General features: G+C 44.9%; 1 protein-coding gene and 1 long non-coding RNA gene across 30 annotated transcripts; both read left to right on the forward strand.

Annotated features, from left to right (window-relative positions):
- Nucleotides 1–2,822: 2,822 nt before the first annotated feature.
- LOC127297482 (uncharacterized) lies at nucleotides 2,823–6,945 on the forward strand. Of its 9 annotated transcripts, none has more exons than XR_011756378.1 (7): nucleotides 2,824–3,444; nucleotides 3,808–3,973; nucleotides 4,096–4,204; nucleotides 4,282–4,365; nucleotides 4,460–4,558; nucleotides 5,057–6,559; nucleotides 6,640–6,945. It is a non-coding gene; the product is annotated as an uncharacterized lncRNA (long non-coding RNA). The 9 variants fall into 9 exon arrangements; XR_011756377.1 differs by having other exon boundaries at nucleotides 4,282–4,360; XR_011756389.1 differs by lacking the exon at nucleotides 4,282–4,365 and having other exon boundaries at nucleotides 5,057–5,107; nucleotides 5,383–6,559.
- Nucleotides 6,946–11,943: 4,998 nt separating this feature from the next.
- Nucleotides 11,944–75,896, forward strand: LOC127297438 (protein OPAQUE1). 21 transcript variants are annotated; one of them, XR_007849173.2, is made up of 38 exons: nucleotides 11,948–12,348; nucleotides 12,435–12,578; nucleotides 12,933–13,078; nucleotides 13,153–13,309; nucleotides 15,528–15,586; nucleotides 15,711–15,867; nucleotides 16,569–16,718; nucleotides 16,818–16,954; nucleotides 17,621–17,767; nucleotides 17,838–17,939; nucleotides 24,740–24,797; nucleotides 24,945–25,046; nucleotides 31,389–31,426; nucleotides 31,501–31,627; nucleotides 31,725–31,898; nucleotides 32,449–32,580; nucleotides 32,676–32,785; nucleotides 41,835–41,895; nucleotides 42,432–42,609; nucleotides 42,935–43,140; nucleotides 47,874–47,993; nucleotides 66,245–66,343; nucleotides 66,438–66,659; nucleotides 67,067–67,185; nucleotides 70,789–70,879; nucleotides 71,029–71,073; nucleotides 71,155–71,238; nucleotides 71,315–71,497; nucleotides 71,574–71,723; nucleotides 72,140–72,316; nucleotides 72,443–72,580; nucleotides 74,484–74,554; nucleotides 74,637–74,736; nucleotides 74,820–74,876; nucleotides 74,957–75,023; nucleotides 75,155–75,235; nucleotides 75,316–75,398; nucleotides 75,541–75,595. XR_007849173.2 is itself a non-coding variant. In XM_071828723.1 (38 exons), exons 1-38 carry the CDS (start codon nucleotides 12,226–12,228, stop codon nucleotides 75,683–75,685), a joined length of 4,533 nt encoding a protein of 1,510 aa, XP_071684824.1. In that variant the 5' UTR covers nucleotides 11,948–12,225; the 3' UTR covers nucleotides 75,686–75,896. The 21 variants fall into 21 exon arrangements, 16 of the variants coding, with proteins under 16 accessions (XP_071684824.1, XP_051183726.1, XP_071684821.1 ...); XM_071828723.1 differs by having other exon boundaries at nucleotides 71,637–71,723; nucleotides 74,957–75,079; nucleotides 75,541–75,896; XM_051327744.2 differs by having other exon boundaries at nucleotides 11,950–12,348; nucleotides 74,957–75,079; nucleotides 75,541–75,896.
- Nucleotides 75,897–144,179: the final 68,283 nt, after the last annotated feature.

Below are 144,179 nucleotides of genomic sequence, written 5' to 3' on the forward strand. Positions count from 1 at the left end.
ACTTTTATGATATTGTTGCAACTTGTTATGCTTAATGCTTGTCACTAGGGCCCGAGTGCCATGATTTCAGATCTGAACATGTTATTGTTCATGATGATATTCATTATTTTATGATCTTACCTGCAAGTTGTATACAGATATTGCTGTCCGGAACCCGAGGCCCCAAAGTGACAGAAATTGGGACAACCGGAGTGGAAGGCTGTGATATGAGGATCACATGTGTTCACGGAATGTTAATGCTTTGCTTCGGTACTCTATTAAAAGGAGTACCTTAATTACCAGTAGTTTCCCTAGAGGCCCTGCTGCCACCGGCTGGTAGGACAAAAGATGTTGTGCAAGTTTCTCATTGCGAACACGTACGACTATATACGGAACACATGCCTATGGTTATTTAGCACTTGGATACTGTTTTATTATTATCTGCAAATGCCTTGTCTTGATTATTACATGAGTTATCTTATCCATGCAGCGCCCGTTCATCCATCCCTATGCCTACGGTATTTTAATCCTGTTGTTTACTATAATCACTACTGTTGTCTTTATTATACTGCTGCTTATATTTCACTACTGCTACTGCTATAAAACTATTGCTACTGATAAGCTATTGCGAGCAAGTCTGTTTCCAGGTGCAGCTGAATTAACAACTCCGCTGTTAAGGCTTACAAATATTCTTTGGCTCCCCTTGTGTCGAATCAATAAATTGGGTTTTACTTCCCTCGAAGACTGTTGCGATCCCCTATACTTGTGGGTCATCACCGCCCCAACCGGAACTTCCGCCCCTTAGGACCGGAACTTCCGCTCGGCCGGAACTTCCTCCCCCAGAGACCGGAACTTCCGCCTGCACGCGTTATAGCACCAAAAATGGCCGATTCAGCATGTAACTTATCCCTTCGCCGCACCAACAATAAATAGGCTTGTTGGCTCATATCTGAGATTAGACTTGAATTGAGAAAGAACTTGAGCCTTGCTCTTGCCCCCATGTGGGAACCCCTACCATAGATCTTAGATCTTGTACCACCCGATCTCCTTGTTGAATCCTTGTGATATCTTTGGTGACTTCAATCAATTGTTAGTCTTTTGCTTGCACTTCTACCTTTGGGTCTTTTGCTTGCACTTCTACCAACCTTGATCTTTTCACCCTTCTAAATCTTTTGGATTCGATTCGTCGATTTTTTTGCGGGACTTCTACCGAAAGGTCTTTTCCTGCAACTTCTATCGAGTTGGTGTTTCGGGCCAATGAGGACAAACCGATTTGTGTGTGTGTGTGAGAGTTTGTATCTCCGATCCCCTTCGTGTTCTTCGTGTTCTACCACCTCCCCCATGAATCCCACCCGAATCCGTGAAGATCGGACCTCCCCCTAGGGCTCATCCCTTATCAACTGGGCTGGTCAATTAGGTACGGTGGGCCGGGCCTAATTTCTTAGTTTGACTAGTCAAAACCTAAAAGGGCCAGCGCATTCAGATAGTGGGCCGGACTGAATGTCTTGGTTTGATCGGTCAATCATGTATATGGGCCGGCCCACTAAGCACGTGGGCCGGGTCGAATGTCTTTGTTTGACTAGTCAACATGATAGTTGGGCTAGCCTAATAAGCATGTGGGATGGGCCGAATTACTTTGTTTGACCGGTCAACAATGCAACTAGGTCGGCCTAATAAGCATGTGGGCCGGGCCTAATGTCTTCGTTTGACCGGTCAACAGGATAACTGGACCGACCCATTTAGGTGGGGCGGGGTAAATTCATTTGTTTGACCGGTCAAAAGTAAATTTTAACGGCCCATTTAGTTAATGGTCCGACCCTGTGTAATCTTTTATCCGGTCAACATGCTGACTGGGTCGGCCCGTTTAGTTGATGGGTGAGCCCATAAACCCAGTACATAATAGATGTGTGAGCCCAGTAGGGCCTATTAGCCTTGTTGGGCTGAGATTGGTGAGGCCCGTTGTTATTTATTGGACCAGCCCATCTGCGATTTTATATGTGAGATGCCGGCCTGTACGACGCTTTAGGATTTTGCGGGCTGGCCCATATGTGATTTCGCTTAATTGGGCCGTAGCCGGGCTGGAAATTGTGATTTAGTTTGGCCCAACCACAGCCTATTATATTCTGAGAAAATTTACGCAACACATGATTTCAGTCCGATGGCCTCACTTACCATAAGCACCAACTAATTACAGTTAGGAAATAATGCGCGAAAGAATCAGAGAAACTAACTAAATATTACATCACCTGCAAGGCTTTCAAAAATATTACATCAGCTGCAAGGCTTTGAAAACATATTACGGAACCCAGAGAAATTGAATGATAATTAAATCTAGCAATACAATGAAGCGATTCAACAATCTTTTATGTTGTCCGTGCACCACCTATGCCTAAAACAAAGAAATTACAAGTTAAGCAAACAACAATGGCAAGGCAAACACACTACAATGTTGTTTTGCCAAAAAAATTGGAACACAACATTTCCTCGTTATAACAAGATCATTGTAATACAGACAAATAGTCTACTGATATGAGCTTAACATAGACTAACAGTAAGATATCGATACGCCAATCGCAACGCAACCGTCGCACGGGAGACGCACTCGTAAGGCGCTTCCCTGTATTATACACTATATAAAAGACAATCAATTTAGTGTCATCTAAGATATCTGGGTACTGTTGATGTGCTAATTATCCTTTCTTTCGTCCATTGATTGGGGACACGTACTTGCCTTTCCTGTACAGATTTACTCCATCTATTGTTTCTATATTTTTCTTTTGACCGGAGGGTTACCGGCTACCGGTTCATACACATCCCTTCATATATCCTCTTTTTTATTATTTTCTAGCATGTTCTTGATCTAAGCGGCAGTCAAAGTGGTGGATACCCTACCAGCTCCTCGATTGGGCATCTTCTCGCTCCCAACTCCTCTCAGACAATTTTCTGTATCGAACCCCCACTTCACCGGCCTCACTGTGGGAGCTCCTCCCTAGCCGAGATCCCGCGCGAGGAGGCGGAGGATGAATCAGCAAGGCTTAGTACTAGGAGGCTGCGAGCGCGACAGCGACCGACGCGACTAGGGTTGCCCCGAGAGTCACACATACTAGCAGAAGGACGTTGCGGCCGTGCGGAATCGGTGGAGCAGACCCACTGTGTGCCGCGCTGGGAGCATCAGCGTGCGGTGAGTTCAGGGCTGGCCAGACCACCTACTCCTCCCAGTCTTCTAATGCGTGTTTAGCTGTTCGTCGGCAAGGTCGGCGAGGGACACAGGGGATCCGGTGCAGGCCGACTGACGCCCGTCAATCCTGAACGGCGTTGTTCGTCGCGCCGTTGGGCTCGGACAGGAGGCGGTGCGGCGGCCGGTTCGAGTGGGCACGCTCTGGATCGGCAGCAGCATGAGCTGCTACGCTGTGAGGGCTGAGGAATCCTCCAGCCGCAGCCAGCCCTGGGGAGGACGGAGAACAGGTAAGTGCCCACGGCTGACCATTCTTCTCTTGCCCTGATTTATTTCTAGGTTCAATCTATTCCTTCAGCTAGGTCAATATTTGGCGAGGATGGATTTCTGGAGCACTTGATGTTGCCCGGAGAAATTCTGATTGTTGTTAAAGATCACTCTGATTGGCTTGCTCATGTCAGCCAGGCAACAAGATCACCTCACTTTAAATCTTCTCTCGGCGCCATAGCATTAGTTATTTTCCGGTTTTGTTGTACCAGGGTGTTAAAGGAAGTGCTAACTGATAAATTTTCCAACATATTTTTGTATTGTATACTCTACAGTCTTACTTTCAGTCAGCTTCCATTTTGCTGATATGCATTTTGTATCTTTAGGAATAACCATCGACAGTAAGGAATGAATTGTTCAGGTTGCCACATTGAGATTGTGCCTGGACTACATGATGTCAGGCCGTGAGCTTTCCTGCCTGGTTCAGAAAAGGTGTTTTCGTGAAGACCAGGATATATTCCAAGATTTCTGAAATGTGCAGCGTATTATGAGGCATATTTTCTGTTTCTTAATTTCCTATTCATGTGCTCCAGATCTGCATATTTGGCTGTAGTGTTTTTTTCGGATTGCTAAAATGGTTGATGTTCCATCTGGTTTGCTGTTGTTTCTTGCAGTTTGGGCATGGGCTCAACGAGGAGAAGAATCATAGGGAGGTGATTTGGACGAGTGAGGCGACCATGAAAGGAAAGATGGTTTTGATGCACACTGCCTATTTGGTGAAATGCAAGTACTTGGGATCTCTTTATTTTCTGTTTCTCCTTAACTTCCTATGCAATTTATTTATCGTGTTGAATGTATAGAGTTTGGAGAGTAGGTATATGCAAGGGGGAGCTGGCAGGTGTTAGTTTGGAGAGTGGGTATATGCAAGCTATCCTGCCAGTTAGGTTCTGGATTTAGTAATTGCTTACATACGTTATCAGTTCTGCTAGCATGGTTGTTTGTTCCCAGCATTCAAGCATCTGTACTTTGCACTTGCAGGTGAAATCTTGGAAAAATATATTATCTGCATGGCAGGCATGCCATAGCATGGAGGCAAGCAATGATACCATGTGTAGGTGCTTGCAAAGCAGCCCTGAAGTAAGTCATATGTTCGTACTATTCTTGGATTTATGTTGTTCTGCATATACGATTAGGTATTATCAATGCTTGCAAAAAAAAATTAGGTTTTGACGGATTTTGACTGCAAGGTTGCTTCTTAGCTGGCTCGCATCTTATGGCTACTGCTGATTTCGTAAAACCAAGTACTTGCCCTCTGAAAATTGTCTTCCCGTGGCAGCTTGCTGACTATAGTTTTCGAGAAGGCAAAAAATCTCTACCTTTACCTCCCACAGTTAATTTACTTCCTATTCTGGTAGGAAACTCTTTTTAACTGCAAACATGATTTCAAAATCGTACTGATACATTAAAAGATTCCAGCATCTTGCGCATCAAATCTATAGTGACAACTGAAACCAGACTAAGTCCAGATACTAATTATTGTTGACCCTTTGACCGCATCCTTCTCTACATTGTGCCTACTTATCATGTTCTAGGTTTTTTTTCAAAGAGCATGACTCAGCGATACTTCACATGCAGATACTAAAATTCAGATCGGAGGTTGAGATCACTTGCCAATATAATGATCAGGTATAGTGCCTTCAAACATCTTTGATTTCCTTTGGATTGACATTTTTTTCCTTTAACTATAGATGTCAATAATGAGGTACTATACAATGTTAGTTACACTTATTTTTCTATTGTATCTTCGATGCGAAAATTAGCATAATCATATTTATGTTTAGTGCATGGCGCATCTCTTCGTAGAATCGAGCAATGACATATGTCAAATTGTTAAAGTTCTAGCGCTTAGTTTCTATAGATGTTCGTGTCAACAATTTTGTTGTCGTTTTCATTCAAGCAAGATAGATTAGCCCGCGGCCGAAGTTCAAGACAAAAGTGCAAAGAGGTCACACACATGGGAGTAAAGTGGATAAATACTAAGGTATCTTTAGCGATGATCAAAACCAGTGTTTCTTTACATGTCTTCCATAAATTATGGAAATGAGTTGTACATATTGTTAATAAGTTACATAGATTTGTTTGTAGTGAACTGTTCCATAATTAGTTAGTTAATTTAGTGCCGAGGAATTGTCAAAGGTGCAGAAATTTGCATCGGGAGGGTCTCCATTGTGTTGATGAATCACACAAGTGGGGTTGCTTTTGAAAACACATTCAGTTTTCATTCAGGTAACATTCAGTTCCCATTCATGTAAATTGTGTTCTTTTACTACAATTTCTGGAAAAAAAAACCCTACATCATCAGCTCTACGTACATACACACAAAGCTCGGTATTAAATCTACATGCACCCAGCGAGTAGATTTATGATCTCCACCAAGTATAATTATGACTTTAGTTGGTACGCAATATGTTTATATTTGTATATACACGCAATTTGTCGAAAATCTCATAACATCTCAGATAAATTATGGAGAGCTATGAATGACTGCAGCTAAGAGTATTATATTCAAATATTCTTAGAACGCCTTATCGAATAACAACAGACATATCTAGCTTCAGAATAAACCGAGTGATGCAACTACTTTTTTTTGTTATTTTCAGAACATTAGTTTGATTCTGTATGAAAGCATTGGGCTCCAAGAAACACTGTGGGAGCCTGCTAATATGTTTTTGTACATGTATATTAATTATTAGTTTGGAGCCAAACATGTTCTCCGGGGTTTGATGGAGTTTTAATAGCTCTAATAAGATAGGAAGCTCCTCGAAAGCAAAAGTACACTGCACTTTTACTTCTTTTCTGCACTTATGCAATATTTTCTCACTGAGCACAGAAAATATTGGTACCCTTCCTATTTATTATTTAGTGTTGTAGACTACAAACCAATACATGCTAGAATGTGTGATGAATTTAGACAATGGTTTGGAAATTTCTTTCGCACCACGACCTGAAACTAAACACTTAGCAACAATGTTATTGATTCTAACAGATTTCACTGCCCAGGAAGATGCAAAAAGGCCAAGGATTACGATTTTGTTAAATATTTAGGTGGATAAATCTCCCCGTTTAAGTGTTGATATGGTAACTTCCAGTTTCCATTGTGTTTACCTACTTCTGTTAAGGGCACATACTGAACTCTGACCACATAGTGCTAATTGCAGGACCAACATGGTATTCAGGCGCTTAACTCAAAGAGAAATTGAAATCTCGAATCGCGTAGTGCACTTAGTTTACATAGAAGAGGCACATGGCCAGTGTTCAGTTTTGTGTACAGTTCTAAGGAGTGGCCTAGAATTTATCTTCTCTGAATGTCTGCTATGTGCTGTTTATTCTGCTGCGTATCTGTGATAGACATATGTATACATAATTAGTTTTCCTGTTACCTGCTTTTATGCTTTTTTCCAGCTCCATTGAAAGTAAATGTGATGGCATGCTTATTGTAGAGCTCAGATGAACGAACTGTCTCTCACGGTTATGGTCTCTCAGTTCTCAACCTATCTACAATAGTAAAGTTGGCTGTCCAAATTTGCTTAGAAACTCTAAATAGTAAAAATGTGGTAGACAAGATACACAGGGATCCCAATGCGGTAGACAAGATACACAGGGTTCCCCATCTATGTTATTTTTAGCTACCAGTTACGATACTAATGAATACTATTCTTTAACTGGTTTCACCCTCTAACCTTTTCACTTCGATTTCTTTAGCAGGATGATTTCCATTCAAATTTAAGCAATCGCTAAAACGAATCATCCTCAAGAGGTTGTAGTTTCCTGCTGCACGCTCTCACTAATGCCGCAGTTCCAGCAACAGTCGGCATACAGAGCTGCCCCAACGCCATCTTCCAACCCAGAACGGCACCTGCAAGATGAACCACCACGAGCTAGCTGCGAAGAGTCATTTCCCAGCAACGGCGCCGGCTTTTTAAAGAAAAAACCAGCTAAGAGGATGCTGCCCAGCAACCCTGTAGCTGACCACCGCCACAACCGTCCTACTCCTACACCTCCAGCACAAGGAATTCTCATCGTTTTCCTTTTGCTGGAGTACCCAATTTTTCTTTCTCTTTTTTTCATCCCGTTTTCACCTCTTCTTTTGCAATGTTACTAGAGTTAAACTACCCACGTGTGATCCGCATCTGCTGCCGCGGCCTATCTAGATGACCCTCACACATGCTGCCAAGCTAATCTATCGATAAAGCCGCCTACTAAGATAAAACAGCAGCCCACAAAGCTAATCCATCATAGGAAATCAATACAACTATATAAAGAGGCCGCCACATCCCAAACCGGGAAATGACTAATAGGAGAAACCCCAAAGTAGAAAGCTTACAGATAAGGCACCAAACAAATGACAACGATATAATAATTAAAATACAACAACCGTGCAACACTACAAGCTTAAGAACATACAACCAAAGCAAAAGTCACAACAAAGGTAAAACAAGACTACACCTCACAGACTCTATATGCTTAGCTTGTTCGGGAATATGAGGATGTCTAATCCTGAATAACCAAATGAGGAGTGGGCTGGTTTGAAAAGTTTTCATAGTAGGTTCTTAATGTGGGTAATGTAGCATCTCCCCATAGATACACGAGAAGATGTCCACTTACTCTTTATTATTTTGATTCTTACATAGCGATAGTTTAGCCACAACACTCCACAAACTATTAAAAGTGGCTAACTAATCTCTACTACTTATAAAGGCAGGAAGTGCTGTTGGAAAATCAAATCTCCATCGTCCATTATTATCAATTGAACGCTTGGTGTTCGTTTGTTCTCCCCTCCCTCCCGCGAAAATCACGCTCCCTTCGACCTCCGGCCGCATGCACAGATCGCCTAGCCATTGCATCTCCGCTACTGTCAGATTTACTCCCAAATATCCATCTCGCTCCCACACCCACGCGCCTCCAGGCCCCAAACCCTAGCCGCACGCAGCCGCCTCCTATGCTCGCACCGACGCGCCTCGGGCAAATACGACGGAAGGAATCGAGGGGCCAAGAGAACGTGCCACGCTCCACCGCAGTTCCTGACTTCCCTCTGCCGATGACTAATCAGGATGCCGTCGGCCTCTGCTCAACAGCCACAGTACATGAGGAAGGCGGCCAAATACGCAGAGAAGGTGACGCCGGCCGGCGCCACTGCTTCTTCTCACGGCTTACCCTGGTGGCTTCATTGATCCCCGCCCTCTTCTCCACCTCCTCCTCCAGCTAGGGATGATTTCTGCATCAGATGTGTGAATCGGTTGGCAGACCATGTGTACGCCCTCTTCAATTGACGTTCTCTGATATTTCAGCAGTTTCTGTACCATGTGTGCATTTAGTGTTGTTTTTTTTCCTGAATTTTCGTGTGTTCAGATCAGTGCAGAAACACCAGAATATATAGTTATGTTGAATACCAAAGCTCCTCTCCTCCTATCTTTATTTCTATAGTCATTCTAAACTGTACAAGGGCAGAGAACTACTCTGTATCCAAACAACAATTTGGAAGTTAAGGAAATACTGTGCTCTATAGTCGTTTTATTGGTGCTTTAACATACAAGAGTATTTGATTAACAGGGAGAATCTTAAATTGCTCCCAAACAGATCCTAATACGCTACTCTTACGCTCAATCACGCCGTCCTCTCCCTGTAGCTTTCTGAGGCACAACACGCCAACGTTGTGCATATAGTGGATTGTTAAGAATATGCTGTTAATTCTAGGATGCCATTGTCAGTGAGGATGATGTCAAGAATGAAGGATGCATATTCACCGGTTCCCTGCAATATGCTTTATCAATCAGGGTATATCCATTATTTTAATCAGTTCTCGATAAATTGGTTTAATCAGTATTTGATCAATATGTACAGGAGTGTGAGTATCAGTTGTTTGGTTGAAGTTTGGGCGTAAACTTGTTTTCGGTTGGATTGTTTGTATTTTGAGAGGCCTACAACATGTTGTGGTGGCTTCAGCGGTCTAAGCATCGGCAGGGCTGCTCAACTGCATCAGTTTCAATGGGGCGTAAGGATTATCTTCAACGTCACACTTCTAATAAGAGGATGTTCTTAGGATTATCTAATTATCTTGCTCTTTATTCTTAGCGAAATTCTGTTAGAGCTATAAGAAAAAGAGGATCAGTACGTGGCAACCTCCAGTCGAGAGAATCAGCAATTGGGCTTTATTCCCATGCTCACGAGTTATTGAGTGAATGTCAAAGCAGACTGAAGGCAAGAATATCTGTATGCTTCAGTGATTCAGTCAAAGCATCCCATCGAGCAGTTCACAATTGAAGGGCATTCACAAGTAAGCTAAATCTTATGCTCCTTTTTGTTCATGTGAGATGCACATTGTTCATATTTTATCTAGCCTTAATCTCTTACTATGATTTTGTTTTGTCAAAAGTACCCGTAAACTGCGATTACTGTAACATTTTTTTTCTCATGTTCCCATGCACGGTGAAAACATCCTCTGAGGAAATACAAATAACCATCAAGCAGTTCACTAAACTATGTAATTACCTAGGGACATTGAACTAACTGAAATATCTGAAGTGGCGTGTTAACAGCGTACTGATTAGTGAATGATAAAATTATATGTTGCTTTGCGTTCTGATTCTGACAAAAAAAAATTGTTGTGTTTACTATTTCCGGGACCTACAAGGAATAAATATGAGCGCTCATTTTCTTCTCGCACTCAATCATATATTTCATCGACATCTACTCCATTGAACATCACCGTATTTTTTGTCCTTGGTGAGTTTATTATTTCCTGTAGATCTCCTGAGTAAATTTGAGTTTTTAATTCATTCCACATGATCATATGTTTCATTTGCATGTACCCTGTTAAATAATATCATGTTTCTTCTCCATATTGACTACTAAAGCTCTTGCTTGGTTAAAAATTCTTTGTAGGATTGACCGGGCCTGAGGAAGCTGATTGTTGCCTGAGCCTATAATTGGATGCCACCACCTGGGCTTTGTGAAAATGTCCCTCTCGGAGCTAAGTTTCTTAATCGTACACTTTTTCTGCAACTAATGTTGTTACTTAGACAGTCAATTGGGAGGGGCAAGATGATGTTACAAGCTCTGAACTCTGAGCATGTGCTGATGTGTATTTATTCCCAATGTTTTGATGTGTCCGGTAAAAAGTACTCAAACGGACCAGGAGTAACAAGTCAATACCCTGCTTGTAGAAAATGATTTATTGATCAGTTGCTACATATATATTAGCCCAGACTATACATCTGTATGCATTGGAAAACATTTGTACTAACTCCCAGAAAGGGCCAACTCTTTCACAGGAGGTAAATGTCTGTAAACATTTACTATATTTGGTGAACACTTGTTGAATTATAGGCTGGTACTAATGACCACACATGTTGGAAATAAATATATATGATGTGTTCCGTACTTGCAATTTTAACAATATTTCTTATACATTTCCATGAGCAGATTTTTTGTAATTTGAGTAAGTAAATGTCTCTATACACGCATCACTCTTTTTTTTTTTGGAAGAACGGCATAGCCACAGATTTTGTATGTTCATTTATAGTACACCAGCAAATCGACTCGGATGACTTGATGACTGTGACCATATTCAGCAATCGGCCTGGTTTAGTGATAATTGTTTTATCCATGACAGGGTTGCATGGTTGCAGTTTGAACTTAGTAGCATCTTAAAAGTCAGAGCTTTATACTAGCATAACACTCTAATATGTATCTACTGTGTTGTAAATAGTTTACAACTTATTAGTTATAATGTAGTTGGTCCTTTGGTAGATTTTTTTTTTTTTGAAAAGAGGGCAAAAGATTGGCCCTATTCCATTAATTAAGAAAGGAGTGTGACCAAATTACAACAAGCATAACCATATTAAAAAACAAACTTTACTCTCCCAGAATCAAGTTACCCATGTGCTTGGCGCCTTCTAGGACCCAAAATTTAGCCTCTTGTTTGATCTTTTGAAAGATTAGTAAAGGTGGTGCTTGCTTGTTCTTCAATACCCGAGCATTTGTTTCATTTCAAAGCTCCCAAGAAACTAGAAAAGTGACGGAGGCCAAATCATGTGATAGAAATTGGGCTTGAGCAATAGTTTGCTGAACATTACAATGAGGGAAGGCAAGTGTTGGAGCAAGGGTGGCATCCATCAGGATGAGAGGGAAGAGAGTTGGAAGATGACAAACATGATGAGGAATGTGAACATAGTGGCTGGTGTAATAGTCTTTTTTGTACTAATGAATAACAAGTGTGGTCTGGTGTATCTATCTAGGATGCCAAACTGAGTATCAAAATACAATAAATGACATTTAAAAAATATATTATGAATGATTTTATAGTTTATAAGTATTTACTTGTTGCAATATGTATTTGTTGAGACGTGCGTGCACGTGCACACTTACTAGTTACGCCAGTAGGCTAAATATATTGCCAGTACATCTTTCTCACTACTACCTACTATAACATCATAGATCAATTTTACGTAATCATTTAGCCTGACCATTACCTCAATAAATATAGCACTACAGGCACGGCGTGGCGCCGCACCAATGCCTCCTAGTCATTTCCCATGATTAAAAGAGAACTCGTCACGATTCCAGCGGCCGGTCTGGCAGCCTGACACGAGGCGTCTGAACGCAACCCCCGCCATTTCCGTTCTTCACCCCCCTCCTCCTCCTCTCAATCCCCCTCCGAATGACCAATTCCACAGCTCCAGATCCCCTACATTTCGCATTAGCACCACCACCACGACGGCGACCGCTGGTTCCTCGCCGTCGCAATGATTTTCTGTCCCGGCACCGCCGTGTGGGTGGAACACCCGGAACTCGCCTGGGCTGAGGCCGAGGTCGTGTCCCTCTCATCCCCGTCCTTCATCATGGTCGTTCTATCTAGCGGCGTCAAGGTAATCGAGCGCCCCAAATTTCTTTTGCCAACCGCTAGGTGCAGTGTTTATTGAATTGCCTGACCGTATGGTGGTGGTCTGGTCAGGCCGTGGTCGATGGGAGGAAGGTGCTGCCTAGGAACACGGAGGCCGACCTCGGGGGCGTCGACGATATGACCAAGCTGGTCTATCTCCACGAGCCTGGGGTGCTCTGCAATCTTGCGCGACGGTACACACTCAATGAGATCTATGTGAGTGTTGTCCTCTTTCTGCTCTCTCTTCAGCACTTGCGTTCTAGCTGTCTTAGATAAGTTACTCTTTTGTTCTATCACGTGGCTAACTCATGTGGGTGGGTGGAGATCATGCTTAGTTCAGAAACCGCAATGCTATCTGCTGTGATGTAGCAATTAGCATGCACGTAGCAATAATCTGCAGCCGTTGTGTGATACTTAATACTGAAGGTAGATGCTCCTGGTCAGTAGGTCCGTTATGCACATGACAAGCAAATCTTCTCTCAGTTGCTTGATCATTAGCTGATCTGATGTTTTATGTTTTTTACCTGCTAATTGGATACCTGTCCTGATGACTCTACTGGTATTTGGTAGACATACACAGGACATATCTTAATCGCAGTAAATCCCTTCGCCAAGCTGCCTCATCTCTATGATATGCATATGATGGAGCAATACAAAGGTGTGCAGTTTGGCGAGTTAAGTCCACATGTTTTTGCAATTGCTGATGCATCATACAGGTATAATACAACAGAAACCTGCTTTCATCCTTTCAAATATGGATTATGGAATAACACTGTTTATTCTCTTGTAGAGCTATGGTCAGCGAGGGCCACAGCCAGTCCATATTAGTCAGTGGAGAAAGTGGCGCTGGAAAAACAGAAACCACCAAGCTTATTATGCGATATCTTACTTTTGTTGGGGGGCGTGCAACCGGTGATATCCGTTCTGTGGAGCAACAAGTTTTAGAAGTAAGTTTTCAATTTCCCATGGGGGACAATTACCAGGATTGTGGAAGGTGGGGGGATTGGGAACCAAACTCTGCCTAGTCCATGAAAATAAGACAGAAACCATCTGTTTCTTTCGATAACCTGGGTAGTTCTTTGGGCTGATTTTGGAACAGTGCTTTCTTGTACAGCACATACAGAATACCTACATGAGTTCATGTTATTGGTTAAGATTTGCAAAAATGGCAGTTCAAACTTCAAGCAAAATCGTACCAACAACCACCAGGCTTTGCAGCCCATGATATTTTTTTCGATAAAGGGAATATATTAATATCGAGAGATACCAATTACACCCAGCCTCTGCAACAACGCACCACCCTAATGGCACTACGTATGCACACAGCCAAAAAAAGGAAAAGAAAACTAAGAAACAAAAGTCCCGCTACAGCATCACGGATCTAACAACGGCAATACATCCACCACCATGACAACACCTGAATTGCAGACTCTCCAAAAAACGACGCCTCCAAGAAGGGAACAGTGCTCCAACACCGTCGTCGCCCGATCAAAGATCTTCGGTTTTCACCCTGAAGATAGTCCCCACTCTCAAAACAATGCCTCCACCAAGGTCACTGCCAGGCACAACCAGTTAAGGCCAGACCTTGGGTTTTCACCCTGAATGGTAGGACTCTGCGCTTCACATGTGTTGTCGCCCCCACTTTCATACCGCTGCTGTGAAGCCCGGACGCCAAGCAAGCCCCTCAACAGCGCGGAGACTTGAACCTCCCTTAGCTAGTCCTCCCCTCCGGCCTTCATGAAATTCTCTTCTTCCGACTTTCATCATGGATCCATAGTCACTTGATGTCAACACAGAAAAAGAGCTTCGCGCCGCTCCCTCCAGAACCAAACGGTCGGAATAAACGCATGGGTGCGCACGACCGAATACCTCCGATCCAGCAAACACCAGGCAAAGCACTGGAACTCAACCCTCCGGCCAGATCACGAGTCCAGGCCTCCGGTAGGTCCTCCTCTTCACGCAAGAGAGGCCCTAGGACCGCCGCCTTTATTCAGGCCGGACCCCCACGTCGGCGACCATCCCGGGCTGGCCAACCCAACCCTCCACCGGCGACACCATCGCCGGCTTCCAAGCACCTCCATCTCACCGCCGGATGGCGATGATAGATCAAAAATCCACCACCACCAACCGCAGGCCGACCCTCTCCGGCGAAGAAAAGGCCACCTCCTCCGTCAAACCCAAGGCTGTTGCCCTGGGCGCCCTCGTGTCGCGGAAGATGCCCGAGATCGCCTCCACGCCCCAACGAGAGGCGGGGGTGGATGGCATGGAGCGGACCGAGGGTCTGGCCGCCGCCCACCACCAACCCATGTCGGAGTGCTGCGGGAAGCCGACGAGAAGAGGGAGACCGCAGCGCCGCCCATCCCACCCGCGCCGACCGGTCCACCAGGGGACAACCGACGGGAGGAGGGCCGCCGCCGCCGTCGCCCATCCCACGCGCGTCTGCTCCGCCAAGCATCGAGGAGGTGGGGATGCAGCCCATGATATGTTTATCCGAGTATGTGACTACTTTAGGACTTCCTACCAGAGCAGAAACCATGAGCTTCTGACCAAGCTACAGTTTTGCACCATTAGTGCTTTCTTCTTTGATTGCCAAAACTAGCTGCTGAACTAACAAAGCCTTTTGGTTGAAAACCCTGATGTTATGTCTTTCCGTATTTATGCAGTAAACATGCTGGAAGAGTTGAAACCCTTCTGCTCAGTTTGGGCTCCCATTTTCTTGATTGTAGCCACCATGTTCCCAGAAAAGAAAAAGAAAAAATTCTAGCCACCATCAAATGAAACTAAATTGAGGCCCTAGGTGCATGCCTGCAGACCTCTCCAACACAAATCGTTCTGTCCAGATTAACACAACTATTTAGAGATGCAATCCAAGTGAAGAACTTTCACACCGCTGGGCACCACAGCTTCCAGATAAAGTAGAGGAGATTGAGCATTTTCAAGATTTAAACTTTGGTTTATATCTTAGAAACACAATACACCTATTTCAATGGAGGAAGGATGAAAGGGTGTTTGGTGATGAGGGAATGCCTAACGGGGTAGGCCCCGTGCGGCAGTATATATACGGAGTATAGGAGGGAAATATATAGGGAACTCCCTCCGTTAGAGGGATACAATATGATCTTACAGTCTTACATGTACTAATTTTTTGTCGTCGTTTTCATGCAGTCAAATCCATTGTTGGAGGCCTTTGGTAATGCACGAACGGTGAGAAATGATAACTCCAGGTGAATTTTGTTTTATAATTTGTGTATTAATTGATTTATCTGTTATCAAAAGGACAAACACAGGTACCTCCGCTTTTCTTGTCTATGTCTTGTGCATTACGTTTTTATGTTTATTTCATTGCAGTCGCTTTGGGAAATTTGTTGAGATTCAGTTTGACAAATCAGGTAGAATATCAGGGGCTGCAGTTCGAACTTATCTCCTGGAGAGGTCTCGCGTTGTACAAATATCTAAATCTGAAAGGAATTACCACTGTTTTTACCAACTTTGTGCATCTGAGCAGGTTCGTTTGTATGCTTAAAGTAGTATTTTCATGTCTCAGACTTATACCCCTGGTCCTGTAATTCGAAGCTGCAGAAAATAAATCTAGAAATCCATAGCAGTCTTGAGTTCTTTCTATTTACCACATGGTCAGAATTGTCCATAGCAGTCTTGTTGCATTGACCATAATGTTTCGAACTTATCTCCTGGGGAATGATAAGTAATAGGAATTAATAGAGCACTCAAACAGCAAACAAAGAGTATTTGAGTAACACTGTGAATGTTGAATCATCGAAGAACTACCTCAGTGTTTTGATTTTAATCTTGGCACCACCTTTCACCTCCCATTGTGGATTCTTTCTTAAATATACGGAACATCTTTCGATATTTAAAGACCAGCGAAGTTCTGTAAACAAAACAGTGATAAGCTGATTATCTGGTAGTCTAATATTCACGTAAATCCTCACATGAACTCCGACTAGCAAAACTTTAGAATAATGATACAAGTATAGATTTTGACAAACAAGTCATGTGCTTGCTAATCAATACAAAGACATTATTCAAGGAACATTCAACAAATCATGGATACAACGAAATAGCATCATCTCTATGATTGCCTCTAGGGAATATTTCTAACATCGTCTTCACTTTATATTGCACCATGCCACATTGAGAGTTACTTTGTTAATGATTGATGAATTTACGTTTTTCTTTCATCACCAGGTTGCAGGTAAATACAAGCTTGCTCACCCTAAGAACTTTAACTACTTAAATCAAAGCCATACATATGAGTTGCAGGGGGTCAGCGATGCAGACGAATATTTGAAAACACGGAGAGCAATGGATATTGTTGGTATATGTTTTGCAGATCAGGTTAATCCTAATCTCATTCCTTCCCCAGACAAAACAGCTATTTAATTACTCTTCTATTGATAAATGCCATGGAATAAAAAAGCTTTCCTGCACTCCCAGGAAGCCATATTCCGAACTGTAGCTGCCATCCTTCATCTAGGAAATATTGATTTTTCTCCTGGGAAAGAGTTTGATTCATCTGCTGTCAAGGATGCAAAGTCTAAATTCCATCTTCATATGGCTTCTGATTTGCTCATGTGGGTAATCTTTCTCTGTTTTTCAGTCTTATGAACCTCCTACTTCTGTCTATCGGAAAATTACATGTCTGAACAAGTTACCTTATGCAAAATATGCTGCTCTGCACAGTAGGAAGGGGTGCTAATGATATAAGGTCAACTTGAATGATAGTATTTTTCTTTCTTCTTTATTTTGTTTCCCAGGTTATATAAACCATCTATAAACTGTTAGAAGGTGTTCCTGATCCTGCACTAGAACTTATATTCTCCTATAGTGCAATTGCCCGGAGTCCCAGATCCAAAGGAATTTGACCCCCTAGTTTATGCACTCAGATAAAAGACAGCTTTCTGTAGTGGGCTTAATTTGTTTGTTTTGGCCCATTACTTAATGAAGAAACTCGATGTTCTTGTGCTTCATATTGTCGATGCTATAAGGGCTTAACACATCATTCGTTTTGCTTGTACTTGTAGATACATTAGTTTGTGTTATGCATTGCATTTAATTTCATCGTGCTCATCAACCAGGGCTTTTCCATATGTGAATGCTCATATGCCTATAGCTTTAACAACTTGATTTTATTACTTTATACGCATCACGTACATATTTATCCAGAATTAAATATGGCTAAAACATGTGTTTTTCTTACACACCACTGCATACACCAATTCTTGTTTCGTTGCTTGCAGGGTTGATGGAAGCCTTTTGCTTTCAACACTATGCTATCGCACGATCAAAACTCCTGAAGGAAACATAATTAAGGCAGTCGACAGCTCTGCAGCTGTAGTCGGTCGTGATACTTTGGCGAAGACTGTTTATGCTCGATTATTTGATTGGTAGGACCATCTCTATATGTGACCTTTTTTATATTTTTTTAATGTCGTTCTTATACCATGGTCATTGCAGGCTTGTCGACAACATTAATAAGTCCATTGGGCAGGACATGGAGTCGAGGGCACAAATTGGGGTATTGGACATCTATGGTTTTGAGAGCTTCACATACAACAGGTCAGATGTTTACTCCTTTCATGCAAGCTGGCATGCAAAAGTCCATTTATGTTTCATCATCATCATCAAAATCTTTTTTCTAAACAAGTTGGGTAGGCTAGATATTAAACCCAACATAAACCTAAGGAAACCAAAACAACGAGAGAGAGAAAAGTAACCCGCAAAAAGAAGTAAACTAAGATTCTAGCACATGGATCGCCAATTTCCATGCAGTCCTATCAAGGACACTCCAATTCCTCAAGTCTCTTTTTACTGCACCTGTTCATGTCAACCTTGGTCTTCCTCTGTCTCTCCTAGTGAAAGGATTGTATGCCGCACGTAGAGGGGGGGGGGGGGGGGGGGGGTGAATAGGTGCTACCCAATTTTTAGTTCTTTTTCAATTAAGGCGGTGGTTCCTTCACAAGGTTGGGGCGAGCTCCACAACACAAGGAGGCTCTCAACAACCTATGGAGCTAGCACAACACCAAGCTAGCCTCCATAGGTGCACTTTCTCCAAGATCCCACCATAGGAACCCTAACTCCAAGATCCACTAAGAACTAGCAAGAATATGTGAAATCTCTCTTGGTAGAACTATAGATCGGGGCCTCCTCCACCACTGCTCAAAATTTGGGCAAGATTGGTTGGATGGTTGGGGAGATCCTCAAGGTTTAAGCTCAGCAACAATGGAGGAGAGAGCGAGAAGAGATGAAATCGTGTTGGGGAAGAAGGGCCCTTTAAATAGGTCCTCCTGAATCCAACCGTTATCTCCAGTTTTTGCCTAAGCGGTACTACCGCTTTAGGAAGCGGTACTACCGCTCTGGATTCGAAATCCCCACAGAACTTATCCACGTGGACACATAGCGGTACTACCGCTCGCGGTACCGCTCGAGGTACCGCAATGGGCTCCAAACCTTACTGGATCACAAGCGGTACCGCAGCGGTACCGAAGCGGTACTGCCGTAACTCTAGTTACGGTACTTAAGCGGTACCTTAGGCGGTACTACCGCTCTCAAGCGGGGTACTACCGCTCAAGGTACCGTAGAGGTACCGTAACTTGTTTTGTGGGTCAATTCCAGCGCAGAACTCCAGAGCGGTACCGTGGGGCGGTACCAGTAGGGTTAGCGGTACTACCGCTACTGGTACCGGTAGTACCGGCCTGACAAAAACTACTTTCTCCTCTTTTCCTCTCCAACCATGTCACCTCGCGATACACACACAAAACCAGAAAACCTATAAACTACGCTTCAGTCCTCCGATCTTGACGTGTCCAGCGAGGTCACCGTGCAGTTGCAAATCTAACAAGGATACTCATAGCACACGGTGAGATTGTTCAAGTGTTGTCATCAAACACACAAAACCCGGGGTTTAAACTTTGCTCTTTCAGTATGAACTTTGAGGGAGTGAGAAACCTGAGCTTGGGGAAGAAGGGGGGGGGGGGTATTTATACCCCCCACCAAATCGAGCTGTTGCAGAAACTAGGGCCGGAAATTCCGGTGTAAGTTGGTGTCGGAATTTCCAGGGGAGGGGGGGGGGGGGGGGGGGGTATACTGAGAGCCCGAACCTTAAGTCCTTAGCCGAATTTTGGGGAATTTCCGGCCTGTAAATTCTTGTTTTCTTCCTTTCTTCTCCCTTTTCAGCAAATGATTCTTCCCTTTTAATTCTTCTCATTCCAAACACAATATAGATCATATCTGCACACTAAGCCACATTAGATTATCACCCATGTTGTCATCAAACACATAAAACCATAATTATTGAGATGTTCTTTCACCTAGTATTTTCCATACTCTTCCAGTGTTAACAAGTGCTTCTTGAGGTCTGTGTTGGATATGACCAAACCACCTTAGTCGGTGCTGGACTAGCTTCTCGTTGATTAATGCCGCCCCTAGCCTATCACGTATTACCTCGTTCCCAATCCGGTCATTTCTTGTATGGCCACACATCCACCGTGGCATTAGCATCTCCACAACCCTTATTTGTTGGTTTTGTTTTATTTTAGTGGGCCAACATTCTTCTCCATATAGCATGACCGGTCTAATGCCGTCCTATAAAACTTACCTTTTTAGCTTTCGTGTAACCTTCTTGTCACATAGGATGCAAGATGCTTGTCGCCACTTCATCCATCCTGCCTTGATCCTCTGGCAAACATCCTCATTGATATCATCATTGCTTTGCAGTAGTGATCCCAAGTATCGGAAGGTCTTCTCTTAGGCACTATTTGTCGTTCTAAACTAGCATCTCTGTCTTGGAAACCAACACCACCAAAGTCGCATCGCATGTAGTAGGTCTTGGTCCTACTAAGTCGAAACCCGTTTGATTCCAAAGTCCGCCTCTAGCTCTAAGTGCATCTCAAACCGATGTACACACATTTAGAGGAGTAAACCCCCGGAGAAAACTTAGAGGAGTAAAAGTACTCCTCTAACCGAAAGTGGTTTCTAATGAAGTAGAAAACTTAAAGGAGCAAATGTGGTGATTAGTGCAAAATTTGATCAAATTTGACCGAGTTATGATTGATTCAAACCGAATTTGAAACCTACTATTTCATTCAGATTAATTTGTACATATTACACCTAAACCTAACCTAATCCTCATCCCAGTCGAAGGAGGAGTCAATGTCGATGTTGATCACCGTCGTTGATGGCCCCGCATCGACGATGTCCTCCTTTACCATGTTGGCCTTTCACTTCGCCTCGGCGAATGCCTCCAGCCGCTGCCACTCCTCCTCTACGAGCTTCGGGTTGTGTTGTGGGTATACTTCATGGGTGTACCATCGACAGTGCCTAGATCCGGCAAGCCCGGGTGGCCCATAGACGGTGATGTGGCATGTGGCCCATCGGGCGGCCCAGTTGCTGTTGATCATGAAGGATGAAGTCCAGCCCAGGATAGGGAAGCCGGATCCCAACCGACCTTCGGAGGAAGTCGGATCCAAGAAGGCCCATGAGGAACCCGGATCCAGTACGACGTAGATGGAAGGCGGATCCTTGACGTACACGGCAAGACATTGTACCGTAGTTAGATAACCTGTAATCCAGCCAGGACTCTCCATGTAAACCCTAGATCCGTGCGCCTTTATAAGCCGGATCCCGGGAGCCCTAGAGGCACAACCACAACTCATTGTAACAACGCGAAAGCGCCCAGATAATTCCAGACAAGCAGCAGTAGGCCCTGTCCTTGAGCAGGTGTTCCGAAGCTGGGTAAATCGCGTACCACCGTCCCGAGTGCTCTCCGCCCTATGGCCCCTACTTCTTCTCCCCTCCATGAGGATCCCTCCTCTGGAGTACCGCCGAATAGGCGACGAAAGTTGGCGCCCACCGTGGGGCCAACGGCGTCTGGAGGCTGGAACCGGGAGGGTTCCGCCATGGGAAGCTACGACGACACCATCGCTGTGGGGCGCGTCCTTTACGCCGGAAACCTTCCGATATCCCTCCGGACGAGTGCTGAATTTCGGCTAAAACAAACCCCGTCAAGCTCTCCATCGTCCCAGTCGGCGGCATACACATCTTCATCGGCGAAACCGTCGATTCCGACGGAAACGCTCTGGTAAGTAACGCTGACGCGACCGCCACTGAGCAGGACGCAGTCGCAAAGATCCGATCTGAGATGCAGGAGCTTCCCAAGGGAGATTCCGCCTTAAATCTGGAAAAAAAAAGCCCACCCAATCCGCCCCTGAGCAGGAAGCAAAGGTGGAAGACCGATGCAGATCCACCTGGGTTTCCCAGGTGTTAGAAAAGCAAAGGTGTCACTTCGTGCATTACCTCGCACATACCGCTGGAACCGCTCCTCCTCCGGAAGACGCGGGACCCAGGCAGGTTGATGATGCCTGAACCGACGACGCCCCGGAATAGCACGAAGCTGCCAGAGATAGCAGCGCACCGGATCAGGAAGATGATGCCGGAGAAGAATCAATCTTGGGCAACCTCAGCCCAGTCTCCGATGACGCCTCCTCTATGGGTACAAAAGAGTACAACCGCGTCACAAAGGAGTTGGAGGACAAGGAGGCAGCGGAGGCGGAATCTGCCCCGCCCAAGCAGGTCCTCGCAACTTTGGCGGCGTTGGATCAGCGAGAATCCGAAGATGAGCATACTCACTCCGATCCACAGCCATCCCATGCAGGATCTCCGCTCTCGCGGGAACGTCCGCATAAGGAAGTCCTGTCCCCAGAAGAACTGGTGGAGCAGGCAGGCATGGATGCAATCGCACACTCGGATATCCTCAACAAACCCATAACTCCCGAAGACGCAGTAAATGCAGTAGCTCTAGAAGCCAAAAGACAGGAGATGCTGGCCACAGGCAAAAAAATCGCATCCACCGCAGCAGCAATGCTAGACGAGAGGAAGGAAGCCGCGGACTTCGTGGATAATTTTCTCCAGCGAGAACGTCTGGTGGATGAGTCACTGGCAAAAGTAAAGCAACTACGGAAGCATTGGGAAGACAAGATCACCGAGGCTCAGCAGGAGGCTGATAGAATCAGGCGAGAAGCTGTAGCTCCCCGCAAGATCACCTTCGCAACTCCCACCGAGCAACAGCCGTTCGCCACTCCAAAGGATAACATGAAGAAGGCTGCGGAGATCTTGAAAAAGAAGGATGAGGAGATTGATATCGACTACGTCCGTACGCTCGTTGCTTCAGCAATGAAGCAGCAAAGCAAGGCAGATACTTCGCGCAGGTTGGAATCCAACCCGGAACATTGCATCTCTACCGCGCAGAAGGACGCCTACGACAATCGCCATCGCGATGATGAATCACGGACCGGATCCTCGGAACGCAGAAGAAAAACTAGAGAACACCCAAATCCAATCCCTGTGCCATCAAAGACACCTCCGTCAGATCCAAAAAAGGGAAAGGATGCGAAGTACACTGGTAAGGACAAGTACCGTAATCCCTCACCTCCGCCTAACGGATACCCGCGTCCTCCGCCTCCTCGCCGCCGTAGTCCAGCGGGAAACACCAGACCCCATGGGCCTGGTGGAATCAATATCCGCGACAACGTACCACCCCCAAGGAACAGGTACAGGGAGCGAACGCCGGAACTTCGCCGGAGCCAGATCAATGATCGTGAGCCTAAGCCCAGGAGGAGTCGGAACGAAGAACGCGACCCGGAGCCTCGCAGAAGCCGGAACGGCGAAGGCAGCCAGCACCAAGGTGAAGGCAGCCATCGAAGCCGGAGTCAGCATCGCGAAGGGCTGGGAGAATCAGAAGGCGGAAGCAAAAGGTCGCATCGGCCCCCTCGCAGGTCTTCCTCACCACCACCTAGCGGTGGAGGCGGAGGTGGAGGCGGAGGCGGAGGCCGGAGATCTCGCTCACGCTCAAAATCCCCCGCAACGGCTCGCGTGATGCTGGGTAAATCGCGTACCACCGTCCCGAGTGCTCTCCGCCCTATGATCCCTACTTCTTCTCCCCTCCATGAGGATCCCTCCTCTGGAGTACCGTCGAATAGGCAACGACAAGTTGAGGCCAGTGAGCACTGCCGCCATCACCTTGTCGACGCGCTCTGCCTCAGGGCGCTCGCGGGCTTCCCGGTCATCTCCGCGACTGAAGCCCCACACTCCTTCTGACGCAAGCCGCGGTAGTCGGTGTGGCCGGCACCGGCAGGTCGAGGGTGTTGGCAGAACGGTCGGGCTGCCACCGGCGCCTCGGTGGCGCCAATCTGAGAGGGGAATGGTGGCGGGAACGGGACCGACGCGGGGCTTCCGCGGGGGGCTGCAGCGGAGGCGAGTGCTGGGTATGCGCGGTGGAGATGGCCGGCGAGATGATCCTACCATCTAGGGGTGTGGGGGTGGCTGTGGTGGCAGCTGGGGGCGTCGGTGGTCGCCGGAGGTGGAGGAGAGGATGAGACAGTGTGAACGCTTAAGGGGGGGGGGGGGGGAGGAATCTTTTACTCATCCGAGTGGTGGAGGAGTTAAAATAGGAGTCGGCGACCGCGATGAGCAAAATATTTACTCTGCTAAACATTTTTGTACTCTGGTTCGGTAGTGGTTAGAGGAGTAAAACGACATCTTTTACTCCTCTAACCGGTTTTTATACATCGGTTAGAGGTGCCCTAACATCCTATTTATGCTTGGGTTCATCCCGCAGCACCACATCACCAGCAAAAAGCATACACCGAGGAATATCTACTTGTATATTTATGCTTGCTTGTCACAAATCAGAGTAGACAAAATTTGAGGTTTATGCTGGTGTTCATTCTTGTAGGAGCTGTAAGATTCGATATAATTCATACTGCAATAATATATGCATTGCCAGCTATTAATATTTAATTAATATCAAGTAGTTCCAACTTCCAACCGCCACCAGGGTTACCAGAACACCAGTGCACAACTAAAACAATACAAGCAATATAATGGAAGTGCTGAGATATCATTGCACCATTTAACAAGTTCTTTATTATAAATATACGTAGCTGTAACCATTATGGTATGAAGCTGGTTTCTTGTCGTGAGCTTTGGTTCACAACCGCTATAATAGTCCAAATACTGGGGATAGGGCACTCACTTATCAATCTGCACTGGTGATGTGGAGCATCTGAGGCTTAGTTTAACTCTGCTATTTCATTTGATTTGCAGCGAGGTGCATGGCCTCCTTTTTAGGGAACACTGACTTGTCCCTTAAAATAACATCTCTTTCCTAGCCGTAAAATGCAAGGCACACACAGATTAGAGTGGAATGTAATAATGTAGTTCAGTACAATTTTTTAGAACTTATACTACCTGCATCCTGCTTCCCATTGTGAGTTTATAACTCTATTGCCAATGTTGATACTTTCTCTTTATTTAATCTAATTTATCTTTGTGGGATCTACGATGACCTTTCCTTCTGCTAGCTTTGAGCAGTTGTGTATCAATTTTGCCAATGAAAAGCTCCAACAGCATTTTAACAAGGTATGTTCTTACTTTTGGTCTCTCTCTCTCTCTCTCTCTCTCTCTCTCTCTCTCTCTCTCTCTCTCCCTCCCTCTCTCTCTCTCTCCCTCTCCCTCTCCCCCCTCCCTCTCTAGCACACATTTGATCTATTTTCTCTCCCAACACAGCATGTTTTCAAGATGGAGCAGGAGGAATACAAAACTGAAGAAATCAGCTGGAGCTACATTGAATTTGTTGATAACCAAGATATATTGGATCTCATTGAAAAGGTAAAGAACTTCAAAGACTTTTCAAATTTATAAACTTACCTCTGAATAATGGTTCTGCAAAACTTTCTTTTCTTAACCAGCGTGGTATCTTTATCTTTACCTAATCTATACCTACCTAGCAACATGCCTGCGTGTTGCTGCGAAAACATGTAAAATATTAAGTTCAAAAAAAGAAAACATGCTCTTACTTTGCAACGGAGAGAAAAATCTGTGTTTGCCAAGTGTGTATATACTTGCACTTTTCTAAAAATAGAATACATAGAGCTTTTGGTCAAAGCCAAAATATTTAAAATTTGACAAATTATAAAGAAAAATGTATCAACATTTATAGTCTCAAACCAATATTGTTATAACCATCTTAAAGTACACTTTCATAATGTGTTTGTTTGATATTGTAGATGTTTATGTTAACTTTAATTTTTTTGACTTTGACTAAAAGCTACTCCCTCCGTTCTCTTTTATAATATATTTTAGCTCTTTTATAGACTTACTTACTTTAGTTTGTGTCAAGTCTACTTTTAGTGTGTAGATTCACTTATTTTGGTTTATATCTAGTTCACTTGAATATATCTAAAGTGTCTTATATATGTATTAAACAGAGAAATTATATGCATCCTATTTTTAAAAAGGAGGACGTACTCAATGTTTTCTTAGCCGAGGTGTAAACATAATTCCACGCTTGGCGCGGCGCCAATGATACGTGGGTAACATGAAAAATGTATTAATAGATAGATTGATGGCTTGCCACAAGTATGCCCATACATCTATATATCATGTTTGCTTTTACACCATCTTTATGTCCTGTTACGTCTTGCCGTACATGATTACAACCGGTTCTAGATCAAGTCAGATTCTAGTTCAGCCAGAGGAACTTTTCATACGACCAGAACAACGTCATGATGATGTGTCACGTAGAAATACATATGCTATACCTGAACTCTGGCATGCAACATCAGCTTAGGACATCTCCAACGGGGTGACGCATATCAGACGCTCAAAGTGGTCGCGTGCGTCAGTTTGCGTTGCCCCGCGAACAGAAAAATTGTTGGTTTTGACCACGCGTCCGTTTGCGCCTTGGGTGCCCCCAACGGGCCGACACATTTGGCCCGTGGACATGAATATGGATGTTCAAACAGCAAACAGGTTCAAAGTACTCACAGAGCCCAGGTGCACCGGCGCAGAAGCCATGTTCTGCGTCGTCTGGTCAGTAGCACATTTGTGTGAGAATAATTGAGTCCATTGCAATGTTAATGCAAATCAAAGCGGCAACTTTTTGAAGGAGCTCTCCATGTGGTCATATAAAAAAATTGGCTTTTTCGGTTGACCAAGCTACAAGGAGAGAAGTTGCGGAGAGAACAAGACAAGGACAAATAAAAAATAGAGTTATACCAATTTTGAATCGAGTATTCTATGTGGTAACTGCTACACGAAATGTCGGGCTCGACCTGCTTACACACGGGCATATTTTTCTACGAAAAGGAGGAAACAAAGAAATATTTTTTGGTGTATGAGTCCTGACAAGAAAATTGGAATTTCAAGTAATTAAATTAATCATAGCTGAAAAATATTTAATGAAAAACAACCGTACCAACGCTCGGTCTTCTCCCAGTGCAATGCACAAGCAATTTTGCTAGTATATATATATAGTATAATAAAGAGAATAAGGTTTCTCTCCTTTTTCGTGTAACTTCAAAAATTTCCTAACTTTCAGTGAAAATTACAGCTGATGCCACCACTTAAGTCACAAAATGGTTCACTTCATTTATTTCCTTCGATCCCTTCGTTTCTTATGTTTCCCGATCGGTAGGTGTGGGCTTGTCCTCGCTCGCACCATCATGGGCCTAGCTGCGCAGCTGGGCCAGCGGATCTCTTGAGCTAGCGTAAACAAGACGTAACAGGACAAAAGATGCCTTCCATTAATCCTTTATATAGTGGGCAAGACTTGATCAACAAGACGGTAAATCTATTCAAACTCTAATGTGATATCTAAACTAGTTGAGTGCCCGTGCGTTGCCACGGCTCCTTAAATTTTTTAAATATGTGCGAACATGTACAAAATAAATAGCCACACCGAGTACACTTAAAAAGTAATCTTCCGATTTGTGATATAATTTTGATGATCTATTTTCCCTTCAAGCTTTTTCTCACTGCATAGCCTATAGAACCAAAGTTTACATTGCTAGGAACAAAATATTTAATTCGTAACCAATATTTATAAAACTTTAGGATTATTTCAAAATTATTCCAATCATTATATTAAAAAATTATTTATTTTGAATCCAATAATGGACTCCAAGAAAATATTTTACTACACATGAAATCGATGAGATCGATGAGAATTTCAAAACAATAATTCAAAATTTATGTAAAAAACTCCCAATTACCATACGCAGACATATGTTATTACTTGACGGTTGTTACCTGCATCGGTATCCCATCATGTTTTGCATTAACATTACTATGGTGCTTTAGGGAATAATAGACCACAAACCTAAGCTATTTACATCTTCCTACAAAAAGATAAATTGTATAGTACTGTACATAATTGTTGTAACAAATTTACGGTGCCCCAACAGAGCACAGTTTACGAACAACAAAGAACAGAAACCAATTCATTGGTATAAACCTTAGCCTGTCATTTGTGGATTGCATTAACTTATTACATGTAGAAAATCGAATGTCAAAATATTGTATTCATTTATTTCCAAATTAAGCGAGCGCTCAAAAAGAAATCTGAATCATGTAGGTGTAAGGAGAAATGAGTTCACCGAATTCAGAACATTAAATATTAGATAACTTTGACAATGAAATTCTGATGACTTTAACCTTCCCATGCATGTGATCTATCATGGAGCATTAATACCCAATGAGCTTAGTTGCAAGTTTTGAAGAGTCGATATATAAAAATGCCAATAAACGAATCTAAACTAAAAAGGAGTGGATTGGAGCGTGATTGTGCTTCTCGTAGGCCTGGAGAACAACATTGGCGCATTTTCCTACCCTCCCCTCCTTCCTCATTCGCTTCACGACCACTGCTTAGCGCCAATAAAACCGAACTCGAAAAAAAGTGGATTGGAGGGTGATCATGCTTCTGACGAGCAACATAATTGAGCTTCATTTAGATTTATACATCCAAACGACTTGAGACGGTAAAAACCTGAAATATTGGGACACATATCAACAAATCGTAGAACTCTAATCTAAGTGAACTGACAATATAACACAAAGTCTGCTCACATATGAGCGCCCCACCTTATTATTTCCGTTTTCTATTGTCAGTTGAAAGAGATTAAAGTAGATTACCTGTGTGTTTCATGCTCAGCTCCACTCTCTCATCACTATCTTAGAATTGAACATACAATATTGTAGTGAACCAAATAAATACAGCCCAACAGATTCAATAAAACATCTAATGCATAGTTCATAAGCCACTTATAAAATAATATCATCCTTGTGATGGGCTAGGATAGCGTCGCTAGGTACTACTGATGAAATGCATCAGAGGTCATGGTGATAAAGGTTTGCACATGGAGATATCCCTAATTCACTATGAGAAGATGAATTAAATTAGGCGGGCAGACCTGGTGTTGAAGCATGTAAATCTATGAGATTCTGGTAGTAACCATTTCTTCCTAGTTCACCATCATAGTAACTTTGACTATCGAAGTTTAAATGATTTCTAAACCGTCGGTGCGGCCATGGCGGGGAAGCATCGGCATCCATGGCCATGCCGTTGGTCCTTCCCTGAGGTAGGTCGCCGGTGCGCCGCCACTTGCGGCTCCTGCGGCGTGGCTTGCGGCGACCGCGACTGGCGTTGTTGCCGTCGTTGCCCCTGGAGGCGCCGCCGCGACTGGCATCGTGGCTGTCGCCGTAGAGGGCGTCGACGTCGATGACGGCGCGCATGATCCTGACGGAGATGTGGTAGGTGAGCGTGCGCACAGTCGGGGGCGAAGCCGTGCCTTGGGCGGGGATGAGCTCGACAATCTCCAGGGTGAAGGAGCGCTTGATCTCCTGCGGGTCATGGGAGCGGCCGGAGAGGCGCAAGATGGCTAGGTCGTCACACGTGCGAGTGGCGGGGTAGAGCTTCTCGATCCAGCAACTCGCACCGAGGATGTGTTCCGCAGTGGAGAGGTGCCATGCTTGCGGTGGGATGCCGTCAATCTCCAGGTCGACGTGGTACTCGAAGTGGCCGGAGCCGGCGTGAGCCAGTTTGCACCATGGGCGGACCGAGAGGCAGAAGCAGGGCCCGTTGATGAAGTGGTCGCCGGCCATCTGATCCAGTGCCTCCTTGGAGTGGAAGATGATGAGGAAGTCTTCCGGGTGGTGCAGGTGTGTGAACTCTCCATCGCGCAGCTCGAAGGAGTCGTAAAGGACGTTCTCCACCTCCCTCGCCATGACCACCGGCCTGGTGCCAGTGATGGAGGCGACCATGGCCCGGCGCAGGACCTTCTCGGCGCGCTCCATCTCGACCGTGCGCGACAGGATGACGCGTGACGACATGGCGTTCGTGCCCGCCGGCGCGGGAGGCGCGCGCGAAGGGGCAGCGGCCGAAGAGGCCCACCCGGGCGCAGCAGCACGCGAAGGAGGATCACGCGCAGGGCGCGGAGCCGTCCTTGGCGCGACTGCGACCGTCGGCGCGGCACGCACAGCGGTGGCCTGTCCGTTGGAGTCGCGGGGGTTCTCGCACTGCCTGGAGTCGTGGCCAAGGTGCAGACACTTACGGCAGCGCACATCGCTGGTGCAGTCGCGGATGACGTGGCCGGGGTCAAGGCACCGGAAGCAGAGGCCGGCGGCCTCTTCTGGCGAAGGGCTGTGGCGCGCCCTTGGTGGAGGCAGCGGGGAAGCACGGCGCTCCCGACGCTTCCTGTCCTTGCGGCGGGGTAGCTCGAAACCGTCGCTGTCGACGGTGCGCCGGACCCGGTGGATCTCGGAGCGTGGGCCGACGCGGTCCTTGGCTGAGATGCGGGCAGGGGCGGTGGCCGCCGGCGGAGGAGTAGGAGGTGGAGGCGGACATCGCGGGGCCTGAGCACGGAGCGGGGAGGGGGCTGCCGGCGAGGGGCGGCGGCGTGCGGTGGTGGGGCTCAAGCATGATTTTTAAACATACAGGTTCCGAAAAGAATATGTCGTATATGGAAAATGGGCTAACTCTGTGTGCTCCTCTTGTGCTCCCTATAGAAGATCTAATGGTTGGATGCATATGCATAGCTATGCCCTATGATAGCCCACTATATATATATATATATATATATAGGTAAACTAACTGGTGCAGCATGGTGCCTGGGCACCATAAATAATAAAAGGAAACCTGCATAGCAAACTGGGAAGTGATTTGTCTCTGTTTCTGATAATTGGAAAGTACATTCTCTCTCCTGTTGATATTTGGAAAGTGATTTTCTCTCCTTTATACACCTATGATGCAATATGACATCCATGATGTAAATGTACGGTCATGATGTATGGTGCCTGGGCACCATGGTGCCCCAGTTGAGCTTCCTATGTAGTTACACCCACGCGTGTTTCTCATAATCTACAGAGTATCTATCATACCGAAGAGTATGTACATGTAGTATGAAGTATGTAAAACTATTTTGGTAGTATATATACTAATTTGTAGGCACTATGTATATTTTTTTACGTAGACTTACTTTTTACGTACACATATGCATGCATTTCGGATATATAATGCAAACTACGGTTCAGTTGCATTTTTTTCACCAAACTTGGTTTGGAGTATCTTAGATATAGTGTAGTAACATACTCAAACCGATAAAGTATCGTATATACTTCCGCATGGTAGTATATTAGATGTGGGTGTAACTACACCCAGGAGTAGGAAGTATTTATCCGACATATTCATACTACACCCGGGTGTAGTTACACCCACGCGTGTTTCTCATAATCTACAGAGTATCTATCATACCAAAGAGTATGTACATGTAGTATGAAGTATGTAAAACTATTTTGGTAGTGTATATATATAGAGTTCCACATGCATATAGAGTCTTTATCTTTTACTTGAAGGAAAAGCAACATAGATAAGAGTTTGGGGCCACAGTACTTGTACTTCTCTTAACAACTTTGCAAAATGTGAACATACTTCATACTATTTTGCTTATTATAACATGCATATAGAGTCTTTATCTTTTACTTGAAGGAAAAGCAACATAGATAAGAGTTTGGGGCCACAGTACTTGTACTTCTCTTAACAACTTTGCAAAATGTGAACATTGCAGTCTTATGGGAGTGCATTATGAAATATGCACCTAGTGCTGGAATTTCCTGCTATTATTATGCTATTTTATCTGTGTGGATTCATTATTCTAATGCTACTATGTCATGCAGAAACCAATCGGCATAATTTCACTTTTGGATGAAGCATGGTAAAATGTTCACTTTTAGTTATCATACACTTCTGAGTTCCACATTCTGATTTCTTTCTAGTCTTGTTCTACAGCATGCTTGGAAAATCAACACATGAGACTTTTGCAATGAAGTTATTTCAGAATTTTAGAGCACATCCAAGACTGGAAAAGCCAAAGCTCTCAAAGACAGATTTTTGCCTCTCTCATTTTGCTGGAAAGGCATGTCCCGTGAGCCAGAGTTTCCTGTAAGGCATGCTTGGAGTTTTGTTGCTTTTGTTCAGGTTAGAATATGTGGCTGACTGGTTTAATCATTTAGGTGTTATACCAAACTGATTTATTTTTGGACAAGAACCGAGATTACGTAATTGGAGAGCATCAGAATCTTCTTTGCTCTTCAAAATGCTCATTCATCTCTGGGCTCTTTGCTTGGCACCAAGACGATCCATCAAAATCGTCGTATAAGTTTTCTTCTGTAGCTTCTCGGTTCAAGGTAGCACATACCTTTTTTATATTAAAGTTTTTAAATCCCTTCCTCTCTGTCGATGGACAAGTGATGGTTATAAACTATTGTCATCTCTTAGGGTTCCTTATCTTTTACTTTCTGATCAGTGTGGTACCACATCTTCATTTTATAACTTTTATGCAAGGTGGTAGGAATAATCTTTACCAGCGACAGCACTAGAAGTGATTTTTTCATGGCGTTGCCAATTTTTTTTTCTTCAGTACCCTTTGTTATCGTTTCCCTTTCAAGGTCAAAAGAAGATAACATGAACTCATGAAGACAATTAAGGAAAACAAAATACTTAAACATGTTTTAAAACTTATATGTGCCGCTATTTAAAAATATAGTTTAGGGAATTTTATTTTGAGGGAGGAATGTTTTATTGACTTGCAACGTTTGTGCCTGTGCGTGTGTACTGAGGCAGGTGGGCGTATGCGTGTGTTCTTTGAAAGGTTCCGTTGCTCTCTTAAATATATATCTGCGAAGTTCATTTTATTTTATTTTGCTTATGATGTGCTTATTTGTCTCCTTTCAACAGCAACAACTTCAAGCACTTATGGAAACACTTAGCTCAACAGAACCTCATTACGTCCGCTGTGTAAAACCAAATTCTCGAAACTATCCACAGAAATTTGAAAATGTTAGCGTACTACAGCAACTGCGTAGCGGGGTAAGTGTCCACTGTATCTTCATTCACCTCAACTCTTGTTATGTTCTGCTATGCTTCGCTGGGAGCATGTCATAGCTTTCTTGGATTTACTCCAGGGTGTTCTTGAGGCTATTAGGATAAGTCTTGCTGGTTATCCTACAAGGAGAACATATGCTGAATTCATTGATCGCTTTGGACTTCTTGTGCCAGAACATCTGATGGCACGGTAATCATTCCCATCCCCGAAAAGTACCCTGAATCTGCTTAGCATATGTCATCTTTCAATAGTATTAACTTGCTTTAAAAGATAACATGGCATCCCAGATGTGAGTGCGCCAGGTGTAGTGTAAGACCCCGTGGCTGATTCAATCGCCAGCGGGAGAAACGAGCTGTCGACGCACGCAAGCATGCGATAGAAGAAAGAATAAAGAGCACAAAGCAGAGGGGAGAGGAGATTTCGCCTTGCGTTTCTATTCTTCCAACTTGATTCGAAAATTATTACATCTTCTTATAACCCGCAGCGCACGCGATACACACCACACACTCCTTGGCACTCCGGACCCACATGCCTTTAGCACCAACACTCTGCGGCACCGTTATCTTACTGATAACTCTCAGGTGGCGCTGCTCCATGTCTAAGGCGTGACAGGTTCCCCCTCTGAAACTGTTGCTTGTCCCTAAGCTATGACTTCTGGAAATCTAGCTTTGAGAGTATCCCTGTCTTCCCACGTCGCAACATCTTCCAGCAAGTGCTACCACTTGACCTGCACCTGAGGGTGTGCTGCATTGCCCTTCTTCACTAATCTCCTTGTCAAGATTAGTGAAGATCGACGAAGAAGAGAAATGTTGCACACCCTCCTTCAGCTGAGAAACATGGAAAACATTGTGTACCTTTGTGCCTTCAGGGAGTTCTAAGTTTGTTCGATACCTGACCCACTGAGTATCTGGTAAGGCCAAAAATACCTGTATGCCAGTTTGGGGTATGGCCGATTGATGACAGCGGCTTGAGCATAAGGCTGCACCTTGAGTAGCACCATATCACCCACCTGAAATGTTCGGTCAGTTCTGTTGCGATCGGCGAACAGCTTAATTCGTGCTTGTGCTGCCTCCTGGTTTTTCTTCAGTAATTCCATGTGTTGTGTTCTGTCTGCGATCAATTCGGCCACAGGTGGATCAGCGACAGACTCCTACTCAGGAAATGCTCCCAGATTGGGCTCGTGACCATACAGAGCCTTAAATGGAGAGCAGCCAATGGAAGTGTTCATAGTGGAGTTGTACCAAAACTCGGCGAGTGGTAACCAGCTGCACCATTGCCTGGGTGAGCCGTGAACCATATAGCAGAGGAACATCTCGAGGCATTGATTGACCTGTTCGCTCTGCCTGTCAGTTTGAGGATGATAAGCTGTAGTATATTTCAGCTTGGTGCCCAGAGTTTTGAAGAGCAGGTTCTAGAAATTGCTTGTGAGGAGGCAATCACGATCACAAGTGATGGATCGTGGCATCCGGTGTAACTTCACCACTGAATCAGCGAACACCCTTGCCACTTGTGGAGCTGTATAAGGATGATGAAGAGGACGAAGTGGGCATACTTCGTGAGGCGATCGACGGCAACAAGTATCACATTGGCGCCATCAGAGGTGGGTAATCGCTCTACAAAATTCATTATGATGTCTCTCCATGCTTTGTCAGGTATAGGCAGCGGCTGGAGCAAGCCTTGAGGATGTGTTGTCGAGTGTTTAGCATGCTGACAAACACTGCATTGCTTTATGAAATCTTCCACTGCCGCCTTCAGTTCATGCCACGCGAACAAATTTTTGATCAGCTGGTAGGTAGCATGCACCCCGGAGTAGCCACCCACCACACTGGAATGAAGCGCAGAAACCAGCGTTGTCTGTAGCGCTGAATTTTTCCCGAGCCAAAAACGCCCTTGGAAACGAATGATGCCCTGTGTGTCAGTTCATATCCATGCTCGTCCTGGTTGAGAAGTGCTAGTTCTGCGAGCCTGCGCTGCGCGTCAGTCGGTTGCGTAAAAATTGAGCACCTCATGGAACCATGCTGGTAAGTTCATTGAGCCGCTGGTAATCTATGCAGAAACGCCAGGAGCCATCTTTTTTCTGAACAAGGAGCACGGGAGAAGCAAAAGGTGACATGCTAGGGACAATGATATCGGCCTTTAGATTCGTGGACACTTGTTTCTCAATATCATCTTTATGTGTAGGAGAGTATCGATAAGGTCAAGTGTTGAAAGGAGCCGCATCTGGCTTCATCGGAATTGCATGATCATACTCCCTAGCAGGTGGCAGTGAAGTGGGTTCCGCAAACACAGTCTGAAATTCAGTTAGCAGCTGCACCTGATCAGGAGTCTGTACATTGTATGTATGTTGGCTTCGTCTGTGTGCAGGACAGCCATGGTCCAGATATCATTGCCCTTGACCTATTTGGCAAGCTGTTCCACTGGAATCTCATAGACAGGTAGCACCGGACGACTGAAGTCCTTGCAGTGTTACTTGTTTGCAGTGTTCCACTGGAATCTCATGGACAGGAATTTCTTGTTCTAGTCAGTTGCTATTGGGCTGTGGCGCTTCAACCAATCCATGCCCAAGATGGCGTGGTATGCACCTAGGTCGAGGACACGCATTGGTGTCACAATTGTCGCGCCATGAGACCACCGGGTAAATTCTGGCACCACTTCGGTAGAGTGCATATACTAGCTGTTGGCTACCTTGACTGCTACTGCCGAAGCTTCTTTCACTGCACAATTTAGCTTGGACAACATTTGAGCATATACGAAGGAACCACTACTGCCAGAGTCAACAAGGATTAGCAGAACTTGATTTCCCACCAGTGCCTGCAGTCTAATCGTCTCTGCCCCTTCTGATCCTACCATGGCATGCAGAGATAAGCTGAGCTGTTATGCCTTTGCAGTGTCATGCATTTCCAGCACCTCCTCCGAGACCATCACTAGGCATTCGACCGGTTCCATGGCATTGAGAGCTGCTGCTGGTTTCTGACCACAGACATGAGTTGGATCAAACTTATCAACGCATTTGAAGCATAAGCCGTTTGCTCTGCTATAGTCACGAAGCTGCCGGTCCTTCCGTAGGTTTCCTGTGGCCAGTTTCAATTGTTCGGGGACTTCTGCACGAGCAGGTTCTGCTTCTGCACGCATGTAGGGACGAGGTGCTCTTGCTTTCGAATCATCTAGCACCTCCTGCTGTACGCGAGCAACCAGGAACGCTCGTTCCAAGGCGAGAGGAACTTGCAATTTGACTACGCTGCGTAGCTCCATGTAGCTCCACCTTAAGCCCTTCCATGAACTGAGGTATGAATAGCTGCTAATCGTAGTTGAGGTTGAACATCAGTACAGTGACAGAAACGCGGTGATGTGCTCATGCACTGCGCCAGTCTGCCTCAGGTTGAGGAGGGCCTTCATCGAACGCCGCTGATCGTCGGCCCCAAATCTGCTTCAATCGCGGTGATGAACTGTGGCCACCCCTGAATCGTGTGCCTCTGCTTGTACAATTGGAGCCAGATGGCAGCAGTGCCGTCGAGGTGTAGCGTGACCGTGGTGTGATGTTGAACACCCGGAAGTAGTCGAGGCATTGGTCGCACCACACTCGTGGATGCTTGCCGGCGAACCTGGGAAGCTACATCTTTTTAAAAAAGAATTGGGCATCCCCTGCATCAATCGATGCATGCGGCTTTCTTTATTAAAAGCATTCAATTATTACAACTAGCGAAAAACATTCGAACATTATTATATACTACCTCCATACCAGATTAATGGGCAATTACGCACTTCGAGAAACAAGTTTGACTACTAATTTGGTCAATAAAATATAAGATATATATCACAAAAATTATATCATTGAAAACATTTTTTGAATATGAATCCAACGGTATAATTTTTGTGGCATATATCTCATATTTTGTTGATCAAATTTATAGTTAAATTTGTTTCTCGAAATACGTAATTGCCTATTAATCCGGTATGGAGGTAGTATCATGGATCACTCAAAGTTGCTACAAAAACAAGACATCTAAAAAGCACTAGCATGAAACGCCTTTGCATCATCATGTTAGCCTTCGATCAGCACGCCAACCGCGCTGGCTGTAAAAATCCCGTGGTACCATTCCCAATCGGTTGCACCCAATATCCATAGCTAGGCGCTCCTCCTCTGGCACGCGGATAGAACCATGTATGGATCTAGTGGGTAGCCATAGGAGGAAAGTTTACTTTTTTTAAATGCAATTATTGCGCATGTTCCATATTGCCCACAGCAAAGCACACACTTCAACTTAATGTGGGCTTTGCTTGTTTTTTCTACCCCGTTTAGCCACTTTTCAAACAAAATAGTTATATTCAAAGGCGGAGGTATATTGAAAGTCATATAAATTACCTTCCAAATCAACTTCATAAAGGGACACAATATAAAAACATGATGTATTGTCTCATCCTGATCACAAAACAACATTTGGTAGAACCATTCCAATTACGTTTAGCCAAATTATCTTTTGTAAGAATCACTTTCTTATGGAGGAACCACATAAATATCTTTATTTTTGGTGGCACCTTCAACTTCCAGATGTGTTTCTTGAGAGAAACCGTGTGTCCAGATAAGAGATCACTCTACATGGACTTTACTGAGAAGGACACTAGAAGCCGTTAAGTTCCATTTGAACCTATCCTCACTATCAGTTAACTGTACCATAATAATAAGTCTGTGTAGGAGATGTGCCCATCTTTCTCATTTGTTGTCATTTAAAGTCCGTCTGAAGCTAATATTGAGAGGATTTGACGCAAGCACATTTTCAACAGTGACATTTTTGTGGTTAACAATATTATAGAGAGACGGGTACTCTTTCGCCAAAGATTTAACACCTAACCAAATGTCCTCCCAAAATCTGGTGTTCTACCCATTACCGACTAGGAAAGAACCCCGAGATAAAAAAATCCTCCTTCACTTTCATTAAACCCTTACAAAAAGGCGAGTCACTTAGTTTTTCTAAAACTTGTGACAAAGTTTTAGAATGGAGGTATTTCTTAGTGAGCAGCTCTAGCCAAATTCCCTCCTCATTCAAAAGTTTGTAAAGCCGCTTGCTGAGCAAACTTTTATTTTTTAATCCAAAACCTCAACTCCCAAACCACCCTGGTCTCTGGGTCTACATATAATATTCATTTAGTCAACCTATATTTTTTCTTGTGACCATCACTTTGCCAAAAAAACCGAGACCGGAAAAAATCTAGCCACTTCCAACTCCTTTCGGAATCTCGAGGAATGAAAGCACAAACATTGGGATACTAGTTAAAACCGAATTAATCAATACCAACCGATCGCCATATGACAAAAGTTTCCCAATCCAACTACTTAATTTTGTCTCAAACCTCTCCTCCACCGGTTTCCATTCTCCGTTTCTTAATTTGCGAAAATGGATGGGAATCCCTAGATATCTAAAAGGAAGTGAACCTATGTCACAACCAAAAAGAGTTATATAATCATCCTCCACCTGTTTTGCCCGCCCAAGACAAAACAATTCACTTTCATGAAAATTTATTTTTAAGCCTAACAATTGTTCAAAGATACATAGAACTAACTTCATATTAAGTGCCTTTTCAATATCATGATCCATAAATAAAATGGTGTCATCGGCATATTGAAGAATAGACAAACCCCCGTCAACTAGATGGGGAATAAGACCCGCCACTTGGCCATCTTATTTTGCTCTCGCGATCAAAATAGCAAGCATATCCGCGACGATGTTAAATAAAATGGGTGACAGCGGAACCCCTTGATGCAAACCTTTTTTAGTTTGAAAATAATGAACTATGTCATTGTTCACCCGGATCCCCACACTACCTTTCGCTATAAATTTTTCTATCCATGTAGACCATTTAGGATCAAAGCCTTTCATTCGCAGCGAATGTTGCAAAAAAGACCAATTTACTTTGTCATATGTCTTTTCAAAATCGATTTCAAAGAAAACACCATGCAAATTCTTCCTATGAAGTTCATGGGTAGTTTCATGTTGGATCGGCTAGAATATGTCTACCAGGCATAAAAGCAGTTTGAATCGGCTGAACAACATTTTCAGCAATTGTGGAAACTGATTCGTCCCAACTTTGTTGAAAACTTTAAAACTAACATTTAACAAATAAATGGGCCGATACTGTTCTATTTGAATAGCATTTTCTTTCTTGTATAGGAAAGAAAATGCTAATGGAAAGCTACATCTTAGGCATATGAACGCACCCACCCCTGTCGCTTTTTGCCGCTCCTGTTCTACCGCCGCCTGCGCCACCCATGCCACCGCCCCAACGCCTCCCAGTCCACCGCCACCAGTGCCTCCAAATTCACTGCCACCCGCTCCTCCAAATCCACCGCCACCCATTCCTCTGAAATATGTACCGTGCGCCGTGCTTCTCAGGGAAGGTCGATTCGGCGAGCCGCGCTCGAGGATCTGCAGTTTCGCGAGGAGAGACTGCGTAATCCGAGCCGCGACGTTGTGCTTGGCGGAGCTGGACGCAGTCACAGCCTCCTGGTGCTCCATCTGGGCGCGCATCTGCTGCTGCGCGGTTTCCACTCCCGCTGCCACATAGTGTGGCAGATCCAGGCTCGATTGGAGCTGCGCCAGTGCCACCGCCGTCTGCTCGGCCGTCTCTCCCATCGCCTCCAAGACGAAGCGCGTATGTGCCGAGGGATTTGATGGTGCCGTGATGCCCCGTCCACTAGACCGAGCCAACCGGCGTGAGGATTTACTGCAAATCGACGACTCCGATCGAAATCGAACCCGTCAATTCAGAACCCCACCCCGGAATGACAATTCAATATCCAGAGAGGAATTTGGACCCGCACTCAACAAGTCCCCGACGAATCGCCCAAATCTGATACCAAGTGTAAGACCCTGTGGCTGGTTCAATTGCCAGCGTGTGGAACAAGCTGTCGATGCATGCTGAAGAAAGAAGAAAGAACACAAAGCAGAGGGCAGAGGAGATTTCGCCTTGCGATTCTATTCTTCCAACTTGATTCGAAAATGATTGAGGAAATTGCAGTTTGCACCAGGTCCTGTTCCGGACGTTGCAAAGACCACCAGATCGACGTCTTTTTTGCAACATCCACCAGGCCTTGTACTAATCTGTTGCATTCTAGTCTAGTACTAATCATTAGCAGCAAAAAATGGTGCTCCCAGCAATAAGGTCAGCTCAAGTGCATGACGAGTTTGAGCCTTTTCATCCTTTGTTACAAACAAATCTGAAGAAAAGTATTCTAGAAATTTTTGGCATCATATCTCTTTAGCCATCTCCAACGGGGCGACACAAATGGACGCTGAGCGACTGCATCTGGTACCACCTCCAGCGGGGCGGCGCATCGTGACCAGGCCATCCACATCGACGCAAACCCGACGCATATTTGCGCCTGAAATGCGCCGCGGCGGACGCTACTCGGACGCACCAAGTGACCGCTCGCTTCTCCACCGGGCCCGCCTAGCAGCGAGCCTGTATCGAGGGCATCGCTTTTGCGGCCATCGCTTCCGCGTCTGCGCCACAGCCTTCGTCATCAATGTCGCGGCTGCCTCTTCTGCGCGCGCACTGGCGGGCGGCGGCTGGGCTTCTGCGCCACCTTCAATGTCATCGTTTCCTGCGCGCGGCCGGCCTTACAACCCGTGGGGGGCCCAACTCAGGCCTGGGCTCCTCCACCTCCGCCACAGGCATGGGCGCCTCCACATCCACCTCCTCCACAGGCCTAGGCTCCTCCACCTCCAGCACCGCCGTCTCGCCTGGCGTATGTTCCGCCGGTTCCCAACTGGCCGTGGGTGGTACCGGAGCTCGTCGTGATTGACAGCGACGGAAAACCAGTAGGCGCAGACGTTTAGGTTTTTTTTTTTTCAAGTTAAAATGTCTTTAACTACGTAAATTATCTTTTCATGTTATAAAAAATGGAAATTCAAGAAAAAAATTCATCGTGCCGCTGGAGCCACCCCTGACGCAAACGGTTGCGCGGTCGATTTCGACCTTTTTGGCCGACGCAAACGGACGCGCGCGGACATTTTCGGACGCTGAAATGCGTCGCCTCGTTGGAGATGCCCGCCCTTATAAAAAGAACAACTTGGACATTTTATATCAATTGGCAACAACAGATGTGGGAGAAATTCTGGTTGGGGTTACTCGTGGGCGAGAAGCTCACCGCCGATTGGACGGACGCCGCCTCCGTCACCGCCACCACCATGGTCTCTGCTTCCCGCGGGAGTCCTTGATCTGCCTTCCCTTGGGCTAGCTTCGCGTGAGGAACGGGAGGATAGCGCAGGAAGTCGAGGCCGTTGTCCGAGCCCATCATCGGCGTCCAATAGGTGGCGATTTGCCGGCCGTCGGCGCCCTCGTGGCGGCGCTTCACGGGAGAAGTCGAGAGGAAGACGAGGTGTGGAGAGGGCTGCTCGGTCGGTTCGTCTCTGGCCTGGTTAGACGTGGTCAACCCGCTGGCTATGTGGGACCTACTGTTAATAAGGCTATCAACGCAAGGCAAAGCAAAATTTAGACTAGAATGCAACAAATTAGTACAAGGCCTGGTGGATGTTGCAAAAAAGACGTCGACCTGGTGGTCTTTGCAACGCCCGGAACAGGACCTGGTGCAAACTGCAATTCCCTCAAAATGATTACATCTGCTGCTTATAACACGCAGCGCATGCGACACACACCGCACAATCCCGGGCACTCTGGCCCTACATACCTTGCGCCACCATCGCCTCTCTGGCCCTACATATCTTACCCATAACTCCCAGGTGGCGCTGCTCCATGTCTAAGGCATGACATGTAGACTATTCAAACTGTGTTTATATTCATCCCATTCAGAACATGTAAGATATCAATGTATAAGTTTCTTGATAATCTATCTATTCTTACAACAATGCCTTAGATACTTAAGAAACCCACTAAAAAAACTGGCAAGTTATCACACGCTGTCCTAAAGAATTATCCTGTAGGAAGAATCCTTAGTCATCTGTCATTCTGTTCCTATGAGAAAGTTCATATTATATCATTTCTCCAATTGTTAGTACTTTACACAGTAATCTAAAAACCCTCTACATAGGCCACTAATGATCCATCAATTATTAAAAAATTTCCATATGCAATATATTATTTGTTGTCTTCAGTTGTACTTATCTCTTGGATTCCATTGATAACTTTTTTTTTTTTTTTTTTTTTTTGCTTTGAGCAACTTCTCAGTATGAATCTAGTTTGGTGAAGTATTTTGAAGTGTCGTTTTTTTTTGCTGTTGCAGGGTTGATGAGAAATCGCTGACTGAGAGAATCCTAAATAAATTAAGTCTTGAGAACTTTCAAGTATAGGTTAAAGTTTTATTTTCCATTTTCGTGTGAATAAATTTCCCTTTTCTCTTTACCTTTGGGTTGAGACTATCTAGTCTACTGCAACTCTTGATCATTCAACTAGGACCAGCCAGTCCACCAGTTAACCTTTTAGCGTCTTTGCTAAATTATGATTGCTCAATGGTTAACAGCAGTTGTCTATGGCAGCAGCAGTAAGGGGAAAATTTGATTAAATTGTTGCTAAATGGTTAATACTAGATGTTCTGTGTTGCAATTTGTGATGAAAAACATAGGTTTTGGTATTAAACGACTCTGGTAAAAGTGAACTTCCGCTCGAATATCTAATCACCCTTTACATCCGTGAATATAACGTATTGTACGGGCCTTTGTGGCTTGAGGGTGTAAACAATTTGTTACAAGACTGTTGCAGCCTTTACCTTGGATAGCCCATATGAATCATTTAATTATTCCATTCTGGCTCTACTCTTCATTAAAGTAAATATTTTACTACATTTCACAACGTCTATTGCAAGTCTGACAATATTATTCAGCTTGGCAGGACAAAAGTGTTTCTCCGTGCTGGCCAGATTGCTGTGTTGGACTCCAAACGTACTGAGATTCTGGAGAAGGCTTCAAGAATCATTCAGGGCTGTTTTAGAACCTTTACAGTTCGCAACAAATTTCTTTCAACTAGGAAAGCTTCTATGTCGCTTCAAGCATACTGTCGAGGTATGTTGGACACTTACATGTTACTTTTCACTGCATTTGAAGCTATGCTAAATTATTTCTGCTAGATAATATGCGTAATTTCGTTATTGCATACTTACTGGTGGGCAGGCCATACACGTTACCAAAACGACTAAAAAAGTAGCATAAAAATATCAGATTAGAGGGAGCAAACAAAGGATTACATCTTCTGCCTGGATACATCTTATTCACACCCTGCCATTTCTCTCTAATCTCGTATAATGTCATAACAAATAAAATGTATGGGAACTTGCTAATCTGGTGACAGGTGCGCTACGTTCAAACATCTCCGGTTATTGTTTTGCAGGTTGTTTAGCACGAAATGTGCTGGAAGTGAAGAGACAAGTTGCAGCAGCTGTTTCAGTAGAAAAATATGCTCGAAGATGGTTCTGTCGTTGTGCATATTGGCATCTACGTTCTGCAGCTATTGTCATCCAGTCTGGTGTTCGATATATGCTAGCAGTTCAGAGCTTGCTTAACTTGAAGAAGGATGAAGCTGCTACTATTATCCAGGTTCGCTCATCTTTGAGTCTGTTGAACCAAATGAATATTAGTTAACAAAGTCTAAGTGTACCCAACTATTCTTCTTCCCCATCTCTTGCACATTTATTTCGAGAAAATGCAAAAGGCCTTTGCATGTCATTTCATTGAAAAGGTAGAAAGTGTAGAGTTAAAAGCCTCCTAGGAGGTAAGAGGGGTAAAAAAACCCAGGGTAAATCAGTGGATGTCCCAGGGTGCTCACAGCAGTACTCGTAACCCAAGACAGGACCTCGTGCCAAACCTGCTGCCAGAACGGGCATGCCATGATCAGGTGATGTGTTGTTTACAATTCCTGGTCGCATGGGAGACAGCACGATTGGTGTAGGGAATGAGCAACTATCATTCACAGGGGGCCAAAGGTCAATACATGTACATGTGTGTCAAAGTGCAGGAAACCCCTTATAGAGTGGGGATATATAGAAAAGGAGACTATATATCTCTAACACCCCCCTCAAACTCATGGTGGAACAACACTGAGTTTGGAGAGGAAAAAGCTATGCTGCGCTTTAGTCTGGGCCTTGATGAAGAAGTCTACCAGCTGTAACTCTGAAGGCACATAGTGAAGTGCGAGAACCTGATCTTGCACATCAGCACACACAAAGGAGGCATCAACACCTATGTGCTTGGTGAGCTTATGCTTCACTGGGTCACGAGTCGGGGCGGCAGCAGAAACCCCAAAGTCCGCCAGTAACCAACGTAACCAAGTCACCTCTTCCGTGAAAAGAGTCATCGCTCACAACTCAGCTTCAGCACTCGAACGGGAGACTGCGGCCTGTTTCTTGGTCTTCCAAGCAATGAGAGAACCACCAAGAAAAACACAGTGGGCAGAAAGAGTCCGACGATCCAATGGATCACTAGCCCACATAGCATCTCAGTAGGCATGGAGCTGTAAGAAGCTAGAATGAGGAAAGAAAAGTCGACGAGAGATGGTGCCCTGAAGATAGCGGAGGACACGAAGGAGGTGACTATAGTGGACTGTGGTGGGAGCAGACATGAACTGACTCAGAATATGGACATGATAGGAGATGTCAGGATGGGTGACAACAAGGTAGACGGGGCTCCCTACCAAGTGATGGAGTCAGGGAACATGAGGAAGGAAAGATCCTCCACAGAGAAGGAGAAAGTGGAGGGACGTGGGTAGAAAGAACAGGACTCATCAAAAGTGACATCTCGAGAAATGCGCATCCGACGACTAACGGGATCCCTACACTTATAGCCCTTGTGCTTAGGACTGTATCCAAGAAAAACACACTCAACTGACTGAGCTATCAGCTTGGTGCGTTCGCATGGGGCAAGAAGGACATAGCAAGTGCAACCAAATAAGCGAAGGGCTGAATAATCAGTAGAGCGGCCAGTAAGACACTCGAGAGGAATACCACCCTGCAGGGCCATGGAGGGCTGAAGGTTGATGAGATAGGTGGAAATAGACACAGCCTCAACCCAGAAGTTCATGGTAAGATGGGGAACATGAGAAATATCTGGAATGGAAAAGGAGGAAGTAGAAAGAGTGCCACGACTACCAATAAGAAGAGAAGTGCCATCGGCAGTAAGAACATTAACAGGAAGAGAAAGAGGTTGAAGAGAAGAGAGAGCGGAACAATCAGGGGACATGTGAAAATAAGCTCTAGAATCCAGAACCTACGAAGATGTACCTGACTGTGTAGAAGTACCAACCACAGATACAACAACGCCTGTCAAAGAAGAGCCAGAGGAGGCAAGGAGGCGCCTAAACCTTGCAATGTCCTGCTCGGTGTAGTCGGTCGTGGAGGGTCCCGAAGAGGGAGCACGAGGACCAGTAGAGACGGTGAGCACGCCACTCCGCAAGTCCAGCTGCTTCTTGAAGCAATCAGTCTCGGGGTGCCCGTGCCTGTGGCAATACCCACACGGCGGACCTGAACAAGGGCGCCCCCGGCCACGGAAGGGCCGACCTCCACGACCAGGTGGCGTGGGCAAGAACGGAGGAGCGCTGAAGGGAGTGGGCGCTGGTGTAGCAGGAGCCCGAGAAGCAAGGACAGAGTGGACCCCAAACAGACCAGCACCACGTAGACGAGTCTCCTCAGCCCGGAGCTCAGCCAACACCTCTGAGATAGGGACACGGCCTCGAGCAAACAACTGAGCATGGCGGGGCTCAAACTTCGGGCGAAGCCAAGACAAGAACTCATGGATCCTCTAAAACTCCACATCTGAACGCATAGTCCGACAACACTGGCACTGCGAAGGGAGTCAAGATGGCGTCAAATCGCAGCACTCTAGAACTCATCAACAGTAGAGTCACCCTCTTGAAGATCATGTTCCTGTCGCAATATTGATAAATATAGAGAATCCCCAGAAGGCTGATAGCGCTGACGAATGTGAGACCACATCTCAGCGACAATAGCAATGCCCATAAACTCATAAGAAAATAGTGGCTGAACACTCAGATAGAGAACGGCAGCAGCTCTGGCATCCTCATCACACCACTGAGTAAAAACAACTAGACTATCACCATAGGGACCAAGTGTCTCCAAATAAGCAAGTATCTGCTGCTCATATGCATCATCATCATCAGCCTCGGCGGTCTTGGCTGCATCTTGAGCTTGCTAGGTAGCATCAGGGGTTGAAGGCACGAGAGCAATGGGGCGCGGCGGACAGGAAACCTCGCCGGTAAGAACACCCCAAAATCGAAGACCACGCATATGGATGCGCATAAAGGCAGCAACCTTCCCATGGTTGGTGCCATAAAAAATCACCTAAGATGATGCCATAGTGGTAGACTCAGCTGTCTGATTTTGTTTACTCACGAGCAAATTTGGTCAACTCTGAGAAATTCTCACAGAAGCAGATCGCCCACTCACGAACCAGAGGACCAGCTCGTACACGCACGCAGGAATTGAAGCCAGAGAATCGGCTCGCCTAACGCGCACGCAGGGAAAAGATACCGGCCAGGACAGGTTGTGGCCGTGCGGGATCTGCGAGATACGGCCGGGACTGACGACGACCCTGCGGGAGGAGGGGAGGCCATGGCGATCTGCAGCGGGGACAGGCGGCAGCGGCCAGTCCCGCGGCGGCGTCAGCAGAGAGCCACGTCGACGGCCTAGAATAAGACTGCGAGGGCGACCCAATGGAGCTCGATTTGAGCTCGGATTTGATGTGATTTGCCAACAATTTCTTGTAATAGAGTCGATCCTGACCAAGGCAGGAGAGGAGGAAGAGAGAGATGCAGCGACGACCGGAGAGAGCGATGGCGGTGGCGCAGAACAAGCACGGAGTTGCTAGGTGCGGGATTGGCCTAACCAGTTCTGATACCATGTTGGAAATGAGCAACTATCATTCACAGGGGGCCAAATGCCAATACATGTACATGTGTATCAAAGTGCAGAAAACCCTTTATAGAGTGGGGATATACAGAAAAAAAATGAGACTATACATCTCTAACAGCGTTGAACCTCCAAATTAGGCGAGCTGTCTGGTTGGTGAGGGCAGTGCGCTTGATCTCACGCCAAAGCCTGAGGTATTGGCCAATCTCGTGGATGCCGAGGGTGCCATGGATGTCACACACTGATCTCCTGCTGACTGGGTCCTCCCAGAAGTTAGCCACTTGACCATCTCCCACGACCATGTAGGTGGAAGCGAAGAAGAGGGTGCGCTCGTCGGCAGAGAATTGGAGTTCAAGGCCACTCCAAGAGCGTCCTTCGTCGGTTCTGCTGAACCACAATCAACGCTCCAGATGCAGCAATACTGTTTCGCGCCATCGCACCAATCAATGGCTCCGTAGTGTTATTTTACAGCTGTGCTCTTATCATTTCAACAACTCTGTAGTTTGTCTTAGCTCTCTCTACTGCTATGAATTCTTGTATTATAGTTCATACCCCCGCCGCCACTGTTTGTGGTTAGGCTCATATGCACCTCTGCAATCGAATTCTTTCGCTGAAATAAACTCTAAATTGAGGTGTTTTTCGTGTGTTCTGAATATTATTATTTAGATAGTGAGTTTCCTAGTCTAAGTGTGACACCACATCCAACGGAGGCGCAGGGCGAAGCCGTCTGCTCCATGTGTTGAATGCCAAGGCCACCATGGAAGATGGGTAACTGACCCGACGCCAGTTGACGTGGCAGTTGCCACCATTCGCGTTGATGCGCCCCACCCAGAGGAAATCTCACTGAATTTTCTCAATCTGCTTTAAGATCTTCTTGCACATTTACATATGAGTGTTCAATCTAAAGTCTGAAATTAAGCCCCATTACTAAGATTCCCAAGACTTCAATAATTGCATTGATGCTTCCCTTGGAGTTTATTCTGATGGTCAAATAATCGATCATGAAGTCATTTGAGGGACAAGTGTGTTTCTTCCATGCTTTGTATCAGATCTTGACTTTCTTACCTCGCCAGAGGAAGTTAACTTCATCTCTTGGTAGCTCATATTGATGAAAACTGTAAATTTGTGCATATGGTTATTGGTTCTTTATTTTTCTCATAAACCAGTTCATGTGCATCTCCACCCGAGTATGTTAATTTTTCAAGCCCCTTCAGAATTTTAGTTTCAAGATAACTGATCCTAAATATTCACCTTTATGGAATGTTTTGGAGTTAGTTCACAAAACTTTTTGTTACACTAAAAGTATACCCCCCTTTCTTTAATTTCCATGAATATGCTATGCTTCTCTATTATTTCCATTGGTCCATCCAGCTACTCTGTACTGACAATCTTTTTCCATCTAATGCACAGGCTTGGTGGAGAATGCAGAAGATCCACAATTTCCATAAGCACTACCGACATGCAACAATCCTCATCCAGTGTTGTTGGAGACAGAAGCTCGCTAAAAGGGCATTGCGGAACCTTAAACAGGTATGGATTTTATACTTATCTAGACTCCCATGTTCCTTCAGTGTGATTAAGGTGTAAGTGGGATCCCACCTAAGTCCCACTTATAGTTCATTTTGCATCTGGTGCAAATTTTGCACTTGTGATGTTGTTGGAATTAGGGTTCATTAGACTGTTTGTAGCATGAAAACCACTAATTCATTCTCCCATTCTCCATACTTTGTATTTTTTAAGCTTTATTTATTAAATTGTATTTAAGTAGTGAAAATACATATATGCAATGAATGGACTTTAAAATGTGCCACTCTCAACCATGAATGGTCTATTGATAGAGAAAAATGGCGCTTTTTTACAACGTTGAACTATTGCATAAACTTACTTTTCAACTATAAACTCTAAAACCGTTTTTTAACCTTGATTTCCTTTACCCTCTTGGCTCTATGCGAAACGGTTTTGTGCTGACTGAGAGGGCACATAGAATCACATGCCTTACCATGTGACATAGGCATCCCCAATGGGCCTGCCGAAGATAGTACCCGGGGTTTATTGAAGGCCCATAACCCGAAGAATACGAAGCCCGGAAGCCTACTAAAGCATCGACTATGGCAAGAAGAGATAGATTAGGAATAGAGAGATTTGTAACTTTATGGGTCGAACTCAAAGAGTATCCCGGAGTTTGTAACTTGTGTAATACGAAACCCTCGGCTCCGCCTCCTATATAAGGGGGAGTCGAGGGACGAAGAAAGGATCGATTCATTGTCAACACAACCCTAGCTTTTTAGCAGTCGAGTACTTTTCCGGCTGAAACCCTCGAGATCCACTTGTCCTCTACTTCCACGAAAACCCTAGTCTACAACTTGTAGGCATTGACAAGTTAATACATTGTCAATTGGCGCCGTCTGTGGGAATTAGAGGCGACAAGGAGCTGATCTCGATGGCACATTCAACATCGTCGACATCTTCGGTGGCAAGCAATGCGACGGACGGAGGTAAACAGATGAAAACTGGTCTCGTTGATTTTGTTCCTCACCCTCCCGCCCGTTTGGATGCATATGCCTATCTGGAAGAGCCAATGAAGATGAAGTTCGGGAGCTTCTGCTTTTGCGTCGGGAGAGAAGGATCACATCGTTTAGCGGCACCGATTCGTTCGGAACCGCTAGCGTTTGGTTCTGATTCCTCGAGATCATCATCGTCAATCAAGTCGAGCGGCGGCGAAACTTCATCGACAAGCAGCATCAAGCCCGCCGCCAGCAGAGATCTCGCCAATCTTTTCGGCGGGATGTCGTTCGGGTCGTTCACGGACTCCGATCTTGACATCGACTCGGAAAGCGTCGATAGCTTTAGCTTCATCGACAAATCTACCCTTATTCGGGAGGTCTTCGCCGATCGTTACGACGGTGTCACCGACCCAGAGGATGATCACTCAAGGCCAACATATCATCAAGTCTACGTGATTGGCGAAGACCTCCCGAATATGTCGGGACTACACCACGCCAGAGGTTGCAACTTCCGCAAGCAGCTTGGGACAGAGCGACAACAGCCTTGAACGGTACAGATCCGTTGACCACCGCCGCTACGGTGGAGGAGTTGCAAGCATACCAATATAGGCTCGCGCGTGCTGGTCGAGAACTGGAGAAACAAAGGGTGATACTTGAGCAGAGAAAAGCCGCAGCTTCCGCGTCAAGTAGGCGAAGAGCTGAGCTGAGTCGACAATCAGGAACTTTGGGAGATAGTCACAGGGCAACTTGTAATAGAGGAAGATCTCGGCTGCAACATATATCTGAGGGCGAGAGGGAGCATCTGGTCCAAAACCTCGACATGTCCTTTATGTCGATAGACACAAGAGGAAACATTATTCCCAAAACACCGGAAGCTGGATACATGGCGACCCAGGCTTACATACTGGCATCCAGGCCACCTCCTGGAGATCCAAGAGAAGCGTTGTAAAATATGGCTATGGCAGGAGTTGGAGTCATGGGAACAACGTTCGCGGGCACAAGTACACCTCCCGAAGGTGCTCCAAGGCAAAATAGTCCACGACCCACGGTGGTAGTGCAAGACCCTCCAAGAACGGGTGATGCGAGAGATACAGCGACACAGGCGCGGGTCGATATAGCGCGGCAAGAAAGGAGAGAATGTCGGCATTCACAAGAAGTAGATGAGGAGGATATGTGCGGACTCCCTTGCTTCACTCGACGAGTTCGTAAAACTCGGGTCCCGTCTGGGTTCAAATTGCCCGACAATTACAAGAAGTTCGATGGTTTGCAAGATCCCGAGGACTGGTTAGTCGACTACCTGGAGACAGTAAAATTGACGGGTGGAACCAAAGCAACTGCCATGCAGAGCATTCAGGTATACCTAAGTGAGCAGCAAGGTCATGAATAAAAAAGCTACCACCTGGATCCATCGACAGCTGGGAAACTTTCGAGGACATGTTTGTGAAGAATTTCCTATCCACATGCAAGAAACCCGCGTCAATAGAGCAACTGAGGGCCTGCAGGCAGAAGTATGATGAACCAATGAGGACGTATATCCAGAGGTGGAACATCATCAAAAATTTGGCAGAGAACATATCTGACGAAAGAGCAATAGATGCGTTTATTGCTGGAATCCGAAGAAAGGACTTAGTCGAGGATTTGGGAAGGACTAATCCGAAGACAATAGCAGCGCTCATGGAAATAGCGAATCGCTAGGCAGATGGAGAAGATGTTGATCACAACAAACGGCATAGGTCGCCTGAGGACGACCGGAACCGAAATAATCAAAATAGACGACGCTTTTCTCGACAGTTTTCAGATTACGATGGTCCTGGCCAAATATCGGCTGGCTTCCGAATAACTGGTGGAGGTAATAATCGAGACGATTATCAGAGAAGTAACGAGCAGCGCAGCGATCAAAGGGACGCTCCCCGTCCCAGCAGACAAAATAACGGGCCAAGGTTCCAGAGGCCATATGTGTCACGGACCATGCCAAATGAACTTCTTCCTCGATAATAATGGGAAGAGGCAGTCAGGGCACCTGCAGAAGGACTGCCGAACTTTCCTAGCACTGCATAGATACGCAGGGCATGCCAATGCACAGGCAACAAACAGGAACCCCCAGGGGCCAAGGAGTGAGATTCACCTTCCACCTCCACCCGTAGTTACGGACGAAAATCGACACCAGTTGCAATTGGTGGCAGCTCCAACCAACGGTCCTTATATCGACACCAATGGAGCAGTCTCGATGATTCAGAAGGGCAGACCCTCCAATAGAACTCAAAAAGTGATTTCGCGACAAGTTTTTATGGCAGAAAAGATGCCTCCACCAACAATCGAGTAACTGAATTGGTCGGGGCAGGACATCGGCTTCACCATAGCGGACCACCCGCAGCAAGTTCCACGACCAGGGCAATCAGCCTTGATCCTACCGGCAGTGATTGCAGGATTCGACGTTTCACGGGTGTTCATAGATAGAGGCAGCAGCTTAAACCTCATGTATGCAGATACATTGAGGAAGATGAACATATCCTTGGCGAATTTAACACCAACTGACACGCGTTTTCATGGTATCACACCAGAGAAGCCAAGTTATCCATTGGGAAAGATCAATCTCGACGTTCAGTTTGGAACCCGAGAGAATTACAGAAGAGAAAAGCTGGAGTTCGAAGTTGTGGATTTCCCGTCACAGTATCATGCCCTGCTAGGCCGACCCGCTTATGCCAGATTTATGGCGGTACCACATTACACATACTTGTTGTGGAGGCTCCCTGGACCCAAGGGTCCAATCACAGTAAAAGGCAGTTTTGCGCTGGCAGATATGTGCGACAAGGATTTTCATCGGCTGTCAGAAACTTTCGGGATGCAAGCAGAATATATGGCGTCAAGGTTAACAACTGATTATGATGTGTTGCCTGACGGAGGGAGGTCACTGAAGGAGCCAACATTTGATACCACCAAAAACTCGAAGGAAGTACAGATTCACCTGACAGATCCTAAGAAGACGACAACTATCGCAACAAACATGGATAGCGCATAGGAAAGCGCGCTCGTCGAGTTCCTCCGTGAGCGCTGGGAAATCTTCGCATGGTGTCCAGCTGGCATGCCAGGAGTATCCAGGGAACTTGCCGAGCACCCTCTTAATTTAGATCCAATGGCTAGGCCAATCAAACAACCTTTGCGGCGTTTTTCGGAACCTAACCGCAAAGCTATGCTGTCGGAAATTAATCGACTTCGAGAAGCAAACTTCATCAAGGAGCTGCACACAGAGGCCAGATCGGTCGCTAACCCAGTTCTGGTCCCGAAGAAAAACACTGATGTCCTTCGCATGTGCGTCGACTTCACGTGTCTCAATAAACATTGTCCAAAGGATCACTTTCCCCTCCCGAGGATCTATCAAATTATCGACTCCACAGCGGGATGCGAACATCTTTCCTTCCTGGACGCGTATTCTGGTTAAAACCAGATCCGCTTAAAAGAAGAGCATGAGGTCGAAACAGCTTTCATAACACCTTATGGTGTGTTCTATTATAGAACGATGCCTTTCGGGTTGAAAAACGCGGGAGCTACTTATCAGAGGATGATGCAAAAGTGTCTCGCCACGCGACGTCCCAGCAAAAGGCCTAAGAGGCCAGGAGCATAACGGCGACGTCCCAGCCCATAGATTCCAGGCCGCCACTTGGGAATCCCAAGCTACTCGTCGATGTCGACCTAGAAACCTTCATTTGTTGAAGCGACTTCGTCTGAAACAAAGCATGCAAAGCTGAGTACAGGGACTCAACAAGACTTAGTACAACCTGTTAGCAAAGCTGGTATGCGAGGCTTTATGTGGAGCTTATTTTGCAGAAAGCCAGTTTTCCTTTTTAAACAAGAGGGAGCAGAAACTCGTCTATTCAGATCATTTTCAAAAGGGGATAAGAGAGCGATATCACTAGCTCTACTGATCATCATATTGAATCCACCGAATCTTCATCATAGCTGAACCTATCAACTAGGAGCACCCCCTCGATACCCTGAGGAGGGATGCTTATCACACATTGATTCCAAGTTTTACGATTAGGTTCAAGTTCTCTATAATCAACACGTCCTTCCCCAAGTCGTCCATAACCGTGGACACGGCTTTTCGAAAAGATTTAACCCTGCAGGGGTGTACAACTTTACCCACACGCGCCAACCGACTCTTAATGCCACATGATTAACACACTTACTTGGTGTGCCGGCAGAGGGTGGTCGATCAAAACCTTTCCCTTGCTTTGCCTATTCCATTAGTCTAACTAACTGGGGAGCTCAGTCATCGTAGGTAGCCATTCTCTGAGGCGGTCCCGGTCATTGTGCGCAGGGGATCCAGTTCAATGCCTCCAGCATCCTTCACCCCGGCCACGCCCTGTATGATGCACCTTTGAAAACCTTTTCCACGCCTTCGCCATGCAGAATGCCAAATGGAACTCGCAAACTAATTGACTCATGGGTAAGCTAGGCAAGTTTGGGCCAAGGGGTTCCCATGGGCCCCATGTGGCTGTACGCTCAGTCTTGGTTCCGAAGGCGAGAACCTGAGGTCCTAGTATCAGCGAGAACGAGTCAAATCACCACATCCCCATGTGGCGGCCCATCCAAGCCTTTAAGCATGTTTAATTATCATCACTGATCTTACCACGTCATCCTGCCATACTAGGTTCATTCGCAGCTCTGATTCATCAACCGGATGGATCAAAATTCGTCAACTAAGCATGGCTAAGCATATTCGATATAACGGCTCTAGCGATGCACACATAGCTCAAACCTAGTCTTGCTGGGAGCAGTGGATCAGAGTATTTAGGCTACAAGGATGGCAAATGCAACACACATAGGATACTATACCTGCCGATAAAACATATTGGAACCGAATGCAATATGTAGGAACCAGAAGTAAAAGCATTTCAAAATCATAATATGAACCAGGTTAGAGCTTGCCTTTGTCCCTGACAAACCGATATGGATCTTCGAAAATCCCATGCTTGACTTGTTCATCGATGGACAAGTGTTGAGTTGCGTCGTTGTCGATCTTCATCGTCTCGGGCACTTGCTCTATCGATCGCGAAGAAGCAAACACCGGAAAAGTAAAGGAACAATCAACCCATGGAATCTATGCAATGCGCATACAAGAATGATGATATGACATGTTAATTAGGTACGGAGGTAACCCTAAGACATCATCAATTTAACTAGGTTTCGGCGAACTAGGGTTAGTAGTTCCAGAAACCTCACAGGGGTTGATTTTAGTTCCTCTAAAGCAACTTGGGTTCAAGTTGTTTAACAATGCATGATTGTGTAACCAAATTGTAGATCTCATTTTTCTGAAAATTTTGATATATTACACATATTTTTCTGATTTAAAATGAATTACTTATGCATTTCACAAGATTTAATCATTTTAAATCATTTTCTAAAAATTCCAGAAATTGTTAAAAACCTGTCAGACATGGGCCCACGTGTCATAGATTTAATCTTTTTCTAAATATTTACGAAAATAATAAAAATCTGATAGGGGGCCCCATCTGTCAATATATTTCTATTTACAGAAATAAAATAAAATAGAAAAGGATAAAGGGGTGGGTCCCACGACGGTCAACCGCCGGTGGTCAACTCCGGCGGACCGCGCCGGTGACCAAGCAGAGGCGGCGCTAGAGCGCGCCCATGGACACGCGGAGCGGCTCGTTAGACGCGCGGGGCCTAGGCGAGACGGACGGTGGCGGCGCCGTTGGCTGGGGTTGGCCGGAACAGCGCCGGCGACGAGCTGCTGCGACGGCGGCTCATGGCGCACGGTGGTAGGGCGAACCAGAGGGGGAGAGGGACGGCCGAGAGCACCGGCGGGTAGCGGAGCTCACCGCGGAGCTCGTGAGCTTATCGGCAAGGGCGGAGGAGGCCTGCAGCGCCGACATCGGGCCGGTTGCTGGCGGCCGGACGCGAAGAGGACCGGGGTGTCGGCGGCGATTCACGGCACCCCGCGTCGATTCCTTCGACGAGGAGGGTCCTGGCGGCGAGGCGGAGCTCCCAGGCTACTCGCCGGAGCAAGGGGAGGCGAGGAACGACGGGGGCGCGCGGCTACTGCCGGCCAGGGTTTCGGCCTGCTGCGCGCTTGAGAGAAAACGGAGGAGGGAGAAGAAGTGGCGAGCTAGGGTTGGCCTCGACGGCGGTGTAGGGGGTACTTGTAGGCGGCGGCGGCGAGCATCTTGGTGCCGGCGTGGAGCGAGGCGTCGACACGCAGGTGCTTCGGTGAACGGAGGAAGGGGATGGTCTTGGCTATTTTGCACATAACCCCCTGGGGGTCGGGGTGGGCTGAGATGGGCCACTGTTGGGCTGCTGGGTGGGCTGCGCAGAGAGAGAGGAGATGGGCTGTCAGCCCATGGAAGAGAGGAGAGAGTTTTCTCTCTTTTCAAAATCTGTTTTTATTTTGTATTCAAATTCTTTTGCATTTTGAAATCTGTTTGAAACTTCAAACTTTCTGCAACTTGAGAAAATGCAAAGAGGCCACAAGTTGAGTTTGAACTTTTGAAATAATACTTTGAGCATTTGAAGTTATAGAAAGATTCAAACAACACTTAGGGTTTTCAAATCATTTCTTTTGTGCATATTTTCTAAGGAAAATAACATGATGCAAATGATGCACAAACAAACCCTAATCTAAGTTTTGTTAAAACAGGGGTGTTACAGATCTATCCCCCTTATTAGAATCTCGTCCCGAGGTTCCAAGGTAGGAATAGAGAGAGTAACAAGGACTACACCGGTCTTCAAATATCTTGTCGATACCACGAAAATCTTCTTTCTTGAAGAACTTGATCCACGACAACACGAAGAAGTTGATCCACAATACCATGAAGAGCTCTTCATTTTGCTTTCTTCACTCTAAAGAGAAGAGGGAATGACACTGGACGATGGAGCTTCACAAAGATCGAGTATCTCATGGTCAACTTGTGGAAGGAGTGTTAAGAAACATCTCTTGAGCTGACAAACATCAAACACGTCAAGGTAACGGAGGGGGCAAAAGAAGTTTCAAATTTTTGGTAGACAATTGCTCCACGCTTTACAAGGATACGAAGGATAAGGTAGCGAGGAGTTAAACTGCCTTTGATACCATATCGAGGCACTCTTAAAAAGGGCGACTCGTAGAAGGACGAATGATTATCCAATGAGAGCAACTTTTGATTTCAGAAATCATAGTCACTCTTCTGGCATGGGTACATGAAACGATTGTTGTCTAGTCAAAAGGCTGGGGCCTAGATGACTGACGAACGTGTGAATTGATTAGACCTTCAAGTACAAACAACGGGAAGGGGAGGATCACTAGATAGTGAAGTGGCAAGGTTCATGATATTACTTCATGCTACTTGAACAAACAGACAACAGAGATTTTGGCATCGTAAGAAAGGATACTTCTCCCAGGATTTTGAACTCTGAATATGACAAAAGAAATGCCATTCGGTTAAAGCTTACTCAAAAGTACTGGGGTCACAAATGACTGACGAATTCACACAACGTGTGAATTAACGAGAACTTCAAGTAAAATCCAAAGGAAGGGGAAAAGCACTATCGAATGACGTAGCAAGGATCACCGGGAAGTGAATTTTCTCCTGATGGAGTTGTTGTCACGGAAGAAATGGTTTCGAAGGATTGACCGAGAGACATTTAGCAACACTGCTTCTAATGTTCTCCTTGATGTTCTAGACACCAATATTAGGCTTCTGACTAGCCTTCAATAGGTCATCAAGTGAAGGTCGGACTTCGGAATTAAAAAGACATCATAAGGGCAACTCCTAGAATAAGTCGCACAAGATCCTTACGGAGAGTGGTTGTTCTTATTGTTTCAGGAGATTATGACATTAGACCTTCCGACTAATTGTGTTAACCACGACATCAATCTTGCCGGATTTACAAAGAGGCCTATGTCATGAATCCTTGAGAAACACTAACCATCGTGGCTGCTTGGAATTCAGCTTAGGTTAGGTGTGTAAAGATATTTCAGAATCAGAATGTACAAATAGAGAATTTGCAATAGTTACCACAAAGGTAAAGTTGCTAGATTATCAAGATATAGACTACAATGTCAAGCTCCAAAAGATTGAGCTAGATTGCGTAAACCATGTGGTTGCGACTGCTAAAGGCAATTGCGTGCACCTGAACTTCTTGCAATGTAACACAATTGAGTCCTGGTGGGTACATCAAAGAAGATATCAAAGCGATTAAGCTTCTCTTCTCTTTCCTGAACAAATCAGTCAGTGGCTTTGTGTGCATAGATGAACTTTTCAAGAAAATAGAGGTAACAACCTTCCATCTCAACAATATTCCGCACATGCATGACTGACTTGCGATGATTCCCGAGGGAAAACAAATGGAACTCTACTCGGATCCACGGCGACATCTTTCAGCAAATGCACGTGAACCAGTGAAGGTTACTTCCAACATCCAGAACACATACTTCGTGATAACACAAAGATGGTTCTTAAAAGTTTCCAACATTAGTGCCAATTGTTCAATATGAACCTCTTTAGACATGGAGGAAATAAGAATGTCATCGATGGGCTCAACAACAAAATTATCATGATACTCCAACAAGATGGACTCATATGTTGCATGAACGACGCAAAAGTATTGGTCGGACCAAAGGACATAAAGATGTACTCAGACGAACACCATGAGTATAAACATCATCAAGATAGTCCTCGGAACTGAGTTTGATTTGACGATAGCCCAAACTCAAATCAAATAGGGGGAAGATAGCATATCCATAAAGGAGATACTTCCTTGCTTCAACACAAACAAAATTAGATACCCTTTAAGAAGAAACAAGTCCAATGTAGCTCTAATCTTTCAACTCTCCAAGTTGTTGTTTAAGCTCAATCAACTAGTCCATGGTATCCAGTACGATTTCTTGGAGAAGTAGCGATTCAGAGAACCATCTTACTCACAAACTTGACAACACGGCATTTGTCAAAATGGCGATACTTCTAGAAAGACATCTAGAATATCACGTACCACCAATATATCACTGAGTTCGAGAGGGAAGCTTGCTTTACAAAGCAAAGGATGTGGTCTTGAGAGCTTTGGCAGGAACCTAACTCTTTGACCGAAGAAGGTGTGCCTAGATAACAGACTAGGGAATACAGTCAAACTTCGCTTAGTGATTGGCGAACCAACCATGTTAAGGATGACACAAATATCCTTGGATTTCAAAGGAATGAGAATTGCTAAGAATCTCGGATGGCCACATCAATACATACACCCCAACATTCCCAAGTACGGACAGCTCGGAGGAAGGGTGAGTAAAGATATGTAAGAGCATCACTCCATCAGTAAGGCCATGAGTCTTAGCACGACCTATAGATATAAAAGAGTGTGATACTCTAAGGTAGAACAAAACATAAGGTGCATAAACCTTATATACTGCGGATCACAACATTTTGCCCAAGTCCGAGAAATGGACGAGGTACTGGAGTTTGTTTCTCCTGACATCTCGAAGTGAAATGTCTTGAAAGTACACAAGGGTAACATGCAGTAGAAGATTCTAATGCACAGTTACAACTTGGCTGCTAACTAGCAGACAAAGGTTGGAAAGGAACTAAGAGAAAGAACATGATTAGGATCAAAAATCCTGAGATATGTAGATGCACAAGATAACACTCGTGCAAAACTCATGCTAAAAAGGAAGGTGTGCCAGAGTCACAGACATAGATGTGAGACTCACAAAGAGCGCTCTTGTCGTGATCCTTTTGGTTCCATGAAAGAACCTCTGCCATAGCTAATGGTAGGAAAGATTTCTTTTTTGTTGTTGCGGCAATTCAAACGCGACTACAACCAAAGACTTGAGGGTTAGGTGGATTTGAAGTTAGCCGTCCTAATGAAATGTTTGACCATTAACAAAAAGAATCAACGGAATGGACCTTTGGTTAAAGGTCAGCATCATGTACTGAGGTTCAAAAGAACCAAGCACAATCCGGGACCTTCGGTTCAAGTCCAAGGGTTAAAACAAGGAGAAAGGAGTAACTACTATCCGAAAGACACAGAGGACACTACGAGGTAGTAATCATGGTGTAACTTCAAGAAGCCATAGCTAGCTTCAAAAGTATTCCAAAAAAAGAATGGAGACATCCGAGGTGAAAGGAGACCTCGAAGCCTAGAACAGAATTATGTGGAACCCACAAAGTAGAGAGATCATCATGGAAAGTAATCTCTCGACTGAAACACAACAAAGAGATAACAAAGAACACACAACTCTAGAAAGCTCAACTCTAAGTCAACTGGTTAAGAAACGGCATGCCCTTGAGGCACCTAAGTTTTGAAGGACCAGAAGAGATAATGAAAACTTTTTAAATCAACACAAGGTAAGGTGACTCTGAGTTAGAGCGATACTAGATAAGGAGTAAAAAGAATCCTATTCAGATTTTCGCAAATACTTTTAGCTTTCAAATAGTTTTCGCAAACACTAGACTCAACATCAACTAGTTGAAAGGGTTTCCTACAGGCAATCCTGCTCTGATACCAATACCTGTCGCGACCCCGGAGGTCGGGGCAAGACAAACCCAGATCTCCATCTGGTATAAGCCTAACCTAGATCTCTAGGGCCTACAGGGTGAGAATCGGTAACACAACAGTGACTCTACGACTCAAAGAGTAATACGAGCTCATAACTGAACGAAAAACCAAAGTATTACAAGCAGAGGTCACTGACCAGACATTTCATCAATCAACGGAAACGAAGTTATGCTAATTCTAAATAGCAAGATAGCAAAAGGCCTAAGAGGCCAGGAGCATAACGGCGACGTCCCAGCTCATAGATTCCAGGCTGCCACCTGGGAATCCCAAGCTACTCGTCGATGTCGACCTAGAAACCTTCATTTGTTGGAGTGACTTCGTCTGAAACAAAGCAGGCAAAGCTGAGTACAAGGACTCAGCAAGACTTAGTACAACCTGTTAGCAAAGCTGGTATGCAAAGCAGGCAAAGCCAGTTTTCCTTTTTAAACAAGAGGGAGCAGAAGCTCGTCTATTCAGATCATTTTCAAAAGGGGATAAGAGAGCGATATCACTAGCTCTACTGATCATCATATTGAATCCACCGAATCTTCGTCATAGCTGAACCTATCAACTAGGAGCACCCCCTTGATACCCTAAGGAGGGATCCTTATCACACATTGATTCCAAGTTTTACGATTAGGTTCAAGTTCTCTATGATCAACACGTCCTTCCCCAAGTCGTCCATAACCGTGGACACGGCTTTTCGAAAAGACTTAACCCTGCAGGGGTGTACAACTTTACCCACACGCGACGACCGACTCTTAATGCCACATGATTAACACACTTTCTTGGTGTGCCGGCAGAGGGTGGTCGACCAAAACCTTTCCCTTGCTTTGCCTATTCCATGAGTCAAACTAACTGGGGAGCTCCGCCATCGTAGATAGCCATTCTCCGAGGCGGTCCCGGTCATTGTGCGCAGGGGATCCAGTTCAATGCCTCCATCATCCTTCACCCCGGCCACGCCCTGTATGATGCACCTTTGAAAACCCTTTCCACGCCTTCGCCATGCAGAATGCCAAATGGAACTCGCAAACTAATTGACTCATGGGTAAGCTAGGAAAGTTCGGGCCAAGGGGTTCCCATGGGCCTTGTGTGGCTGTACGCTCAGTCTTGGTTCCAAAGGCGAGAACCTCAGGTCCTACTATTGGCGAGAACGAGTCAAATCACCACATCCCCATGTGGCGGCCCATCCAAGCCTTTAAGCATGTTTAATTATCATCACTGATCTTACCACGTCATCCTGCCATACTAGGTTCATTCGCAGCTATGATTCATCAGCCGGATGGATCAGAATTCGTCAACTAAGCATGGCTAAGCATATTCGGTATAACGGCTCTAGCGATGCACACATAGCTCAAACCTAGTCTTGCTGGGAGCAGTGGATCAGAGTATTTAGGCTACAAGGATGGTAAATGCAACGCACATAGGATACTATACCTGCCGATAAAACATATTGGAAACGAATGCAATATGTAGGAACCAGAAGTAAAAGCATTTCAAAATCATAATATGAACCAGACTAGAGCTTGCCTTTGTCCCTGACAAACCGATATGGATCTTCGAAAATCCCACGCTTGACTTGTTCATCGATGGGCAAGTGTTGAGTTGCGTCGTTGTCGATCTTCATCGTCTCGGGCACTTGCTCTATCGATCGCGAAGAAGCAAACACCGGAAAAGTAAAGGAACAATCAACCTATGGCAACGATGCAATGCGCATACAAGAATGATGATATGACATGTTAATTAGGTACGGAGGTAACCCTAAGACATCATCAATTTAACTGGGTTTCGGCGAACTAGGGTTAGTAGTTCCGGAAACCTCAGAGGGGTTGATTTTAGTTCCTCTAAAGCAACTTGGGTTCAAGTTGTTTAACAATGCATGATTGTGTAACCAAATTGTAGATCTCATTTTTCTGAAAATTTTGATATATTACACATATTTTTCTGATTTAAAATGAATTACTTATGAATTTCACAAGATTTAATCATTTTAAATCATTTTCTAAAAATTCCAGAAATTGTTAAAAACCTGATAGACATGGGCCCACGTGTCATAGATTTAATCTTTTTCTAAATATTTACGAAAATAATAAAAATCTGACAGGGGGTCCCACCTGTCAATCTATTTCTATTTACAGAAATAAAACAAAATAGAAAAGGATAAAAGGGTGGGTCCCACGACGGTCAACCGCCGGTGGTCAACTCCGGCGGACCGCGCCGGTGGCCATGCAGAGGCGGCGCTAGAGCGTGCCCCTGGACACGCGGAGCGGCGCGTTTGACGCGCGGGGCCAAGGCGAGTCGGACGGTGACGGCGCCGTTGGCTAGGGTTGGCCGGAACAGCGCCGCGACGAGCTGCTGCGACGGCGGCCCGTGGCGCACGACGGCAGGGCGAACCAGAGGGGGAGAGGGACGGCCGAGAGCACCGGCGGGTAGAAGAGCTCACCGCGGAGCTCGTGAGCTTGTCGGCGAGGGCGGAGGAGGCCTGCAGCGCCGGCATCGGGCCGGTTGTCGGCGGCCGGACGCGAAGAGGAACGGGTTGTCGGCGGCGATTCATGGCACCCCGCGTCGATTCCTTCGACGAGGAGGGTCCTGGCGGCGAGGCGGAGCTCCCAGGCTACTCGCCGGAGCAAGGGGAGGCGAGGAACGGCGGGGGCGCGCGGCTACTGCCGGCCAGGGTTTCGGCCTGCTGCGTGCTTGAGAGAAAACGGAGGAGGGAGAAGAAGTGGCGGGCTAGGGTTGGCCTCGGCGGCGGTGTAGGGGGTACTTGTAGGCGCCGGCTGGCGCCGGCGAGCATCTTGGCGCCGGCGTGGAGCGAGGCGTCGACACGCAGGTGCTTTGGTGAACGGAGGAAGGGGATGGTCTTGGCGATTTTGCACATAACCCCCTTGGGGTCGGGGTGGGCTGAGATGGGCCACTGTTGGGCTGCTGGGTGGGCTGCGCAGAGAGAGAAGAAGAGAGAGAGGAGATGGGCTGTCAGCCCATGGTAGAGAGGAGAGAGTTTTCTCTCTTTTCAAAATCTGTTTTTATTTTGTATTCAAATTCTTTTGCATTTTGAAATCTGTTTGAAACTTCAAACTTTCTGCAACTTGAGAAAATGCAAAGAGGCCACAAGTTGAGTTTGAACTTTTGAAATAATACTTTGAGCATTTGAAGTTATAGAGAGATTCAAACAACACTTAGGGTTTTCAAATCATTTCTTTTGTGCATATTTTCTAAGGAAAATAACATGATGCAAATGATGCACAAACAAACCCTAATCTAAGTTTTGTTAAAACAGGGGTGTTACATCTCATCATTGGAAACTGCGGGAAGGGAGATTGGTTGGGATGCACTGATTAAAAGCAGCGACAAAGGAAGCCGACAACGGCCATAATTGGCGGTGGGGAGGGAAAGTTTTGATGGGAGGATGGAGAAGAAATCGGTAGGATAGAGAGATGCGTGTGAGGAAGAAGATAAGGCTGAAAGAAAGTGGGAAAGATGTAAAAATCTTACCTAATTATATCAATTTATTGGCTCAAATAACACAATAACTAATTGCTACATAGGTTTGTTGCCTAACATTACCCATAGTTGTCATTTACTCCATAGTAGTGTAGTTAGCAAAATACGAAGTTGTCTACTGATGCTATGAAATTGTCTACGAATATTATGAAGTGGGCATCGTCGTGTGCACCAAAAACGGTCGTTGTTTCTCACGAAGTCCAAAGGGGCCATACAGAGAGGTGCTCGGTAACTCTAGTGCGACATGAGGCGACTTCGTATCAGTGATAGGCAACTTCACAACAACTAAAAAAATCATTATATTTCACAACATCACTAGATAACTTCACTTCAACTATAGACAACTTCATATCAGCGGCATGCAGCTTCTTATCAGTGGTAGGCAATTTTATGTATGTAGTAAGCAACTTCATATGAGCGGAAGGCAACTACTTATCAGTGGTACGCAATTTTATGTCCGTAGTAAGCAACTTCATGACAGCCACACACAACTTCACAACCATCTGTAAGTAACTTCAAACTAGTGGTAGGAAACTTCTTACCAACGATAGGCAACTTCACAACAACGTTAGGCAACTTCAACAGTAGTTGGTAATGCACCAGAAACGGTGACACGGGTAACTCCAGGTTGCTTCCGATACCCATGATTTTGTTCAAAAGGTTAGGTCCTCGGCGGCTACAGCAACATCGTTGAACCAAGCAACATGTATTGATGCATCTCACATCCAGAGCAACATGTATTGATGCATCTCACATCCGCTGCCACCGTTCCCCCTCATTTGGTGTCTCTAGCAACTTTGTAGGAACACTAGCAACTTCATATCTACAATGGGCAATTTCATAACAACATTAGGCAATTTTATATTAGTGGTAGGCAACTTTATATGAGCGGTATGCAAGTTTATAAGAGCATCTCTAGCATATACCGCAAAAACTGTTTTTGGTAAGCCGCAAATATGTTCTGCGGTACTACGTGGCCCGTGGAAGAACAGACCGCAACCTCAAACCGTAAACCGGGCATCTTTTCTAGCAGACACAAATCGAAGGTACTAACCTCGAAAGCAACTGGCAGTAGCCAACTTTGTTGCAGCGGTATGCAACTTTGTTACGATGATATGCAAGTTCACAACACCTACAAGCAACTAGCGGTAGACAAAAAATCACACGTGAAGGGGTGGGTAATTAGCTACCTCCTCTCTAACCATAATAGACTGGTATTATTATTTGATCATTGAATCGATTATTTCTCTTAAAAGTATTTTCCAATGCGATAAAGTAAAGTTGCAATGGTATGCAACTCCACACCAGCAGTAGCTAACTTAACACGAGCCACGAGCGGTTGACAGCTTTCATATATAAGGTCTACATACTGGGCCCCAGATTTCGACGGATATCACATCCACCACCTCCACTAGGCCCCTCTATTTGGTGTCTTCGGCATCACCAAAGATAGGCAACGCTGCAACTAGCACTATGCAACTAGGATGCAGTCGTAACTTTGCTACATCAAAGTTAGGCAACTTATCAACATCGGTAGCAAACTTTACAACATTGGTAGGTAATTTTGCAGCAATGACACACAATTTTGTATCAGCAATAGGAAACTATGTTGCAGCTGTAAGCATCTATTGACACTAGTAGGCAACTTTATAACAACAGTAGACAAACCTCGCAACACCGTTACAAATACAATGTACAACTTTATAACAACGGTGGGAATTTAGAAACAATTAAAAGCAACTTAGCAAGCGTGGCAGAAAACTTTATAACAACAATATGCAACTTCACAACGCAAACACCTCTCGACAAACTATAGTCACACTCATAACAAAATTTTAATCCAAAAACGTAAACAATATCAAAATTGACTAGTGCATCTCAAAAAGCAAATTGACTAGTGAAAAATTAATGGTCCTCTTCATGATTTCTACTAAACCAATAGTATGATAGATGAATAATTTGCAAAATTCCTAAGAATATTTAGGTTCTATCTAAATTGGAGTAGGACACAATCGAGTAGCCCGATTTGTGAATTTCTGCGAATCCAGGGGTCTTGAAGCAAATGCGGCCGAAGAGATAAGGTCCTTTGACCATTTCCCTGTACTACTGGCGGAGGAAGACGTGGCCGCTCCGGCGATGCGGGCCTGTGGCCGTGGTCGCCAGGGGCCGGCCGCTTCAGGCGAGCAGCACCGCAGTCCGGGAACCAGGAGGAACGCCGGCCATGGGTACCCGCGGTCTGGGCGATGGTGGAGGTTCCGTACGACGTTGGGACGGGGGAGAAGCTCCTCCCATCGTCCGGAGTTCGGGGAGGAGCACCAGTGGCGCGATGGGCTGGCGGCACGCTACGGAGATGCGCGTGCGCCAGGAATGGAGCCAGCTCCCGGGGCAGGGCACGCTGCGGAGGGGAGGGGCTGCGCTGGATTTGCAGAAGGCACGGATTGTTAGGGAGGATCCGGCAGCCATCGGAGGCGGGCGTAGGGAGGGCGGCGCCGGCAGCCGGGGATGGAGGCGGGGTAGGGAGGGCGGCGCCGGCCGCCAGCAGCCGCGGGTGGAGGTCGGGTAGGGAGGGTGGTGTCAGCAGGGGAAGGAGGCGTGGGCGAAATTGATTTTCAGTTGCTATCGTTGTCGTGTGGTGCGTGCGCTCGGGACGATGGGTTATCGCAGCTGCGCTCGCAAGAATTCGGGATAAAAGATACGGCGAGAATCGTTAGCTGACATCATTTAAATGGGATCACCCGATGAATTGGGATCTTGCGATCTCCACCATTCGTTAACTGATAAGGAAGATGTGTTGACACTTGTGGTTTCTCTTAGATTTAGAAATCTTTAGACTTGTGACAAAGTCATCCAAAACTCTTGGGTAGGGCCGAGGGGGTAAAGTAAAACTGATTCAAGAGTGAAAAGTGAACTTCTGCAATATTTCAGGGGTGAAAAGTTGACTCTTTTCTTCCTTTCATTTTTACCGTGAGATAATTTGTGTCATTTACCTATGTTTAAATATTTTTCATACAGTTGAGGTACCCTTTACAGTTCTTATAATGTTAAGTAAAGACTCAGCTCCATATCATATACAGTGTATATATTTGGTATTATAGATGTTCATATTTTTGTCATATACTTGGTCAAAGTTTACAAAGTTTAACTTAGAATAAAACAAATATGCACTATATTTTGATGTGGAGAGTACTATCTTGGTACCCTTCAAGTCTGCATAATCGAAAACGTTAAATACTGAACTTATCTATTTTCAAGGCTGCTTATGAGACTGGAGCTTTACGTGATGCAAAAGGCAAACTCGAGAGGAGCTTAGAAGACCTTACTTTGAGATTCACCTTGGAGAGGAGGCAAAGGGTACTGTTCTATGCCATAAAGATTCCTGAAACAGCATTCTTTGGGGTGCCAAATATTTGAATCGCTCATTCTATACTTATGTGTATGTACATAGCTTGCTGCCGAAGAGGCAAGGGAACTAGAGGTCTCGAAGGTTCTTAAAATCTTGGAATCATTAAAATCCGAGTTAGAGGCTTCGGCTGAAGAAAAGAAAAAAAGTTACAAGACAATTGCCTCACTCCAACATAACTTAGACTTGTTGACCAAGGATCAAGAAGCACTTCATAATAGCCTTACTCAGATAGAGGAAGTAAAGAGGGAGAATATTTCATTAAAGGTGTTCTCCACCCATTACATTTCAATGTATTTTATGTCTCTCTTTCAAGTTAGAGATCTATCGAATTTTAACACCACCACTCCAAATTTGACGAATGCGTGAATTTTCTTTAGCTCCTAAATGTTAGGCTTATGACCTCTAAATTTTTTTTTGAAGCTCAATTTATGATCTTTCATCTTAATATCAAAATATAATGGCATTCTTGACCTCGGACTAGCGGTTTCCTGCAATATGCATTTAGGTGCTTGCCACAAATATTAAAAAATTGCAACCTTTAACGAGGTTGTAAGCTTATTATTCATGTAAAATAACTTCATATACAAATTCTGGTACCTGCTATTTAACTATTTCATAGGTTTGTTAAATTTTTCTTGTTCAAAAGGTGTTGAACCTTATCATCTATGCAGGCAAAGAATATAGAACTAGAGCAAGAGCTCTTGAAGGCTCAAGAATGCAGCCATGATAATATGGACAAGTTGAATGGTGTTGAAAAAAACTATGTGCATCTCCGGGATAACTTAAAAAGGTAAATTATTTTTCCTTACAACAATATCTTTTAGACGGAAGGCTCGAAATGAGCCCGGCTTTGAATTAACGAAGCCATCAAAACACCGAAACCCACACAAGCGCACCAAGCGCACACTGAAACCCACAACAGAAGAAAACAAATAAAATGTCAAGCCGAAGCGCCAGCTAATCCATGAAGAGGGAGCCTCGTTTTGTGTTGCACCAGAGCAATCACGACTGTGTCCATACCAACAAACCTCCACTGCACCAGGTCTGCAACCCAAGGGGAACTCAACGACGGGCCGACCACCTAATAGAGCTTGAGGAACCAAAGGAGGGGGTCTTGCGGCGACGCCTCTAAAAAGGTGAATGGCACAAGAATGCGTCACCGTCGTCGGCAAAGAGACAGAGGTCCTACAAAGTTTTCACCCAGACCCGAGAGCCACCACCCCTGGAGCTCGGGCTAGGTCTAGACCAAAAACCCAACATCTTCCCCTGGCGTTGGGATAGGCACACCGGCAAGAGGTACGTCTAGACGCCGGCCTACCAAAGCCCCCAAGGCGCTAGGGAGGACATCAACTACCGCAACAAACCGTGTAAAAGCAGCTAGGCCGACGTTGCGAGAGGGCTGCGACACCAGCGAGGGGTCACGGGGTGATCCACAAGACTCTACCAGAGAGGCATGCATGAAGCGAGGCCCCCAAGGAGAGCAGATTGTGGCGGAGGGACGGAGTCCATCACTTCGAACATGAGAGACATCATCGGGACCCCTTCAACAAGGGAGCGACACCCGTAAGTGATGCCATCACCGGCAAAAGCCACAGCCATGTGCAGCTCTCGCCGAGGTCCAAACCTAGTCAAAATTTCGGACGTCATCATGAGGACGTAGAGCAGATAGAGCAGAAATCATTGCCGTGCCCCCAACCAAAGCCGCATTATGGACTAGCCCCAACTAGACTCATCCGCAGGGCGAACGCAAACGATGGCTGGCAATGCCCGGCCAGACCTAGATCTAGATGTCACCGACGCTAGGTCGGCGGCAACCCGACGACTCCACCATCCCTAGAGCGACCTGCACTAGCACGACCAAACTGGTCGGAGGGAAAAACATACTACAGTCGTGGGAGCAATTGTAGTACTGGGCATGCTGCCAACCCGGCGAGCATGCGCCGGCCTAGGAACCCATCCTAGATAGCCAACAAGGACATCGCCCCCAAGCGACGCCAAAACAAAGAATGGCCATTTCGGACGGGCCTAGATCTGGCACGAATGCAAACCCACGAGGCCAGCCATGTCGGTGGAGGTCACATAGAGGGCGATGCCAGGGGTTCCCTATTCCCCGCTCGTTAGCGCGCCGGAGCGGTTCGTCGCCTGAAGCCAACTCCGAATGGCCGGCCCATTAGTTTGTTCGTCAACGAAACAGTACTTTAAACTCTTCTTTCGTTTTGGTACAACAAGTGAGCCATATCCCAGTGGTGCACCTCCTCCGCTCCCTGTCCGAGACTAGGGATCCCGGAAACTACACTTTTTTCAAACTTAAACAGAATTCGAAACCGAGCAAAATTCAAACCAAACAAAAATTTGAACAAATTTCAAAACCAGGTAAAAATAAAATCTGAGCAAATTTCAGAACGGACCAAATCCTCAAAATTTGCCCGAATTTAAAAATTGCTCCAATTCAAAAATTGTTCGAATTTAAAATTTGCTCGCATTTGAAATTTTCCCGAATTTGAAATTTGCTCGAATTAGAAAAATATTTTCAAAATTGGAAAAGGAAAACCTGAAAAACCGAAAAAAAGGAAAAACAAAAACCGACAGAAAACCAGAAAACCAGAAGAAAACCGAAGAAAAAACGAAAAAACGAAAAACAGAGGAAGATGGGCTGCAGCCCGCTCGCTTTCCCACGCTGGCGGGCGTTAATCCGCCCGCTAATGAGCGGGAAATAGGATTTCTAGCGATGCCACCAGCGTGCACATGGCCACCCTCAGCTCTAAGGATCCAGTCGGGCCCTGTTAGACCCAGATCTGGGCCCACAAGCCTAGATGTTGCCGCCACTAACCCTAGGTGACCTAGCCGCCGGCGGTCAGAGCCACACCGCGCGCAAGCCCATCTCCACACCGTGGCCGCCGACCTCGCGGCCCTCCACGGCCCGAGCTGCGCTAGACCGGGCCCTCTGCAAGGACGCGACCCGCCCCGTCGGGCCCCAAGCGCGCGGTGGGTGGGGAAACTGCTGCGGCCAGCACCGCCCGGGGTTTGCCCAGCGGCGGCGGCGGGGGAATGGGAAAAGGGACGGGGCTAGAGGAGGGGGAGCCCCGGTCACCCTCGGTGGGGGGAGGGGGGCTTTAGTATGTACATGTTATTCTTGGTGACTTAAGTAAAAGTTACTCGCGTAGTTCCCTGCTTTCGCTTAGGGGCGTGCTCAGCGTCGGTCGGATGATCTGAGCCAGAAAATCGGTTGCAGTCTGCGCCGCCCGATCGCGATCCAACGACCAGAACAAGCCGCAGCGCAGTTTAGCATTTTAACCCCTAGATTTTGAGAAATCAACCCGTGGTCCTAACTTCTTCACTTAAAAACGAAAAGGTGTATCTCTTTGGCTCTATCCTTCTCAGTATTTACGACAAGTATGCCACCGTGCTGATTTGTCCCTAGGGTAGAGGGTGTTACAACAAAAACAGTCACCCCGTATACAAAAAAATATACTTTTACAGCAAAAAGTCACAACATTTTTAAAAAATAATGTCACAATAAAGTGGTTAAACCAACAAATTATTTTTGCTGGAGATCGATTTGCAACAAAAGTAGCCAATATTATTAACAAAAACCGGAGTCTATTACAACAAAAATCCATATGTTTACAAAAATAGAAAAGAAAATATTAGTTTGCTATATTGAATTACAACAAAAGTCACCAACTTCTTTTACAAAAAGTCACAGAAGATTACAATAAAAAAATCAATATGTTTGCAAAATGATGGAAAAGTGGTCAAGCGACATTTAATTTGCTACAGATTGAATTACAACAAAAGTCACAAACTCTTTTTTATAAAGGTGTCAAACGATTACAACAAAAGTCTATATATTTGCAAACACTACAAAGTGGTGAATTAACAATTAATTTGTTACATATTGAATTATAACAAAATCCACCAACTATTAATACAAAAGTCAAAAACGATTAAAACAAAAATATATATGTTTGCAAACACTGCAAAGTGGTCAAGCAAATTTAATTTGGTACGTATTAAATTACAACAAAAAACACCAACTATCTTTACAAAAAGTCACACATGAATACAACAAAAATTTGGTACACAAAGAAGCGAAGCAGTGCACCAGCAAATTGGTCTCTATGTATGTTCGGTGCTGGGCCGAACGGACGAACAGGGGATGGGCCATGCGGGCGAACAGCTAATGGGCCAAATTCCAGGCAAGCCAACGAGCCACGGGCCCAGCAGCAACGCGGAACCGAGCGACCGATCTTTTCCCTCGATCGGTCGCCGGATGAGAAGCATTTTCCTTTCGCTTAATATCTATCCTCTATACGACAAGAAAGTTTTCTTATTAATTGTAATGCCATGTGCAACTCATGTTTGCTGAATAACTATGGCCTTGTTGTTCTAGCTTGGAAGATAAGATTTCGAATTTGGAAGATGAGAACCATGTACTGAGGCAGAAGGCCTTAAGCTTATCTCCTAGGCACACTCGCACTGGGGTATGTGGAGGTTTTCCTTTGTCCTGCTAGACAATACTATATCTTTTTTTGTCTTGGATAATAACTTACATGCTGTTAAACTGAATACATGTTACATATTTGGTCAAGAACTACTAAGCACTGATGTAGATTTTTTCTTTTACTGGTAGAGTCTTCCTTTTGGAGCTTCCCCTTCCTGCCCAAAGTCATTCTTTGTAATAGACAAACCCATCCCTGTTCATTTTCGTTGTTGGATCCTCTCAGATAGCCTTTTATGAAAATTTGTCTTCCTTCAGGAATCATCATCGATGAAACTTGCACCTCTCCCTCATAACCTAACAGAATTGAGAAGATCAAGGATGAGTGCCGACAGGAACGAGGTTAAATCTACCCCCCCCCCCCCCCCCTCCCCATGTATGTCATTACGTAGTTAATGCATATTTTAAGCGTGAAAAGTGTCCCTTTCAGGAGTACCATCAATTGCTTCAGCACTGCATTAAAGACGACATGGGGTTCAAGAAGGGCAAACCAGTTGCAGCCTGTATCATTTACAGATGCCTTCTCCATTGGGGAGTATTTGAGACTGAAAGAACAACAATTTTTGACTTCATAATTCAGACAATCAATACCATTTTGAAGGTTATAGTCATATTATACATTCTTGAGTATCTAAATATAACGCTTTCCTTACTGGACTTAGTATTCTGCTTTTCAGACAGAAAATGAGAATGACATTTTTCCGTACTGGTTAGCCAATGCTTCTGCTCTTCTATGCCAGTTGCAAAGAAACGTGAGGTCAAAAGGATTCATCATGGCACCTTCTCGATCTTCTTCAGATCCTCGTTCATGTGAAAAGGCAAATGATGTCAGTTTCAATCTATTCATCTTAACTACTTTTCAGCTGCCGCTTTTCCTTTGTTCACCCAAGATTCTATTGATCTTAAAACAGACTTAAACCGTGACAATATTATTCCAGTATCAGTACAAGTATACTACGGAAATATTATTTGGTAACCAATCGGTTACTGTAGTCTAACTGGTTTACCAGTAAAATTAGTTCTCACAATTCACAGGTATTAGAGGTAACTCGAGAAATATAAAAAAACACATGAGAATAGCAAGAAAATATATAAACGGTACTTAGTCCAACCTACCTAAAAACCAGCGGATTTTGGGATATCACTCCTTTCAGTATATCAAATGGCGAAGCTCGCAATTTTTATATATGAACATAATTCTTCTATATGCCTTGAATTTGTTATAGCATGATTAAACTTTCAGGCAGTCAGATCTCCTTTGAAAGTGCTTGGGCAACGGGAGAACATGTCACACATTGATGCTCGATACCCAGCTATGCTATTTAAGCAACAACTAACTGCTTCCCTGGAGAAAATATTTGGGTTAATTCGTGACAATCTAAAGAAAGAGATATCACCTCTCTTAAGCCTTTGCATCCAGGTATGTTTTCTGATAGCTCCAATATCTCTCTACTCGCATAGCGTTAACTTTGATGTTGACCATATATTTAGTCTGTTCATATTTAAATGCAAACATTTAAACCTTACGTTATGTTGGTAAAAAAAGGCACCAAAACTTGCTCGTGGTGGCAGTGGAAGAAGGTCCAGTTCACCTGACGTGACCTTGCAGCAGCCAATAAGTGCGCATTGGGATAGGATTGTCAAATTTCTGGATTCACTGATGGACAGGCTACATAAAAACTTCGTGAGTTACTACATAAAATGTTACTTGTACTTAGTCTATTTCAAGTTATTAGCACTACACAATTATGGGATTTCTTTGTAGCTAAATAGTCATGTAAGTGTACCTGGGAGCTGGCATTTTATTAATTACTTCTCTGTATTGTTACGTCTAACAACTAGATGGAGGTGAACGATAGCTGATACATTCTTTTATGCTCTTTTGGTGCGGAAATGCACTTTGGTTCATAAGTGTAGATGCACCCATTTCCTAAAAATCGTATTTCAAAATGTCTACAAATTCCAAAAAAAATATTCAGGTGTATATCCTGTTTGCACACAAAGTTTTGCAAAAAAACAGATTTTTTTGGTCTCCGTGAAAAAGACAATTTTCGGTTCACCAAAATAGGTTTTCGTGAGACATTTTTTTGTCTTTTTTACACAGTCCACAAAAAATGTCTTTGTTTTGCGAAACTTTGTGTGTGAACATAGAATGTCCGGATGTACATCCAGATATTTACGGAGAATTTGTAGACATTTTGAAATCATTTAAAATGCATTTTTCATAATAGGTGCATCTAGACCTATGAGCCAAAACACCATGTCTTGCCTTTTGGTGTAAATCAACTCAATTTTGAATCAGGAACCCTTCAGCAAGCACATTCATAAGAACATGTAACCACCCCCTGACCATCAGGGGCGGAGCTAGGATTTGAATATCAGGGCGACGACGAAGATGACCAGTGCCACAAAAACACACAAAAATAGTGATTTTTATATAAAATTGTTGCCAAAATATAAATTGATATGTTTTGTAGTTCAAAAGTAGCTATATTTTTTTATGATGTATTTCTTTTGATTCTTTGAAGCAATAAGAAACAATTGGAAAAACTAGACTATCCACTTAATTGCTCTGCTCTCGACTCGTGCAATTTTAGTTTACTATACAAACCATGGTAATCTATCTAACAAAAACTTAAGACCTAACTTGCCTGTACAAATGTAACTGTAACGGTTAATGTACAATTACCTGAGGTGCTCTGTCATGCTGTGAGATTCGAAATGTCTGGCTGATTAATACACTGTTCGTGGCTTCTAGTCAAGGGATGCACAGCAGCTGCCTCGTTCTGGTGATCGGCGCTACGTCTGAGGCCCTGAGCAACGACTGCTGGCTTGCTATGCTTCATGACCAAGTCATATGACCGTAATTTTTCTTGATGAGTCAATGTTTCACTCTTCTTTCACATGACTTCTCCAAGACACCCTAAACAGAAATATGATGATCGATAGAGGATACAGAAAGATGAAGATAGTACAGCAAGCATCATGAAATTGTACAAAAGACTACTAGACCATGACTGGAACGGGACTGAGTAAGAGCCACAAATTTAGAGAAATGATATTTGGATCCCAAGTCCAGTGAACCCTTGACTTTATTTGTTATTTGTTTTCTAGCGAATGTACAATTGATGAAGTTGGCACTTACAGTCAGCACCACATCTAGTGGACTAGACGTGAATCTTACACATTCTCTGTTAGTCATCATTTGGTTCTACTACTGGCACCATACAAAGAATATTAGATGTTTATTTGTAGAGTGAACAAAAAGTGTACGATGGCACAATTCTATGATTTATTGATCCGTAACATGTCGTGGGATCTAATATAACAACTTCAAGTAGAGAGCCTTATTTTATTGTCTTACGAAGTGCAAAGACCCCATATTAAACAAATTTGAGAAAATCTTGACTGTACAGAACTTACAAAAGTTAGTCTAGAGGATGCTTTGATCTAATTTCTTTTTGAACTTATCTGATTTGGCTTCTGTCCGTTTTTCCTATGTATTAATCTAAGAAATCTTATTATATTTGCAAATCAATGTTTAAGCTCTGTTTCTGATCTTACAAATCAATGTTTCTTCTGTGCAGGTACCTTCGTTTTTCATCCGCAAGCTAGTAACTCAAGTTTTCTCGTTCATAAATGTACAGCTGTTTAATAGGTCAGATACCTGCATTCCAATGATATTTCAGAACGCCTGCAGTTGAACAAGTACTTGATTTAGTATGTTCTTAATGCCCCAGTTTGCTCCTTCGACGGGAGTGTTGCACATTTTCAAATGGAGAATATGTGAAATCTGGGCTTTGTGTACTGGAGAAATGGATCGTCGATACTACAGAAGAGGTTTGCAGCTGGTGCAGCACTCATTTAATCATTCAGTTAATCATGATGACCAATAGAACACCTAACCTTTTTCTACTTTATAGCATGCAGGTGCAGCTTGGGATGAGCTCAAATTCATCAGACAAGCGGTTGATTTTCTGGTAAAATTTTGTATCATGTCTACAAAACAAGATGGTGATTTTATTGTCAAGCTTCTCACGGGATTACATTAAAATTGCAGATTATTCCTCAGAAAAGCAAGAGGACTCTTGAGAAAATTAAGAAAAATATTTGCCCGGTATCTGACAGTAATATAATTTGCTTGAGTACTCTTGGGCAATATAATTTTACTCAGTGTAGTTCTGTATGATACTGTTTATCCTTTGACTAGAATTATATTTACCATTTTATGCTCTTATTTGTTACTTCTTTTTGCCAGGCGTTAAGCGTAAGGCAGATATATCGTCTGTGTACTATGTACTGGGATGACAAATATGGTACACATAGTGTATCATCAGAGGCATGTTCTCATGTTGTCTTGTGCCAGCTATAAGCTGAAGTCATGTTTCCAGGTTTTGGCTAAACTGTAGATTGTTGCAGGTTGTTGCCCAAATGAGGGACATGGTGAGCAATGATGCACAAAATCCTGTGTCGAATTCATTTCTTTTAGATGACGACTTGAGGTTAGTTATTCAAAAGATTAGCAGCAAGCTTCAACTTATTGATTTTTCATCCCTTCTTAAATTATGTAAATGATTCAAGCCCTTAGATTATTTTTGTACAATTTTTGGTAGCACCTTCCTTTGTAACCTCCTCAAATTGCAGCATTCCTTTCACGACAGAAGATATAGCAGAGGAAGTACCAATCATCGGCATGTCAAACATTGAAATGCCCTCTTCGCTCCGGCATGTTCAGTCCGCTCAGTTCTTAACACAACACCTTCATCAGTCAATGCACTCGCCTAGATGAAACGCCTAGCTTAGTTAATCAGTATCGATGATCTTGGAGTACTCAAATTAGTGGTAAGCAATAGAAACATAGTGTTTGTTTCTTTATGTTTGGCTGATTCATTATGTCACATTCATTCATATGTTTTTTGTTTATTTTCCAATGTTAAATGTTCACATGTCATTGTGTCATCTTCACTATTTTCTAGTTAATGAGATATAGAGTTATTTAAGCCCTCTTAGTCTTGAATGCTGCTATCTATATTAATAATGCTGATAATTACTTCTAAAATATAACATGTTCATATTTCTAGGCATGCATTACGTTACTATGAAATTTGATGGTAAAACTTGGTTATGTGGACTGCTTGTTTTGTTAAAACATCATATGCTTCTGAACAAAGGAAGTGTAAGATCATACTATGTCATATATATTTCGCAAAAAATGTCATATATTAGCACCATTAAACAATGGTTTAAAAAGCAGTCTTTGTGTTTGCTCCACGGGCTAAGTATTTCCAAGATCATCACTGCCTAGTTTAACCAGATACAGATTAGAGGCTTTATAGCTGTACAGAAAATGGAGCTTCACTTTCACTCATAAGCATTATACTAGTGCTAATAATAAACAAATACTGCTACGAGTGGAGATTTTTGTCTCCTGATTTCGCTGTTTTAAAATAATCGAAAATCACATTTATGAGTTTCAAAATAATATGGAAAAAAATCCCAATGTAGCCAATGTTGTAAATGGAAAATATCATTTAAATACTTTATGTTTTGAGCTACACAAAAATTTAAAAAGTATAATTATGATTATGCATACTTTAAACCTCCAAGTCCTTGTTGTGTAGCCTGCAATATAAAGAATTTTGCATTGCGATTTTACATGCTTGCAGTTTCAACTATGTCCAGATTTTCTCCATATTTTTCGGTAACTTATAAATATAATTTTTAATTTATTTTTTAAATGAAGGGAGCACTGTGCTCGGGAGCCAAAGACACTTTCGATACTGCTGAGTAAACATATGTACATTGCAGTAGGTAGCCACAAACAATATCAAGCAGGTTAATTGAATATACGCCATAATTTGTAGCTATTTGAAAACGTCAGTACAACTTTGGTGTTTAAAAAATGTCATTACAATTTCCTACATTTCATAAACGACATTATGCTCATTTTAACACACTAGCCATACAGTATACGGTAATATTTTTGTCGTACCTACGATTATACACGATGGGCCCCACCTCAGTCAGCTTAGGGCATGCACGTTGGTTCAAACTGCCGTTGTTTGTAGGCTAGCTCCATGTGACTAGCAAATCTATTATTATACTATATATTGCGTTGGGCACTGTTCACGTGCATGAACAGTGCTCCATTTTTTATGTTTTAGAACAAATTAAAAAAAATTTAATGATTTTTTTAAGTTTTTATAAGTATTTTTTGTAGTAATTCATCGGTAAAAATATTCAGCAGTTGCAGTAATTTGTCGTGTTAACTATTCAGCGAGACCAAAAGTACCTACATTTTTGTCCTTCTGTTAACATCTTTTTTTTCTTTTTGTCGTGAATTTCTTCTTTCATCCAGTATCTTTGCACAAAACTTGCTCCCTCTTACCTCTTTCAATCGGTGCACGTTTTTCTCGCTCCGGGCACTGCAACTACTATGTAGTGCTACTGATGTATAACCCTTTTTTTCCATCACCCTATGATTATCCGATATTTTTTGTCCATACTACCCTCTTTTGTCTATTAAAATACCATATTTGCGATGAACAATGCCAGTAAATAGTACTTGAATAGTGTTTCCAGTAATTATGTTATTCTCGGTACAAATCGTCATTGCTAAATCACATTTAGCGGTAATTTGGGGGGAAAATGCTAGATTGTATGTGACCCTTTTATATGGCAAAAGATATTACTAGCTACTTTGACGAAAATATTGTTGCCTACTTTAAAACAATGATGGCTCCAAGCCAGGAATGCTCCGGCGAGATGGCCCCAAGCCGGCCATCGTTGTCGCATGTCTCCGGCGGCGTCGAACCGCACAGTGTACATGGCTCCCCAAGCTGGTCGTCCATGTCGCTTGTCTCCGGCGGCGTCGGGTTCGTCGAACGAGCATGCGGAGATGATGCCGAGGGACCTCGCCAATTGCATCGAGGTGGGCGTCATCATCTCCTCCAGGCGGTGCAGCCCAGGCGCAAGAATCCCCGATGGGCATCCACCGCGGGGTCGGCCAACTCAAGGCTCTGCCTTGGAGGTGCTTGCGCATCTCGCGGCTCTCATTGGGATGCATGTTAGGGCATGGACAATGGTGATATCTAGCAGTGCCACGTAATATAAATGTTGAGGTGAAAGAGAGAGAATGTTGAAAAAATGATTTTCTTCTCTTTAGTAACAGATGATCTTTTTTTTCGAGTACCCGCAAGAGATCTGCGTGTTTTATATTAAGCTTAAGGGGGAAAACCGTCACCACCACGAGTTAGGTTACATGAGGCCACCGTCATGTAGAAGCACGACATATAGACCTCGGAAAAGGGAAAGAACCTAGCTATCTCTCAGCTTCCCACGTCTACACTGGATCCACGAGTTCCATTCATCGACGATAGAGTCAATAACCCTAATCGCAGAGCACCTCTGATAGTTGAAAACGCGCTCGTTCCGCTCAAGCCACAGCGAACGGAGGATGAGCATGATGAGCGAGTTGGCTTCCTTCCTCCGCGCCGCCGGCAGCGAGTTGACAACGTTCGGCCACCACTCCTCGAGCTCGCAATCCGGGAGAGGTAGCTGCGAGTGGACTATGGGGATGACGCCAGAACAAACTTGCACCGCAAACGGGTAGGAGAGGGACATGTGATGTAGTGTTTCATCTTCCGCATTGCAGAGCTGGCAGACCGCGTTGGCGGCCAGGACATGCTTGATCAAGCGGTCCGCTGTGCAACATCTCCGTCGCAGTGCCAGCCAGGCGTGAAGACGGAATTTCATCGGGGCAAAAGAATGCCACACATGCGGAGCCCCTGGCAGCGCCGTCGATCCTTCGAAAAGGAACCGGTACGCTGACCTAGAAGAGAAAACTCCGTCCGCCGACCACTTCCACCGGAAACCGTCACCATCTGCACCAGTTGGCACCCTAGCCACCGCATCCCACAGGCGGAAGAACTGGACAGTGGCGTCCACGGACAGCGGCCCGGCGATGTGAAGGACCCAAGCGTGGCCAAGAAGTCCTTGTTGCACCTTCTACGGTTGACAAAGTGTGGCCTCACGAGCGCGACAACAGCCGGTACTAGAGCCTGCGCCGTTAAGCCTTCGATCCATGGATCTGACCAAAAAAGAATGGCGGTGCTAGATCCCATGGTGATCGAAAAAGACGCGTTGAACAGAGCGACAGAGTCCGTTCCAAGGGTAGGATTGAGGCCAGCCCAAGGGCGCTCATCATCTGTTCTCGACAGCCACATCCACTTGGTGCGCAACGCGACGTTGAGAAGCTTGAGGTTGTGCAGCCCTAGCCCTCCCAGGCTCTTCGGTTGAAAGACAAGGTTCCATGCCACCGTGCACTTTTCTCCTGAGCACTCGTCGCTGCCAGCCCACAGGAAGGTCCTCCTCATTTTGTGTTAAGAGATCTCTTAACACAATCTCTCTGACCATATATTTAGGATGTTTGGTTACTGAAGATAATACCAAAAACCAAATCATGGTACATCATATTTTATTGCTATATCTAAATGATTACGTGACGATGTTAAGTTAAGACGGTCTTATCAACCATTGCACGTGCACGTGAAGTGGTTGTCTCTTACTCGCTGATTGGATTCCGTTTTGCTTGGAATCGCCCAGGTTGTTGCATCCGCGGGTTAGTATCTGAAATACGAATCGTGGTCATGTTTGTTACTCCTGTATGTTGTTAGCTGTGAAGTAGCCTGACGGGAGAATGGAATTTCGTCGTGTGCTTGACTGCTTGTAGATCAATGCATTAGTAATTTGGTGGACCAAGTTGAACAACACCATCAAATTCAACTTGCGCATGGGGATTCCCTTGGCCAGTCGGTGTTTTGAGACGCTGCAGTTGGCATTCTTTGGTAGTATCTCGCGGCTCTCGTTGGACTGCTCCCCGACTTTCCGTAGCTGAGGCGGCGGCGCTCCGCTCGCCGTGGCCGGCGGCACTGTTTGGGGGACGTCGGGTGGGCGGCCATCCAAGCGGCGTTGGCGATGTCAAGGAGGATGGGCCGACGAGGAGGAGCCGGAGGTGGCCGCTGGCGCTGCTCTGGCTGGTGCGACCATGTGTGATCTCAAATCCCTCTCTCTTTTCGGATTTGGAGATACGACATATTTTGATCACCGGATCTTTGTGATACGATGGCAGATTTTTTAAAATCTTAGTTCATATAGCAACACCAATCAAGAAACAAATTGATGGGGAACCGTGTGGTCCGATCTAACGAATTGATCAAGAACAAAAGGTGGTGAGGTATGAACACAAAGAGCGGTGAAGAAGACGATGAACACACGCAACACAACTCGATACACACCATCCCCATAAAATCTCTCGAGGAAAGACACGAGGTAGAATCACCGAGAAAGAGATTAGTATGAAATCGATGGAATCACTATAATGATAGAAAAAAGTCATACCGTGATATTTTGTATGTGCATAATGTCTATCCTTTCTACCATTATATAGACCATTTTTTAAAATGGTATAGTGTAATAATATTATGGTCCACATTTCATAATCATATGACCCATTTTTTTTTGTAAAAAAAGGTGTAGTATAACCATGGTACTCCTTCCATCTACAAATATATGTCTATGATTTGTTAAATTTGGCTTACATGTTTTGATTATGTGCTTTGTGCAACAATGTTATTGTGGTGACCCACACCACTGCATTTTGTAGTATACAAGTCATTGATATGATAGTCATGAAGGGCTTCTTCACAAATATCACATCCCACAGAGTGGTACAACAGAAACATTGTAGGTCATAAGCACTTCACATAATTATTACAAACCAAAGTTCAGAACCACTTGGTATTCTCACAGGTCCGATAACAACACCCTAAGAACTTAACTTGCTTAAGGTAGCATTACAACTCAAACCACTTAGTAGACATGATGAGAGCTCATCAACTTATTCGGGTATGCCACTACGCTGCTCGGCTCTACTATGCCTACGACACAACTCTACTCCTCCTCCTCCACTTCATCAGTTCCGTAGACTATCCCATAGTGATAGAACAAAGGGGGCCGATCTTTCGATGAGACGTGGATAAATCGATTTGTTGGTGGAGTTCGTACTTGACGATCCAACTACACGTGCAAAGCTCGTGCGCCAATGCAATCGCTAGGACAATCTCCGGGAGTTACTGATCTTGCAGATGCACGATCAGCCTGACCAGCGAGGGTCTTAATTCCTACCTAAAATCGAGAACAAATAAGAACTAATGATGCAATCAGAATATTGCGGATATAGATGAAAACTTTATTTAATAAGGTGAAATTCCGAATAGTCGATCTCGTTCTGGGTGTTGGCCTCAAAAGAAGTACACGAGAGTTGCAACAATGGCTAACTTTTAGTCTAATTAAAATCCGAGTATAAATAATGGCTATGGGGGTATTCAAAGAAGGAAAATGTGGGGTTCGGCCAGCCATACGTATGGTGGCCGAACCAAACCATAGAAGCCCTTTCCCCCTTCAATACGGACTCTAAAAAATGCCCGACTTAATTCCTGCGAAAATGACATGGTCCTGGCCCAAAACTAAAGGTGACGCAGCACCATATTATGCTATGGACGAAATTATGAAGTGGAAAACTCTATATTTTGTCCATATCTTCATCTCTTCTTATGGCGGCTTCAAAGTTCTGAAATCTCCACTTGCGGCGTCGTCTTCAATCCTCAAATGCTTGCTGCCATCACATGCCTCCATGTGTGATCATGTTCCAATGCTTGTCCTCCTCATCCATGCTAGGTCCATCATTCCTAAGAGTAATATACATATCTGATTTAGGGAGCATCATATTCTCATGTATGTGAGGAATAGTTCCAAGAAAAGAAAGTCCCTGATAGTTAAGTTGTTTGGGACGAGCTCGAGTGATTGGTTCTTGTATTTGAGTGACTGTAGGTACAACGGTTGTATTGATAGATGGGATGTCCTCATCATGCCCCCCTTCTTGAATTGAAGTCGTCATCGACGAAAGCCCCTCTTCTTCACCAAAGTAAGGCTTCAAATCTGCAATGATAAATGTAGAACTAACCGGACCCAATTCTGCAGGAAGCTCAAGTTTATATGCATTATCATTTATTTTCTCTAACATCTTAAAAGGACCAGCAGCAGCGCGTGGCACTAGTTTAGAGTTACGCAATTCAGGAAAACGATCTTTGCGCAAATGCAACCAAACAAGATCACCAACATCAAACACAACATGCTTTCTTCCTCTATCCCCAGCAATTTCATGCGTTCTATGTTGTCTCTAGTAGTCTCATGCAATTATAATTTCATTTCAGCATGTTGTGTAGCATCCAAATTATTTTGCATCGAAGATGGTAAAGGCAATAAATCCATAGGTGCACGTGGAACAAAATCATACACAATCTCAAATGGGCACATCTTAGTGGTAGAATGCAGCGAACGATTGTAAGCAAATTCAACATGAGGTAAACATTCTTCCCACAATTTATGTTCTTCTTCAAAACAGCCCGCATCATAGTAGACAATATTCTATTTACTACTTCACTTTGTCCATCAGTTTGGGGATGACATGTAGTACTAAACAACAATTTAGTCCCCAACTTAGCCCATAAATATCTCCAAAAGTGGCTAAGAAACTTAGTATCACGATCAGAAACAATAGTATTTGGCACACCATGTAAATGAACAATTTCGTGAAAGAATAAATCAGCAACATGTGTAGCATCTTCAGTCTTGTGACATGAAATAAAGTGTGCCATCTTAGAAAAGCTATCCACAACAACAAAGATACTATCCCTCCCATTCTTTGTACGAGGCAAACCCAAAACGAAATCCATAGAAATATCCTCCCAAGGTACACCAGGAACAGGAAGAGGCATATATAAACCATGTGGATTAAGTCGAGACTTGGCTTTTTGACATGTAGTGCAGCGTGCCACAAATGTCTCAACATCTCGACGCATACGTGGCCAAAAGAAGTGTGCAGCAAGTACATCCTCCGTCTTCTTCACACCAAAGTGACCCATCAATCCTCCTCCATGCGCCTCCTGCAACAAAAAAAGACGAACGAAACTATTTGGGATGCATAGCTTGTTAGCACGGAACACAAATCCATCATTGAGGACGAATTTGTTCCATGTTCTACCATCTCTACAATTCAGCAACACATCTTTAAAATCAGCATCATGCGAGTATTGTTCCTTTATGGTTTCTAATCCAAAAATGTTGAAGTCAAGTTGAAATAGCATAGTATAACGCCGCGACAAAGCATCACAATAACATTATCTTTACCCTTTTTGTTTTTTATAACATAAGGAAAAGGCTCAATAACCTCAACCCACTTTGCATGGCGGCGATTCAACTTAGCTTGACTACGAATATGCTTCACAGATTCATGATCAGAATGTATAACAAATTCTTTAGGCCATAAATAATGTTGCCAAGTTTCTAATGTCCGAACCAGCACATATAATTCTTTATCATAAGTAGAATAGTTCAGACTAGGCCCACTCAATTTCTTTTTTAAGGAATACGGTAGGGGAAGCCCCTACAGTGTTTTTTTGTGAAATAATAAGAACCCAAATCTGCGTCCGTGGGGACTTGAACCTGGATGGCTGGGTTGTATATCCACTTCCCTAACCAAGTGAGCTAGGCTAACTTCCTCACTAAAATATGCAATAGGTTTGCCCTCTTATAATAACACACCTCCCAAACCAATTCCACTAGCATCACATTCAAGCTCAAAAGTCTTATTGAAATCAGGAAGTTGGAGTAATGGAGCATGTGTTAACTTATCTTTCAGAATCATGAAGGCTTCTTGTTGTGCATCGCCCCACATAAAGGGCACATCCTTCTTGGTAAGCTCATTCAGCGGCGCAGCAATGGATCCAACATCTTTCACAAAGCACCTATAAAAACCAGCGAGGCCAAGAAAACTCCTCACTTGCGTGACCGTCTTTGGTTGCGGCCAACTCTCAATTGCCTCAATCTTGGCTGGATCAACTTCAATACCCTGCTCAGTAACAACATAGCCAAGAAGCGCAACTCGATTGGTGCAAAAGATGCACTTCTCAATATTACCATACAAACATGCATCCCATAAAGCACTAAAAACAACACGTAAATGATCCAAATGATCCTCCAAAGATTTTCTATAAATCAGAATATCATCAAAGTATACCACCACAAAACGTCCAATAAAAGCACGTAAAACTTCATTATTTAGTCTCGTGAAAGTACTAGGTGCATTATGTAAACCAAAATGCATTACTAACCACTCGTATAAACTGAACTTAGTTTTAAATGTTGTTTTCCATTCATCTCCTAATTGTATACGAATCTGGTGGTAACCACTACGCAAATCAACTTTAGAGAACATAATAAAACCACTCAACGCATCAAGCATCTCATCTAAAGGAGGAATAGGATGACGGTATCGAATGGTAATATTATTAATAGCTCTACAATCAGTACACATGCGTGAAGAACTATCTTTCTTAGGTACCAAGATAATAGGAACAACACATGGGCTAAGAGACTCACGAATGTAACCTTTATCTTGGAGAACCTAAATTTGTCGCTGAATCTCTTTGGTCTCTTCAGGATTGGTACGATATGGTGCACGGTTGGGCAGCGAAGCTCCTAGAATCAAGTCAATTTGGTGTTCTATCCCACGAATAGGTGGTAATCCAGGTGGATCATCTTGAGGAAACACATCAATGTATTCCTGCAAAAGGTTAGCAACCGCAGGTGGCAAAGAAGGAGGCATATCCTCAAATGAAAATAGAACTTCTTTGCAAATAATAGCATAGCATTGAGTAGTGTTCACATCAAGTTCAGCAATATCAGATTTGCTAGCAAGCAAACAAGGATTTTTCAAACGAATTTCAGTAGCATGGTTCGAATAAATATTTAGTATTAGTCTTATGTGGCACAAAATCTGCAGCAACAATCTGATTTTCACTCTTATGTTTCACCTCGTTTTTTACTCTACTAGCTCTAGCAAGATCATCTTTAAATATTTGTTCAGGAGTCATAGGTTTGAGACCAATTTTCTTTCCATCATGAATAAGAGAATACTGATTAGTTTTACCATTATGAACAGATTCTCTATCAAACTGCCAAGGTCTACCAAGTAACAAAGAACAAGCTTGCATAGGTACAACATCACAATCAGAATATGTACCAATAGTAAAATGCACACGTGTAGTTCTTATTACCTTGAGCTTCCGAGAGCTCTCAAACCATTGAATGTAATATGGATGTGTGCGTTGTCTCGTAGGTAGAGAAAGCTTCTCCACCATGTCAACGCTAGCCAGATTATTATAGCTTTGAAAGAACATTTCCCGCCCTTTTGGGTTTTGTGTGTTTGACGTCAACACTAGTTATATTTTTATGTGTGTTGATGTAGACAGGTACAAGATTTCAAGATATATACTTGACTGGTGGTATGGTATGTATGTCCTGAAGATTCTGCAGGTTTTTCATCTCTGACGGAAGTTCCGGACCCTGCCGGCGGAACTTCCGCCCGGTTCCTCCTCTCCGCAGACCATCTGCGCCCATATCAGTTGGAGTTTTCGAAGGCTGACCGAAAGTTCCGGTGCTGCTGGCCGGAAGTTTCGGTCAGCGGAACTTCCGCCCAACTTCCGGGCAAGTTCCGGAAATGTGAAGTTTGTGGCTCAGTATGTCCAATATGGTTTTCTCGGAATTCCGGAACTTGGCCGGAACTTGGCCGGAACTTCCGGTCACCGGAAGTTCCGCCCTAGTTCCGCCCCAACCTCAGTATGCCAGCTGGTCTGCTTCGGAATCATCCTGCCGGAACTTCCGGTCCTCTTGGCCGGAACTTCCGGTCCCAGCCGGAACTTTCGGCGCTCCTGGCCGGAACTTCCGGTGTTACTGAAAAACGTCCATAACGGTCAGATCTGAGAGCTCCAATCATATAAATAGCTCTCTTCTCCAATGGGACAAGTTGCTCAATCATTGCACAAAAATCTGCCAAGCTTCACCACCATTAGAGCCACCTCAAGAACACAAGATTTGCAAGATCTCCTTCCTCCCCCAACCAAAGCTCTTGATCTTTGGAGATTCGAAGGAGAAGACACCGATCTACATCCTCACCAAAGCGATTTACATTTCCCCCTCATTTGTTTGAGGGCCCTCTTGCTAGTGTTCCTCTTTGGATCCCTAGTTGTTTTGTGTTGATGTATTGTTGTTGATTGTTGTGTTGTTACAGATTTGGGAGCCTCCAATTTGGTTGTGGATGTGTGCCCCAAGAACCTTGTAAAGGCCCGGTTTTCGCCTCGAGGAAATCCCTTAGTGGAAGTGGGCTAGGCCTTCGTGGCGTTGCTCATAGTAGATCTGAGTGAAGCCTTCGTGGCTGTTGGTTTGGCTTTCGTAGCAACCACACTCCTACAAACGTAGACGTACCTTCTTGCAAAGTAAGGGAACTACGGGAATCATCTCCGTGTCTCCGCGTGCTCAACTCTCGGTTACCTCTATCCTATTCTATCTCTTATATTGCGTAGCTATATCTTGCTTAGTTGATTACCTTGTCATATAGGTAAATTCAGTTAGTTGCATATCTAGAGAATTTACCTTTGTGTCAAGCCTAAATTGAAAAAGAACTAAAAATTGGTTAGCACCTATTCACCCCCCCTCTAGGTGCGGCATACGATCCTTTCAATTGGTATCAGAGCCTCGGCCCTTATTTCGGGCTTAACCGCCTAAGAGTATGCCGGACGAAGAGCCTGCGGAAGGGGCCGCTAAGATGGTCTCCATGGATGATTTCAATTCGTTGAGGTCCTGCATGGAAGCTCAAATGGAAAGCATGAGAAAAATGATTTCCGAGCTTTTGACTCCGGCCCCTCCCAAGGTTCCCGCCGTAGAGGTAAATGTCACGGGTGTGTTAGAAGAGGGTGATGGTTCAGCATTACCGTCCTCTACCAAACCCGTGGATGGTGATAACTTAAACACTATCAAATCTCCCATTGCATCTCCTAGGGGAGCTAGTGGAGGTGAGAGCTACAATCGAGTGCCTCCGCCTTTCCTATCTCCCGATATACCGGTTCCCCATCCTCATATAAACATTCTGGGCGACCCTCCTAAGTTTTCCGTTAATGATTTCGATACTTGGCAATTTGAGTTTAGCTCTCATGTTCGCAGTGCCTCCAATGAACTTTGGAGAATCATCGTGGAGGGCTTCAAGCCATACAACCCCGACAAGTTGACTAGAAGAGAAGCGGTTGATAGTCAACTCAACAACACCGCCTTGCACATGATTCAAACTAGTGTGGGGACAAAGGATTTGTCTCGTGTTCGGAACTTTACCACCGCCAAGGAAGCTTGGGATGGTTTGGCCACTAGTTGCATTGGAAGTGAGAGCATGAGAAGGAACAAGTATAATGCTCTTCGGAATAAAGCCGAAGGTTTCTTGAGGCTATCGAATGAAGATCATGAAGTCATGTATGGAAGACTTCTCACTGTTGCCGATGCTTTCCGGAATGTTGGTGCCACCCACATCAATGACTCTTGGATCAAGGATAAGTACATCGATTGCATGATGCCATTTGAACCCATTGATGTCAAGACTCTTGTCGGTAGAGAATGCTTTCCCTCTCTCACCTCTCAACAAGCCGTGCACGAGATGCATGCTCTCAAGGTTCTTGAGCAAAACTCTCATGATTCTCGCAACCGTGCTCTTGGGATGACAAAAGGGTCCAACCTTGCCTTGACGGTCAACTCCGTAGAAGAAGTGATCCCTCAAGATCAATATAGGGCTTCTTGGAGTATGTCCTATCCGGAAGACTTGGAAATCCACTACAACGATCACATGTCCTTCCATGCAAAATCCTTTTGGATTGATCCTTCCAAGGCCAAGGAAGACAACATCAAGAGAAACCACAAAAGTGGGTTCACTAGCATGGGTCCAAGAACAAGATCATGCTACAACTGTGATGACAAGCGCCACTTCATTGCTGAATGCCCCTATGAGAATAGGGAGACTCATGGTGGAAGGCTCATTCCCAAGGACAAGAGCAAAGACTCAAAGGGCAAGTATTCAAAGGCCCCCAACAAGAAATTCTACAACAAGAGCAACAAGGGCAAGAGGCCCTCAAGGATTGTGCTAGTGACTAAAGAAGAATATTCTTCCGATGAAGTTGAAAGTTCTAGTGATGATGATGAAAAAGAAAGCTCAAGGGAAGTGGCCGCCATTGTCACTACCAACATTCCCTCTTCATCTCTCTTTGAATCCCCCAATGAGAATCCTCAAATCAAGAATGCACATTGCTTCATGGCAAGGTCCACCTTGGACACATCAATTGTGCTATCAACTCAAGAAGAGTATACCTCCGGAGATGATGATGTTGATGATGAAGAAGATGCAACCTCAAATGGATTGGTTGCCCTTGCCTCCCTCTCCACTAACTCTTCATCACCAAGTGAATCTCCCAATGAGGTCATTCATGTGGAGGAAGAAAGTTGCCTCATGGCTAAATCTTCCGAGGTATCATCTCCTAACACCTCTACGCCTCACATGTCAAATGATCTAGGGGTTGATCTTGCTAGTCTAAAAGTGAAACAAGAAATGCTAGAGTTTGATGATTTCATTCTTAACTTACAAGGTAACACTAAAAAGCATGTTTCAAATCTCATGGTTCGTATAGCTCAACTAAATGATACTCTTGAGAAAAAATGTCAAATAGAGAGAGAAGACTCTCTTGAAATACATGGTCTTGAGGAATGTCAAGAAACCATAGCGTCTCTTGAAGAGAGGCTAGAAAATCTTGAAGAGCCTCAAGATAAAATTAACAAGCTCACTAAAGCTAGAGATCTTGCTAGAGCTAAGACTAAAGTGCTTATAAAGGAAAAGGCCAAATTTGGTGTTGATCATGAGAAACTTGTGAAGGATCTAGATGAACTAGACAAGGCTCACAAAGCCTTGAAGAGTGAATACTCTCTCCTCTCCAAGTCTAATGAGAAACTTCAAATTAGGCTTGCTTCATATGACATACCTAGTACCTCTACTCCTTCATGTGATCATGCAAACATTATTGAGGAAAATGCTAGGTTGAAGGATGAACTTGCTAAGGCCTCCTCTCCCCAAAGTAAACTTTCCTTGGATGATCTTTTGAGTAAGCAAAGGTCAAACAATGGGAAGGAGGGACTTGGTTTTAATGCCAAGGCTAAAAAGGAAAACAAGAAAAAGCCAAGCCCGCACAAGAGAAAAAGAAAGCCACCACTAATGGTGAAGCCCCTAAGGGCAAAACCATTAATGATGATGATGCGGGAATTGATAACCCTCACTATGTTCTATTTAAAGATTATTATGGTGATGTTTATGCTAAATATGTTGGCCCATATGATGGATATGTTGCTTGGTCTATTTGGGTCCCAAAGACCCTTGTTGATAACAAAAGAGGACCCATTGAGAAATGGGTACCTAAATCCAAGAATTGATCTCATGTAGGACTATGCCGCCGGAGGTTCAAAATGGGTACTTGATAGTGGATGTACAAGTCATATCACCGGCGGCAAGAACCTCGTCAAGGAGTTGAGGCCCAATATAAATAATATCACCGTCTCCTTTGGCGATAATTCTACATCCGAGGTATTGGGTTTTGGCAAGGTTGTGGTTGCACACAACATTACTCTTGTGGATGTCATGCTTGTCAAAACCCTTGGTTACAATTTACTTTCCATTTCCGCCCTTGGCAAGATGGGTTTCGCCGTCTTTATTGATAACGATATTGTGGTCCTCTTGTGGAGCAAGACTCTAAAAGTTGCTTTCGTTGGGTATTGCGAACACAACTTGTATGTGGTGGACTTTTTGGGGACCACCACGACAAGTGCGATGTGCCTATTCGGAAAGGCGGATGTGGGTTGGTTTTGGCATCGCCGCCTAGCCCATGTCAACATGAGAACTTTACAAAGTCTTCACAAGGGGAACCATATTGTGGGACTAATGGAAAATGTGTCTTTTGCCAAAGATCGTGTTTGTAGGGCTTGTGTTGAAGGCAAAATGCATGACTCTCCGCATCCAAGCAAGGCTATCATCTCTTCCAAGAGGATCTTGGAGCTCCTTCATGTGGATCTCTTTGGTCCCGTCTCTCATGCAAGTCTTGGTGCGAAGAAACATTGCTTGGTGATTGTTGATGACTACTCAAGATACACTTGGGTCTACTTTCTCAAGACGAAAGATGAGACTCAACAAATATTCATTGACTTTGCTACCGAGGTGCAACGCCAACACAACCTCCTCATTATGGCAATAAGAAGTGACAACGGCTCTGAGTTCAAGAACTATACACTCAATGATTTTCTTAGTGATGAGGGGATTCGACATCAATATTCCGCTGCGTACACCCCTCAACAAAATGGTGTTGCGGAGAGGAAGAACCGGACTCTTTTGGATATGGCAAGATCTATGATGGCGGAGTATAAATCCCGCTATAACTTTTGGGCCGAAGCCATCTCCACCGCTTGCCACTCCTCTAACCGGCTCTATCTCCGCAAGGGCTTGAACAAGACTCCATATGAAATACTCACCGGGAACAAGCCTAATATCTCATACTTCAAGGTGTTTGGGTGTAAGTGTTTCTACAAAATCAAAGGAGTACGTTTATCTAAATTTGCTCCTAAAGCTTTGGAGGGTATATTTGTTGGTTACGGTGCCAAATCTCACACTTATAGAGTCTTTGATGTATCCTCCGGGATTATCATCGAATCTTGTAGTGTGAAGTTCGAAGAAAATGATGGCTCCCAAGTGGGGCAAGTTGATGTATGTGCAGGTGATGAAATACCTCAAGATGCCATAGTAAGAATGGGTGTGGGATTTTTCCGCCCCATTGAGGGACACAGTGTGGCATCTCGGGAAGGACTATGCTCTACCACGGTGGAGCCCTCATCTTATCAATATCAACAAACCCCATCTAGTGAAGCAAATGATGCACCAACCCAAGAACAAGAACAAGACCCTCCCTCTTGTGTGCAAGATCAAGGACAAGATCAACCAAGAATTCATGATGGCTCCGACGAGTATCCATTTGATATTTGCTCCTCACCAAATGATGTCCAAGATCAAGCACATGATGTTGAGCACTCTCAAGAAATTGAAGTTGCTCAAGTTGAAGGTCAAGACGGGGACCCAAATGATCAAGTTGATCAAGTGATACCTCCAAGGCCAAGAAGAACCAAGGAGGAGATCGAGGCCCGTCGTCTAGCAAGAAGAGAAAGGAACTTTGAAATTCGTGAACACACACATGACAAGGTCCTTGGTGATGTAAGGGCAAGTGTTTCCACAAGAAGGCAAATGGCTAACTTTAGCAATCATCATGCTTATATCTCCTTAGTGGAACCCAAGAAAGTATTTGAAGCCCTTGAAGATTCGGATTGGTTGGAAGCTATGCATGAGGAACTCAACAACTTCAAGCGCAACAAAGTATGGACCTTAGTAGAGAAGCCAAAGGGCTGCAGCAATGTTATAGGCACTAAATGGATTTTCAAGAACAAGCAAGATGAGTTTGGAAATGTTGTGAGGAACAAGGCAAGATTGGTGGCTCAAGGTTTATCTCAAGTTGAAGGAATTGACTTTGGAGAGACTTATGCTCCTGTTGCTCGTCTTGAGTCCATCTGTATCCTTCTTGCTTATGCATCGCATCATAACTTTAAGTTAAAACAAATGGATGTGAAAAGTGCATTTCTTAATGGTCCTTTGCATGAAGAGGTTTATGTTAAGCAACCCCCAGGGTTTGAGTATCTCAACTTTCCTAACCATGTCTATAAGCTTGATAAAGCACTTTATGGTCTCAAACAAGCTCCTAGAGCTTGGTACGAGCACCTTAAAGAATTATTGATAGACCGTGGGTTTGATGTTGGGCTAATCGATCCCACTCTTTTTACTAAGAGGGTCAATGGGGAGCTTTTCATTTGCCAATTATATGTTGATGATATTATCTTTGGCTCTACTAATAAAGCTTTCAATGATGAATTCTCAAAGCTTATGACCGATAGGTTTGAGATGTCTATGATGGGAGAGATGAAGTTCTTTCTTGGTTTTGAGATCAAGCAATTGAGAGAAGGGACCTTCATCAATCAAGCAAAATATCTCCAAGACATGCTCAAGAGGTTCAAGATGACCGAGATGAAGGGTGTGGCCACTCCTATGGTTACTAAATGTCATCTTGCACTTGATCCTGATGGTAAAGAGGTGGATCAAAAGGTATATCGCTCCATGATTGGATCCTTGCTTTACCTTTGCGCATCTAGACCGGACATAGTGTTGAGTGTTGGTGTGTGTGCAAGGTATCAAGCTTCTCCTAAGGAGAGCCACATGATGGCTCTCAAAAGAATCTTTCGGTATTTGGTTGGTACCCCTAGATATGGTATTTGGTACCCTAAAGGCTCAAGTTTTATTCTCAATGGATACACCGATGCGGATTGGGTGGGAGATAAGGATGATAGGAAATCAACTTCCGGGGCTTGCCAATTCCTTGGTAGGTCCTTGGTGTGTTGGTCTTCTAAGAAGCAAAATTGTATATCTCTCTCTACCGCCGAAGCCAAATATGTTGCCGCCGCAAGTGGATGCACTCAATTGTTATGGATGAGGGAAACTTTAAAGGAATACGGTGTCATTTGTGACAAAGTGCCTCTATTATGTGACAATGAAAGTACCATCAAAATTGCCTATAATCCGGTGCAACATTCAAGAACGAAGCATATTGAGATCTGGAATCATTTCATTAGGGATCATGTTGCCCGTTGTGATATTGAGCTTATCTATGTACCTACCAAAGATCAACTTGCTGATATATTCACGAAGCCTCTTGATGAAGCAAGGTTCTCTTATTTGCGGAATGAGCTAAATATCATTGATTCAAGGAGTATAGCTTGACCATCTTGCAAACACACCTTTGTCTCAAAACTTTATCTGGTTTAGATGTGGGCATGGAAATAGGGGGAGTGCGGTTTAAATTATTGAGCTATCCCTCCGCCCATAATGCCAACATTAAGAAATCATTCTCGTTATATCATATGTTGATAAGTGAGCTTCAATGATGAGTAGTGGTTTGGACCCAAGATATATCTTCGCGGTGCCATGCCATAACACTCATATATGGTGGCCTAGGCCACCACACTCTTCTTTGTGAAGGGTTGGAGTAATTTGGATCTTCATTGGATTTTATTGACATCTCCTTGTTTTTATGGGAAATCTCTCACTTTTGGCCTTCATTTGCATTATTTGCAAAAATGAGTGATCATGTACCATCTTACAGTTTGGATCATCTGTCCTAAGCCTATCTCATCTAAGCCATATCCTCTTCCCTCTCCGAGTGCACCAATTCCCTGTCAAATTCCTTTTCTGGCTATGTTTTCTGCTTCACCGGAAGTTCCGGTCGCTACGGCCAGTACTTCCGGTTGGATCCTTCCTGCCAGAATCTGCCCGCTGTCGCTGATCTGTCGGTGCGCTTTTCTGTGGGACCGAAAGTTCCGGCTCCAACGAGCGGAACTTCCGGCCATACGATTTGCTCACTTAACCGGTCGGGGACGGGGAGGCAGTTCCTGCCCCCCCACTTTTCCCCCGAATCACGATCTGTTCGTGCTCTCCTTCTCCCTATGGCGGCTGCAACTTCTCCGGCCAGATCTGCTTCCTCCGGCGACCTCCGCCGGATCGGCTCTGTGGATTGGCATCCCCTTCCTCTCCTCCACCATGGCTCCTCCCGGTTTGTGCCCTTTCCCTCTCTATGTGTGGGTAGACCTCACTAGATGAACTATAGGGCATACTCTAGGTTAAGCTTTGGTAGAATCACTCTAGATGCCGATTCTATGCTAGATCTTGCCTAGGATGTTGAAGTACCGCAGTTCACAACGCCATTGTCGCGAATCCGGTGGGAAATCTTGCTGTCCTCGAACAGCCGAAAGTTCCGGCCGCACGCGCCGGAACTTCCGCCCGGGCGGAACTTCCGCCGGTTCCCACCGGAACTTCCGGCCTGGCCTGTTTTCTGCTGTGTCCTCGATTTTCTGAGAAGGATCTAGTTTTGACCTCTTTGTGTGTGTGCAATCATCTATCATTCCTATTCTCATGGTTGTATCCCAGGTGGCTCCAAGAAGAGAGGCAAGAGTCATGTGGATGAGATAGAAGAAGAAGTTGAGCGCACTCGACCATCCAAGCTCACGGCTCGTCAACTATCGGCTCAAAGGCATAAGTCACCCGCAATTCGTGGCAAGCAAATTCATGTGTCGGTGAAGAACATGCAGTATCTTGAGTACAAGGAGCTCCGGGATGTGAACCCTTACCTCACCCCTCGGAACAATAGGGTTGGGGATAAGCGTTTCCACAATAAGACTCAAGAGGAGATCTTTTATGAGGTCTATGTGCCATTCAAGAAGGGGGTAGCCCCTCAACATGCCATTGACACCGCCAAGATGGCCGCCACAAGATACTTTGAAGAAGCCTATGCTATGTGTGGTGAGTTTGGCTCTATCCCATTATGGAGCTCAACAAGGACTTCGATATTGGGTTGATTGAACAATTCTATGCCACCGTTCACTTTGCTCAAGATGAAGCTAGAACTTTCCGGTGGATGTCTCATGAAACCCTCCTTGAGTCTAACTTGGCAAAGTTTGGAAATGCTCTTGGATACCCTCGCTTTCGGGGCGTGGATGTAAATGGTTGGAGGTGTCATGATAGTTCATTTGCTCAAACCAAGGAAGTCTTGGAACACCTCTATATCAAAGGTTGGGGTATTCCGGGCAAGAGTGCGGATCTTCTTCCTACTTGGGACATCATGCTTCGTGTCTACCGGGAAACCATTGGAGCCAAGGGTGGCAACCTTGATGAGTTGCATTTATATGAAGTGGATCTTATGGCAAACTCCTTCGCTAAGAAGGGCACCGGTGAGAGGCTTGATGTGATGGACTACATCTACAATGAGATGTGGTCATGTGTGATGGAGAAAAAGCTTCCCTCATTTGCTCCTTACATTATGAAGCTCATTGAAGACACTTGGGTTGATACTTGTCAGACTACCCTTCTTCACTCTATTCCTCTCAGCATCACATCTCATGAAGTGAAGGTTCTTAGGGTCAAGCGCCACAACTCGCCCATAGAAGATGTTCCCCTCCATGGTTGAGAAGCCACCTAGCTGGGCTTCTAAGCTTGCTTGCCGCATGCGACAGATCTTTTGTCTCACCTCTGCCATCAATCACCGTCAGTATCAGCAGCATGCTGAGGCCAAGAAGTCTCGGGTTCGTCAGAAGAGCATTATGAGGGCTCCAGATGTGGACGTGTCTCCTCCCGGATCCGAGGAGAATATCACTCCGGAGGCTGAGTGGGTCTCTCAGCATGGTGTTCCTCTCCCTCCAGATGGTCTCGAGATCGAGTCTCCTCCTCACACTCCACCCTACCCCGGCGCTCCATCGGATCTTCCTCCCGGCTGGGCTAACGCCGACCCTTGGGACGTGTAGTTTCTCCTGTCCCTTTTTGGTGCCTTGGTGCCAAAGGGGAAGAGTGAGACCTTATTAGGTTGCTCTCCGTTGGGTATTTGCATGGGGGAGTCACAAGCTCGTGTTGGCTTTGATTTTTATATCTTGTGATTCCATTTATCTTTGTGGTGTCGAACTATGTTCTTAGCTTTTATGTGGTTTGTGAACCTTATCTATGTGTACGGAACCTTATCGTTGTGTATGGTAAACTCCGGATGTGAGTCTTCTATGGTTATCTATGTGTGCATGATCTATTTATCTATATGCTTATCACTATGTTGTATTGCTAACCCATGGAAGACAGATGCAAGATATAGGGGGACCTTCTTATTTATTAATGCTCATATATAGGGGGAGCTCCTCTATATCTTTCACACTCTTGTTGTTTACATTATTCATTCCTTGCAAATACTTGTGTTGTCATCAAACACCAAAAAGGGGGAGATTGAAAGAACATTTCCCGCCCTTTTGGGTTTTGTGTGTTTGACGTCAACACTAGTTATATTTTTATGTGTGTTGATGTAGACAGGTACAAGATTTCAAGATATATACTTGACTGGTGGTATGGTATGTATGTCCTGAAGATTCTGCAGGTTTTTCATCTCTGGCGGAAGTTCCGGCCCCTGCCGGCGGAACTTCCGCCCTGTTCCTCCTCTCCGTAGACCATCAGTGCCCATATCAGTTGGCGTTTTCGAAGGCTGACCGGAAGTTCCGGTGCTGCTGGCCGGAAGTTCCGGTCAGCGGAACTTCCGCCCAACTTCCGGGCAAGTTCCAGAAATGTGAAGTTTGTGGCTCAGTATGTCTAGTATGGTTTTCTCGGAATTCCGGAACTTGGCCAGAACTTGGCCGGAACTTCCGGTCACCGGAAGTTCCGCCCTAGTTCCGCCCCAACCTCAGTATGCCAGCTTGTCCTCTTTGGAATCATCATGCCGGAACTTCTGGTCCTCTTGGCCGGAACTTCCGGTCCCAGCCGGAACTTCCGGCCCTCCTGACCGGAACTTCCGATGTTACTGAAAAACGTCCATAACGGTCCGATCTGAGAGCTCCAATCATATAAATAGCTCTATTCTCCAATGGGACAAGTTGCTCAATCATTGCACAAAAATCTGCCAAGCTTCACCACCATTAGAGCCACCTCAAGAACACAAGATTTGCAAGATCTCCTTCCTCCCCCAACCAAAGCTCTTGATCTTTGGAGATTCGAAGGAGAAGACACCGATCTACATCCTCACTGAAGCGATTTACATTTGCCCCTCATTTGTTTGAGGGCCCTCTTGCTAGTGTTCCTCTTTGGATCCCTAGTTGTTTTGTGTTGATGTATTGTTGTTGATTGTTGTGTTGTTACAGATTTGGGAGCCTCCAATTTGGTTGTGGATGTGTGCCCCAAGAACCTTGTAAAGGCCCGGTTTCCGTCTCGAGGAAATCCCTTAGTGGAAGTGGGCTAGGCCTTCGTGGCGTTGCTCATAGGAGATCTGAGTGAAGCCTTCGTGGCTGTTGGTTTGGCTTTTGTAGCAACCACACTCCTCCAAACGTAGACGTACCTTCTTGCAAAGTAAGGGAACTACGGGAATCATCTCTGTGTCTCCGCGTGCTCCACTCTCGGTTACCTCTATCCTATTCTATCTCTTATATTGCGTAGCTTTATCTTGCTTAGTTGATTACCTTGTCATATAGGTAAATTCACCTAGTTGCATATCTAGAGAATTTACCTTTGTGTCAAGCCTAAATTGAAAAAAGAAATAAAAATTGGTTAGCACCTATTCACCCCCCTCTAGGTGCGGCATACGATCCTTTCAAGCTTCCTCTATCAATGATGATCCTTATAGACTGCTCTTTTACAACGCCTCTTGTTTGAAACAGATTGTGGCGTTGATCATGCTCAGATTTGCTCAAATGCATGCTCAACACACGCTGTGCAACTAAGCTCCTGTACTTATCAGCAGTGTCAGCTTTCATTACCTCCATCTCTCTCTTAGAATCAGAATTGGCGCCATCACATGTAGCAATAAGGGCCAATGTATCTTCATCAAAGTCACTTGTTGAATCATATTCTCCATCTTCATGCACCAACATCACACGCTTGGTTCTGCATTGTCTTTCTATGTTTCCAAATCCCAAGCATTTGCGACATTGAACGTCGTGCATCTTCCCCGTGGAGGCCATGGAAGAGGAACTCCGAGGAGGACCAGCGGATGGTGGTGGCGTTGTAGCAGGTGGTGCTCGTGATGCAGGCGTGGTGTACTTGGAGGTAGTAGGTGCCGGTGCAGCTCCACGAGATGGTGGCACTGATTGTCGCGGAGACCATGACGATGTACGACCTGCAGGAATATTAGCTCTTCTCCATGGTGGTTGACGATCTTGCACTTCACGTTCAGCTTTGCAAGCAAGGTGAAACAAGCAAGTAATAGTGTTGTACTCCTTATAATCTAAAATATGATGAATCTCTTTATTCAAAACACCAAAGAAACGTGCAAGCATAGCCTCATTATCCTCTACAATACCACGGCGAATCATGCCAATTTGCAATTCTTGATAATAGTCTTCTACTTAAAAAAATTCCTTGTTCTAAGCGAGACAATTTTTTAGCAAATCACATTGATAATGTGGAGGAACAAAACGAGTACGCATAGAAAGTTTTGAACCAACCCAAGTAGTAGGAATATTAGCATGATGTGCTCTACAATGTTCAAACCACCAAATAGAAGCAAAATCTGTGAACTCACAGGTAGCAGCACTAACACGCAAGTGCTCAGGGTATTTTAAACATGCAAAATGTTGTTCTACTTCCAATTCCCATGTAAGATACGCATCAGGATTATATCTACCCTCAAATGACGGAATATTCAAGTTAAGTTTTGCAACATGATCATCATCACGTACCAGCCGTGGAGGTGGGCGAGCGTTGCGGTTCAGTTGTAGTGGACGACCAGGTGCAGGTTGTTCGACTTCCTCGCCATCTAGCACGTTCTCATCTACCCGCTCGTCCTCGTCCCCTTGATAATCTTCGTATCCTTCATTAGAAGGCGCGTCAGGTTCGGCTGCTGCAGCAGGAGCAGTACCCGCAGGCACCTCCGCACGAGGAACGCGGCGTGCACGTCGTCGCACGTTGTCGCGAGGTGGCGGCACCGAGTCAAGATCTCCTGGAACTTGGCGTCGAGCTTGGATTTGAAAGCTGCCTCGAGGCCATCCATCTTGTCCAGCGCGTCGGTGAGTTTGGCATCCACGTCACCAAGGCGCGCATCTACGTTGTGTGCATGTCCGCCCAAAAGGTGGGTGAAGTGAGCATGCAACTCTTCACTCGTCATTTTGGCCGGGTCAACAGCGGCCGGTGTAGGTCCTGTCATGATTAGTACGCCTAAAGCACACAAATGTATATGCCTAAAAACTACGGAATATGGTGGTTCACGCGCAATTCGTCAAGCAAAATACAAAGCTCTTACAAGTTCTTACCAAAACAGGAGCAAGGTGATACGACAACCAACAAGGATCAGCATCTCCAAAGACTGCCAAAGCGATTACCAGGTGTCGACATAGTGCACGTGGAGACAATATGTGGAGCTGTAGGAAGGCTAATATGGTAGCAAAACAACAATTTTCAAAACAACAATGCTATATTGAAAGTATGCTCAACAACGGTACTGTGCCGGTCCTAGGCTAGACCGTACTAGAGACGCGAGCCTAGAACACTAACGAGGTCACGGTGCGACACACAAGCAACTAGCAACGATGAGGTGACAATGATGTGGCGAACCGAGATGCGAAAAATCACTATGATGGCAAGTGTCTCAAACTGATCCCCGAGGTCTAAAAATAGTATAGCCTCAGAAAAAATTGTCGAAATTTCAGAAGTGCTCGGAAAGCGCGCAGGCGCCAAAATATGTCGCTATAACGGCCAGTGGCGAAAAGTGATCGCCAAGGTCAAAAACTAGTGTAGCCAAAAAAAATGTCGCTATAACGGCCAGTAGAATTTTTTCTCTCCTTCACAATTCTTTTCCGGCGGCCGAAACTTATTTCACATAAATTTTTCTACAGCACGGACGAAATTAGAAGGCAACAACTAAGGAGGAAAAACAATAAAACCTAATTCTACTCAGACTCTGTCGCAGCAGAGAGACAATATGAATCTGTGTCGCGGTAGGAAATAGGGTATATGGCAGATGTATATGATGGTGGAGTATATGGCAGTGGCGGAAGTATATATGGTGGTGTATATGGCAGTGGTGGCGGTGATCTGCGTATGGTGCGAGCGCCGGCGGCGTGCCTAATATGACTAGAACTTGAAACTCTAAAGGAACTAGACGCTAAGACCAGCAACTCGACACGAAGATGCAGACACAAATTCAACTATGCAAAACTGAGAAGACAATGGAAAGGCGTGGCAGGGGTTTATGGGACGATATGATCGAAACCCTAACTGTATTTTTTTTGGCTTTTTCGTAGTTTATGGGTATGATGGCAGATGCAATCTACACTAGGAAACATTAAAATCTCACCGAGCAACCTGAAATCTGATACCACTTGATAGGGAAAGGGGGTCGATCTTTCGATGAGACGTGGATAAATCGATTTGTTGGTGGAGTTCGTGCTTGACGATCCGACTACACGTGCAAAGCTCGTGCACCAATGCCTCTTGCGGATGCACGATCAGCTTGACCAGCGAGGGTCATAATTCCTACCTGAAATCGAGAACAAGTAAGAAATAATGATGCAATCAGAATATTGCGGATATAGATGAAAGCTTTACTGAATAAGGTGGGATTCCGAATAGTCGGTCTTGTTCTGGGCGTTGGCCTCAAAAGAAGTACACGAGAGTTGCAGCAGTGGCTAACTTTTAGTCTAATCAAAATCCGAGTCTAAACGTGATGGCTATGGGGGTATTTAAAGGAGGAAAAGGTGGGGTTTCGGCCAGCCATACGTATGGTGGCCGAACCAAACCCTAGAAGGCCTTTCCTCCTTCAATACGGACTCTAAAAAGTGGCTGACTTAATTCCTGCAAAAATGACATGGGCCTGGCCCAAAACTAAAGGTGACGCAGCACCATATTATGCTATGGGAGAAATTATGAAGTGGAAAACTTTATACTTCGTCCATGTCTTCATCTCTTCTTATGGTGGCTTCAAAGTTCTGAAATCTCCACTTGCGGCGTCCTCTTCAATCCTCAAATGCTTGCTGCCATCTCCTCCCTGTGTGATCATGCTCCAATGCTTGTCCTCCTTATCCATGCTAGGTCCATCATTCCTAAGAGTAACAAACATATCTGATTTAGGCATCATCATATTCTCATGTATGTGAGGAATAGTTCCAAGAAACGAAAGTACCTGATAGTTAAGTTGTTTCGCACGAGCTCGAGTGATTGGTCCTTGTATTTGAGTGGCTGTAGGTACAGCGGTTGTATCAATAGATGGATGTCCTCATCACATTGTCCACTCCCTCAACACCTCTGGACAAGTCTGGCTCCTCGTAGACCAACTCATATTCGCCTTCTGGTGCTCTGATGCAGGCCTCCTCTTCGCATCACAGTCTAGCAAGGGTTTAAAAGAAAGTGAGTACAGAGGTACTCAGCAAGTTCAAAAGAAAAGGTGTTTGATGCACTAGTTATGACCATTGATCAGAAGATCTCAGGTCAATGCATGTTTCGCAAACATTTCTTCAAAAGGTTTATTTATTATGAAAACTATGCCCGTCAGTCTTCACAGGTTGACCAGACCTTCATGGAGTTCCTTTCCTGCCGCGTTCGTAGTTGATAAGGGGTTTCCCGATCTTCTCAGTAAACGAGGTGGATGGTGATGAACACGTGATGAACACAACGGAGAATACACGGTGATAAGTGGATGATAACTTGTATGACGCTGATGAGTCTCTCGATTGATTCCTGTCGCCAATGCAAAAACTATCAACCCTGTAAGATATTCGCAACTCCACACACTTGCGCGTGTAGCCGCCGACCACGAAGCGGTAAATTGCAATCTTCTAATCCCCAATAGAACAACAGATCACACAAACTTTGGGTAGCAAAATACCAGATCGATGCGAATTGGTGTATAGAATTCAATTGTATTGCATAGCAATGAACTATGAACTAGGGTTTATCTTAAACGTGGTCCAAACCTAATTTGGGGGCGTCCTTGGCACTTATATAGGGGTCCAGGATGACCAGGGGTCGAAAAATAGAGGTACAAACCGACCCAGATCGGGTTTTGGTCGAAGTTGTTTCGGACTCGGCCGACGTATGGCCCCGTGGGACCGGGCCTAGGATCGGGCCATCTGGCAACGGCTGGGCGAGGCGCCAGGCTGCCACCGGGCGGGCGCGTCAGCTTCCCTGGACCTGGTCCGGTGTGCACCGGTATAGGTGCCAGCGGGTGCCGAGCCACCCGGTGTGGCATCCGGTGCTACCGGGCGTGGGGCCGGTGTTGTCTTCTCCCTCCTTTGCGCATGCCTCCCTCTCCTCCCTCGCGCGTCCATGGGATGTCTTCACGTCCATCACCATGTCCAGCCGCTCCTCTCCTCCTCCTGCGACGCTTGCTCCATCTTCATGGGAAAGACTTAGGTAGTATAAAGTTCTCATCGATCAAAGTATCATTCAAGAAAGAATTCATCTGTTGTTTAAGTAGATTTGCACGAGCCCTTGTAATGGGTCCAATCCTAACTTCACTGGACTTGATCTTCACAGCAACATTATCTTCATCTTGAAATGACGGAGGTAGTAGTTTGGTAGGGATGTCCTCATCATCTACCCCCTTCAAAAGGCATCGACCTCTACGCTCCAAGGTCTTCTCTGTCATACGGTGTCAAATCAGCAACATTAAAAGAATCTCTAACACCAAACTCAGCAGTTGGAAGATCTCTAGCATATGCATTTTCATTGATCTTGGCAAGCACTTTGTAAGGACCAGCACCACGAGGAAGCAACTTGGACTTCCGTAGCTTGGCAAACCTGTCCTTGCGAAAATGAACCCAGACCATATCACCAGGCTTGAACAACATCTCCTTGCGCTTCTTGTTGACTCTTGCAGCATTGTTCTTGCCTTTCTTCTCAGTCAGCTCTTTAGTCTTCTCATGTATCTTCTGTACAAAATCTGCCCTCTTTGATGCCTCCATATTGACTCTCTCATGTATAGGTAGAGGCAACAAGTCAAGTGGAGTAATGGGTTAGAAACCATACACCACCTCAAACGGACACACATGTGTGGTAGAATGTACCGCCCAGTTGTACGCAAACTCCACATGAGGCAAACAATCTTCCCACTCTAGCAAGTTCTTCTTGATCATGGATCTCAATAGTTGTGACAATGTTCTATTCACCACCTCAGTTTGACCATCAGTTTGGGGATGACAAGTTGTGCTGAAGAGTAGCTTTGTCCCCAGCTTTCCCCAAAGTGTCTTCCAGAAGTAGCTCATGAACTTGAAGTCACGATCAGAAGCAATAGTCTTTGGAACTCCATGTAAATGTACAATCTCCCTGAAAAACAGGTTAGCAATATGCGACGCATCGTCGCTCTTGTGGCAGGCAATAAAGTGTGACATCTTAGAAAATATATCAACTACCACAAATATAGAATCGTGGCCTCTCTTAGTACGTGGCAAAGCCAACACAAAATACATACTTATATCTTCCCATGGTATAGTAGGTGCCGGTAAAGGAGTATACAAACCGTGAGGCTTCAGCTTGGACTTGGACTTGTTGCAAGTAATGCATCGCTTCACATACCTATCCACGTCCCGCCTCATCTTTGGCCAATAAAAGTGAGCAGCGAGCATGAGTAGCGTCTTTTCACGCCCGAAGTGACCCATCAAACCTCCAGCATGTGATTGCTGCAATAAGAGAAAACGCACAGATGATTCTGGAACACATAGTTTGTTAGCTTAAACAAGAACCCATCATGTATTTGATATTTTACCCATGCTTTACCAATAGCACACAAGCGATATGGTTCAGCAAAATCATGATCAGTAGCATACAAATCACATAAGACTTCTAATCTAGGAATTTTAACATCAAGTTGAGTTAATAGCATATTTTTCCTAGAAAGGGCATCAGCAACAACATTATATTTTCCCTTCTTATGCTTAATAATGTATGGAAAAGACTCAATGAACCCAACCCAATTAGCAAGACGCATATGCAAGTTAGATTGAGCTTTCAGATATTTTAAAGCTTCATGATCAGAATGTATGATAAATTCTTTTGGCCACAAATAATGTTGTCAAACCTCAAGAACTGTAATAGAGCATACAGTTCTTTATCATAGATAGGATAGTTCAACTTAGCACTAGAAAGTTTCTCAGAAAAATATGCAATTGGGCGACCCGCTTGCATTAACATACCACCAATTCCAGTAGCACTAGCATCACATTCAATCTCATATTGCTTATTGAAATCAAGAAGTGCAAGCAATGGTGCAGAAGTTAACAATCGTTTCAGTTCATCAAAAGCATGATCCTGGGCTGTGCCCCACTCAAATGCAACACCCTTTTTAGTCAATTCATTCAAATGTGCAACAATGGTACTAAAATTTGGCACAAAACGCTTATAGAAACCAGCAAGACCATGAAAACTATGTACTTGACTCACATTCATGGGAGTAGGCCAATTTTGAATTGCTTCAATCTTAGATGAATCTACCTCTACTCCATGCTTAGAGACAACATAACCCAAAATATGACCTTATCTTTGCAAAATGTGCACTTTTCAAGATTACCATAGAGTTTATTATCACGCAACACTTGCAAAACATGTTGAATATGCATAGTATGATCAGATTCAATGCAGCTGTAAATTAATATATCATCAAAGTACACAACCACAAACTTGCCAATAAAATCACGCAAAACATGGTTCATCAATCTCATGAAAGTACTAGGTGCATTAGTTAAACCAAAAGGCATTACTAACCACTCATATAAACCAAATTTTGTTTTAAAGGCTATTTTCTATTCATCCCCCTCTTTCATCCTAATTTGATGATAACCACTACGCAAATCAATCTTAGAGAAAACAACAACACCACTCAATCATCTAGCAATCCTCTAAATGGGGAATAAGATGACGATATTGAATAGTAACGTTGTATATAGCTCTACAATCAACACACATGCGCCATGAACCATCTTTCTTAGGAACTAAAATAACAGGAACATCACAAGGACTTAGGCTTATGCGAATATAACCTTTGTCAAGAAGCGATGTTGTACATGTTTCTGAATTTCCTTCGTCTCTTTGGGGTTCGTCCTGTATGGCGCCCTATTGGGCAACGAGGCACCGGGGATCAAGTCAATTTGATGCTCAATACCACGTAATGGTGGCAATCCTACGGGCACCTCATCCGGAAACACATCACTCAATTCCTGCAAAAAATGTGAAACACCAAGAGAAACAGGGGTCATGTCCTTAGAAATCAAAACCTCGCCCTTGTAAATGAACAAAAGAGGCATAGATGTAGGATCCTCACTAAATTCTCTCATATCCTCTTTGGTGGCTAATTAGACTAAGGAATTCACTCTCTCACTTTTCGTTATATCACTCACGACATTACAATTCTTTCGCCTAGCTATGGATGCATCCTCCAAGTTTACTTCAGTTTTCTGACGAAATTCATTGACAATTTGCTATGGTGACATAGGCTGCAAGTTTATTTTATTTCCCTTGAACTCCAAGTGATATGTATTGGCACGGCCATTGTGCTGCATAGAACGGTCATAGAGCCATGGCCGGCCCAATAGTAGGTGACACACCGTCAGAGGAACCACATCAAAATCAATGGAATCTTTGTATGGTCCTATCTCAAAATCAACACGCACCATGTGGTTTACCTTCATCTCACCATTTCCGCTCAACCACTAAATATAATATGGATGCAGGTGCAGTAAATACTTCAACTTCAGCTTGGTACATAACTCCTTACTTGCTAGATTGCGACAACTCCTGCCATCAATAATGACCTTGCAAGCTTTAATGGGACCAACTAGTGCCTTTGTTTGGAAGAAATTGCAGCGTTGAGTAGATGCATTGCATATTAAGAGCAAGCTATGACACAACAATAGTTTGTCCTTCAGATGGATAAGCATCAATACCATCGCTGTCATAATCATCATCTTCTGGAGCCTCCGGATCAGCATCATCTCTAGTCTCATACTCATTGTCCTCATTAATAATCATGACCTTGCTGTTAGGACAATCTCTTTTGAAGTGACCTTTGTCACCACATGTATGACAAGCCATATCGCGGTTGCGCGCCGTAGACATACTAGAACCACTTCCACTTGCTGCAGGTGCGGGCTTCTTTGTGTTAGACACATTGGAGACCGGCTTGCTAGACAAAGTAGAAACATCGACGGGGCGCGAAGATGGCGCCGTCGAGGGTGGCGCCCTAGGCGTGTAGCGCCCAGCGCCCATAGTACGGCCCCTGATTTGCGCCTCTTCAGCCAACTGTGATTCAGCTTCCCTTGCATGATGTAGTAGCTCATTCATAGCATCATAATGGTGATGACGAACAATACCCTTGATGGTAAATTTCAGACCATGGAGAAAACGCTGCATAGTCATCTCAACAGATTCACGGACACGGGCACGCTGCAAAAGCATCTCCCTCTCCATGTAATAAGCATCAACCGTCATAGCACCTTGTCTCAATTGGATCAACTTATCATAAACTGAGCGCAAATAATTAGTGGGAACACAACGAGCTCGCATAACCTCCTTCATGGTGCGCCATGTAATAATGGGTAACTCTCCATCTTCTTCCCGGGCACGAGTAATTTCATCCCACCAATGCAATGCATAGCCATCAAATTCTGAGGAAGCAAGCTTGATCTTCCTATCTTCAGTATAATCATGTAGTCGCCACAGTTTCTCAATCTTAAGCTCCCATGAGAGATATTCTTCAACATCAGTACCTCCTTCAAAGAGGGGTATTGAGAATTTTGGCTTACCCAAACCATCGTCTTGTAGATGTTGAGGAACATGTTGGGTTTTGACGGTGATAAGCGCTGAGCCCTAGGGGAAGCCCGATCTTCACGGATTTGGGTGAGATTCGTGGGGGGGGGGGGGGGGGGGTAAACACGAAGGGGATCAGGGATACAAACTCACACACACACAAATCGGTTTGTCCCCATTGGCCCGAACCACCAACTCGATAGAAGTTGCAAGGAAAAGACCTTTCGGTAGAAGTCCCGCAAAAAGATCGACGAATTGAATCCAAATGATCTAGAAGGGTGAAAAGATCAAGGTTGGTAGAAGTGCAAGCAAAAGACCCAAAGGTAGAAGTGCAAGAAAAAGACCAACAATTGATAGAAGTCACCAAAGAGATCACAAGGATTCAACAAGGAGATCGAGTGGTACAAGATCTAAGATCTATGGTAGGGTTTCCCACATGGGGGCAAGAGCATGGCTCAAGTTATTTCTCTATTCAAGTCTAATCTCAGATCTGAGCCAACAAGGCTATTTATATTGGGTGGGGCGAAGGGATAAGTTACATGCTGAATTGGGCAGTTTTGGTGTTGTAATGCGTGCAGGAGGAAGTTCCGGTCTCTTGGGGAGGAAGTTCCGGCCGAGCGGAAGTTCCGGTCCTAAGGGGCAGAAGCTCCGGTCGGGGCGGTACTTCCGGTCAACTTCCGACCTACTTCCGAAAATGACCATTTTGCTTGAAGTAACATCCCGGGGGCTCTGAGCTTGTTTTCGGAACTTGGGCGGAACTTAGGCTGAAGTTCTAGTCGGTGGAAGTTCTGGTCCTTGGGGGTAGAAGTTTCGGCTGGATCCTCTTCACTGAGCGCTTTCTTCACTTCTGGACAACATCTGGGAGGCATCTAGGTGGAAGTTCCGATCCTGGAGGGCGGTACTTCCGGTTGGAGCCCTGGAGCTCCATCTTCAGCTCCCTCTCCGTTGGCTTGGTCTCCATGGCTTGCGTCTTGTTCGATGTACCTGATTGAACACAAGGTATTCGCATGAAGTAGCATGCCATCCAATGAGGTATCAAATGTATACGTGGAAAGGAGCGAATTCACCTGTTGGTGTATGGATTTGGGCCGAGCTCGTGTTATTGGGCCACAAGGAGGGCTTGTCGGTCTTGAGGCGGAGGTGTCCAAAAGCCACCCCGTATCATCTCCCCCCTTGGAAAAGAGTCGTCCTCAACTCTAAAATGTCTTCATCTCCTTGACGTGGCATCCTATCCTTGATGTTGATGACGTACTTGGTCTTGAGGGTCGTACCATTGAAGCTCATGAAGCACGTGTCTTTGTCCGTGGCGATGGTTGTTGGTAGTCCATGTAGTCGAATGTTCTCCCTAAGCAACAATGTATGCATGTGTGAAGCATTAACCGTTCTAGAGCATGGCTTGCATTGATCCAAAGGATGGACTCTAGCTACCACATCAAAAGTTGGAGCATGGTTATAGGGGTTGGAAATGTACTTAGCTTAAAAACATATGGGGCTATTGTATGCATTGAAGCTCGATGTCTCTCATCATCTTGGTGTCATGCTGGTATGTGGAGAGCATGGTAAGTGTCTTGTCTCATCCCTTTTTCTTGGCGTTGAGGCATGTAGCTTGGCGAAGTACTCTTGTGTCTTCATGTATTTTCTTCATGGTGATGACGCGCTTGTCGTAGTCCATGTTGGTTCTCACACGAAGAATTGGAGGTGGGTTGTCGCTTCCGAACAAGAACTTGGGTAAAAGCAACTTTCGCATAGAAGAATTGGGTATGCCAATTTTATTTGCCTTGGACAAGAAACCATCATGCAAATGGAAATCAACAAAATATTCTTCAATGGAACACTTGGCAAAAATGGGAACACAAATTATGTCGGTGTAGTCAACCTTTTGTAGGACAAAGAGTGGTGTATAGGGAAATCTCATTTGCGAGATATGAAAATCGTGTTGTGTAGCGTCGTCCCAAACAAGTGGAACATTCAAGAGGCAAGCAACGGTGCTAATGTTTTTCATCAAGCGAGTATGGAATACGACATGGTCGTGGAAACTTCGAGCTTGGGAAATTGCGGTTGGTTTGGGCCACTTATGTATATCCTCAACTTTTGAAGAATTCACTTCAATGCCAATAGAGAAAACCGCAAATCCAAAGGAAATCAACTAGTTGTATGCAAACGGGCATAAGATGCACCAGGCTTCTCTCACATGTATAATATGGTCCTCGAGATTCTTGGAACACATGAGGGTATCATCAAGACATACAATATGTAACATCCCAAATTTCAATAAAAGAAAGTTAGAAGAATTCCAGAGAGCAAAATTTCAAACCAACAAAAACTTTTTAAATTGCATATAGTGCCATGCATAGGACTTGTGCATTTGATTGATATGCCATGATGATTGTTATTATGTGTATAAGCTAAACCCTAAAACCCTAAAGTGATCATGAGAAGATCACAAACCAAATAAACCAAAAAGAGAAAGAAATCAAATAAATACAAAACCCTAAAAACCCTCACATATGCCCTATGGCATTTTTATAAATTTTGACCCTAGACCAATTTGGTCTTCACCATTAGTTGAATAATGTTACTAAACACTTATTACAACTGTTGGAATCAAAGAATCACAAATCAAATGGTTTTCAAACACAAAACTTGCTCACATATGATAATGGTCAAAACTGCCAATTATAGTCTGATCACTACTTTGAGCCATTGCAATTGAATTTTCTCAAACCAAACCTTGCTAACTCTTTGCACCACATCCAAGTCAACATCAAAGTGAACACTTTTTGTAAAGATCACCATGCCAAATTCTTTCTTGATCATTAGCTATGCTCAACCAAAGTTGCAACATTTTAACATATGCAACAATCTCACACTTGTCTATTTTTGCAAAACTTTGAATTCAACAATGCCACCACCACACTTCATCACCTCTGATCATTTCTAACTCAATGAGACACTCACAATTCAAAAACTTGCCACCATTTGAATTAAATCAAATTTGGACAAAAATCAAAAATGGCATCTATGTGACTATTTGACACTATTTGCTATAGTGATCTACCCCATCTAATCTACCCCAACCTACACCAATTGGTCCCCTGGTTCCCTCTAACCATCAATACCACATAGTAAATCTAGGGAGGCAAACCCTAGCATGCATGACATGGCCATGCCGGCCATGTCGAGCCACCCCTCTCTCCCTTCCTTCCCCAACCTGGCCACCATGCCGTTGCTCGCCACCTCACTCTACTGGAGCCCTAGAGCAAGCCATGGTCGAGGAGGAGCTCGACAGCCGCCGGAACGCGCGCGCCCAGCACGGCGATGCCATGCCGATGACGTCGCACGTGTGCACGCTCGCAGACGCCGCTGGACACGCGCTGCCTCGCCACCCTACGCAAGCCCTGGACCCCCTGCGAGCATGTTGAGCATCACCGTGCCTAGACCCATGACCGCCGGCGCCGGAGACGACGACCTGCTTCCGTGAACGCCGCGGCAGTAGTGGAAGCAACGCGACCAATCCAGGCACCGCCCGACCACGCTGTCGCCACCAAACGCTTCGCCAGGAACCGCAGAACAGCGCCACGCCCTCGCCAAGCTCGCTAGCTCGCCGGAGAAGCCGCGCGCATGTCGAATTCTTCCCTGCCCCGCAACACCCTCTCGAACCTATAAATAGAGACCTCCCTGGACAGAACCAAGCACACCAGCATGATCACCACTCACCACCGCTTCGCCCAGCACCAGTAGCTACCTCAATCGTCGCCGGAACAAGGCCAATCGGAAGATCACCGCCGCGGAAGCCCTGCAGCAATCGCCGGCGATCCCGACCACCCCAGGCGACGCCACTGCTACCAGGAGACTCGCCGTCGTCCACAACCTCGTCGCGCATACTGCCAACCCTTGCTGGAGCCGCCATAAGCTCTCCCACCCCCTACCTGAGCCGCTGGCGAACTCCCTCTCGCCGTCGACAACGATGAATGTGCGCCGTTAGATCATGTTCTAATCCAACGTGTTAGATTGATCCATACCGCTTCGGCGTTTAAACATCGCTGACGGGTGGAGCCCCTTGTCAGGCAGCCCACGCGGGCACAGATGCGTGGTGGGCTGGCCTTGGGCCGTTTTAAATCGTTTAGGCCCAGTTAGTTTTCCCGCCGGCCTTTTTAATTCAAACTTCGTTTAATAAATTTAATTCGAATTCAATACTGCCCAAACTTTGAAATTAAATAGATTCAAATTGGCTTAACCAAATTCAATGAATTTTATATGGTTGGAAAGCTATGGAAAATATCTACACAATGCCACTGGTCCCATGACCAGATTAGTTGTAGAATTAATTTGATAAAAAGAAGAAGGCAGGGACTTTTTCCTATTCAAACAATTATTAAAAATCAACCAAAATAGATATTTAGTTAATTCCAACTTTAATAGCTCACATTTGACTTACACTAATTGTTTATGCAATAAAATGGTGTGGTCGTTTTGCATGATCATGCCCTAGTTTAATTAATGGACAATATGGCTAGTTTATGTAGTTGATATTGTCCAAAACTATTAAGTAAATTATATGAAGTCTTATACTTCATTTAAACTTTGTCTCACATAAATTCATGTGATGTTTGGACCCCTGGCCAAACTCACTTATATGAATTACTTGGAGATTTAAATCATATGTAGCACTATTAAAAAGTATGAGGTGGTCTACCTCATTTAAATCATTTTCTCAAATGATAATGATGAATGTTGGACTTAGGTCAATATAAGTTCATATATGATTGTTTGAGAAATTAAATCTTAAGAAGATTTCAATGAGAGGAAATTATTTCTCAAGAACCCTTTGGAAACTATCATTTACATATTAAATAAAAAGAAGTAAATTCTCCTCAAGCAACACAACCCATGCACCCTAATTAGATTATTTGTGTGCATAGAATAGTTTGTGTGTTTATATGTGATACATGGAATAGCCATTGAATTAGTGAGTAATTATACTCGTATTCAAATTTAGACGCTAGCACCGGAGAGTACACTGAAGAAGAAGGTTGCTACCAAGAGGAGGAGGAGGAGAATTTTGAGAACTACCAAGGCAAGCTAATATTCTTGCAAAGTGCAAAGCCCCTTGGGGCAAGGCACCATGAATCTTACCTTTTCTTACATAAGCCTTTCCCAAGTTTATACCTTACAAGTTTTTACTTGTTTTCTCAAGAAGTTACTTTTATAGTTAACTTTGGTCAAAGTAAGGAAGTTTACTAGAGTAGTAAAGTTAGCCTCCATCAAGCAAAGCAAGATAGCACCCCTCAAGATTTAGAGCTAGTGCTAATGAATAAAACTTGACTACTCTAGATGGGAACAATGTGATTTGAAATGAATTTGAAACCTTGGAATGATGATGCATTCCATTGAATGATTTTTGAAGGTGAATATGACCAAGAGAAGATGGTGATTTTTGATAAACATGATGTTGGTTTGAATGCGATACCTTTCCAATTAGTAAGTACCCCCACAATACCTGATTATGGGTAGGGCTTAACTGGAAGTTTATGCATCTTAGTATGGGTTCCCTCTGAACACACGTCACAGGGGTTACGCTTGAGGCTGCCTCCGTTGTTGAGAAATGATGTGAAATTGAGGTGAATTGTACGGCCAAGCCCTGTGCAGTTCCCAGGTTGACAGTTGGTCTTCACTGGGAGGCCAAGCTCATGGGGAGAGGTGCTCATACTAGGATTTATAAGTGAAAGGTTATGGTTGATGATCCGCGTACTGTGTTACGACGATTCGGGGTAATCCCGACGGATGAAATCAAATGTTGTGGCACAAGTGTGCAACCTCTGCAGAGTGTCAATCTATTCGAATAGCCGCGTCCACGGTTACGGACGGTTGGAAAGGCCATACAGTTTCCGATGTCATATCTTTGAAAATGATGTTGAAATAAGATGGTGAAATGAATTGTGGTGAATTGAATTGAAATTACCACTTGAATGGTGGGAATGACACTAATGTTCCCACTGGAGTTAGTTAGCATATGAACAAGCTTTTCTCAAAGACTTGTGAACTACAATTGGCTTTATGCAAATAAACTAGAGCTTAGCAAACCATACTAGAAATGTCTAGCACTTACATTAGTATTAGTTTGCGAGTACTTGAAGTACTCACGGCTTTGTCCCTGGCTATTCAAATGGCCAGAGTATGAAGAGGAACAAGGAGATGACCAGCAGGACGCCTACGACAACTAGGAGTCTTCCGACGTCAAGCGTTGGCCTGTGGACTAAAGAGTCCTTGTATCTTACGCTTCCGCTATGAACTTGTGTTTGTTCGTTGATCGATAGATCAACTATTCGTGTAATATGGATCATGTGATTCCAATTTGTAAGACCTTATGGTTTGTAATGAATGATGACTGTGATACTTAACTATTATGCCTCGCAACAACAATATTCCTGGGATTGTGATGCATGACATAATAGGCATCCGGACTTAAAAATCTGGGTGTTGACAAGTTGGTATCAGAGCCATTGTTTGACCTTAGAAGACCTTAGTTAGAATGGGCGTTCTGAAAAACTTAACTTTGAAAATCAAATGAAGAGGATATTTGTGAAAACTTACTTACACTCTTGTCTTTGAGACTTTGCCAAAATTTGATGAATCATGTTCTATCTTATTTGAATCTACTTAAAATTTTGCCACACCTTTCACTCTCTAACTTACTCATCCAATTCTCTTTCAGATGGAGCCGAATGAGCCCATCAACACCAAGTTTTACCAACTTGTGAACGGAGGGAGCTTGATCTTCGAGCACGACCTCAACGCCGTCTCTGACTTCCTTGGGCGCCCACACTCCGAGTTCCACGGGGTTCAGCTGGATGACACGCCCGGAGGATAGTTGCAGTGGGTGATCACTGCCGACTTGAGGGGCAAGATGGAGCCTCCCACCTCGGAGAGGATCCTCTTCTCCTTCCGTGAGAGCAACTGGCTCGACGGACTCGCACGTGGCCTTCAGGAGGCACTTGCGCGCCTCTGTGGACAGAACGTGGTGCGCATCCTCGCCTCTCGCTTCGCGCATCTCGTGAGGCGTGATGCCATGGGAGTGCCCATGGAGCTGCAGCCGCACCCGGAGTTGAGGCACCACGCTGAGCACCTGGACTTCATGCTCTACCAGACTCAGAAGGACCTCGACGCCACTCGCGCTTACGCGAACCAGACCCATGCTCACATCATCGAGCAGGGTGAGGCGATCAAGCTACTCAACAACGACCGCAAGAGCCTTCGCCAGCAGCGTGCCAAGAAGGACGCTACGATTGTGCGCCTTCGCGCCAAGATCGCGTCACTTGAGGCCACTGTCAAGGCCCAGGAGGATCAGATCAGAGAGCTGGAGGATGACAACGGAGGCATCGACCTTCAGGGAGGAGGAGCCTTCCTGAGCGACGACGACGACTTTGAGGAGGACGAGTTCACCGAGGAGGAGGACTACGAGTTCCTGGAGGCAGGACCTGACGACTACGTCCCGATCGATGTCGAGGATGAGGAGTAGTTGCACTAGTTTCACTTATGTAGGTGTGAGTTGTATCCCGTCCTTTGTATCGTAGCATGAGAATGGTTCTTAAAACCATTGGAGTATGTGTGTGTTAGTTTGTACTATGTGTTGAATGAATGAATGAATGTTATGTTTGTCATGAAAAGATTACAAGTTTTCAAATGTTTTCAAACATAACCAAAATGAACCATAGAATGTTCCCTCTCATCTCATGATCTTCTATATCTTCAGATGGCTCCTCCCAATCGCACCAACGACGCGATGATGCAACTGCTGCAAACCTTGCTTGCCGACAGGGAGACAGAAAGATCTGAACGCCAAGCCAACATCACCGCCTTGCAGACCATCGCCAACCAAGGCCATGGGAATCATGACCACCCTGGATCCAAACTCAAGAACTTCCAGAACACCAATCCCCCAGTGTTTAGCAAGACCGAGGAACCCCTCGACGCCGATGACTGGCTCCAGACTGTGGAGAACAACCTGGAAGTAGCCGGAGTGGAAGCCAACGAGAAAGTCTTGTTTGCAACCCATTATCTCGCTGGACCAGCCCGCGCTTGGTGGACAAGCACCCGTGCCATGAACGGAGGTCAGTTCATGACTTGGGAGGATTTCAAGCTAAAGTTCAGCAAGTACCATGTACCCCCGGGTCTTATCAAAAAGATGAGGGATGAGTTCCGTGAACTGAAACAAGGTCGCATGACGGTGGTTGAATACCGCGACAAGTTTCTTACACTGTCGAGGTACGCCCCTGATGAGACCGACACCGTTGAGAAGAGGAAGGAGAGATTCCTGAACGGACTGCATGATGAGATGCAGACTGTCCTCGTCAACATCCCCTTCGCCGACCTTGAAGCCCTTGTTGACTCCGCCATCAAGATGGAGGGCAAGCTGAACCAAGCCAATGAGAACCGCAAGCGCCGCATGGCGAATCAAAGTGGGTCTAGCCATACCCAGAAGTTTCGCCCCAGCTCAAGCGGAGGTTTCACTCCAAGAAACAACAAGCCACCGATACAGAACTCGTGCCCCGGTTATCAGAACCGGAGTGGAGGAAACTCCAAGCCAGGAGGCTACAACAACAACAACTACAACAACAACAACAACAACAACTACTACAACCGCGCTCCGCCCAGAGCACCCAACAACAATAACTACAACACCAACACCGCCCCCAGAACCGGAAGCAACGCCGTCCCCGTTGCGAACAAGCAGGACAAGACCACCATCACTTGTTATGAGTGTGGTGTAGTGGGGCACTACTCCAACGATTGTCCCAAGCGTCTCGCCAAGCTCGCCGGCAACACCCTGCACCTGCTCAGCAGCAACGCCGTGTCTCCACTGGCAAGAAGTTCGCCCCCAACAACCCCAATAACCGCAACGGCCGCCTCTACCACATGAACACCGAAGAAGCCCAGGAAGCACCAGATGTTATACTGGGTATGTTTTCTGTCAACCACATCCCTGCCAGAGTGTTGTTTGATTCCGGAGCATCTCATTCTTTTGTCACGGAAGACTTTGCATCAACAAGTAAAATTCAACCCCTCAGTTTGAAGCATGTTATGATAGTTCAAATCCCCGGATCAACCACCAAAGCCAGAAAATTTTGCAAAAATGTACCAATCAGACCGACGGACAGACCGAGAGAGTCAACCAGATACTAGAGGACATGCTGAGAGCATGTGTACTGGAATATGGATCCAAGTGGGAAGACTGCTTACCTTACGCAGAATTCTCTTACAACAACAGCTATCAAGCTAGCCTGCAGATGGCCCCCTTTGAAGCCTTGTACAGAAGGAAATGCCGTACCCCCCTGAACTGGTCGGAAGTCGGAGAAAGCCAAGTTTTTGGCCCAGATGTTCTTCGTGAAGCCGAAGAGAAAGTACACAAGATTCGCGAGTACCTCAAGACGGCGCAATCAAGACAGAAGAGCTACGCCGACAAGAGACGTCGGGAGATGACCTTCGAGATCGGAGACTTCGTCTATCTCAAGGTATCCCCCTTGAAAGGAATGCAAAGGTTTCAACTGAAAGGAAAGCTCGCACCCCGATATGTTGGACCCTTCAAGGTCCTCAGCCGCCGAGGTGAAGTATCTTATCAACTGGAGTTGCCTGAAGAAATGTCGGCTGTGCACGACGTGTTTCATATCTCACTCCTCCGGAAGTGCCTTGAAGTCCCTGAGAAGACCGAAGTGTTCAAGAACATCGGTCACCGATCGGTGGACATCAACAAGGACTTGACTTACCGTGAAGTGCCGATTCGCATCCTGGAGGAAGCTTACCGAACCACCCGCACCCGAAGCATCAAGTTTCTAAAGATACAATGGAGCAATCATATCGAGGATGAAGCCACATGGGAACGCGAAGACTTCATGAAGAAGGAGTACCCATATCTCTTTAGTACCTAACTTTCTTTTCGATCTCGGGACGAGATCTTTTGTAAGGGGGAAGGGTTTGTAACATCCCAAATTTCAATAAAAGAAAGTTAGAAGAATTCCAGAGAGCAAAATTTCAAACCAACAAAAACTTTTTAAATTGCATATAGTGCCATGCATAGGACTTGTGCATTTGATTGATATGCCATGATGATTGTTATTATGTGTATAAGCTAAACCCTAAAACCCTAAAGTGATCATGAGAAGATCACAAACCAAATAAACCAAAAAGAGAAAGAAATCAAATAAATACAAAACCCTAAAAACCCTCACATATGCCCTATGGCATTTTTATAAATTTTGACCCTAGACCAATTTGGTCTTCACCATTAGTTGAATAATGTTACTAAACACTTATTACAACTGTTGGAATCAAAGAATCACAAATCAAATGGTTTTCAAATACAAAACTTGCTCACATATGATAATGGTCAAAACTGCCAATTATTGTCTGATCACTACTTTGAGCCATTGCAATTGAATTTTCTCAAACCAAACCTTGCTAACTCTTTGCACCACATCCAATTCAACATCAAATTGAACACTTTTTGTAAAGATCACCATGCCAAATTCTTTCTTGATCATTAGCTATGCTCAACCAAAGTTGCAACATTTTAACATATGGAACAATCTCACACTTGTCTATTTTTGCAAAACTTTGAATTCAACAATGCCACCACCACACTTCATCACCTCTGATCATTTCTAACTCAATGAGACACTCACAATTCAAAAACTTGCCACCATTTGAATTAAATCAAATTTGGACAAAAATCAAAAATGGCATCTATGTGACTATTTGACACTATTTGCTATAGTGATCTACCCCATCTAATCTACCCCAACCTACACCAATTGGTCCCCTGGTTCCCTCTAACCATCAATACCACATAGTAAATCTAGGGAGGCAAACCCTAGCATGCATGACATGGCCATGCCGGCCATGTCGAGCCACCCCTCTCTCCCTTCCTTCCCCAACCTGGCCACCATGCCGTTGCTCGCCACCTCACTCTACTGGAGCCCTAGAGCAAGCCATGGTCGAGGAGGAGCTCGACAGCCGCCGGAACGCGCGCGCCCAGCACGGCGACGCCATGCCGATGACGTCGCACGTGTGCACGCTCGTAGACGCCGCTGGACACGCGCTGCCTCGCCACCCTACGCAAGCCCTGGACCCCCTGCGAGCACGTTGAGCGTCACCGCGCCACCGCGACGCCGCCAGACACGCGCGCAGCCCGGACCCGTGACCGCCGGCGCCGGAGACGATGACCTGCTTCCGTGAACGCCGCGGCAGTAGTGGAAGCAACGCGACCAATCCAGCCACCGCCCGACCACGCTGTCGCCGCCAAATGCTTCGCCAGGAACCGCAGAACAGCGCCACGCCCTCGCCTAGCTCACTAGCTCGCCGGAGAAGCCGCGCGCATGTCGACTTCTTCCCTGCCTCGCAGCACCCTCTCGAGCCTATAAATAGAGACCTCCCTGGACAGAACCAAGCACACCAGCACGATCACCACTCACCACCGCTTTGCCCAGCACCAGTAGCTACCTCAATCGTCGCCGGAACAAGGCCAATCGGAAGATCACCGCCGCGGAAGCCCTGCAGCAATCGCCGGCGATCCCGACCACCCCAGGCGACACCACTGCTACCAGGAGACTCGCCGTCGTCCACAACCTCATCGCGCATACTGCCAACCCTTGCTGGAGCCACCGTAAGCTCTCCCACCCCCTACCTGAGCCGCCGGCGAACTCCCTCTCGCCGTCGACAACGAAGAATGTCCGCCGTTAGATCATGTTCTAATCCAACGCGTTAGATTGATCCATACCGCTTCGGCGTTTAAACGTCGCTGACGGGTGGAGCCCCTTGTCAGGCAGCCCACGCGGGCACAGACGCGTGGTGGGCTGGCCTTGGGCCGTTTTAAATCGTTTAGGCCTAGTTAGTTTTCCCGCCGGCCTTTTTAATTCAAACTTCGTTTAATAAATTTAATTCGAATTCAATACTGCCCAAACTTTGAAATTAAATAGATTCAAATTGGCTTAACCAAATTCAATGAATTTTATATGGTTGGAAAGCTATGGAAAATATCTACACAATGCCACTGGTCCCATGACCAGATTAGTTGTAGAATTAATTTGATAAAAAGAAGAAGGCAGGGACTTTTTCCTATTCAAACAATTATTAAAAATCAACCAAAATAGATATTTAGTTAATTCCAACTCTAATAGCTCACATTTGACTTACACTAATTGTTTATGCAATAAAATGGTGTGGTCATTTTGCATGATCATGCCCTAGTTTAATTAATGGACAATATGGCTAGTTTATGTAGTTGATATTGTCCAAAACTATTAAGTAAATTATATGAAGTCTTATACTTCATTTAAACTTTGTCTCACATAAATTCATGTGATGTTTGGACCCCTGGCCAAACTCACTTATATGAATTACTTGGAGATTTAAATCATATGTAGCACTATTAAATAGTATGAGGTGGTCTACCTCATTTAAATCATTTTCTCAAATGATAATGATGAATGCTGGACTTAGGTCAATATAAGTTCATATATGATTGTTTGAGAAATTAAATCTTAAGAAGATTTCAATGAGAGGAAATTATTTCTCAAGAACCCTATGGAAACTATCATTTACATATTAAATAAAAAGAAGTAAATTCTCCTCAAGCAACACAACCCATGCACCCTAATTAGATTATTTGTGTGCATAGTATAGTTTGTGTGTTTATATGTGATACATGGAATAGCCATTGAATTAGTGAGTAATTGTACTCGTATTCAAATTTAGACGCTAGCACCGGAGAGTACACTGAAGAAGAAGGTTGCTACCAAGAGGAGGAGGAGGAGAATTTTGAGAACTACCAAGGCAAGCTAATATTCTTGCAAAGTGCAAAGCCCCTTGGGGCAAGGCACCATGAATCTTACCTTTTCTTACATAAGCCTTTCCCAAGTTTATACCTTACAAGTTTTTACTTGTTTTCTCAAGAAGTTACTTTTATAGTTAACTTTGGTCAAAGTAAGGAAGTTTACTAGAGTAGTAAAGTTAGCCTCCATCAAGCAAAGCAAGATAGCACCCCTCATGATTTAGAGCTAGTGCTAATGAATAAAACTTGACTACTCTAGATGGGAACAATGTGATTTGAAATGAATTTGAAACCATGGAATGATGATGCATTCCATTGAATGATTTTTGAAGGTGAATATGACCAAGAGAAGATGGTGATTTTTGATAAACATGATGTTGGTTTGAATGCGATACCTTTCCAATTAGTAAGTACCCCCACAATACCTGATTATGGGTAGGGCTTAACTGGAAGTTTATGCATCTTAGTATGGGTTCCCTCTGAACACACGTCATAGGGGTTACGCTTGAGGCTGCCTTCGTTGTTGAGAAATGATGTGAAATTGAGGTGAATTGTACGGCCAAGCCCTGTGCAGTTCCCAGGTTGCTGATTGGTCTTCACTGGGAGGCCAAGCTCATGGGGAGAGGTGCTCATACTAGGATTTATAAGTGAAAGGTTATGGTTGATGATCCGCGTACTGTGTTACGATGATTCGGGGTAATCCCGATGGATGAAATCAAATGTTGTGGCACAAGTGTGCAACCTCTGCAGAGTGTCAATCTATTCGAATAGCCGCGTCCACGGTTACGGACGGTTGGAAAGGCCATACAGTTTCCGATGTCATATCTTTGAAAATGATGTTGAAATAAGATGGTGAAATGAATTGTGGTGAATTGAATTGAAATTACCACTTGAATGGTGGGAATGACACTAATGTTCCCACTGGAATTAGTTAGCATATGAACAAGCTTTTCTCAAAGACTTGTGAACTACAATTGGCTTTATGCAAATAAACTAGAGCTTAGCAAACCATACTAGAAATGTCTAGCACTTACATTAGTATTAGTTTGCGAGTACTTGAAGTACTCACGGCTTTGTCCCTGGCTATTCAAATGGCCAGAGTATGAAGAGGAACAAGGAGATGACCAGTAGGACGCCTACGACAACTAGGAGTCTTCCGACGTCAAGCGTTGGCCTGTGGACTAAAGAGTCCTTGTATCTTACGCTTCCGCTATGAACTTGTGTTTGTTCGTTGATCGATAGATCAACTATTCGTGTAATATGGATCATGTGATTCCAATTTGTAAGACCTTATGGTTTGTAATGAATGATGACTGTGATACTTAACTATTATGCCTCGCAACAACAATATTCCTGGGATTGCGATGTATGACATAATAGGCATCCGGACTTAAAAATATGGGTGTTGACACAATAACACTCTTGCCAACAAGATGTTTCAAGATATGTTGCATAAGACACAAAAAATGACAAGAATTGTCGGAACCACACGTGGGCTAAGGTATTCATGAACATGCCCGTGTGCTTGACAATCATGAGCTTGACATTGGATTTCCTCTTGGTCGTCGGGTTTGGTGCGGTGAGCGGTACATTTTGGTAGTGTGGCGCCTTGCATGAGGTCGATGTGGTGCTCTATACCTTGAAGAGGTGGTAGTCCTAGAGGGAGCTTGTTGAGAAAGACATCTTGAGACTCCTTCAAAAGAGACAACAAAGACGAAGGGAGTGTTGTTAACTTGTTAGTCTCCGAGGACGGCCCCTTACAAATGAGCACATAGTGCAATTTGGTGGATGGGTTGTGATGCACTTCTTGATGGGGCCTAAGGCCACGTGGGTTGCCCGATCTCACGAATTGACCAAGAACAAGAGGGGGTGAGGGATGAACACGAAGAACACGGCGAAGAACACGACGAACGCACGCAACACAACCCGATACAATTCCGGTTTACTCCAGATAGCCCGAACCACTATCACGATAGAATCCCTCAAGGAGAGACACGAGGTAGAATCCCCGAGAGAAAGACCGACATACGATCTATGGAGTCACACGTGTGAGAGACCGTGGTAGAATCACAAGTGTGAAAGATAAATCATATAAGGAGTGCCTTGATACAACTCATAGATTTGTGTCTAAGAGAGGAGGGGGTTTCCCTAATCCCGGAGGGATGGTGGAGGCATAAGCCAAGTTCTCACTCAAGTTATGTCTAACCTAATGAAGGTGGGGGTGGGTGCCTATTTATAGGGAACTACTAAGGAGGGGTATTTTGGGGAATAAAAGATACAAGCACACAGCCATACATGTGGCAGCTAGGGTTCATATTGTAAGTGGCCGTGGCCTCGGCGGCAGTGCCGGTGTGGGGAGGCTAGCAGTGCCGGGGTGCGTCGGGCGGCAGTGCCGGTCTTGGTGCAGCGGCAGTGCCGTAGGGGGCGGCAGTGCCTGCCTGGAGCGCCCAGCCCTTCCTCTTCCTTCTTCTCTTCCATGCCTCTGTGACATCGGCCTTGCGTCCTCGGGTCTCCGTGCCATCCTTCCTTCCCTCCGTACTTTTCGTTAAGTTTCTATCATCAAGATGTGACGGAGTATGAAGTAGTATATCGTTCCAAATTGGCAATTGTAGGCACGCATAAAGGAGAAGATTCACCTTTGCGTGCCGTCTTGGCGATGAAGCACATGATGCGGTGAAGACCGAAAGTCGCCCCGTATCATCTCCCCCCACTTGAAAAAGAGTCATCCTCGACGATAACTCATCATGAACGTGTAGAGGAGGTAGATGACACGAACGCTTGAATGTTGCTTCACTTTTCAAGAGCCCTATCAATAGCACAAGAAAAGCCAAGCAACACTCAAAGCATAGCCAATGTTCCACGGGTTTAGCAAGAGAGCGTAATTAGAAGGAGGTCACCTTAGCAAGATGTCGGTGTGCTCTCATTGAGGGATCTTGTGTAGTCAAAGTGTGCGGGCGAAACCATTCATTGGAGCTCACTTGTATCATGCTCTCAAGAGCTCTTTTTGTCAACTCGTGTTCAATCGAGGTTGACATTGTAGTTTGGGTACCTACACACATGTTAGACAACAAGAACAACATGTGTGCATGGTATATGAACACATCATCCATCATGATGCGCCATTTCTTTTGCACATCACCATTAGCGGTAAGCAAGATATTATAGTACACATGGTGAATATGCGGGGAAAACTTAGGAACATGCTCAACATGGATATATGTAAAGTCTCGAAAAAGTGAGAGAGCTATGGGGGCAATCTCATTCACAAGTATATTAACACTATTGCAAGCCAAGCATCGGAAAGAGAAATTGTTCATCATATTGGTTGCAATAATGGAAGAATATTGAAAGCATGTAGCACAAAACATGTTCAACATTTTATCATGGTTGTCAACAAACCATGGTTCATCAAGGTTGTCACAACACAAGCATCAATGTCCTCATTGCAATCAACACATGGGAAAGAGAAATTGTTCGACAAGTTGCATGCAATGGTAGATATATTGAAACACTCATAGCATGGCATGGTCATGCTATCACAAGCAATCAAGTCCACATGATCAACAATGTTGGTATCACAAGTATCACAAGGGAAAGTGAAAGAAGCATATGACATAGCAATAGGATCATCCAACTCATGCAAGCACTCACAAATCATCATGTCCATTAGTGGGATCACGGCATCATCAACACCCATATAGGTACCTTTGTATTCCCGCTCATATGAGGTAGGTGTTGGGGAAGTGGTAGGCTCCATGTGGCCTCCATGTTCATCTTGAAGCAACAAGCATGGTGTGATATCATCATCTTCATGCACCATGTACATCTTCTCCATGATCGGCGTCTCGTCATCCATGAGACCTAATGAGACACAAGGAAACACACTAGAGGTAGAGGGTAAGTTGTTAGAATTCGAAATGGCCTCACATGACCTATCAACTACCATTCTCATCTCACTTGGTGTATCACTCATGCTCTCGAAGTGGAGGCACTCATCAAGCTCACATATAGTGGAGTCGCTCATCTCACATATAGTGGAGTCGCTCATCTCACATATAGTGGAGTCCCTCATCTCCATGGCAATGGCGTCGTCGATGTCCGAGCAACCTAGCAAAGAGGAAGACAACACAAGAGGAGTAGAGGTTAAGTTGTTAGAAATGGAAACATCCTCACTCGACTCATGGTGTGTATCTCTCTTTCTCTCAAGGTGTTTGAAGTATGCGTTGCACTCGGCTTTATCTTTGTGTATCATCTTGGCTTCTCGAGCATCTAGCTCGTCGAAGTATGCTCTCATCTCAGCTTGCTCTTGTGGGGTCATATTGTATAGCTCTCACTAGGATAGGTGTATATGTATGGTGGAAGGGAAACTACACAAGTATCCCACCTTTCAAGATAGTATCGAGACAATGGTTCAAGTCAAGAGCAAAGTCAAAATGTATCGGGGTTACTCACACACAGGCTCAAAGCACACGCAAAAGGCTAAGAAACACTATATGTGGTGGGTAAGGAGTGGATAGCAAACGAAAAGGACCAACGGAAAAGTCTATTGTCAAATGTGGGTAAGATCCAAAGTCAAATGTCAAGAGTGGTGATCTAAGTCAAGGAAACACAGAAACACACACAAGGGAGACCAATAGGGTTAGCGCGACCAAGGAAGTGAGCTAAGTAACAAGATTGTCCTAACGAAGACTATAAGCTCGATGTCACGCCAACACAAAAGAGACCGTAGATTGGTTACATATGAGAGAAGCAACAAGATTTGCACAAATGGCACTCTTCTCTTTTCTCTCTTAGTGCTTACAAGCTTTGCACTTCTCGGTATTGGTGGACACACACTCTTTTCTATTTTCTTATTTTTTCTCTTTTTTTCACTTTTTTTCTATGCTTAGAAGCTTTTTTTCCCTCTATGTATGTATATGTCACACTTTTTCTTCTTTTGTGTATCTTTCTCACCAAGCTTGCTTCGGAGCTTTGCTCAACACAACGCGCACACACACCCTCTCACGGTCGTGACACTTGTGCAATGCTTCGCAACACTGGGAAAGCCACTCTCAATGGGATAGGTACACAAAGGAAGAAACGGGTCTACAAGGTGTAGAGGGGGCAAGTTATACCTATTGATGTTAGGCGGTGTCGGAACACACAACTTGCGATGATGAAGTGGTGGTGTCGAAGTTGCGCCGGGATCCGGGGTGCCGATGCCGTCGTCGCGATGTCGATGTAGGCACGGAAGCGGTTGTCACGGACCAAAGGCACTCCAAAACGGAAAACGGGTAAATTAAGTCAATGCACGAAAAGTTGGGTCGAAACGAGCGGTCAAAAGTTGGGATCCAAAAATTGTCAAAAATTAGAGGTGGATTATGTGGAGTATTTGGGGGATGTTGTTGAAATTTGGAGTCAAACGGGGTCCGGAAAATTGTCAAAATTTGAGGCAAAAAGTGAAGTCAAAATTGGATGAAACTTGCACAGTGAGCAAAATAGGCTGAGTGGTAGCGCGGGCAGAGCCCCTAGACTGCGCCGGATGGCACCGGCCTGAACTCCGGTTTCGACCGGGCCATCCGGCGTGCCGTCCGGTCGGCCGGTCAAATCTTGCGCGAACGTGGGCTGCTGCGCGTGCGTGATGCTGCAGGGTGGATCGTGGCGGATGGCCGGACTTGGCGCGCGGGCGGGAGATGATGCGAGGTATTGGGTGCAGGGCGAGCGAGCAGCGTGGTGACGGCTGGCCGAGGCGAGCGTGGTGGTTGGCGTGGCTGGGGCCAACGCGGGCGATGGGCTGCGGCCCGACTGGGCGGGTGCTGGCGCTGGCGGGTATGCGCGCGCGTGGGGTTGGCTAGGCGGCGGCGCGGTGACTCATGGTGCCCTGCAGCGGAAGGGCCTGACCGGAGGCGAGCGCGTGGGCGTGGGCCCTGGCGGCGGCAGTTGCGGCCAAAATCGAGCACGATATGAACTCGATAAACATATACCGCGAAATAGGCTAAAAAATCCTCAGATTTCTCAAGGAATAGGTCAAATTGGTGAGCGGAAAACTGAGCAAGGTGGGGCCAAGGGCGTGCGGGGGATGGGGATTGGTCGGGTTGACCAAGAACACTGATGAACCGCCCAAGCTTTTCTCGACGAAAACGATCCAAAATCGCTCAGATTCAACCAGAAATTGATGGAATTAGAAGGTGAAAATTGGAGGAGGTGTAGATCAACACTAGAAACAACAGATCTTTGGATCAAAACCACAAAAAACGCAAAAAATCCGGAGATCAAATTTCGAGCTATTTTTTGGGGCAATTTTTTGGCAAAATTTTTGGGCGAAATTGGTGAAATTGGAGGATCAAATTCGTGGCAACCTCTGCTCTGATACCATATGATGGGGCCTAAGGCCACGTGGGTTGCCCGATCTCACAAACTGACCAAGAACAAGAGGGGGTGAGGGATGAACACGAAGAACACGGCGAAGAACATGACGAACGCATGCAACACAACCCGATACAATTCCGGTTTACTCCCGATAGCCCAAAACCACTATCATGATAAATCCCTCAAGGAGAGACACGAGGTAGAATCCCCGAGAGAAAGACCGATATACGATCTATGGAGTCACACGTGTGAGAGACCGCGGTAGAATTACAAGTGTGAAAGATAAATCATATAAGGAGTGCCTTGATACAACTCATAGATTTGTGTCTAAGAGAGGAGGGGGTTTCCCTAATCCCGGAGTGATGGTGGAGGCATAAGCCATGTTCTCACTCAAGTTATGTCTAACCTAATGAAGGTGGGGTGGGTGCCTATTTATAGGGAACCACTAAGGAGGGGTATTTTGGGGAAACAAAGATACAAGCACACAACCATACATGTGGCAGCTAGGGTTCATATTGTAAGTGGCCGTGGCCTCGGCGGCAGTGCCGGTGTGGGGAGGCTGGCAGTGCCGGGGTGCGTCGGGCGGCAGTGCCGGTCTTGGTGCAGCAGCAGTGCCGGAGGGGGCGGCAGTGCCTGCCTGGAGCGTCCAGCCCTTCCTCTTCCTTCTTCTCTTCCATGCCTCCGTGACATCGGCCTTGCGTCCTCGGGTCTCCGTGCCATCCTTCCTTCCCTTCGTACTTTTCGTTAAGTTCCTATCATCAAGATGTGATGGAGTATGAAGTAGTATATCGTTCCAAATTGGAAATTGTAGGCACGCATAAAGGAGAAGATTCACCTTTGCGTGCCGTCTTGGCGATGAAGCACATGATGCGGTGAAGACCGAAAGTCGCCCCGTATCATCTCCCCCCACTTGAAAAAGAGTCGTCCTCGACGATAACTCATCATGAACGTGTAGAGGAGGTAGATGACACGAACGCTTGAATGTTTCTTCACTTTTCAAGAGCCCTATCAATAGCACAAGAAAAGCCAAGCAACACTCAAAGCATAGCCAATGTTCCACGGGTTTAGCAAGAGAGCGTAATTAGAAGGAGGTCACCTTAGCAAGATGTCGGTGTGCTCTCATTGAGAGATCTTGTGTAGTCAAAGTGTGCGGGAGAAACCATTCATTGGAGCTCACTTGTATCATGCTCTCAAGAGCTCTTTTTGTCAACTCGTGTTCAATCGAGGTTGACATTGTAGTTTGGTACCTACACACATGTTAGACAACAAGATAAACATGTGTGCATGGTATATGAACACATCATCCATCATGATGCGTCATTTCTTTTGCACATCACCATTAGCGGTAAGCAAGATATTATAGTACACATGGTGAATATGCGGGGAAAACTTAGGAACATGCTCAACATGGATATATGCAAAGTCTCGAAAAAGTGAGAGAGCTATGGGGGCAATCTCATTCACAAGTATATTAACACTATTGCAAGCCAAGCATTAGAAAGAGAAATTGTTCATCATATTGGTTGCAATAATGGGAGAATATTGAAAGCATGTAGCACAAAACATGTTCAACATTTTATCATGGTTCTCAACAAACCTAGGGAAAGAGCAATTGTTCATCAAGGTTGTCACAACACAAGCATCAATGTCCTCATTGCAATCAACATATGGGAAAGAGAAATTGTTCGACAAGTTGCATGCAATCGGAGATATATTGAAACACTCATAGCATGGCATGGTCATGTTATCACAATTAATCAAGTCCACATGATCAACAATGTTGGTATCACAAGTATCACAAGGGAAAGTGAAAGAAGCATATGACATAGCAATAGGATCATCCAACTCATGCAAGCACTCACAAATCATCATATCCACTAGTGGGATCACGGCATCATCAACACCCATATAGGTACCTTTGTATTCCCGCTCATATGAGGTAGGAGTTGGGGAAGTGGTAGGCTCCATGTGGCCTCCATGTTCATCTTGAAGCAACAAGCATGGTGTGATATCATCATCTTCATGCACCATGTACATCTTCTCCATGATCGGCGTCTCGTCATCCATGAGACCTAATGAGACACAAGGAAACACACTAGAGGTAGAGGGTAAGTTGTTAGAATTCGAAATGGCCTCACATGACCTATCAACTACCACTCTCATCTCACTTGGTGTATCACTCATGCTCTCGAAGTGGAGGCACTCATCAAGCTCACATATAGTGGAGTCGCTCATCTCACATATAGTGGAGTCGCTCATCTCACATATAGTGGAGTCCCTCATCTCCATGGCAATGGCGTCCTCGATGTCCGAGCAACCTAGCAAAGAGGAAGACAACACAAGAGGAGTAGAGGTTAAGTTGTTAGAAATGGAAACATCCTCACTCGACTCATGGTGTGTATCTCTCTTGCTCTCAAGGTGTTTGAAGTATGCGTTGCACTCGGCTTTAACTTTGTGTGTCATTTTGGCTTCTCGAGAATCTAGCTCGTCGAAGTATGCTCTCATCTAAGCTTGCTCTTGTGGGTCATATTGTATAGCTCTCACTAGGATAGGTGTATATGTTTGGTGGAAGGGAAACTACACAAGTATCCCACCTTTCAAGATAGTATCGAGACAATGGTTCAAGTCAAGAGCAAAGTCAAAATGTATTGGGGTTACTCACACACAGACTCAAAGCACACGCAAAAGGCTAAGAAACACTATATGTGGTGGGTAAGGAGTGGATAGCAAACGAAAAAGACCAACGGAAAAGTCTATTGTCAAATGTGGGTAAGATCCAAAGTCAAATGTCAAGAGTGGTGATCTAAGTCAAGGAAACACAGAAACACACACAAGGGAGAACAATAGGGTTAGCGCGACCAAGGAAGTGAGCTAAGTACAAGATTGTCCTAACGAAGACTATAAGCTCGATGTCACGCCAACACAAGAGAGACCGTAGCTTGGTTACATATGAGAGAAGCAACAAGATTTGCACAAATGGCACTCTTCTCTTTTCTCTCTTAGTGCTTACAAGCTTTGCACTTCTCGGTATCGGTGGACACTGATACGTCTCCGACGTATCGATAATTTCTTATGTTCCATGCCACATTATTGATGTTATCTACATGTTTTATGCACACTTTATGTCATATTCGTGCATTTTCTGGAACTAACCTATTAACAAGATGCCGAAGTGCCAGTTCCTGTTTTCTGCTATTTTTGGTTTCAGAAATCCTAGTAACGAAATATTCTCGGAATCGGACGAAATCAACGCCCAAGTTCCTATTTTCACCGGAAGCATCCAGAACACCCAGGAAGGACCAGAGGGGGGGCACTGGGCCCCCAGACCATAGGCCGGCGCGGCCCAGGCCCTGGCCGCGCCGCCCTATGGTGTCATCGCCCCTTCGACCCTCCGACTCCGACTCTTCGCCTATTTAAGCCGTCGTGACCTAAAACTTCGACACCGCTCGACGAAAACCACAGAAACCTTCCAGAGCCGCCGCCATCGCGAGGCCAAGATCTGGGGGATAGGAGTCTCTGTTTCGGCACGCCGCCGGAACGGGGAAGTGCCCCCGGAAGGCTCCTCCATCGACACCGCTGCCATCTCCACCGCCATCTTCATCACCGCTGCTGTCTCCCATGAGAAGGGAGTAGTTCTCCATCGAGGCTCGGGGCTGTACCGGTAGCTATGTGGTTAATCTCTCTCCTATGTACTTCAATACAATGATCTCATGAGCTGCTTTACATGATTGAGATCCATATGATGAGCTTTGTATCGCTACTAGTTGTGTGCTACTCTAGTGATGTTATTAAAGTATTCTATTCCTCCTACATGGTGTAAAGGTGACTAGTGTGTGCACCATGTGGTTCTTGTCGTAGGCTATGATCATGATCTCTTGTGGATTGTGAAGTTAACTATTACTATGATGGTATTGATGTGATCTATTTGGTTATGTTGATCTATCTTACACTATAAGGTTACTAAAATATGAACATTAATTGTGGAGCTTGTTAACTCCGGCATTGAGGGTTCGTGTAATCCTACGCAATGTGTTCATCATCCAACAAGAGTGTAGAGTATGCATTTATCTATTCTGTTATGTGATCGATGTTGAGAGTGTCCACTAGTGAAAGTGTAATCCCTAGGCCTTGTTCCTAAATACTGCTATCGCTGCTTGTTTACTGTTTTACTGTGTTACTACTGCTGCAATACTACCACCATCAACTACACGCCAGCAAGCTATTTTCTGGCACCGTTGCTACTGCTCATATATATTCATACCACCTGTATTTCACTATCTCTTCGCCGAACTAGTGCACCTATTAGGTGTGTTGGGGACACAAGAGACTTCTTGCTTTGTGGTTGCAGGGTTGCATGAGAGGGATATCTTTGACCTCTTCCTCCCTGAGTTCGATAAACCTTGGGTGATCCACTTAAGGGAAAACTTGCTGCTGTTCTACAAACCTCTGCTCTTGGAGGCCCAACACTGTCTACAGGAAAAGGAGGGGGCGTAGACATCAAGCACTTTTCTGGCGCCGTTGCCGGGGAGGAAAGGTAAAAGGTACTCACACTCCGGACCTCGGCTACTAAGCTATTTTCTGGCGCTGTAAGTACTCGAAGCTATTTCCTTTAGATCCTGCAATTGCATCTTTTTGTTTCTTGTTTACACTAGTTTGGCATAATGGACAAGAATGAGCTTCTATTTCTGTTTCCTGATTTAAAACATGGATTGTTTGATGCGAAAATTAAAAAACCTATGGAATCTTATTTGCATGCTGGTAGTAATATTAGTATGAACGCTTTGAACACCATTGTTGATAATAATATAGAAAGTTCTAAGCTTGGGGAAGCTGGTTTTCATGATCTTTTTAGTCCCCCAAGTATTGAGGAGAAAATTTTCTTTGATGATACTTTGCCTCCTATTTATGATGATTATGATGATATTGGTCTTTTAGTGCCGCCTACTATGGAGAGTAATTTTTATGATGATAATACTATGCCTCCTACACTTGATGAGAATAATAATGATAGCTACTTTGTTGAATTTGCTCCCACTATTACTAATAAAATTGATTATGCTTATGTGGAGAGTAATAATTTTATGCATGAGACTCATGATAAGAATGCTTTATGTGATGGTTATATTGTTGAGTTTGCTCATGTTGCTACTGAAAGTTATTATGAGAGAGGAAAATATGGTTGTAGAAATTTTCATGTTACTAAAATGCCTCTCTATGTGCTGAAATTTTTCAAGCTATACTTGTTTTATCTTCCTAAGCTTGTTACTTTGCTCTTCATGAACTTGTTTATTTACAAGATTCTTATGCATAGGAAGCATGTTAGACTTAAATGTGTTTTGAATTTGCCTCTTGATGCTCTCTTTTGCTCCAAATACTATTTCTTGCGAGTGCATCATTAAAACTGCTGAGCCCATCTTAATGGCTATAAAGAAAAGAACTTCTTGGGAGATAACCCATGTGTTATTTTGCTACAGTACTTTGTTTTTATTTTGTGTCTTGGAAGTTGTTTACTACTGTAGCAACCTCTCCTTATCTTAGTTTTGTGTTTTGTTGTGCCAAGTGAAGCCTCTAATCGAAGGTTGATACTAGATTTGGATTTCTGCGCAGAAACAGATTTCTATCTGTCACGAATCTGGGCTGTTTTCTCTGTAGAAAAATCAGAAAAATATGCCAATTTACGTGCATGTTCCTCAGATATGTACGCAACTTTCATTAGTTTTGAGTTTTCTGATTTGAGCAACGGAAGTATTTATTAAAAATTCGTCTTTATGGACTGTTCTGTTTTGACAGATTCTGCCTTTTATTTCGCATTGCTTCTTTTGCTGTGTTGGGTGGATTTCTTTGTTCCATTACCTTCCATTAGCTTTGAGCAATGTCCAGAAGTGTTAAGAATGATTGTGTCACCTCTGAACATTTGAGTTTTTGATTATGTACTAACCCCTCTAATGAAGTTTATGAGAAGTTTGGTGTGAAGGAAGTTTTCAAGGGTCAAGAGAGGAGGATGATATACTATGATCAAGAAGAGTGAAAGCTCTAAGCTTGGGGATGCCCCGGTGGTTCACCCCTGCATATTCTAAGAAGACTCAAGCGTCTAAGCTTGGGGATGCCCAAGGCATCCCCTTCTTCATCGACAACATTATCAGGTTCCTCCCCTGAAACTATATTTTTATTCCGTCACATCTTATGCACTTTACTTGGAGCGTCTGTATGTTTCTTGTTTTTGTTTTTGTTTGAATAAATGCTTGTGTGGGAGAGAGACACGCTCCGCTGGTTCGTATGAACACATGTGTTCTTAGCTTTTAATTTTCATGGCGAAGGTTGAAACTGCTTCGTTAAATTGTTATATGGTTGGAATTGGAAAATGATACATGTAGTAATTGCTATTAATGTCTTGGGTAATGTGATACTTGGCAATTGTTGTGCTCATGTTTAAGCTCTTGCATCATATGCTTTGCACCCATTAATGAAGAAATACATAGAGCATGCTAAAATTTGGTTTGCATATTTGGTTTCTCTAAGGTCTAGATAATTTCTAGTATTGAGTTTGAACAACAAGGAAGACGGTGTAGAGTCTTATAATATTTACAATATGTCTTTTATGTGAGCTTTGCTGTACTAGTTCGTGCTTGTGTTTGCTTCAAACAACCTTGCTAGCCTAAACCTTGTATCGAGAGGGAATACTTCTCATGCATCCAAATCCTTGAGCCAAACAACACTATGCCATTTGTGTCCACCATACCTACCTACTACATGGTATTTCCTGCCATTCCAAAGTAAATTGCTTGAGTGCTACCTTTAAAATTCCATCATTCACCTTTGCAATATATAGCTCATGGGACAAATAGCTTAAAAACTATTGTGGTATTGAATATGTAATTATGCACTTTATCTCTTATTAAGTTGCTTGTTGTGCGATAACCATGTTTACTGGGGACGCCATCAACTACTCTTTGTTGAATTTCATGTGAGTTGCTATGCATGTCCGTCTTGTCTGAAGTAAGAGAGATCTACCACCTTATGGTTAAGCATGCATATTGTTAGAGAAGAACATTGGGCCGCTAACTAAAGCCATGATCCATGGTGGAAGTTTCAGTTTTGGACATATATCCTCAATCTCAAATGAGAAAATTATTAATTGTTGCTACATGCTTATGCATAAAAGAGGAGTCCATTATCTGTTGTCTATGTTGTCCCGGTATGGATGTCTAAGTTGAGAATAATCAATAGCACGAAATCCAATGCGAGCTTTCTCCTTAGACCTTTGTACAGGCGGCATAGAGGTACCCCTTTGCGACACTTGGTTAAAACATGTGCATTGTGATGATCCGGTAGTCCAAGCTAATTAGGACAAGGTGCGGGCACTATTAGTATACTATGCATGAGGCTTGCAACTTGTAAGATATAATTTACATGATACATATGCTTTATTACTACCGTTGACAAAATTGTTTCATGTTTTCAAAATAAAAGCTCTAGCACAAATATAGCAATCGATGCTTTCCTCTTTGAAGGACCATTCTTTTACTTTTATTGTTGAGTCAGTTCACCTATCTCTCTCTACCTCAAGAAGCAAACATTTGTGTGAACTGTGCATTGATTCTTACATACTTGCTTATTGCATTTGTTATATTGCTTTGCATTGACAACTATCCATGAGATATACATGTTACAAGTTGAAAGCAACCGCTGAAACTTAATCTTCCATTGTGTTGTTTCAATGTCTCTACTATGAATTTATTGCTTTATGAGTTAACTCTTATGCAAGACTTATTGATGCTTGCCTTGAAGTGCTATTCATGAAAAGTCTTTGCTATATGATTCACTTGTTTACTCATGTCATATACATTGTTTTGATCGCTGCATTCACTACATATGCTTTACAAATAGTATGATCAAGGTTATGATGGCATGTCACTCCAGAAATTATCTGTGTTATCGTTTTACCTGCTCGGGACGAGCAGAACTAAGCTTGGGGATGCTGATACGTCTCCGACGTATCGATAATTTCTTATGTTCCATGCCACATTATTGATGTTATCTACATGTTTTATGCACACTTTATGTCATATTCGTGCATTTTCTGGAACTAACCTATTAACAAGATGCCGAAGTGCCAGTTCCTGTTTTCTGCTGTTTTTGGTTTCAGAAATCCTAGTAACGAAATATTCTCGGAATCGGACGAAATCAATGCCCAAGTTCCTATTTTCACCGGAAGCATCCAGAACACCCGGGAAGGACCAGAGGGGGGGCACTGGGCCCCCAGACCATAGGCCGGCGCGGCCCAGGCCCTGGCCGCGCCGCCCTATGGTGTCGTCGCCCCTTCGACCCTCCGACTCCGACTCTTCGCCTATTTAAGCCGTCGTGACCTAAAACTTCGACACCGCTCGACGAAAACCACAGAAACCTTCCAGAGCCGCCGCCATCGCGAGGCCAAGATCTGGGGGACAGGAGTCTCTGTTCCGGCACGCCGCCGGAACGGGGAAGTGCCCCCGGAAGGCTCCTCCATCGACACCGCTGCCATCTCCACCGCCATCTTCATCACCGCTGCTGTCTCCCATGAGGAGGGAGTAGTTCTCCATCGAGGCTCGGGGCTGTACCGGTAGCTATGTGGTTAATCTCTCTCCTATGTACTTCAATACAATGATCTCATGAGCTGCTTTACATGATTGAGATCCATATGATGAGCTTTGTATCGCTACTACTTGTGTGCTACTCTAGTGATGTTATTAAAGTATTCTATTCCTCCTGCATGGTGTAAAGGTGACTAGTGTGTGCACCATGTGGTTCTTGTCGTAGGCTATGATCATGATCTCTTGTGGATTGTGAAGTTAACTATTACTATGATGGTATTGATGTGATCTATTTGGTTATGTTGATCTATCTTACACTATAAGGTTACTAAAATATGAACATTAATTGTGGAGCTTGTTAACTCCGGCATTGAGGGTTCGTGTAATCCTACGCAATGTGTTCATCATCCAACAAGAGTGTAGAGTATGCATTTATCTATTCTGTTATGTGATCGATGTTGAGAGTGTCCACTAGTGAAAGTGTAATCCCTAGGCCTTGTTCCTAAATACTGCTATCGCTGCTTGTTTCTTGTTTCTTGTGTTACTACTGCTGCAATACTACCACCATCAACTACACGCCAGCAAGCTATTTTCTGGCACGTTGCTACTGCTCATATATATTCATACCACCTGTATTTCACTATCTCTTCGCCGAACTAGTGCACCTATTAGGTGTGTTGGGGACACAAGAGACTTCTTGCTTTGTGGTTGCAGGGTTGCATGAGAGGGATATCTTTGACCTCTTCCTCCCTGAGTTCGATAAACCTTGGGTGATCCACTTAAGGGAAAACTTGCTGCTGTTCTACAAACCTCTGCTCTTGGAGGCCCAACACTGTCTACAGGAAAAGGAGGGGGCGTAGACATCAGACACACACTCTTTTCTATTTTCTTTTTTTCTCTTTTTTACACTTTTGTTCTATGCTTAGAAGTTTTTTTTTCCTCTATGTATGTATATGTCACACTTTTTCTTCTTTTGTGTATCTTTCTCACCGAGCTTGCTTCGGAGCTTTGCTCAACACAACGCACACACCCACCCTCTCACGGTCGTGATACTTGTGCAATGCTTCGCAACACTGGGAAAGCCACTCTCAATGGGATAGGTACACAAAGGAAGAAACGGGTCTACAAGGTGTAGAGGGGGCAAGTTATACCTATTGATGTTAGGCGGTGTCGGAACACACAACTTGCGATGATGAAGTGGTGGTGTCGAAGTTGCGCCGGGATCCGGGGTGCCGATGCTGTCGTCGTGATGTCGATGTAGGCACGGAAGCGGTTGTCACGGACCAAAGGCACTCCAAAACGGAAAACGGGTAAATTAAGTCAATGCACAAAAAGTTGGGTCGAAACGAGCGGTCAAAAGTTGGGATCCAAAAATTGTCAAAAATTAGAGGTGGATTATGTGGAGTATTTGGGGGATGTTGTTGAAATTTGGAGTCAAACGGGGTCCGGAAAATTGTCAAAATTTGAGGCAAAAAGTGAAGTCAAAATTGGATGAAACTTGCACAGTGAGCAGAATAGGCTGAGTGGTAGCGCGGGCAGAGCCCCTAGACTGCACCGGATGGCACCGGCCTGAACTCCGGTTTCGACCGGGCCATCCGGCGTGCCGTCCGGTCGGCCGGTCAAATCTTGCGCGAACGTGGGCTGCTGCGCGTGCGTGATGCTGCAGGGTGGATCGTGGCGGATGGCCGGACTTGGCGCGCGGGCGGGAGATGATGCGAGGTATTGGGTGCAGGGCGAGCGAGCAGCGTGGTGGCGGCTGGCCGAGGCGAGCGTGGTGGTTGGCGTGGCGGGGGCCAACGCGGGCGATGGGCTGCGGCCCGACTGGGCGGGTGCTGGCACTGGCGGGTATGCGCGCGCGTGGGGTTGGCTAGGCGGCGGCGCGGTGACTCATGGTGCCCTGCAGCGGAAGTGCCTGACCGGAGGCGAGCGCGTGGGCGTGGGCCCTGGCGGCGGCAGTTGCGGCCAAAATCGAGCACGATATGAACTCGATAAACATATACCGCGAAATAGGCTAAAAAATCCTCAGATTTCTCAAGGAATAGGTCAAATTGGTGAGCGGAAAACTGAGCAAGGTGGGGCCAAGGGCGTGCGGGGGATGGGGATTGGTCGGGTTGACCAAGAACACTGATGAACCGCCCAAGCTTTTCTCGACGAAAACGATCCAAAATCGCTCAGATTCGACCAAAAATTGATGGAATTAGAAGGTGAAAATTGGAGGAGGTGTAGATCAACACTAGAAACAACAGATCTTTGGATCAAAACCACAAAAAACGCAAAAAATCCGGAGATCAAATTTCGAGCTATTTTTTGGGGCAATTTTTTGGCAAAATTTTTGGGCAAAATTGGTGAAATTGGAGGATCAAATTCGTGGCAACCTCTGCTCTGATACCATATGATGGGGCCTAAGGCCACGTGGGTTGCCCGATCTCACAAATTGACCAAGAACAAGAGGGGGTGAGGGATGAACACGAAGAACACGGCGAAGAACATGACGAACGCACGCAACACAACCCGATACAATTCCGGTTTACTCCCGATAGCCCAAACCACTATCACGATAGAATCCCTCAAGGAGAGACACGAGGTAGAATCCCCGAGAGAAAGACCGATATACGATCTATGGAGTCACACGTGTGAGAGACCGCGGTAGAATTACAAGTGTGAAAGATAAATCATATAAGGAGTGCCTTGATACAACTCATAGATTTGTGTCTAAGAGAGGAGGGGGTTTCCCTAATCCCGGAGTGATGGTGGAGGCATAAGCCAAGTTCTCACTCAAGTTATGTCTAACCTAATGAAGGTGGGGGTGGGTGCCTATTTATAGGGAACCACTAAGGAGGGGTATTTTGGGGAAACATAGATACAAGCACACAACCATACATGTGGCAGCTAGGGTTCATATTGTAAGTGGCCGTGGCCTCGGCGGCAGTGCCGGTGTGGGGAGGCTGGCAGTGCCGGGGTGCGTCGGGTGGCAGTGCCGGTCTTGGTGCAGCAGCAGTGCCGGAGGGGGCGGCAGTGCCTGCCTGGAGCGTCCAGCCCTTCCTCTTCCTTCTTCTCTTCCATGCCTCCGTGACATCGGCCTTGCGTCCTCGGGTCTCCGTGCCATCCTTCCTTCCCTTCGTACTTTTCGTTAAGTTCCTATCATCAAGATGTGACGGAGTATGAAGTAGTATATCGTTCCAAATAGGAAATTGTAGGCACGCATAAAGGAGAAGATTCACCTTTGCGTGCCGTCTTGGCGATGAAGCACATGATGCGGTGAAGACCGAAAGTCGCCCCGTATCATCTCCCCCCACTTGAAAAAGAGTCGTCCTCGACGATAACTCATCATGAACGTGTAGAGGAGGTAGATGACACGAACGCTTGAATGTTTCTTCACTTTTCAAGAGCCCTATCAATAGCACAAGAAAAGCCAAGCAACACTCAAAGCATAGCCAATGTTCCACGGGTTTAGCAAGAGAGCGTAATTAGAAGGAGGTCACCTTAGCAAGATGTCGGTGTGCTCTCATTGAGAGATCTTGTGTAGTCGAAGTGTGCGGGCGAAACCATTCATTGGAGCTCACTTGTATCATGCTCTCAAGAGCTCTTTTTGTCAACTCGTGTTCAATCAAGGTTGACATTGTAGTTTGGGTACCTACACACATGTTAGACAACAAGAACAACATGTGTGCATGGTATATGAACACATCATCCATCATGATGCGCCATTTCTTTTGCACATCACCATTAGCGGTAAGCAAGATATTATAGTACACATGGTGAATATGCGGGGAAAACTTAGGAACATGCTCAACATGGATATATGCAAAGTCTCGAAAAAGTGAGAGAGCTATGGGGGCAATCTCATTCACAAGTATATTAACACTATTGCAAGCCAAGCATTAGAAAGAGAAATTGTTCATCATATTGGTTGCAATAATGGGAGAATATTGAAAGCATGTAGCACAAAACATGTTCAACATTTTATCATGGTTCTCAACAAACCTAGGGAAAGAGCAATTGTTCATCAAGGTTGTCACAACACAAGCATCAATGTCCTCATTGCAATCAACATATGGGAAAGAGAAATTGTTCGACAAGTTGCATGCAATCGGAGATATATTGAAACACTCATAGCATGGCATGGTCATGTTATCACAATTAATCAAGTCCACATGATCAACAATGTTGGTATCACAAGTATCACAAGGGAAAGTGAAAGAAGCATATGACATAGCAATAGGATCATCCAACTCATGCAAGCACTCACAAATCATCATATCCACTAGTGGGATCACGGCATCATCAACACCCATATAGGTACCTTTGTATTCCCGCTCATATGAGGTAGGAGTTGGGGAAGTGGTAGGCTCCATGTGGCCTCCATGTTCATCTTGAAGCAACAAGCATGGTGTGATATCATCATCTTCATGCACCATGTACATCTTCTCCATGATCGGCGTCTCGTCATCCATGGGACCTAATGAGACACAAGGAAACACACTAGAGGTAGAGGGTAAGTTGTTAGAATTCGAAATGGCCTCACATGACCTATCAACTACCACTCTCATCTCACTTGGTGTATCACTCATGCTCTCAAAGTGGAGGCACTCATCAAGCTCACATATAGTGGAGTCGCTCATCTCACATATAGTGGAGTCGCTCATCTCACATATAGTGGAGTCCCTCATCTCCATGGCAAAGGCGTCCTCGATGTCCGAGCAACCTAGCAAAGAGGAAGACAACACAAGAGGAGTAGAGGTTAAGTTGTTAGAAATGGAAACATCCTCACTCGACTCATGGTGTGTATCTCTCTTGCTCTCAAGGTGTTTGAAGTATGCATTGCACTCGGCTTTATCTTTGTGTGTCATTTTGGCTTCTTGAGAATCTAGCTCGTCGAAGTATGCTCTCATCTCAGCTTGCTCTTGTGGGGTCATATTGTATAGCTCTCACTAGGATAGGTGTATATGTATGGTGGAAGGGAAACTACACAAGTATCCCACCTTTCAAGATAGTATCGAGACAATGGTTCAAGTCAAGAGCAAAGTCAAAATGTATTGGGGTTACTCACACACAGACTCAAAGCACACGCAAAAGGCTAAGAAACACTATATGTGGTGGGTAAGGAGTGGATAGCAAACGAAAAAGACCAACGGAAAAGTCTATTGTCAAATGTGGGTAAGATCCAAAGTCAAATGTCAAGAGTGGTGATCTAAGTCAAGGAAACACAGAAACACACACAAGGGAGAACAATAGGGTTAGTGCGACCAAGGAAGTGAGCTAAGTACAAGATTGTCCTAACGAAGACTATAAGCTCGATGTCACGCCAACACAAGAGAGACCGTAGCTTGGTTACATATGAGAGAAGCAACAAGATTTGCACAAATGGCGCTCTTCTCTTTTCTCTCTTAGTGCTTACAAGCTTTGCACTTCCCGGTATCGGTGGACACACACACTTTTCTATTTTCTTTTTTTCTCTTTTTTACACTTTTGTTCTATGCTTAGAAGCTTTTTTTCCTCTATGTATGTATATGTCACACTTTTTCTTCTTTTGTGTATCTTTCTCACCGAGCTTGCTTCGGAGCTTTTCTCAACACAACGCACACACCCACCCTCTCACGGTCGTGACAATTGTGCAATGCTTCACAACACTCGGAAATCCACTCTCAATGGGATAGGTACACAAAGGAAGAAACGGGTCTACAAGTTGTAGAGGGGTCAAGTTATACCTATTGATGTTAGGCGGTGTCGGAACACACAACTTGCGATGATGAAGTGGTGGTGTCGAAGTTGCGCCGGGATCCGGGGTGCCGATGCCGTCGTCGCGATGTCGATGTAGGCGCGGAAGCGGTTGTCACGGACCAAAGGCACTCCAAAATGGAAACCGGGCAAATTAAGTCAATGCCCGAAAAGTTGGATCGAAACGAGCGGTCAAAAGTTGGGATCCAAAAATTGTCAAAAATTAGAGCTGGATTATGTGGAGTATTTGGGGGATGTTGTTGAAATTTGGAGTCAAACGGGCTCCGGAAAGTTGTAAAAATTTGGGACAAAAAGTGAAGTCAAAATTGGACGAAACTTGCACAGTGAGCAGAATAGGCTGAGTGGTAGCGCGGGCAGAGCCCCTAGACTGCGCCGGATGGCACCGGCCTGAACTCCGGTGTCGACCGGGCCATCCGGCGTGCCGTCCGGTCGGCCGGTCAAATCTTGCGCGAACGTGGGCTGCTGCGCGTGCGTGATGCTGCAGGGTGGATCGTGGCGGATGGCCGGACTTGGCGCACGGGCGGGAGATGATGCGAGGTATTGGGTGCAGGGCGAGCGAGCAGCGTGGTGGCGGCTGGCCGAGGCGAGCGTGGTGGTTGGCGTGGCTGGGGCCAACGCGGGCGATGGGCTGCGGCCCGACTGGGCGGGTGCTGGCGATGGCGGCTATGCGCGCTCGTGGGGTTGGCCAGGCGGCGGCGCGGTGACTCGTGGTGCCCTGCAGCGGAAGGGCCTGACCGGAGGCGAGCGCGTCGGCGTGGGCCCTGGCGGCGGCAGTTGCGGCCAAAATCGAGCATGATATGAACTCGATGAACAGATACCGCGAAATAGGCTAAAAAATCCTCATATTTCTCAAGGAATAGGTCAAATTGGTGAGCAGAAAATTGAGCGAGGTGGGGCCAAGGGCGTGCGGGGGATGGGGATTGGTCGGGTTGACCAAGAACACTGATGAACTGCCAGAGCTTTTCTCGACGAAAACGATCCAAAATCGCTCAGATTCGACCAGAAATTGATGGAATTAGAAGGTGAAAATTGGAGGAGGTGTAGATGAACACTAGAAACAACAGATCTTTGGATCAAAACCACAAAAAACGCAAAAAATCCGGAGATCAAATTTCGAGCTATTTTTTGGGGCAATTATTTGGCAAAATTTTTGGGCGAAATTGGTGAAATTGGAGGATCAAATTCGTGGCAACCTCTGCTCTGATACCATATGATAGGGCCTAAGGCCACGTGGGTTGCCCGATCTCACGAATTGACCAAGAACAAGAGGGGGTGAGGGATGAACACGAAGAACACGACGAAGAACACGACGAACCCACGCAACACAACCTGATACAATTTCGGTTTACTCCCGATAGCCCGAACCACTATCACGATAGAATCCCTCAAGGAGAGACACGAGGTAGAATCCCCGAGAGAAAGACCGATATACGATCTATGGAGTCACACGTGTGAGAGACCGCGGTAGAATCACAAGTGCGAAAGATAAATCATATAAGGAGTGCCTTGATACAACTCATAGATTTGTGTCTAAGAGAGGAGGGGGTTTCCCTAATCCCGGAGGGATGGTGGAGGCATAAGCCAAGTTCTCACTCAAGTTATGTCTAACCTAATGAAGGTGGGGGTGGGTGCCTATTTATAGGGAACTACTAAGGAGGGGTATTTTGGGGAAACAAAGATACAAGCACACAACCATACATGTGGCAGCTAGGGTTCATATTGTAAGTGGCCGCGGCCTCGGCGGCAGTTCCGGTGTGGGGAGGCCGGCAGTGCCGGGGTGCGTCGGGCGGTAGTGCCGGTCTTGGTGCAGCGGCAGTGCCAGAGCGGGCGGCAGTGCCGGCCTGGAGCGTCCAGCCCTTCCTCTTCCTTCTTCTCTTCCATGCCTCCGTGACATCGGCCTTGCATCCTCGGGTCTCCGTGCCATCATTCCTTCCCTCCGTACTTTTCGTTAAGTTCCTATCATCAAGATGTGACGGAGTATGAAGTAGTATATCGTTCCAAATAGGCGATTGTAGGCACGCATAAAGGAGAAGATTCACCTTTGCGTGCCGTCTTGGCGATGAAGCACATGATGCGGTGAAGACCGAAAGTCGCCCCGTATCACTTCTCTCATCTCACTCTTGGTGGATATGAGGAAACTCTTCATCTCACTCACATTTAGCTCGTGGTGCTCACTTTCAGTTTGGTGGCTCACTCTCTCACCTCTCATCTCACTATTGATAGTAGCTTCCTTAGCCCTCGCTAAAACCTGTGCATTGTCGGAAACTACTTGGCTAGGAGTCATTGGGCATCGGATGAAGGACTTGTCATCGACCTTCAAGCTATAGGCATTTGTGTAACCATCATGGTTTTCTTTCTTGTCGTGTTGCCAAGGGAGACCAAGTAGCAGATGTCACACCGTCATAGGCACTACATCACACTCAACAGTGTCTTCATATGCTCCAATCTTGAATGATATTGTGACGGTGTGTTGAATCTTCACATTTCTGTTGTCACTTAGCCATTGTACATGGTAAGGATGGGGATGTTTCCGTAGCGGGAGGTTGAGCTTGGAACATAGTTTGGTGCTTGCAAGGTTGTGGCAACTTCCTCCATCGATGATGACCTTGATTGACTTGCCATTGATTCCGGCTCTTGTTTGGAAGATATTGCATCTTTGGTCTTCATTGGGGAGTGCATGGGTTGTCAGGACTTTGGTCACAACAAGTGATGGGCTTGCATCATGCACACATAGGATTTTCTCTTGATCTTCCAACTCCTCATCTTCAAGTGTTGTTGTGGCTTGCACCAAGGCTTCATATGCATCTTCACTTAAGTATTCCACATTGCCATCATCTCGAGTTATCATAACTCTTGTGTTCTTGCATTCAAAAGATTTATGTCCTTGGGCACCACACTTGAAGCAAGTGATGCTACTAGATCCCGTGGAAGCTTTGGACGACATAGTTGATGGTTCCGGCTTGAAGCTTGTTGTCTTGATGGCACTTCTTGTTTGCTTGGGAGGGTCCTTGGAGGAACTATCACTTGTGTTGTTTGTGCTTGAGGAGGAATTCATCGCAATACTTGCGGTGAAGAAGTTCTTGGACTTTGCACTTGCTAAGTCTTCTCGCACTTGGCACTCGGCCGTTGTAGCTTGATGAAGTAACTCAACCATGTTGGTGTAAGGCAAGAATTCCACTATCCTCTTGATGGGGATGTTCAATCCATTAAAGAACCTTGCCAATGTTTGCTCTTCTCGCTCATCCACATTCGCACTCATCATGGTCATGTGCATCTCCATGTAATACTCCTCAACGGACTTGAAGCTTTGCTTGAGTTGAGTGAGCTTGTTGATGAGGTCACGTTTGTGGTGAGAGGGCACAAAGCGAGTTTGCATCACATCTTTCATATTTTCCCGTGTGTCAATGGGCTCTAAGTCTTCTTGAGCACGCTTCTTGTTTACTTCTTCCCACCAAATATTTGCATATCCCTCAAATTCAAGTGATGTCATGGCCACCTTCTTTGCTTCGGAGAAGTTGTGAATGCGGAAGATCTTGTCAACCTTGAGTACCCAAGACAAGTATGCATCGAGATCTTCTTCTCCTTGAAACTTTGGCATGGTAAACTTAAGCTTCCCAAATATCTCTTCCTCATCACGTATGTTGCTCCTAGGAGGTGGTCTTTCTTCACCATGGTCTTGACGTTGTTGAGGTTGAGGTTGTGGACCTTGAGCATCTCGATTGTTGTTTCTATTTTGTTGATGAGGAGGCGGTCTTCCATGACCTTGAGCTTGATCTTCGTTGTTGCTGCAGTGTCGAGGTATCACACTTTCTTCACTTGATGCTTGGTGATGACTTTATTCTTCATTTATTTCAACCTATCGTGCCTGATGATGTGGTCTTCTACCATGAGGTCGATCATCATGATGGCGACGATTATCATGACCTTGAGGGCATGGTGCCCCATAACGTTGAGGTTGAACAACATTGATGATTTGGCGCTCTTGGTGCGCTTGCCTTTGTTCCTCTTCATTAAGGCATTGTCTTCTAGCTTGAGCTTCTTGTTCTTGTCGATGCCATTCTTGTTCTTCGAGTGCTTGTTGTTTATTTCAGATGCGTTCTTGTTCCCTTGCACGAATTAGCTCTTGATCATGTCGTAGGTGTTCTTGCTCTTGTTGGAATTGAGCATGGATAGTCTCTTGTTGAAGGCACTCTTCCTAAAGGCATTGACGTTCTTGGTCAAGTCGAAGTCGTGCTTGCTCCGCTTATTGAGCTTATTGTTGAAGCACTTGATCATCCACATTATGGTGATATGTGTCTTCATTCGAATCATGATGAGACGGTGTAGGAGCTCATGACCTTGAACTATGAGAGCGCGAAGACCTTGAGTGGTGTCTCCTATTGTCTTGCCGGTTGAGTTGTTGAATGATAGTGTCCAATGTCGTCTTCAT

This window comes from Lolium perenne, chromosome 1 (assembly GCF_019359855.2).
Source record: "Lolium perenne isolate Kyuss_39 chromosome 1, Kyuss_2.0, whole genome shotgun sequence".
In the NCBI taxonomy this organism is placed as follows: domain Eukaryota; kingdom Viridiplantae; phylum Streptophyta; class Magnoliopsida; order Poales; family Poaceae; genus Lolium; species Lolium perenne.

Excerpts from the sequence above, each read along its gene's own strand:
- LOC127297438 (XM_051327744.2), top strand. The coding sequence starts at position 12,226 with ATGATTTTCTGTCCCGGCACCGCCGTGTGGGTGGAACACCCGGAACTC. Across the intron at positions 32,581-32,675 it reads TACAGCAACTGCGTAGCGGG|GGTGTTCTTGAGGCTATTAG; the intron begins GTAAGTGTCCAC and ends GATTTACTCCAG. Across the intron at positions 71,239-71,314 it reads TGAGTGCCGACAGGAACGAG|TGTCCCTTTCAGGAGTACCA; the intron begins GTTAAATCTACC and ends AAGCGTGAAAAG.